This window comes from Silurus meridionalis, chromosome 10 (genome assembly GCF_014805685.1).
Source record: "Silurus meridionalis isolate SWU-2019-XX chromosome 10, ASM1480568v1, whole genome shotgun sequence".
Taxonomy (NCBI): domain Eukaryota; kingdom Metazoa; phylum Chordata; class Actinopteri; order Siluriformes; family Siluridae; genus Silurus; species Silurus meridionalis.
In genome coordinates this window covers 8,971,978-9,113,417 of record NC_060893.1, presented here as the reverse complement: position 1 = coordinate 9,113,417, position 141,440 = coordinate 8,971,978, and the positions used below count along the sequence as shown (strand labels likewise).

The 141,440-nt window shown below is 37.4% G+C and overlaps 11 protein-coding genes and 2 long non-coding RNA genes across 19 annotated transcripts in view; 10 read left to right on the top strand and 3 right to left on the bottom strand.

The window, feature by feature from the left end:
* Positions 1–1,472: 1,472 nt before the first annotated feature.
* api5 (apoptosis inhibitor 5) lies at positions 1,473–9,320 on the top strand. Its single transcript, XM_046860208.1, has 14 exons — positions 1,473–1,799; positions 2,753–2,914; positions 3,016–3,109; positions 3,793–3,858; positions 3,967–4,118; positions 6,010–6,216; positions 6,382–6,486; positions 6,928–7,017; positions 7,263–7,441; positions 7,530–7,623; positions 7,734–7,790; positions 7,902–7,990; positions 8,080–8,219; positions 8,452–9,320. The coding sequence occupies exons 1-14, from the start codon at positions 1,728–1,730 to the stop codon at positions 8,526–8,528; spliced, it is 1,584 nt and encodes a 527-aa protein (XP_046716164.1). The 5' UTR covers positions 1,473–1,727; the 3' UTR covers positions 8,529–9,320.
* Positions 9,321–23,786: 14,466 nt separating this feature from the next.
* Positions 23,787–37,524, top strand: LOC124392753. 3 transcript variants are annotated; one of them, XR_006927206.1, is made up of 3 exons: positions 23,787–23,992; positions 28,065–28,155; positions 33,380–37,524. It is a non-coding gene; the product is annotated as an uncharacterized LOC124392753 (long non-coding RNA). The 3 variants fall into 3 exon arrangements; XR_006927207.1 differs by lacking the exon at positions 23,787–23,992 and having other exon boundaries at positions 28,017–28,155; positions 33,380–33,459; positions 33,903–37,524; XR_006927205.1 differs by lacking the exon at positions 23,787–23,992 and having other exon boundaries at positions 28,017–28,155.
* Positions 27,687–38,545, bottom strand: LOC124392754. Its single transcript, XR_006927208.1, has 2 exons — positions 38,400–38,545; positions 27,687–29,780 (listed from the first exon to the last, which is right to left on the bottom strand). It is a non-coding gene; the product is annotated as an uncharacterized LOC124392754 (long non-coding RNA).
* Positions 38,546–38,832: 287 nt separating this feature from the next.
* hsd17b12a (hydroxysteroid (17-beta) dehydrogenase 12a) lies at positions 38,833–51,220 on the top strand. The gene is made up of 11 exons (XM_046859690.1): positions 38,833–39,121; positions 45,496–45,542; positions 45,920–45,995; positions 47,525–47,632; positions 47,803–47,867; positions 48,210–48,254; positions 48,435–48,469; positions 48,939–49,020; positions 49,127–49,192; positions 49,590–49,739; positions 50,031–51,220. The coding sequence occupies exons 1-11, from the start codon at positions 38,944–38,946 to the stop codon at positions 50,136–50,138; spliced, it is 960 nt and encodes a 319-aa protein (XP_046715646.1). The 5' UTR covers positions 38,833–38,943; the 3' UTR covers positions 50,139–51,220.
* A 1,576-nt stretch (positions 51,221–52,796) lies between these two features.
* On the top strand, positions 52,797–61,067 carry alkbh3 (alkB homolog 3, alpha-ketoglutarate dependent dioxygenase). Of its 2 annotated transcripts, none has more exons than XM_046860149.1 (10): positions 52,797–52,931; positions 53,329–53,413; positions 53,654–53,724; positions 53,813–53,847; positions 53,940–53,987; positions 55,798–55,904; positions 56,401–56,489; positions 57,051–57,260; positions 57,456–57,554; positions 60,626–61,067. In XM_046860149.1, exons 2-10 carry the CDS (start codon positions 53,338–53,340, stop codon positions 60,719–60,721), a joined length of 831 nt encoding a protein of 276 aa, XP_046716105.1. In that variant the 5' UTR covers positions 52,797–52,931; positions 53,329–53,337; the 3' UTR covers positions 60,722–61,067. The 2 variants fall into 2 exon arrangements, with proteins under 2 accessions (XP_046716105.1, XP_046716104.1); XM_046860148.1 differs by having other exon boundaries at positions 56,386–56,489.
* A 6,236-nt stretch (positions 61,068–67,303) lies between these two features.
* On the top strand, positions 67,304–69,147 carry c10h11orf96 (chromosome 10 C11orf96 homolog). Its single transcript, XM_046859601.1, has one exon. The coding sequence runs from the start codon at positions 67,666–67,668 to the stop codon at positions 68,035–68,037; it is 372 nt and encodes a 123-aa protein (XP_046715557.1). The 5' UTR covers positions 67,304–67,665; the 3' UTR covers positions 68,038–69,147.
* Positions 69,148–72,449: 3,302 nt separating this feature from the next.
* zcrb1 (zinc finger CCHC-type and RNA binding motif 1) lies at positions 72,450–73,908 on the bottom strand. Its single transcript, XM_046859633.1, has one exon. It carries the CDS (start codon positions 73,833–73,835, stop codon positions 73,179–73,181), a length of 657 nt encoding a protein of 218 aa, XP_046715589.1. The 5' UTR covers positions 73,836–73,908; the 3' UTR covers positions 72,450–73,178.
* Positions 73,909–73,986: 78 nt separating this feature from the next.
* Positions 73,987–85,009, top strand: ticrr (TopBP1-interacting, checkpoint, and replication regulator). Of its 2 annotated transcripts, none has more exons than XM_046859632.1 (23): positions 73,987–74,228; positions 74,587–75,701; positions 75,793–76,036; positions 76,129–76,361; positions 76,517–76,727; positions 77,191–77,326; positions 77,485–77,612; positions 77,744–77,935; positions 78,026–78,171; positions 78,280–78,380; positions 78,483–78,570; positions 78,659–78,741; positions 78,831–79,058; positions 79,138–79,225; positions 79,316–79,391; positions 79,490–79,624; positions 79,796–79,886; positions 80,001–80,059; positions 80,151–80,285; positions 80,406–80,548; positions 81,519–83,523; positions 83,933–84,061; positions 84,337–85,009. In XM_046859632.1, exons 2-23 carry the CDS (start codon positions 75,018–75,020, stop codon positions 84,465–84,467), a joined length of 5,466 nt encoding a protein of 1,821 aa, XP_046715588.1. In that variant the 5' UTR covers positions 73,987–74,228; positions 74,587–75,017; the 3' UTR covers positions 84,468–85,009. The 2 variants fall into 2 exon arrangements, with proteins under 2 accessions (XP_046715588.1, XP_046715587.1); XM_046859631.1 differs by having other exon boundaries at positions 75,790–76,036.
* Positions 85,010–86,993: 1,984 nt separating this feature from the next.
* Positions 86,994–96,847, top strand: rfwd3 (ring finger and WD repeat domain 3). Its single transcript, XM_046858559.1, has 13 exons — positions 86,994–87,180; positions 87,924–88,135; positions 88,809–89,050; positions 89,345–89,403; positions 89,485–89,697; positions 89,894–89,985; positions 90,093–90,207; positions 90,841–91,063; positions 91,146–91,296; positions 91,676–91,852; positions 94,506–94,720; positions 95,419–95,633; positions 95,727–96,847. Exons 2-13 carry the CDS (start codon positions 87,924–87,926, stop codon positions 95,895–95,897), a joined length of 2,085 nt encoding a protein of 694 aa, XP_046714515.1. The 5' UTR covers positions 86,994–87,180; the 3' UTR covers positions 95,898–96,847.
* A 1,145-nt stretch (positions 96,848–97,992) lies between these two features.
* Positions 97,993–117,547, top strand: glg1a (golgi glycoprotein 1a). 3 transcript variants are annotated; one of them, XM_046859076.1, is made up of 28 exons: positions 97,993–98,459; positions 104,068–104,097; positions 104,321–104,407; positions 104,516–104,731; positions 105,143–105,346; positions 105,429–105,500; positions 105,625–105,811; positions 106,056–106,267; positions 106,893–107,014; positions 107,153–107,254; positions 107,387–107,540; positions 107,785–107,814; positions 108,313–108,450; positions 108,867–108,953; positions 109,159–109,221; positions 109,353–109,466; positions 110,631–110,719; positions 110,847–110,964; positions 111,105–111,197; positions 112,474–112,611; positions 112,737–112,860; positions 113,014–113,156; positions 113,264–113,365; positions 113,445–113,552; positions 113,646–113,766; positions 113,841–113,947; positions 114,234–114,397; positions 116,722–117,547. In XM_046859076.1, the coding sequence occupies exons 1-28, from the start codon at positions 98,142–98,144 to the stop codon at positions 116,801–116,803; spliced, it is 3,525 nt and encodes a 1,174-aa protein (XP_046715032.1). In that variant the 5' UTR covers positions 97,993–98,141; the 3' UTR covers positions 116,804–117,547. The 3 variants fall into 3 exon arrangements, with proteins under 3 accessions (XP_046715032.1, XP_046715033.1, XP_046715034.1); XM_046859077.1 differs by lacking the exon at positions 107,785–107,814 and having other exon boundaries at positions 97,994–98,459; XM_046859078.1 differs by lacking the exons at positions 107,785–107,814; positions 116,722–117,547 and having other exon boundaries at positions 97,995–98,459; positions 114,234–115,342.
* A 76-nt stretch (positions 117,548–117,623) lies between these two features.
* si:dkey-234i14.3 (fibulin-7-like) lies at positions 117,624–123,063 on the bottom strand. The gene is made up of 7 exons (XM_046859080.1): positions 122,714–123,063; positions 121,816–121,981; positions 121,032–121,202; positions 120,241–120,423; positions 119,923–120,057; positions 118,855–118,990; positions 117,624–118,654 (listed from the first exon to the last, which is right to left on the bottom strand). The coding sequence occupies exons 1-7, from the start codon at positions 122,780–122,782 to the stop codon at positions 118,294–118,296; spliced, it is 1,221 nt and encodes a 406-aa protein (XP_046715036.1). The 5' UTR covers positions 122,783–123,063; the 3' UTR covers positions 117,624–118,293.
* A 5,531-nt stretch (positions 123,064–128,594) lies between these two features.
* Positions 128,595–130,109, top strand: urahb (urate (5-hydroxyiso-) hydrolase b). The gene is made up of 4 exons (XM_046859947.1): positions 128,595–128,627; positions 129,537–129,670; positions 129,779–129,914; positions 129,999–130,109. Exons 2-4 carry the CDS (start codon positions 129,549–129,551, stop codon positions 130,095–130,097), a joined length of 357 nt encoding a protein of 118 aa, XP_046715903.1. The 5' UTR covers positions 128,595–128,627; positions 129,537–129,548; the 3' UTR covers positions 130,098–130,109.
* Positions 130,110–132,025: 1,916 nt separating this feature from the next.
* tdrd12 (tudor domain containing 12) overlaps positions 132,026–141,440 on the top strand; it is a 25,887-nt gene continuing 16,472 nt past the window's right edge. Inside the window, 16 exon segments of the mRNA XM_046858574.1 lie at positions 132,026–132,181; positions 133,248–133,333; positions 134,814–134,860; positions 136,073–136,237; positions 136,382–136,518; positions 136,913–137,032; positions 137,160–137,215; positions 137,553–137,638; positions 137,911–138,130; positions 138,219–138,286; positions 138,376–138,470; positions 139,205–139,273; positions 139,357–139,402; positions 139,552–139,628; positions 139,936–140,028; positions 140,107–140,167. Of these exon segments, the coding sequence (XP_046714530.1) occupies positions 134,822–134,860; positions 136,073–136,237; positions 136,382–136,518; positions 136,913–137,032; positions 137,160–137,215; positions 137,553–137,638; positions 137,911–138,130; positions 138,219–138,286; positions 138,376–138,470; positions 139,205–139,273; positions 139,357–139,402; positions 139,552–139,628; positions 139,936–140,028; positions 140,107–140,167 (1,332 nt within the window). The 5' untranslated portion in view covers positions 132,026–132,181; positions 133,248–133,333; positions 134,814–134,821.

The window sequence follows — 141,440 nt, the reverse complement described above, 5'->3', positions numbered from 1 at the left end:
TAACAAATCAATTTTAAAGTTTAATGTCACAAAGTAGACAAACTATTATATTTTAAAAGAGAAATGAAAATTTCACCTGGGCAATGCCAGGGCTTGAAACCACAACCTTGTGAAAAGCTGCTGACTTGTAACCCCACGCCTTACTGACTAAGCTATCAGATCTGACGTGGTCAAGCAGTCAATAAGCCTAACGAACCAGCATGGCTTCTTTTCCATTCTTCAACACCATGTAACTCGTTAAAAAAAGGCCAAACAGGTGTTTCAAAAAAGACAAATAAATAAAGCAATCTTTAAAACAGGTCTGGTTAATTAAAAAATCAATTTACAGTTTAATGTCACAAAGTATACAAACTATTATATTTCAAAACAAACAGGAAAGGGCTCAGAGCCGATCCTTGATGCAGTCCAACTTCCACCTTGAACCAGTCTGTTGATCCTACTGCACACTTCACTGCTGTCACACTGTCCTCATACATGTCCTGCACCACCCTCACATACTTCTCTACTTCTCTGACACACCTGACTTCCTCATACAATACCACAACTCCTCTCTTGGCACTCTGTCGTACGCTTTCTCTAAATCCACAAACACACAATGCAACACCTGACCTTCTCTATACTTCTCCATCAACATTCTCAAAGCAAATAATGCATCTGTGGTGCTCTTCCTCTGCATAAAACAATACTGCTGCTCACAGATGGTCATGTCTTCTCACAGCCTGGCTTCCACTACTCTTTCCCATAACTTCATGGTGTGACTGATCAACTTATGTCAACTTAATTCCACTGCGGGTCTGCACCCCCCCCCCCCCCCAACCCCCTTGTTCTTAAAGATCGGTACCATCACCCTCCTTCTCCATTCCTCGGGCATCCTCTCACCTTCCAAAATCCTGTTAAATGATGTTGTTAAAAGCTCCACTGCCATCTCACCTAAACATCTCATCTGCTTCTACCAGTATGTCAACTGGTCCAACTGACTTTTCACTTTTCATCCTCTTAATTGCTGCTCTAACTTCCTCCTTACTAATCCTATGGCGCTAGAGAGTGAGAGGGGCGTGACACACACTTCCAGAACAATGTAAAGGTGGGGTCAGCAATACCATGTGTGATCTGTAGGGGTGCATAGATTACACAGTCACACAGATTTTGTCTTGAAAATGGACCCCATGGGGTCTTCAGAGAAAACCTCACTGGGCGTGTCTAGACACTGTTTGTGAGGTGTTTGTATGGCTTTGCCGGTGACATGGGTCCCCATGAGTCATTGTGCGTTCAGGTCGAAGTCCCCACCGAGATAGGAGAACAAGTACCGACACACACACACACACACACACACACACACACACACACACACACACACACACACACACACACACACACACGTCGACGAACGATAGAGGGCGCCTAACAGCAGTGTAAATCCCACTCCGGGCCACAAGGGGCAGTGTAACCGCCGCTGCAGTCTGCGCAGAGGGTCGGGGGGGAAACCACGTCAGAAATCTAGCGACGGTTTAGCGCACGAGCTGCGAGCTAGCGCGCCAACGGAAGCGTTTAGCTTCGTATTCGATTAAAAAATAATAAGGAAAGTCCAATGGTGCGATATTTTCGGAACGTCCATATCAGCTTGCGTTAACAGAGAGCGGTTTCACGGGGAACAAATAAGAAGGGGGAACAAAATCAACAAATCATCGGTCTTTTCGTTGCCGTTACTCGCTGACTGATTGGCGCAGATGGCGGCCACAGTGGAGGAGCTGTACCGTAACTACGGCATTCTGGCCGACGCCAAGGAGGATCTTAGCCAGGTGCGTGTTTCACAACACATACATCATTAGTGTAAAGGCACACACTCCCCTGGGTTTGTTACTGATATTTCGTCTATCTCGTTGTCATACCGTACAGAAAGACATATCCGGCCTACAACGGATAGCTAAGCTAACTTAGCTAAGCTAGCAGTAACCTGTCCTGAGTTAGCAGTTGTTTAGCTAACAGAGCACAGATGATTAGACAGTCTTTTATGTTTAAAAATCTATAGATCTGGATGGATATTAAAATCACGTTTTTTTATTTGTGAATTATTTCCCCAAAGGTTGTCAGCAGCCGTATAGCTTTGTGTAATTTTTTTTGTTATTTTAGGCACAGTTAAAAGTAGTATACGTTCACCACTATATTTCATTTACAAGTTACAATTTAAGTCCATTCATTCCTTTTTAATAATTGGTTTGATCTGTTGGAGGTGGGTCTGTCTTTCCAGACTAGCAGGAACACTTGGTGTGAGGCATAAATAGGCCACAGATAGGTCACTAATTCATCACAGGGGACACACACACGAACATAGAGGCAACTTGAATGTAGACAGTACAGACTTATCTTCTATGTTTTGGGCAGGTATGAGGAACCTGGGGAACCTGGATGAAACATAAAAATTAAATGCACACAAGATTTCATTTAATTTATTATATATAGTTTTATAAGTGTGTGTGTAACTTTCTAAAGACTTTCTTCTTTAAAATCCACATTTAAAAATAAGTAGAAAAGGCTAGGATAGTGCAAAAAAGAGAATGTTTACAGTAGAATGAATGCTAAACTAAGCACTTGTAAGGCATTTGCAACAACAACAAAAAAAACTCGATATGAATATTACTCAACAATAAACAAAGGTCAGAAATGAAATCTATTACTATGATATGCCAATGATCCACCCTGCATTACTCTCCTGTTAAACATGTATCTGGTCTATGTGTTTACTATTTTTCAGCATAAAGATGCCTATCAGGTTATTTTGGATGGTGTGAAAGGAGGCCCCAAGGAGAAGCGTTTGGCTGCGCAGTTCATTCCAAAATTCTTCAGTAGTTTTCCAGACCTGGCAGATGCAGCAATTAATGCACAGTTGGATTTGTGTGAAGACGAAGATGTATCAGTAAGTTCTTCTCTCTCTGGCCAAAATTTATATGAGAGATCAGGTCCCAGTTGGAGTAATGAACACGTCCATACCTAGCTGTTGTGTTTTGTCTTTTGTAGATTCGCAGACAAGCCATCAAAGAACTTCCACGCTTTGCGGCCGGAGAGAATTTACCCAGAGTAGCAGACATTCTCACACAACTACTGCAGACAGGTATTTGTTGTGTGGTAGATTGGTGGTAGAAGCTATTTATTACATAAAGTTGATTTTCTACTAATTCTTTAAAATGAAGAGAACAACAAACCCATTCATATTTCTGATATGTAGCATGTTAAATATAATCCTTTAAATTAACAGTATAGTTTGTTTTTACATGATTTGATTGCTTTTTTTAACATTGACGTAAATTAGAAATAAAACCCATCAGATCATAGTTACAAAAAGAGGTCCTGGCAGCAATGTAAAAATAAACTTATGTTGTCGTAGTCTTAAAACTAAGTGCACAGGTGCAAGCACATGGCTCTTTTTTATTTCCCTGTGGAATTGAGAGACATAGCCACTAAGTTTTGCCATACTGTGGCTATATATATCATATCATTAAGCTGCATGTTAAAAGAACATAATGAATGCTGCACTGTGCACAGAACGAACTTGATTTATCAGTGCTGCTTGAGAAACGTAAAGGGGTGCCATTAACACCAGTGCATCTGTATGCCATGATGTAATGATAAGCCAATGATTTCATCATGATTAGAAATGTTTTCTATTGTTTGCAGCTGATTGAAATAGTGGATGCGCTAAACCCCTCTTGATCAGACCAAACTTATGGAGGTCATGTTTTATTGTTATCTAACTCTTTGCCATTTGATTGCTGAGCTTATTCTCCCCTTTTCCAGATGATGCAGCAGAATTCAACCAAGTAAACACTGCACTGATTTCCATATTCAAAATTGATGCTAGAGGTATTGTCTTATTTGTGTATTTCTTTTGTATATATGCATGTATGCATTTGTTTTCTACTCATATTTTGTTAAATAGTCCAGTTTGCCAACTTTTACTTAATGTTTTAGGGACACTTGGAGGTCTTTTTAGCCAAATTCTACAGGGAGAAGATGTTGTGCGAGAAAGAGCAATTAAGTTCCTCTCTGCCAAATTGAAGACAATGCCTGAAGAAACCCTGACCAAGGAAGTGGAGGACTACATCTTCACAGAGACAAAAAAGGTAGAATAATAACTTTGCTTGAGATATAGATCAATGAAAGCATATAAACCTATTTTGAATACTTTAAATGTTTCCAGTTGGTTTAGTGTGCATTCGTCATTGTAAATGTTTGGTGTAGGGCTGCAACTAACGATTATTTTGTTAATTGATTAATCTGACTTTTGTTTTTTGTTAATTTGATAAAAAAAATTATAGATGTTTTGCTTATAACTATATAAAATCCTAATTCAGGGTATTTATGTATAAAAGTGTACTTTAAAAATGCAGAAGCCACATATTGAGATTATCTATCTTTAATTTTGACATTTTAAAGCTTATGGTAGCTGCTTGTTGAGGAGTGCATGGGAGATTTCTCCTTTGAACAAATTCCCTCATACTGGGTTGTTTGTTTCTGTGGAAAAAAGAATTTAAAAAAAACGCCTCTGCGCATCTTGAGTATAAAAGGTGAAGCAATTTGTGTAAATCAACATATGTATTGTATTTTGCAGATGGCAAGTTGACAATCATGCTTAAAAAAATCTACATAAAATATAATACAGCATTGTTTTGACAATTTTGTTCAGTTATAAAGATATAATCTAAAATCTAGAAATAATTTAGTTTTGTATAATAATTAAGGGACATGCATAAATTAAATATACAAACATTGAAAACAAGTGTTTGAATGTAGAAAAGCCGCTGTAAATCATGTTTGAAAACAGAAGTTGCCTGTTGTAGTAGACAAATGCTATAAAAAGAGAACAATATGCATTGGTGTACAAATGCATAATTATTAGCTGAAAACCACAACAGTGACCAAAAATGTAATCGTTTACTGCTGCTGTTGTTTGCTGCTTTTACAGTTTTTAATATAATCCATCACTATGTCACGAGGTGATTGCACAACCTGATGCTTGTGAGTCACGACAGCTCTTGTGCGACTGTCCCAAAGTTAACATAGAGTTTACACGATAGCACTTAATTTAACTATACCATTTTCACATGATGGGGATTATACAGTTTTTGCTTACCGTACTGATGTTTCGCCTTCATCCGTGATACCAGTGTGCTTTCTTTTATTGTGTTCATGCATCACTGTGATCCTTCCATGCCACACAACCTCAGCTTTGCATAATTTGTAGGTACAGTGTTCTTTGTTGTGTCTAATATAAAATGCTTCCATGCCTTGGAAGACTTGGGACGCACACTTTTTCTGCTGCCAGCTGACTTGTATCTTACCATCATGCTAACCCATAACTTGAGCATACCAGCTAATCTGATAACCACATTTGTTTACAACTAATTTTATTATTGATTAGTTTTTGCAGCCCTACTTCACTGGTAGCTCAGTGGTTAATACTTTGGTTTTTAATCAGATCCTGATTTCAAATCCCAGCACTGCCTATGCTTTTAATCCTCAACTGCTTAGTTGTATAAATGGGATTTTAAATTGTAGGTTGCGCTGGGTACACAACTTGCCAAATTCCGCATATATAAATAGAGTTTTGAACCACCTGGTGTTTTCCTGCCCACCAGGAGAGTTGAACAAAAACTCAGTAGCCACCCTAAAAGCACTTGTAGTCTTACACAGGTTTGTGAGAGCTTATCAAATGATTGATCATCTCAGAAATACTTTGTGATTTAGTCTTTTATGATAGACACATGTATTAGTGGCACTCTTAAGAGTTTCTGTGCATTCTGTCGTGTGAAAAGGCATGATTATGGCATCATCATGCAATGGTGAAAATTCTTAGCAACCTTTGTATTCAATAAATACAGTAAAACTAATAGACAAATTAGTGGGTTCTTTGCAATACAAAGTATAGAGTTGTAGGTGGGTTCTGGATTTTTTTAAAACCTATTTTGTTTTAAGATAGCCATTTCATGCTCTGTACTATGATATTGTGTGCAGGTTTTGGAGGATGTGACTGGAGAGGAGTTTGTGCTTCTGATGCGGGTGCTGTCTGGCCTGAAGTGCTTGCAGACAGTGAGCGGGAGACAGCAGCTAGTGGAGCTGGTGGTGGAACAGGCCTACCTGGAGCAGGTCCTCAATCCTGCTGATGCTGACAGCGTGGACCGCCTGCTTCAGTGTACACGCCAGGCACTGCCACTGTTCTCGGTGAGCTAGATTACAGCCCAAGTTCACCAATACCTTATTACTAGATAAGATTTCGTACTTCTTTTGTAATTCTGTGTTTATTTTTTATAAATACAAATGTATTCTCTCTTTTTTTTTTTTTTTTATTTGAATTAATTTATAATAATTTGTTTTTAATTCTGACAGAAAAATGTACATTCCACTCGATTTGTGACGTACTTCTGTGAGCATGTTCTGCCTAACCTCAGCATGCTCACCAGCCCTGTGGCAGAACTGGACATCCAGCTTGAAGTGAGCATCATATGTGTAAATTAACAAATCTGAATATTGAAGGAATTAATTATTTCATAATTGCTAAATTGACAAGTTTTCTTTCACTTGTACAATATAGTGTGTGTGTGTGTGTGTGTGTGTGTGTGTGTGTGTGTGTGTGTGTGTGTGTGTGTGTGTGTGTGTGTGTGTGTGTGTGGGGCTCACACTACCCACGGTTCGGTTAACATTACTGTTTTTGTGTCACGGATCAGATTATTTTTTAAATCAGCAAAAAAAAGTTGAGGAGACAAATTTAATTTGCTTTTTATTTATTACAAGAAAAGTTACAGCAAGTAAATGCTCCCATACATGCAATGCGAATAATGCGGGATGCTTTTCAAGTTTTTCTCCCCCTTCACTAGCCATTGGTGACTGATTAGCATTTATTTTTTTAATACTGTAACTTTTGTTTTTCTCTAGGTACTAAAACTGCTGGCTGAGATGAGTCCATTCTGTGGTGACATGGACAAACTTGAGTCCAACCTCATGATGCTATTTGAGAAACTTTTGGTAAACCATAAAGTGTTTATTTGCAACATTAAGTAACTCTGTTTCACTCTGGATTTTACAAGATTGCTCAGATGAGTAATGTTGTGTTTGATTTAGTTTTGTGATTTAGTTTAGTTTTAGTGATACATTTCTTCAAACTGGGACTTTAAAAGCAACTGAATTACTGAAGACACATTTATCTGTAAAATGTTTAGCTCGCAGTAACATTTTTTTAAAAGGTCATTTTTTTTATCCTTGATATTTAGGAGTTCATGCCCTTGCCTCCTGAAGAAGAGAATGGGGAAAACGCTGGGAGTGATGAGCCCAAGCTCCAGTTCAGCTATGTGGAGTGCCTGCTCTTCAGTTTCCATCAGCTTGGCAAAAAATTACCAGACTTTCTTATTGACAAGGTCAATGCTGAGAAATTAAAGGACTTCAAGATCAGGTCTGTTTTTGCTCTGGATGGTAAATTTAATCGAGTTGTGTGACATAACATGAGATTTGTGATTTCACTCATGTAATTGGATCTACAGGCTGCAGTACTTTGCAAGAGGACTACAAGTGTACATTCGCCAACTTCGTGTGGCCTTGCATGGCAAAACTGGTGATGCACTGAAGACTGAAGAGGTATTGTTAAATAGTTACATTTCTAACTCATCATAGACTAGTAAACTTTATCATAATTAGTGTATACCAGTGGTTACTGGCATTCACAAGCTTGTGCTGTGTTTCTTTAGAATAAAATCAAAGTGGTGGCATTGAAAATTACAAACAACATCAACGTCCTAATCAAGGTAATGGTTTAAATGAGCAAAATCTCATATTTGAATTAACAATAATAAAACTTTGGATGTTCTGTGTACAAGGTTCATTTTAAAATGATTGAATTTTGTTGGCTGATTTAGGATCTTTTCCACAACCCTCCATCTTATAAGAGCACGGTCACTTTGTCCTGGAAACCAGTGCAGAAGGCAGAGGCAGCAGCTGCTGTGGGGTAAGCATCTTATCCCAATTTTTAAGTATTCTTTGCAGTGCTAATACCTCAGGACTCATTGTCTGACATTTCACTTGTGCGTCTCATAGACAAAAACGCTCTTCTGGAGAGGATGTGGTTACAGGGACCATTGGAAAGAAGGTTTCCCCGTTGCCACGGAGGGATGCACGGCAAATATACAACCCCCCGAGTGGAAAATACAGTGCTAGTATTGGAAACTTTTCTTATGGTGAGTTTGCAGTGATTGCACCGCATAGTACATAATTTATATGAAAGTCTCTATATTATAGTGTAATGGTTATGACCAAGATCTAGGGCTTGGAAAAATCAAGACCAAATAGAGGGCAGGATATCAGGAAGTAAAGGATATAATGAGGAGACTAAATACTCAAGAAAAACCTCTTAATGATTAGTAACAAAATGTCATTAATGTGTACATAAATAATTCATTGTCTTCTCAGAGCAAAGAGGCGGGTTTAGAGGCAGTAGGGGCAGAGGTTTTGGACGAGGAAATAGAAGTCGAGGACGAATCTTCTAAAGGAGGACTATATATTATTTTCAGAGATCCATCTTCACAGCTCCAGGTCTGCCCCATGCCAGCATCCCGACTGTTCTGACAGCCTCAATCCTGATGGGCTCCCAGTTTACCACTTACTGTTTCTTCCTCTGTTTTCATAATGTAGTTCTGAAGTCATGCTCAGTGTGGTTTTTTTTTTTGTTTTGGTTTGTTTTTTTGGGGGGGATAAACAAGACAACTGTGTAATTATGTACCTTTTGATTGTATTTGTATGGTGGCAGATCTTCTGTATTTTTTTATCTTAGTTTTGTTGGATGTCTTCACGTGACTTTGTAAGATACATTTGTTTTGATCTGCATTTTATTATAAACCAGTTCAGTCCAAAAGAATTCCTGTCATTGGTAATTTTTGGAAATGGGTATTTAAGTTTTAAAGATCTCCTATGACCTCACATTAGGCTTTGCCGTTTTTGATGAATAAGGAAAAGAAGCATAGTATTTTTAGTGACCTAGTCCTTCGTCATATTTGTCTTAAAAGATCATTGTTGCCATTGTTTAGCTCTTCATAGATTGACTGATTCCTCATTTTTTTCTGGTAACTTTTAAAAATTTGAGGCTCTATTTTGAATTTCACAATTTTTTGCATGCATATTTTACAGCAGTTGGAAATAGGTATGTAAGTATTTTGAATAAAAACAGTTGTTACTGCTAGTTTTTATAAATGACATGCTTACATCAACTGAATTGTTGGTAATAAGGGTGCAAAAATTGACCACTTTAAACAAAAACATAATAAATTACTCTTTGCATTCTGTGTTGCTCATTAATGAGCACGGCTTAATTGTGTACTTAATTCTGCAAACACCAAAAATCCACAGTTCGGTTTTTTCATGTTGGGTTTTTTCTTTTTCAGAAAAATAAGTAGGGAACATGCAAAATGACAAGCGAGATTTAACATTAAAATATTTCTTGAGATTTGTGTTTATACATGTCTATTTTCCAGAACATTGCACATATGAAGCAAAATATGTTGGAAAAACTGGTTCTGTAGTGAACAAAATTGCATTTATTTTTAGGCTCAAGAATAGGAAGAACACACACCCCAGTCATCTTGTTCTTAGGCTATTTTGTGAATTATGTTTTAAGAAAGCTCCTCTCAATTATTTACTTGCAATAATTGTTTTAATCCTGAAATGAAAGTAGACACTAAATGTACAGTGGGTACGGAAAGTATTCAGACTCCCTTACATTTTTTACTAAAATCATTTAAGTTAATTTTCTTCATCATTAATGTACACATAGTGCCCCATATTAACAGAAAAACACAGAATTGTTGACATTGTTGCAGATTTATTAAAAAAGAAAAACTGAAATATTACATGGTCCTAAGTATTCAGACCCTTTGCTCAGTATTTAGTAGAAGCACCCTTTTGATCTAATACAGCCATGTGTCTTTTTTGGAAATGATGCAACAAGTTTTACATACCTGGATTTGGGGATCCTCTGCCATTCCTCCTTGCAGATCCTCTCCAGTTCTGTCAGGTTTGATGGTAAACGTTGGTGGACAGCCATTTTTAGGTCTCTCCAGAGATGCTCAAATTGGTTTAAGTCAGGGCTCTGGCTGGGCCATTCAAGAACAGTCACAGAGTTGTTGTGAAGCCACTCTTTTGTTATTTTAGATGTGTACTTAGGGTCATCATTGGATAGAAAACTTTAAGCCCAGTCTGAGGTCCAGAGCACTCTGGAGGAGGTTTTCGTCCAGGACATCCCTGTACTTGGCCGCATTCATCTTTCCCTCGATTGCAACCAGTCGTCCTGTCCCTGCAGCTGAAAAACACCCCCACAGCATGATGCTGCCACAACCATGCTTCACTGTTGGGACTGTATTGGACAGGTGATGAGCAGTGCCTGGTTTTCTCCACACATACCGCTTAGAATTAAGGCCAAAAAGTTCTATCTTGGTCTCATCAGACCAGAGAATCTTCATGCAGGCTTTAATGTGTCTTGCACTGAGGAGAGGCTTCCGTCGGGCCACTCTGCCATAAAGCCCCGACTGGTGGAGGGCTGCAGTGATGGTTGACTTTCTATAACTTTCTCCCATCTCTCGACTGCATCTCTGGAACTCAGCCACAGTGATCTTTGGGTTTTTCTTTACCTCTCTCACCAAGGCTCTTCTCCCCCGATAGCTCAGTTTGGCCTGACGGCCAGCTCTAGGAAGGATTCTGGTCGTCCCAAACGTCTTCCATTTGAGAATTATGGAGGCCACTGTGAACCTTAAGTGCAGCAGAAATTTTTTGTAACCGCTCTTCAGGCAGTTCCTTTGGCCTCATGATTCTCATTTGCTCTGACATGCATTGTGATCTGTAAGGTCTTATATAGACAGGTGTGTGGCTTTCCTAATCAAGTCCAATCAGTATAATCAAACACAGCTGGACTCAAATGAAGATGTAGAACCATCTCAACGATGATCAGAAGAAATGGATAGCACCTGATTTAAATATATGAGCGTCACAGCAAAGGGTCTGAATACTTAGGATCATGTGATATTTCAGTTTTTCTTTTTTAATAAATCTGCAAAAATGTAAACAAGTCTGTGTTTTTCTGTCAATATGGGGTGCTATGTGTACATTAACGAGGAAAAGAAATGAACTTAAATGATTTTAGCAAATGGCTGCAATATAACAAAGAGTGAAAAATGTAAGGGGGTCTGAATACTTTCTGTACCCACTGTATGTGGGACTGATAATGTTTAAAGATTTGGCAAATCTGTGCTGATTGGATACTAGAGATACCAGACATGTCCCTTAGGCATGATAGGATAACTGTTTGCTTCATTTAATTGACACAATTTCTGGCTTGCTTGCTTGCTGCTATTCAGGGCTTGGGGCCAATTGATCAGAACTTGAACATATTTTTGTATTATTTAATTGACGTGAGCATGGGATGTATCATAGCATATATAAACATTTAAGGAGATTTAAACATTATATTTACCTGCTGCTCCTTACATGATATCAAGCAGGACTGAAAGTAGTCCTTGCAATGTCCACAAAAGACTATTACCTTGGCTTACTGTGGCCCTGCAATGACCTTCAATATTATTTACCTGGGAAAATGCTCACACCACTAGATGGCCAACCAAGACCACGACTCGAGCACGACGCCTTCTTTGTTACTAAGAAAAGACTTGGGTGTTTATTTTTAGACCGAATGTCATGGTTTGTAGCAGATATATTCTTGTGCAATTGGTGATTTTCAGAAGTTATGTTAACTGTCGTTACTTCCATGCGTTAGATCAACACGAGAATTGGCCGCATGATCAATTCATTTGTTTCATTTCATTTCATTTTTTTTGTTTGTTTTTTTTGGTTTTTTTTTTTTTTTTTCTCGTTTTTTCTTTAAATATACCTCTCGTCAAATTCTAGTTTAATCCATACTGTCAACTTTTTTTTATGCTCCTCTTAAATAGGTGTGGTGTAAAGGCGGTAGGTGTCGCTGTTCCATAACTTAAAAATTACCATGAAGACTCTTGACCATAGTTACATCCGAAACCCCATACTACCATACTAAACAGCACAGGCTAGTGTAGATAGTACTAAACCACTATTTAGCACGGTAGTATGCTGCTATTTAAGTATTCAGGGTATTTTCCAAAGCACTTTATTAATGGCAATGATATCAACCTGGAAATGCTGAAATAAAGGAATGTTTTTCACATAGAAACAGCTGAATTAAACGAAAGCAATCACCTGCTTTGTGATGTAGACTGTTGTTTTGTTTGGAGTAATGTTTAATAAAAAAAATTTTATTATTTTTGGAGAATCAAAGTGGGCACAGATTCAGAGGTTGGCAAACATTGAGTCGAGAGCATGTGTTTATCGTCCTGACATGGTCAGAGGTATTTGCTTATACTCACATGTATATTTTTATTTGGGCTTTACACAACAAAAAGGTCCAGTTGCTTTCTCGTCACCTCAAAGTATTTACCAGAGACTGCCGTTTTTAAAAAAAATACAAAATCCATCCCTCCACCTAGCTTGTGAATGTTACAGTGGCAACTGGAGAAGGTGGAAATGCAGCACTGCTTGTGTGCACCGTTATGAAACACAGCAGTTCATATTACTGCTGCAACCTGCAAAAAACACGACACAAAAGAGTATAGCTGAAGAGCCGTGAGGAAGAGTATGTTATCCTCTTTTTTCGTGAACGAATAGCATCCGCCCCCTCATGTACAATGCTTGAAATAGTAACAGCACTGGAAGGCTTACTAAATATAGAGTGGATGAGTGTTAACATGTCAACCAGGGACCAGAGAAAGAGGTGCACTACACGCGTGTGGCCTTTCAAGCAACGGATACTAGTGCTGTCAATTATACTGTACGAAACACGCTTTCAGTGCATTCTGGAGGCACGTTTGCCTCATAAATCAGATATAATCTTCAACTATGCGTATCCTAATTCCATGTGTGTACATTTTAAATAAAGGCGTACTTAACGATCAAACTTCTAATCTCGAATGAGGATTATTTGAATGATGACGCCGTGTGTGTGCGCGTGTGTGTGTGTGTGTGTGTGTGTGTGTGTGTGTGTGTTTGACTTAGACTTGTTACGTAATAGGTCTGCAGGTAGAGCGAGTTGGGTTAACTGGGAAGGATCATGCAACAATAGCAAACCGAGGAATCATTAATGGAAGCGGGTTCCTGGGATTCTATTTTATTCTTGTTCTGTCACCCACATGAAGATGAGCTATTTTGCTGAACTGTTTGTAAAAATTAAACATTTGCTTTACCTAGAATGGATAAATGAACGAACGCATTAATTAATCAATAAACGGATGGATGAATGAAGAAAGGGATGAATGAACGAATGAATGAACGAGTGAGTGAATGAATGAATGAATGAATGAATTAATGAATGAATGAATGAATGAATAGATGCAATAATTAGTTAACCATAAGCTACAGACCGGGATGAGAAAGGTAACAGCGGGAACACCCGTCCTTTCACAGTCGCTATTATCAGTTTCCAGCACCAAATCTAACATGTCATGGACAAGGAACATCATGTGACACCCCTTCTGCCCGTTCATAAATATTCAAGGTCTCTATTCATGCACACTCTCCTCTTGAGGTAGTTTATTGTGCTTGGGCTCTGAATCATGTGATTCTGATGGGAGGGGGAGATTCTATAAATAGCTCTATAGCTCGGCTTCCATTGACATCATTTAGGCAGGAGAGACGGAAAAATAAACAAAGAGCGAAGGCTATAAGGGCGGAGATTCTTAATCTAAGCTTGAAATTCAAACAACTCCCTCATCAATTTGATTTTTTTCCCCAATTGAAACCAGCAGAGCAGCGTGTCCGTTTCCTAGAACGTCCATGGCCATGTTAGAGGAACTGAAACAAGTGAGCAGATGTGGGGTGAAGGGCAGGGAGGGGGGACATCAAACAAAGGAAAATGGAACATGTGTGAGGAACCCAGTGCAAATATTTTGGATGATGTTTTAATGGGACCTGTAAAAAACGGCGAAGCCCATTTTACTTAAGTGAGCAAAACAGTAGGTGGTGTCCATTCTGTGTTGATAGCAGGCCTCGGTGTTCCCTTCCAAAGAGACAAGACAAGCCGATTACATGAAACAATCACACGTCCTTGTCATGTCGCTTATAAGGAAAATAAAAATAAATTAGGAACTGGTTATGTTTGTTGGTCAGCTGTTAGTTAAGACTAATAGCCCTTTTAGTGTTTACAGACCATTATGTAGACTCAACTACATCACATAGCCTATGTCCAGATCAAATGATGTTAAAGGCGAAATAAACTGTAAACGTCGAATCTATAATCAAAAAGTTAACGTGCTCATTTAAAGAATACTCAATTTTGAGGTTTTATTATTTGATTTTTGTTTACTATTGATTTTCAGATGGTGCTCTCCGTGGTGCTGAAAGAGCATTGGCGCGGTCGCTCTCCGGTAGGGTGTGGTGATTTGTGTTCATGTGGAAAATTGTTATTAATCTAAGTCCAGTCACGGTTTTTAAGTGGTCATCGTGTGACTTCACAATTAACATTAAAGGATATAGAAGACGTGATTAATACCTCTGAGGCTTTTTGTAAAAATAAAACAATTTGGAAAGGTTAATTTAGAGTATTTAGGAGAGCAGTTTATCATTTTCCCTTTCCGAACAACATTTTGTTTCTTTAAAATTATATATAAAGTTTAAGAATTTTAAAATATTTACAAAAAAGAACAGCAATAATATTTGTGATGTTGACCATGTTAAGTGTGTTCTACAAAATATTTTCATACTTTACATTAATTAGATTTCAGGGCACAAAGAAAAATATTGAAAAAATAGAAGTGTTAATAATTAAAAAAATATTTTTAGCAATTACATTTTGAAGAATCAGAGTCCTACAGAGGGTATGATTGACAAATTATACCAAGCAGATGCTAATGATCATCAATTTATGTAGGTTAACACATACAGACTTAAACTTAGACCTAAAACTACATGAGGAACAGTCAAACTCTGCTACTAAGGTTGTGGAAGACAGTTTCCCATCACAGGTCAGACACTATGGCAAGGCTGAGCACAGCAACAAGTCACAATGTAGTTATAGTGCACCAGGAAGGTTGCGCCCAGGCAAAGATTTCAGAGCAGACTGGGGTTTCAAGATGTGCTGTTCAAGCTATTTTGAAATACACAAAGAAATTGGCATTGTGGGAACACAGATGCAATTTTTGGCCAAGGAAACTTAATGTAGTAGATAAAAACACATTATGATTACTTCCCTTCAACATTTGAAGATGTCCTGCAGTGCCATCAGCACAAAGACCCAGGTAAACCCATTTACTACCTGGAAAAATCTGGCCAGGAGTGGCCTTCATTAATGAATTACAGCAAAAAAGCCATATCTCTGACATGGAAACGAGGCTAAGCAACTCAACTCTGCATAAAAACATAGGGACTAGGGTGCAGAAAACAACAGGATAGGGATACAATAATGAATGTCTGCAGGCAACATTGAAGCATGGTGGAGGTTTTCTGCAAGTTTGAGACTTGTGAGCATTCCTGCAAATAATGTTGGAGATTTGTTTAAAATGAATGGTGTTCTAAATGTTGGGAAATACAGGCACAAATATTTATCTCTAATGCAATATCATGAGGCATGTGTCCAATTGGCCCCTAATCTATTCTGCAGCAGGACAACAACCCCAAATACATTTAATGACATCAAGATTTATCTTCAGTGTCGAGAAGAACAAATAGTTCTGAAAGTAATAATTAATAGCCTTGATATATATTTAATCTATCAAAAGCAAATCATAGCTATTACAACTACACACACTATATATATATATATATATATATATATATATATATATATATATATATATATATATATATATATATATATAGTTATATAGTTATATAGTTATATATATGTAGTGTTGTAGCAATAGCTGTGAATTGCTTTTAATGGATTCACAGGCTGTGAATCTGAAGAGATCTAGTTTGCATAGGTTAAATGAGGAGAGGCTTTGAGTGAGTTCCAACCACAGTCAGCCGAATTCATGATATTTTTAGCTTTAGTGGTGAGTGGGGGAAGTCTAGCTTTGTTGCTATAGATCAAGACCAGCACTCCTATTCTGCAAATTTTGCAGACTGTTGAATGTTCATGGCCAAAATAGGACAATTTCCATCAAGCATTTTCAGTTGCAAGAAATACTTAGAAAAGCCTTTTTGTTTATCCCTAATACTACTTTGATACTATTAATACTGTTAATGAAAACATCAACACTAAAATTCTTTCTTTTCTCATTCTTTATTAGGAGACTAATCAGAATGCTTTTCTCACGTTTATTAGTCCAGTGTTTCTTCTAAAATGAAAATCACATGTTTATATAAACTTTCTTAGTTAAAAACTGATTGATTAAAGTAGCTAATATAAACAATAAGTCTATAACTTATGACTATAATCTACTTATACTTCCAAAGCCCTTTACAATTTAACTTTCTGAATTACAACATTGCCAAGATGTTAAAAAAATAAAGATAAATTAAATTAAAGGTGTAAATGAAAAGTCCTTAGAGGTAAGTGAGAAAATGTTTTTAATGAGGCAACCAACTTGTTGGTTGTCAACATCATTGCCAAATTTATCTAACTGCTACAGAATGATGGTTTCTCTGAACTCATATTTTAGTGGCAACTGAGGTATGTACACAACATTCAGCTTACATGCTAAATGTCCTAAAATTCCGAATAAATAATTGGCCAATTTGCAGTGCTTTCTACAAGCATACACATGTACATACTTTCTACAATAAACAATCACTTAACATAATATACATTATTGCTAGTTTCTTGTGCCCAGAGAAATGCAAATGCTAATCACAAATACACATTTGTGTATGTATACATACATTTACTAACACTCACCATATGGCACTTTACTTGCAGAAAAATTTTACATTCTTGCTCAGAAAATTATAAACAGCAATTATACAAGTATCTATTCACTGAAAAAGCAATATATGTTAATAACATTCTGTTCACTCCACATAACCTTTGGTGAAAATCACTAAATAATGTAAACCAACAATTTCATTAACAATCAATCTGACCTAGCTAAGATTACTTCACTGTGTTAAGCTCTGAGTCAATATATGGCAATTTCTAAATCTTACTCAGATAATCTGCCCAGAATTTGATCTAATTGATGTGACACATGGCTACAAACTTCAGTTCTTCCCTTAGTCTTGTCCTTGGGGCTTAGAGCCACATCAGTTTCAGACCCCAACAAAGTAATTTTTCCTGCCTAAAGGTTCGTTCACGTCTGGACAATGGTGCAAAAAAGGTTCTATTTAATTTAGTTCCTTGATCAGAAAAGGGGTAACCATTTTTGGTGCACTTTAAAGCACTTTTGTACGTCGAGCTTACATTGTAAATGTAGATATAAATGGTGAAGTCAGTGCAGGAATAGACACAAATATGGTCAGTAACAGTTGTTATTGCGCACATAGCTGTTGACAATCTTCAACTTTCAAGCTATACTGTCTAAAAATAGTGTATAATGAACAAATTTAGACCTATTGTGGGAAGAACAGGTTGTATAGATGACAAACTCCAGCTCCAGACTCCAGCTATAGACTTGTGCATTAGCAAATAATTCAGAGCACATTGTTTTGCTTACTCAACTCTGAAACAGCAATACATGAATAAAATGGGAATGGGGAGGCAATTCCTAACCTAGCATAATTCAATTACACTAGAATTATCAACACATTAACACAATCAAACACAATGATTACTAATATTGTTGACAATAACCCGAATAATGTGTGCATTAAAACTATTGGTTTCAACAGTTCTGATTAGCTCAAAAGAAATTACTTTTTTCAGGGCTACTTTGTCTGTTAGTTTAAAAAATAAAAAATATTAGGCCAATATGGTGTGAAAATTTGTGTGTCATGTTAGTTAGGCTTGGCTAAAATAAGATGCTATCCTATTAAATAAGTTTTAATATAATATTTACATTTTTACATGTTAACAAGTAGTTTACATGGTTGTTAAGCCTGTGACCTGATATTTTCTATTTCTCTCTAGCTTCTAGCTTATTTTGTTAGCTTACACTATTATAATTACATGGTTGTGTCCATGACAGTTAAGTTGCTGCTCTAGTTTACTGGTTGGAAGCATTTTCGCCTCTCTGTGTCCGTCTAATTCCCCAGTCTATAAACAATAAAGGGTTGTTGAGTATGCATGTCCCTCCTTATTACCTTATATTAGTGTATCTGTTAAAACATTTACCTTATACCCACTGGAGCTATCTGAATTCATATAACAGGACTGGAGTATGTTTGTCCCTCCATCCATGCCAAGTACATTCAGCTTGAGCTGTGCTCTCAGTAATAAAGCTTTGCTCTGAACCATTGAATTAGAGTGTCCTTCTGTTTGTCTCCCATCCATTGGAGCTACTGGTACTAACAAAGCTGGAGTGTGGGTTTTTTTTTAACACTTTAACTCCAGCATCTCAGCCAAGTCATCCACACTGCACCACAGTTTTAGATAGCATATGAGTGCACATGCCTCTTAGTTTCCTGCACATTTACAGGAAATATATCAGCACAACACGGCCGGTGCATGTGTGTTTTGCCATTACTGACAATCCCAACTCAAAAATTGCCTGTCTTGCCTTGGACCTGTTGCCACCTAAAATCCAGTTAGTTGCAATGATTCTAGGAGTAATGATCACTGTGTCCATGATACTATTCATGCTAGTATTGCAGCATTTATCTATAAAGGATGATGCACTGTGTACATCTGTAGACATACATTTGGCTGTGGAGATCGAAGGTCAAAGCACACATTCTAGACATCAATACAGAGGTAGCTGCAGCTCTGTGTCACCAGTCATGTGCATTTGTACAGTATTGTTTAGCAATCCTCTGCTGCTTGTCTGGTCAGGGTATGTCAGGAAGTCCTGTCCATAGAATCCATCTGAAATTCTATTAATTTAATTTACATATTTAGAGTAGAAAATAACTACATCCGATCACTGGATACTGATGACAATGTTACAGGTGGATATATTCAGTTCTGCCTTTGACACCCAACATTCTCAGGTCTAAAACCTCACCAATTCTAGTCTCACAATTGTAGCGATTCTAAATCATTATGTTTGCACAAAGCATGGATGGAAATAGTATATACTGTCATTCAGATAAGGTGTTCTACAATTAAAAAAAAAAAAAAAGATGGCTGCTTATATATTTTTGTTGTATGCATTGTCTTTGTTGTCAGGTATTGTTCTTATTGTTCATACTTGAGACTAATTCACATAAGTGGATCCATGCAATGCAAACATTACCACCCTCTATCCATGAAGTGTGGCTGACATCTGAACACTCAATATCTGAGCAGGATGCTACATCTGATACAGTCTCCTATAGGGATTGTTGCCTGTAGCTGCAGCAGTGGTTCCCTTTTACGTGTTGAACCTAAGAAGCTGCCAGAAATTGAAAGACTCATCAGTCTGTGGCCAGACCTCATACTGGATCAATCCTTTCTATCGTAGAGAAAGAGCAGGTTCACCAAGTTCAAAATTACCTCCCAATGTGGTATAAGCACAGCTGTCATCTCCAAATACCTTAACAGAGAGCAAGGAATAAGCTGATTGTGGTCAAAGGGTAGCCTTGAAGCAGGGGTATCCAGATCTTAGACACTAGCCCTAACATTAAAAATATTAAAATTAAATGCTTGTTAAAGATTAAATGAAACCTGGATAATCCACATCATTTCCTGTCATTTGGAATTGCAATAAACCGATTGGGTGATCCTTGAATAGTTTCTAGAAAAAAGTGATGTGGAACGACCTTTGTTCCATTTAGTGCATATAATATAACAGTAACAGTATACCACAGATACATCAGATTTAAGTGTTAAATATGTTTTACCCCATATCACTGGTAACTAATATGTGCACACATATTGTTTACACAAAATTATATAAAAATACGGTTACATTGACCAAAGATATTCAACTAAATACGGGAGAAAAGTATTTGTTTGCAGTTATGCAATCCATTAATCTCTTACAGTCGGTGTTCCTTTGCTTTCCTTTCAGCAGTGTACAAGTTAAGCAGTCAAGCAATATTTCCTTGTTATTGTGGGCAAAACACTGCAATGGAAATGATTATCTAGAAGCATTATGTATTTTGCATGCATAGTGGCAAATATAACTACAATGTTGTACAGACATTGTTAGTTAAAAATACTTAATACTAATACTTAAAAAAAAAAAACATAATACTAGCCTATGAAAGAACGTGTAATATATCGGGTTTGTTGGAATAAAGTTGAGTTTAACAGTTGATTTTGTTACGAACAAAACGAAAACAGAAGTTTTGTATTAGCTAGTATTTTCATTAACCTTTCTGGGCACCGATCTGAAGACATCTGTGGACTCATGAGAACTATGACGGCGTTTGGCGACACCATGTGGCCATTAGTTCAAATGGTGGAGGTATTGATATTTCTCGGCTGCAATGTGGTTGATTTACCGTTCTGCTGCATATTCCGATATCTTCACTAAATCTGACTCGCAGCCTCTCTGGTGTGTTATTTGACTGTGGTATCGGACTGCACAATTTAGTAACAAGAAATCGTATTGCTCCTTTTACAAAACGGCGTCTCGGGTTTTTATATTAAATGGCATTTTGTTTAAAATGAGCGCAGTGTAATGTGATTTTCGTGGTCCTGTGCTCCAAAGCTTTGGGTCAAAACAAGCAGCTAAAGGGTGCATATGTGGTGTGTAGAGAAGCGATACACAGTGTTCCCTGCACTGGATGCGTCCATGGCAAAGCAAGTTGGTCTCGACGGCAATCTACTACATGAAATGACTCCCTGACAATGGTGAAAGACTGAAAAGAAAATATACAGTCGATCTCTTAACCTTTTTTAAATTTGCGTTGTTCTGGTTTTTACGGCGGTTTCATTACGGCGTGTCTGTGTGCGATGGTTGTAATCAACAGCCACAGACAGTAAAGTGGGAAAACCTAAATGTGACGTCAATGCCTAGTAACTGACGCAGCCTCCAACAGGAAAAAAAAAAGAGACTGACTGCAAGGCTTAATTATCACGTTTTGTATACTGTTTTATACGCAACACTGCTTGTGGTTACTCTTACATATGTAGACATGTATATAATAGCGTTAAAGTCGTAATGTTAATCTGATTTGTGTGTGTGTGTGTGTGTGTGTGTGTGTGTGTGTGCGGTGTGAGAGTGCGTCTCTCTCTTTCTTTCGCGCGCGCTCTCTCCCTCTCTCGAGCAGCGAATCCGTCCTGAGTTTCCATGCGAAAGTTGCATGGATACACACGGCGTAAGACGCGTGTAATGAGGAGAATGGTGAGAGAGGGAGAGATAAAAGACAAGGAAAGAGGGAACAAACTCAAACCAAGCGAGATCACAACGGATCTCCACCGATTAGTTTGCGAGTTGTTTTTGGCAAAGGAAAAAAATAAAGGCATCGGGACAAGTATTGTAACAAAAAAAAAAAAAAAAAAAACACTGCATCGATGCAACAGAACTGACTCGGAGCCCTTGCACGGAGTTGGAGAGGCAGAAATGAATGTACATTGCATGCACTCCACGTAACGCTCCGGAGCGATGCCTTTGTGAGTGGTTTTTTTTTCGTACTGCGAGCTAAAAATAGCAGCAGTGTTTGATCGCGCTCCAGAAATAGGCAGTGGGGTAACACAAGTATAAAAAGGACTGCAATTCTGAGAAACCTTGGACATTGCTGAGGTTAGACGTGAATTATAGGCAGCATTTGATTGCCATCTTGTTGATGTGTTTGATTGATTTAAAATATATGTGTGTGTGTGTGTGTGTGTGTGTGTGTGTGTGTGTGTGTGTGTGTGTGTGTGTGTGTGTGTGTGTGTTTCCCCTTTCAGCAAGGGCTCGCTGCATAGGTAAGTACATCTGCAAAGCGTTGTTCGATTCAATGTACTTCTTGTGTTTGAATATTGCAACGAGGTTTGGTGCATGCATGGTGTTGGGTTATACAGAAGCCATTCCCTCCACTGACCAGAAACGACGCAGGGGTAAACAACATTTTAGCCACTGGCATGAACTTAATCCAAGCTTTGATTGTAACTTCATGTTTTCTCTCTTTAGCTTCATGGAAATTAAAATGCCATCTCTCTCTCGAGCAGGAATCTCGCAAATCGTAAATATGACCACCACAAAAGCAAGACCAAACTCATGTCTGACGGCGCTGTTGAGCCATTTTACGCTTTCTGTCTTCGCTACAACTCAAAGTTCGCGAATGGAAATCCCTACCATCAAAGGCAAACCGGGTGATGTTGGTTTAATAAATGAAGAGGACACTAGATGAAAGCATGCACAGGAAAGAAGGAGTGCCTTGAGGGGCTGATGGAGCGATGCGCCGGAGCCGACAAGAGGGGAACCCACAGGCTGAAAATACAATGTGGCGTCAAGGGGAGCCTGGTGCTCCTGCTCGACCTGCACCAAAATTACTCTGAACTAGGCATGTCTTTTTTAATACCAACCGCGTCTGGTGCAAGTAGTCTGCTTTCTAGAGTCATTCCAAATGCATCCTTAAGTTTCGAACCCATGCGTCCGCATGACAGTTTTCCCGCTTGCTTTGTTTGTACAATTCAGTTTGCAGTTAGAAGCTAAACATAATATGGCAATAGGCGGGCTGACTTGGATTACTCTTCCGCCCACGTCATTTTCATTATACAGCGCTGCAACAGACATTATTTTTCCATTGAATTAACTGAAATACTGCTCTGGTGTTTGGCATAGGCAACACTTTGTATTATAAGTGTTATTTACAGACCATCACCAGCAATCAGAAAATTGCGTCTGCCAGTATTCTTGACAGATTTGTAACTCCAAGTCTGCAGCACACAGACTTTGCCGACATTTGGCACTAATTTGTCGAAGTGCTTGCTTTAGAAGGACAATACTTGCGAGTAAGAAACAACAGTTGGTAGGCGCCGCTATCGTGATACATCGCGCCAAAGAGCAGTGATACACTCCACCAGTGTAGCTCGTAAGAGTGACTTGGGTAGCAGATTTCACGTTTATATGAGACATGCAGCGTCTAACCGAGTATCCGATATACTAGTTATATTTCTTATATCCACCAAGATACATCATCTATATGACAAAGACACTGCAATTTGGCCAAGTGCTGCTTTCAGGAATGTAAACTCGTATTAGTGAGCACTGCTTGCTGACATGGAAAACGCAAAAAAAAACCCAGGACGTTGATAACCTTGACCTCAAAGACCATGTGGCTCTCTTTGTTACACGCATTTAGTCCAGACATGCAAAGATCTTCTTAAATAATGCAATACTGGCGGTGTAATTCTGGTGGAAAAACAGATTTCTCCGAGTCGTGACTGCTATAGTGAGTAATATGGGCGCGTTGGCTGCGTCAGGAGATGCAGTCGCTGTGCGCTGCAGACGGAAGGGGAAGAATCGTGACTGACTGCTGGAGACGTCCGCAGACGAAACGACCACCCAATAAAATCCTCTTAATGGCATTTGTGCAAGATATTTACACATGTTATCTCTCTAGCCCTTTACTCTTTGCTTTGAGCCACCTCAACCTCCCCTTGCACCACCGAAGACATGAGAAGAATATCTGGGATTAAGGGACGGGAGGGAGGATCTTGGTTTGGGATGAGTTCCGACTGGTGTATGTGTGTGTGTGTGTGTGTATGTGTGTGTGTATATGTGTGTGTGTGTGTGTGTGTGTGTGTGTGTGTGTGTGTGTGTGTGTGTGTGTGTGTGTGTGTTTGTACCGGGCAGGGAGGGGGGTCCAGATATAGATCGTGACCCTCCCACCTAGTACAGTTTCTTGCATATAGTTCCAAAAAGGGATTGCCAGAGACTTTGTGGTTCATTTTGACAAATGATTACTATGTGGATATAGGAACAGGAATTCCCTGGTAAGTAAAATCCAGCTACCAATACTATATAGACTAGGTTTGATATTCTAAATAAAAAAACATGTGCTTGCTATTTCACATTTATCTTATGGTGCTATTATTTATATTTGTTAATGTAAAAGTAATAATAACAATAATGCTAGCCTAGTGAGTACATAAGTAAAATTACTTAGGTCACCGGCATTGCTCTTGTTGTTGCTTATTTGTTTTATTTGTTGTAGCAACATGTGTTACATAAAGAAGTGACATTTTATTAAAGATAATGCTATTTTGTTTTGAAATGCAAGTTGTAAACGACTGAGGCGATTAAGTTTTAGCTAGGTTAATGAAAAGAATCTGAATGATTGTGCAAATAGTTTATGGAGACCCCCGTGTCCCCACTCAATGGTATCAGCCAGTGAACTCTCTGTGGTCACGCAATGAAACTGCTTCAGAACCTGTCATGTTGTTCTCTTCGTGTGGAGGGTGATTGGTGGTCTGCTATTTAAAATTACAGCCTCAACCCTGGGAAGGGACTTTTCAGACCTGTTTATTATTGCCCGGCAGTGGCTGTATACCGTCGCTGAGAGGCTTTTTTTATCCAGCAATTTGATCGCATCTGATCGTGAATGCATACTATTCTTCATGCTTTATCAGCATCACGAACCACTATGAGACGTGACTGGACAGTTTTTTTCTGTTTGTACTTTTTTAACATAGTTTAATGCAAATGTCTGTTATTTGCACCAACTAGGATGCAATTCGGTTTCCCCTTTCTCTCTATCTTTCTTTCTCTTTTTTTTCAAAAAGGGGGGTCCCTATATAAGCAAGACACCGATTGGTGGATGACGATTTTTTGTTTGGTCCAATAAGATTCCTCGCTGCTCCCTATTTATTGCGAGCAGATTACAGACTGCTCTCTTCCCACCCAGAGCACTCCAGCGGCACTATCTGCTCATGGCTCTACTAAGCGATAGCTCGAAAGAGGAGATATATGTGACATTTTCGCTACAACAAAAGAATCGCAGCGCAAAGAAAAGCAGACACCGTGCCTGTTTTATTGCAGGCGTGCAGATGCATTATAGGGCGAGTGATAGAGTGCAGGGCGCTAGGCGGACTGAAAGGGGAGGTTGGGGAGAGAAGGTAATGAAACTATCGGTATAAGGAGTGTATTCAGGACCGTGGAGAGCGCTCGCAAGCAACGCGCTGGCTTTTGGATGTTGAACCCCCGCCCCCTCCCCCTGTGCTCGTAGAATGTGAATGAGTGGGAATATACTTTAGGCACGGAGAAGTCTTCAGTGCTTCGGCTTACCGATATCTGGACACACAACACAGCGCTATGTAGGAAACAAGCGAGACCGAAAGCGCGAGGCACCTGGATGTCGCTGTTCGATGTCATGGACTTAATCTGCAAGCGGAGTGAAATTTGTCTTTCGCGAATCTTTTTGCGGTCTGGGCTTGCTGTTCATATGTATCTAGCTGGGAAGCCCTTACCCCAAAAAGCATTTGCGGAAGACGCATTCGGCGAATTTACATCGGAAGAAGCTCCACAGGCCCATTGGACTTTATTTGTTTGCAGTCATTATTATTATTATTATTATTATTATTATTATTATTATTATTATTATGTACCTTATTTGAGTTTTTTCTCCATTGCTGCTGTGCATTGCGGCTCCAATGTGAAAGCCGAACTTTCTCGCCACTTAAGAGTTCAGACTATCTGGCGTTTTAATTGCCAGAACGTTTTCTTTCTATCTTGATTGCAGAAAGTCACCAAAACATCACAGCTCCACCAACGGGTTTCAGGCTCGCACGTGGGAAAATACTGAGGTCCATTCGGGGAGTAAAGAAGGGCTAGGGGTAGTGGGAGTAGGGTTGGGTACTTTGTTTGGGTTTGGGTACTTTAAAAGAAAACACTGTTTAATTGACCCCACCCCTTTGCAATAATATTTATACTCCCTTATTTTAGTCACTATTATAAATGCAATCCCATTAATGGTACAATAAGTATATATTTTTTAATGATCCGCATATTAAATATAAAGGGCACCAACGTGAGGAAGTACAGGCGTCACTGTGGGTCTGTACGTCACTGTAGGGGCCCCGAGAAGATTCCTCCCTTCCAGTAATTTATTTCTCTCTCTCTCTCTCTCTCTCTCTCTCTCTCTCACACACACACACACACACACACACACACACACACACACACACGCGGCTCACGGCAGTTGTAACACCCCTATGAAAACAGAAATCAGACTTCCCATCATTTCCAGTTCATACAATCATTCCCCGTTACAAAGTAACCTTACTGTCATGATAATAAAGATTTTGACAACTGTCTGGATCCAAAGAACCTAAGCGTGTGTGTGTGTGTGTGTGTGTGTGTGTGTGTGTGTGTGTGTGTGTGTGTGTGTGTGTGTGTGTGTGTGAGAGAGAGAGAGAGAGAGAGAGAGAGAGAACGAGAGAGAGAGAGAGAGAGAGAGATCGACACAATGACCCTAAAGACGTTCAGAGAGTATGTCCAATGAGCCGCCACAACTTACATAACTTGTGGCTATAATTTTGCTTTTCGTGAGAACTTCTCAAATCCAGTATTTCACATAAATTGTTAGGTAAAAAATAATTATGGTCGTAAATAAGACGACCTGACTTGCAGTCATTTGTGGGTTCAGCTTGTCAATGAAAACGCATGAGGACAACTAAAGTTAGTAAAAGGCAAGTGTTTATCATAATGCAATTGTATAAACATAACTAACCCAGACTGTTTTGGATTCATCAAAACATTTATTTTGTACAAGGATGTATATGGCAATATTACGACATTGTATAAGTGCCAAATGTTTCCCAGTAATGAGAAAAGAGTAGTTATCAATAATTTCAGTTGTGTAGATTCTCATTTCATTGTGATTACTAACAGAGGGCTCATATCTGAAAATAGATTTTATCAAATACTTAAGAAACAAGAAATAATTGACTTATTGGCCTAAATCAGGAGTGACACACGGGCCTTAAGACAGTACACTACATCATGAACTTCCCTGAACCAAACAACATGCAGTGTCATGACGCAACACTCACGAGGGACTCCAAACACGTTTTTTGTGTTTAATAATAGAAAACGCTTTTTTTCCAAGAAGCGTCTACAAAGGTTACATTTTTTATAAAAGTAAATATATCAAGAGGCTCACATTGGAGACAATGTGTGTATCAGGCGATATTATTTGCCATGATTTAAGTTGTATTTTATAGTCAAGATGCAGAGAAGTTCTGTACAAAGTTTTTCACATTCGCTTATTCCGATTGTCTTTCCTCTGTGCCTTCAAGTCTTAGATCAAATTTTTTAACCTGACAAAGGAAGAGAAGCAACTACAATATGTTTTTTCCATCTATACCATGGTGCACGAGTGTCGTGTGAGTTAATTATAGAAAATATCTTCTGCTTTGTTTTTTAAAGAAAGAAAAACCAAACCGAAAAAATAAAGCAAAACTTGCAATAATTATTCCATATCTCAGTAGACGCAATGACAAAAATCAGAGAATTATATAGTATTTTCTGGAGGAAATTAGTTTAAATGTGAGTTAATGACCCCGCGCGCATCCTCTGGTACACACATCTACCCCTGTGTCTCCATACGGGCACAGCTCACAGAAACTCGTTTGCTGCTGTCTATGAAGTTGTAACCTTTTTGTATATTTTTGTATATATTTGTGTGTGTGTGTGTGTGTGTGTGTGTGTGTGTGTGTGTGTGTGTGTGTGCGTGTGCGCGCGCGCGCGTGTGTGTGTGTGTGTGTGTGTGTGGTGTGTGCCTGCGTGCGTGCGAGCATGAGTGAGTGCGTAGAGGAAAAGTGACCCAATGAAGCGCAGAACTTTATCACTGCTTTCTATATTTATACTGAATAAAATATATAAATGTTATATTTGTGATAATGAAAAGATATATGTGTTATTTCTGATTATATATACGTATGTGTCACATATATGAAGATGTGAGGTACGAATGCAGGCTATATTACTGCTCACTCAAGATTTTTACACTTTACACTTTATATTTGCATTTAATGCTAAATTGTGTTTTTATTTTTATTTTGTAAGGTTTATAAAAGAACTTCTGGAGGGAGTCTAGTCAATGCAGACGTCTCTGCATCTTCGTGTTGCCCCGTGCACATTGTTTATCTGGGTCTCTGTAAGTGTTTTATTATTATAAATCAAGCTTTCAATCAAATCTTTTCTTTCAAATGAATGCTTTGTATTCCATTGCCCCTTCTGTTGTTTACGATATTATATCTCATATGATCAATGAATAAATACTATGAGATTTGGCATACAGTAGTTTAATGTTAAGGAAAGTTGATTAACTAGGCCAGCTTGTGACATTTTATTTTTTTAAATAAAAAGTAAGGCATATTAAATTCACATAAAGAGGTCCAATCAATTAATTGTCTATCACTGATAGAATTAGAGCTGGGTGTGGTCCACATAATAAGTGCCCTGCTTTGTAATTCATCCTGTTTGAGGCTTCTGAAATATAACATAGTTTGGAATATATATCATTTGGGTGAACAGTGCTAAATATGATGATATTTTTAGCAGCTGATTATGTAATTTGGACTTTCACATCATAGTAGCAGTAAGAATCATCCTTCCATCTTTAAACAATTTAGCCTTGGTCATTCACAATTCACTATTTATTTTGGTGCATTTTGGACTTATAACTAATACTACATGTGCATGACACACACACACATAAGCATACACAAACACGCAGGCATGCGCACACACACACACACACACACACACACACACACACACACACACACACAACAGATGATGAGGTCTTAGCTGAAGGTCACATGAGTGAGGTTCTGTTACCTGTCAGAAGTTTAATTTTCAGCTCTACCATTTGGTTCCCATTTATGTTTTAACAGTAATTAAGTATTTAAATACATCACAAAGTACATATATTACCAGGCAAAAGTTTAGACACAACTTCCAAAAAAACAGGGTTTCTACATTTTCATTGATGTCTCAATCTTTTTTATTGTTATTTATATTAACAAATGCAGTGACCAAAAAAAAAATCATATTTAAACACTTTTAGATTCAGTATTCCTGATTAAGCTGTGTTTACTCTTGGTATTTTCTAAACAGAGCTTCATTTAGGAGGTTTTTCTTAACTTTTCCAAATAGGCTGAACAGTAATAACAAGTAATTACGTTTTTCACGTTTTAATTTAATTACATATTTTGTCCCCAAAAATGTATTTGTGATTGGCTGAAAACATCAAACCTTGTTAAAATGTCTTTAAAACAAATACGTATACATATTTCATCAAATGTGCAAAAAACTTTCACTGGTCATGCATGAAATTAAGAAAATATAGTTCATATGTATAAAATGAAATCTTACAGCTGCATTAGACAGCTTTTGATGTTCATTCACAAGACAAGTTTTTTTTATTTAACCTGAATCTTACATCACACTGGAACTATTGACCTATATGATACATAAGGAGCTTGTCATTGTGGAGATTAGTCTGGTAAAGTCTTCTATTTTTACAAAAACTTGTTTTAACATGCATAAATTAAGTGATTCTATAAATAATTTAAACTAATGCAAATAATCATTTTCGAAGCAATGTTTAGGTATTAAATGTACTTAAACGCACTTTAATTGCACTGCAGGGAAGACATTGTTTCTAGCTTTTTGGCTCATTTTAATCTTTCAGTTTTCTGCTTCTCTCCACATCTATTCAGCTCAGGGAGGGTCCAGGTCTCAGTGAAGTGCAATTCATCCATTCATCTGCTGTAACTGGTCAGGAACGTTGTGGATCCAAAGTCAATGCCAGAAACATTTGATATAACAGATGAGTGATATGTAGGAATACACCATGAATGAGTCCATTGTAGGGTAAAATGCATGCGTTCATTTACTTGTTAATGTCTAGGAGTAATTTATTGCAACCACTAAACTTGTAATATGATTTTGAGAAATAAAAGATCTATTACAAAATACATACAAAATAATTACTTTCAACTAATGAAAAACATTTACAAGGTCTAGAAAAAAAAAAGATAAAAGTTGACATTGCAGCCTATTCAACAACAGAGCAAATAAATCTTTTGGCAAAGTGTTGTTAAATGGTAGCTATCTTTTAAGTGTTTTTATTATTTTTTTTATTAGATTAGATGAAACCTGTAAGTCTGAAGATCCACCATGTGAGGCATGTGTTTCTTTCTTTATCAGTGTTAAATTAAATACATACAACTAATGAAGCAGAGCAAAGTTTTGGATTTAGAGGAGGCGTATCTGTGTGTAGTTTGATTTAGGTTGTGTATGAATTTATCAGTGGGTATGCATTGTTTAGACCATGTATTACTATTCTTTTGTACTACTTTAGGATATTTCTGAGTGCCAAGCATCGTGTTACAGTACCGTGTAGTGATTCTACAGATAGCAAGACAGAGGAAGAGACGATATGGGAATGTGCTAAATAAAGTGGATGAATCAGTCAACACTGTTAGGGAAAACCTGCTCTCCATTGAACTGAAGATAAACATGCAGAAAAACAAATAAAATATTGTTAATAACATTATTTCTTTAAAAGCTTCATTAATTAAGACCATTATTTATATCAAAAGTAATAAAGCAAATTCTGGTCTAATAGTGGAAGTCAGAAGATTCTAGTATCTATGCATCACCCATTTAAAACAGGAACAACTCTCACTTTAACATGAACTTTATATATAAATTAAAAAATATATATATATATAATGCATGCTTTAAACCGCACAATCTATTTTTTCATGATTAAACATAGAGAATAAGACTGTAGGGAACAGGCTATAAATCACTTTGAATAAAGAATGCAATGGATACCAGAACAATACAGAGAAAAGGGGTCTCATAGTTCTGTGATAAGAGAAACCATTGTATCTCTGTCAATAATATGATTAAACGTGTATTCATTTATAAATTCTGATTTAAATAATGGGGGCATTATTTGAATTTGAATTTATAAAAGAATACACTTTGTTACATTCACTAGACTCTCATTCATTCAGGGTTAGCATATGGCCTGACTTGTAAACTAAGCATAAAGGTTGTGTGACACTTTTGTTTTTAGCTAAACACCTCAAAGCTAAAGATATTTGTGTTGTTTTTTTTTTTTAAATCAGGGAAATTAGGATTATAGTTTCATTGCCAAAAATTGTTTTGAAGGTTAGTCGTTAAGCTGGGGAAAAAGCATGATCATCGAAAGTTTTAAAATGTTTTTCCTGATCCTAGAACGTTTTAAAGCAGTTTCAGAAAAATTCTTTAAACTATAAAATTTTTTTTTTTTTTTGCTTTTTGGTTGAACATTGGCCATGTTGAAAATATAGCAATGAGAAGCAATATATTCAGATTCTATGCATTTTGTGTGTGTGTGTATATATATATATATATATATATATATATATATATATATATATATATATATATATATATATATATATATAATATTGATATATAATATTTTGTTCAATTCTTATATTAGATGTTGCAATTTGGTCATAATTGTTTCTAATTGTTTGTCTTAAAAGGGAGGTTAGGAAAAAACAGTATCACTGCAGGTTATATAAATTGTGCATTGCTTATCATGTCAAACATACAGCAAGGCTAGTTTGAGGGTAAGGATATATGTTGGGTTATACATTTTTTATAACTAACAGAGGAAATAAATTAGATGAAACACTGTGAGCTGTTAACATAGTAATAGTGGTGGAAGCATTAAAGAAAGTTACCAAGAAAACTATCTATATTGCATACATTAAATATATAAAATGAATGTTTGACATTATGACATTATTTTGAGACAGGATCATACTGCATTAAGGTGTTTTTTTGTTCTGTGGAGTGACTCTGCTGTTACTGAGACAGATGTAGCCAGAATGACCGTCATGAGCAGCCATTTTAGTGAGCATGTGTGCTGCATGGAGACATATACATGCATGCTTGTGTATTAGATTGTGTTTTTAGCCTACCTTGATTGTATGTGTGTATGTGTATGTGTATGTGTATGTATGTACATGTGTGTGTGTGTGTGTGTGTGTGTGTGTGTGTGTGTGCGCGCACGTGTGTTTGTTTGTATAAGTTAGACCTAACATTTTAACTGTGCGCATAGGCAAGTGATGTTTGCCTGTTTATAAGTGATTATTTGAGGTAGAGATAGAAAGATAAGTATTTGTTTGAGGGGATAATGATTACAGCATGTACGGTGATGCAGCCCTGCCATTTTTGGTATCCCTGTTAAATGTGGACTTTCTGATACATTTAAAATCTCCTAAAGAAAATTTTTTAACCTATCAAATATGTTTGGAGTTGTGCTGCTCAAGTGTTTTGCCTGCAGCACATTTTAAGTGGCATTTAAGATCTCTGATCAGAAAGTCATTTCAGTGTGTGTACAATTATTAAATTATTATTAGGAAAACTAAAGGGAGAATATAGAGAAGCATGATGTCCCTTTATGTAAGTTTAATCATTTATCTGTATCTGTATCAAAGTTCAAAGCTGTTACCTGTGGAAGGTGTGTCTTCATCACAGTAAAGAGGTTATGACTCTCACTGACCCAAATATCAGCAAGTTAGTTACATATGATTGATTAGTAAAAATATTAAATTGCTTTATAGCTAAATTATTCACATATGTACACAGAGAAATATGTGCACATTAAAATATGGCAGATATATTCTATAGAAGATGTGGCTCATAAAGGTTTAAATAGTATGTGTCATACAGGGAAGAAAATGAACAGGTAACAAGTATTGCTACATGCACATATATATGTTAATGATTACTGTAAAAGAATGTGCTTAAGCATACTGCTTGCTGACATGTATATGTGTACACTTGGTCTGTGTGTCTGTGCGTGTGCATGTGTGTGGCTGTATACATGTGTTAGAGAAGGAGAATGATTGGATAAACTGTGAAACTTTAAAACACAATCCAAATACACAAATCTTATCTGGAGGCAATATAGATACATTCAGATTTTTTATTATAAATCATATTATTTATCTATTACTAATAGGGAGTAGTGTCACTGAGAGAGCATAGATATAGGAATAGTGTCTTTATTATGTTTGATTCAGTTTTTATATGCTCAAAAGTTAATTAAGTGCTCAAAGTGCATATTTTACACAAACGTGTTCCCATTTGTATCCCATTTGTATCCCAACTCTGCTATTATTGATTTTAAACACAATTGTATTTTAATCTGAGTCAAATAAATACAGTTGCAAAGTTTAGGTTTCAGTTTGATCTGGCATACAATGCATCATAGTCTACACAGAAAATATCAAGTGTATAAAAATATTTGCAGTATTTATCTGTTTCTTTGTTCTTTTTATTTCACATAACATGCCAATCAGCTGTGGGCTCATGTGAGCAATGTTTCCAATTTGGTATTTTGTTGCTTTTATTTAAAAGCCTAATATCATATTATACAGAGGTTTGTTCAGATTTTAACCAGAAATGGATGTTTCTGTAGTTCTGTGGTCTGTTCCTTTTGTGCATGTTTGTGTAAGTGTATGTGCATATCTGCATCTGTCAGTCTGTAAGAAACAAAAAAGTGTGCATATTGCATGTGTATGCCTTTTATATTTGCCTCCTTTTTTCCCCCTCCTAGACACCTAAACAGTTAGGTACTTGCATGGCAATTTATACATAACTACATTGCATTGCTGTAATTGGTTAATCTTTTCTACTGTATGAGTGCTTAGAAATACAATTTACAATGCTCAAATAACTATAGCTACAACCATGACACTTGAAACAATGTCCTGCATGTAAAGCCAGTAAAATCTGTGGTTTTGAATATTTTTGTTTTAAAAGAAAGCTGTAAGAAAAGTGAAAAACATCATAGTTCTATGTGTTCTGTTCATGTTTTTGCAGGAAGCTATTTAAGAAAATCCACAAGAAGTTCTTGTAGAAGAAGAATCTGCCTTGCGCAATCTGTTTATCTCAGTTCCATATGCCAAGAGGCCATTTTTGCAGCTTAATCAAGGAACAAGATGACAGAGACTTTTTATTTAACTTCTGTTTCTAAAAGCTTTAAAATGCTTGGATATTTCTAATTGCCAATTGTTGGGCATTATGTTTTTTATTATTTTGTAGAAATAGAAAGACCTACCAGTTTTTAATCTAGACAGTATAACATAAATACATAATACATACATACAGAGTTGTTTAAAGCTCATTTTAGTGTTTTGTTTCTTGTTTTTTCCCCCATAGATTTACAGCTGTTCGGATTTGACAGCATTTCAGACATGGTAAGCCTATATTCTGAATCTTTTATTAAGTTTTGTACTAATTAATAGGTACTGTTAAAACTTTTATAAAAAGGTGTATTAATAGAAAAATGCGGTTTGGGCAATCAGATTGTACGGCTATATGGGAGATAAAGGACAACAGGGCAATCATAAGCAGCCATTTAAAAAAAAGCAAAATGCCAGATGTGACTACTATTGCATGTGAGAGAGATTTATTATGTTAACACTTAATACTTGGGCATGAGGATGTGCGTCTATATATATAGGCTGTTGAATACATGTGGAATTATGTTTACACAAGAGTCTATGTGCATGTGCCTATATCTGTGTTTGTCTGTTAGACCTGGCTAGAGAACGTAAGTCATATGTATAAATAAAAGATCATGTAGTAAGGTTACCACAAGACTATGCCAACAATTAAGTTTGTTTGTTTTTTAGTGTATACATTGGCTGTTGCCTCTCTGTCAACATTTGGAGCTGAATTTGTTTAAAATGCGTGAGATTTGATTTACAATGTTTAAGGTAAACTTATACTAACATAAAATAGTGTTCAGTGTATTTTGCTTTTACATTTGTTAGAAGAAACATGTAAATATATAACTATGTGATTTAGTTGAGTTAGTACTTTTAAGTAATCACTGTATATATTAAGCAATACTGAATTGCTAAAAACATACTGCTTTAAATGTGTTATGTGTACATTAAATGCAATGATATCCCCATGATTGAAATAATATATGATTGTACACAGGCATGAAAACACATATACGCATGTATGTGCTGTGTGTGTGTGTGTGTGTGTGTGTGTGTGTGTGTGTGTGTGTGTGTGTGTGTTAAGTTTGGGATTTTGCATGAGAAGACGCAGAATTCTCCTCTGAGTGTGTGTGTGCGCCAGTTATTATGACTCAGAACGTATATTGTAAGATAAGGAGGCCATAAGGTGCTTGCATACATAAAATCAGATGACAAATGTATTCTTAAGACTTTTTTGGAATATGTAACTGCATTTTTTTGTAAAATTTAATATCATATATATTTTTGCAGCACTGTCTGTGTGGAAAAAGGTGTGGAAAAAGGTGAAATCATGAGTTAATAATTATTACTTGTAAGTGTACTACTTTTAAATAGAAAACTAAGGGAGACAATAGTTTATAAATTTTTAAACCTGCAGATGTTCTTGAAAATGTTAAGCAATGTTCTGTGCATGTGTGCGTGTGTGTGTGTGTATGCATTTGTTTTTTCTTGTGGTTTATATATCTGTGTATATATGTCTGTGTTTGTAGCTGAAAAAACAGGAATAATTTAACATAATTATCTGATGTTATTGTCTGTGTTTAATGGTTTCTTTAAATGTGTTTTGTTTTCTTTACATCAGAAAAGCTGTGCTGAACCAAATCCTGTGGTTGTTTATCTGCAGAAACCTAAAAGTGGTGATATAAGCAGGTACCTCTAGCATTTTTAGGATCAGGAGCCTCTGACTCTATATAAAAGTTTGCCACTACAAATGCAGCGCTATGAAAGCAAGACTGTACAGAAACAGTTAACATGTAATATGTATACACTTGTTTCTATATATACATATAAAACAATTGCAGCTTAGTGTGTGGAATGTGATGTTTACATTTTCTTGTGAAATCTAAAATTATATAGAATATAATTAGGCGAGTTGTGATTATGATATTTGTTTTATTTGTGAGATGAGACGTCATAATTCAGAAAGGTGTAACAATTGTTATGCTGTAAAAAGAAAAACGTTATATTTTGACTTTTCTCGATTAAATGTTTTATCTGTTTGTACAGATGACCGTCATGAGCACGTGCACAGGGAATTGGATAGCTGTGTTGAAATTCACTTAGGACTGGTCTATACTCAGCGAGGGCAGCTGATTAATTAAGGACCAATTTGACAATGTCAGGTATTTAAGTCTCTATCTCTATAGGGCTTGCGTTTTGGGCAGTATGCAGTATACTGAGAACGCTGTAATTTGCTCTCGTTTCATGATGCGTTTGGTGCGTGTTGTTTTTACAAAAATAGTAATAAAAACCAAAAAGCAGAATAAAGTAATAACTAAAGATGACTGTAGAATGAAGTAAGACGTTTAACATTATAGCTGCGTGTGTTTGTCTGTGAGAAGGCTGCTGTGTGGCAGAGACAATGTGATACTTTGACGGTCTTAAACGTTCAGTATTTTCTGTGCAAAGGTGTAAATGGTTGTTAGAGGACGATGCTTACAAAAACAGTCTTTGTTGCTGTGTACTGATTGTCATGAGAGTCGAGATGCTTTAAATAAAAAATAAGTATTTATGAGATATAATACGAGCAAAAGTATTTTGTTAGAACAGAACACGTGGATATTTTGAGGACGTTTGTCTGGAAGCATAGACGAGATATTGCGTTTCTGGGTTTTTGAGGGCGCAGTTGAAGTGTAGAAGGTCGCTGTCCACTGCAGAGGTTCTGAAAATGAAATCTTGTGTACAGACATCAGATTACAGTGCGTTTATGTCAGACTATACGTTAAGAAAATTGTCTATAAATGTTTGATTGCTTGCTACAGGCCGTAGTGATGTGAGGTGTGCTAAAGACACACGGTACGATGCATCACTAACAACGTCCACGGTTTAAGATCGTCACGGTTCTCAGGAAGAGTGAACAAAAAACAGGATTTTAATTGAGAATCAGGTAGAAAATTGCAAATATAATCCAGAGTCTACAAAACAGTAAGAAGGAGAGAGAAAGGTGAAATATGTAAATACATCGATACTACAGGTGGGGTGAGAGTGACTCAGGGTGAGGATGTGTGTGCATGGACCCTATGGGTGGAGTTTCTTTTAAATACTGAATGTAAATGATATTATTTAACATAAGAATAAGCAAGAGGCAATCTGCGGAACAAAGTTAAGTGTGTGGGTTTAGACACACGCATCGCCCGTGGCACCGGTGTCTCTAAAAGTTTGAAAATATTTCAGCGTAACATGTAAATGTCTTGTTATATCCAATGTACTAAATGTATGTTATAATATCTTGCAGGAAATGGTGCACATAGTGAAATTAAACTAATGTCTGTATCAGTGTTGCTGTTCTGTGTACACAGCTGAGAAAACTTTGTAATGCTTTGTAATGCTATATATATATATATATAACGAATTATATATTTTACGTTTTGGGTGTTTAATGAATTCTGATATTGTGTCACTGTAACATTTGGCATCGTATTAAAGTTCAAATAAATAAAACCTGTATTTTCTTTCATGTGACTCGCCAATTTTTTTTTACATCACTCATGAATTTTCTTATTGATCTATTTGAACTGGTTACTAATGCAGGTTTGAGACATACAGGGTGTTAAAATAATCATGTGAAATGTTATTGAAATAAAATGTTAAATGTTAAAAAACAAAATAAAATTGTTAGAATAAAAGATTAAATTTTTGTACTAAGTGATATGTAAGAAACACGTTTTCTGTATTGACAGGAATGTCTAAATCTGTATTTGCTTAAATTTAACGTTAAATATCAGGTCGTGTTGAGAGGCTAGTGAGAATGGCGACAGGACGGGAATGTATGCTCCGACAGAAAATCAGTGGTATATAAAACCAAGCCCCAAATATTCCTGATAATCCTGGGTGACTGAGACTGGAGTACAGACACGTGCATTATATCTGGCATCGTTTAATACACTTGTTTCTTTCGCGATTGTAAAACAAACAAACAAACAAACAAAAACTCGCGTGGGTTTCAAGTCACGTAAGGCATTCACCCGCCCCCACAAAAAAAAGAAAGTACTACTATCTATGCCATGTTTACATAATCCCAGGCTCAGGTTCTTCCGTGTTGGTAAAACGAAGGTACCAGATCTCGCGAGGTTTCATGAGAACTGGTAGTTGTAGTTTTTTCCCCTTCAATAACTTAAACTTCAATGACTATAATCATGGGTGTATGTTTCTACAAATGACAGCTAAGAAATAAATGTACGTTCGAAAATGGTTATATTTTATGTTATAACGTTCAGTTGTGGAAAAGGAATGTGTATCTATGGTCCAGTCGGTCTACTTGTCCTTTTCTGTGTATCCTATGAGTCATACGCGAGACAGCACCCGTGAATGAATGTGAAGGACATACCTTTCACCGAATAGAATCATCTTCACTTTACACAGAAGGCGGGAGAACAGGCCCTCCTCTGACCAATAGGTACATAAATTCATTCATAAAAAAGTGGGGGTTGATAATCGAAAACGTGGATTTGGAGGTTTCATAATCCTGACCGAAACAGAAAACCTGTTCTAAATTACAGCCAATGAAAGTCTCTGAATGGAGCGCTACCGTAATGTTCGCCCAATCACCTTCGAGCCACAGCCGCACATGGACCGCCCTTTTTAGACTCAAACACCGATGAATGAGAAAAGAGCCTTTGTGGCTGACGCCTGATTGAACCAATGAGCGGTGGGTGTCTGTTGGTGGACAACGGTTCCATCCAATCTGCGGTGAATGTGGGCGTGCTCGGGCGGTGAAGGAGTAGGCGGGGGTGTGCTCTTCAATCTGGATAGACTAGTATGTTAGAGGAGTTGTGGGGGTGTGATGCCACAACCTGCTTATAAAGGGGCTCTAAATCAGTGCATAGAGCCTAATTTTGTGGGTCAGACAGCACGCTCGCCCTGTCATCTACATGGAGCACTTTGACGTGGAGAAGATGCGTCAGCTTGCCGAGACTCCTCTCTTGTGGGTCGGTGCAGTCACCACGGCCTCGCTGGCGCTGTGGCTCCTCTTCCATATCATCTCCGGCTTCAAGATATGGGTGCTAGGAAATGGGGATTTACTGTCCCCTAAACTGGGAAAATGGGCAGGTGAGTTCAATTCATTAATTCCAAAAAAGAGCATTCCAGCAAAGAGTGAATTAATTTGGAAATATAGTGTTCAAATAAAAACTCTTATGAATAAAGAACATTTTTTTTAAGTACTACATACTAATTGAACTTTTAATAAAAAAAGACGAAATATATTTTTTTTGCATCGCATTAGAAACACGTGTCATGTTGTGAATGTATTATTATTATTATTATTATTCAGTAGTAGTATAGGAAATTGCATGTAATTGAATGATGAGCTACCCAGGGTTCACATGTATGGTCCTTAAAAAGCCGCTTAGAGTCTCAGGTTGACAGATTACGCCATACCTCCATGGGCTATGCGCTGATTATCGCAGGTTCTGACTCACTAAAATTAAGTCAGACTAAATCATAGCTGTACATTTTGCTCTGTAGAGGTAGAATGGCAATTTTAACTTGATTAATAAAAGGTTTTAATGGCTCTGCATATATATCTTAAATAAATATTTTATTTACAACTTGTAGTTAGAGAACATCTCGTGTTTTCAAATAGTTTTTTAGTTTTTCTCTATTCTCGTGTGTAATCTACTATTTGCTCTACCCAGTCTGACCCACTTATCCAATTTCTCGTCTGTGCAGGGCAACTGTGCGTCCATACAGGCTTTTCAATGCTATACTGCATATACAACAGTGGTTGAACAGTTGATGTGTTTCATGTGATTAGTTTTTTTTTTTTTTAGCGACCACACCATCTCCATTCGTTTTGTAGGACCACATATGTTGGTTCTGGCAACGTGACGCAGTTTAAAACGCCAATCCTAATTATAATGCGGGTCCATACCACGTGCGATTTGTGTGGGTTGGTGTCCATAGATTTCAGGTTCTATCAAATGAAGATGACTATTCAGGACACACACATTGCAACTTCACCGTAATTGGACATAAGTATATTGATTTATAAAACGATACATGATCAGTAATCCCCCCCCCCGACTTGGTCGTGCCCGAGAGCGCCGCTGAAAAATATTTCCTTCCTATGTGCTTCTCTTTCTATTAGTCGCATTTTGGGGTCATTGAGTATTCGTGCCACTCCCTGAAACGCTGAATCAGGCGACCAGTTTGACTTGTCCTACATCCTGTTCAGCTAAGATTCATGTTCCAAGCATCTTCAGCGCAGGTGAGCTTGAAGAGACTGAATGCAGGTAGAAGGCGAAACGTAGATTTTCTTGTCATTCCTGCAGCGCCAGTCCTGTCACATTGAGCAACAGCCAGTTTCAAGTTCTTAAATATTTCTCAGAACTTTGCGACAGGTCTCGCTTGTCTGGTCATATGGCACTTAGTATTCATTTTTGGGCTTCAACAATATTTAGTGGTGAGTTAAAAATATTTAGACAGATGTCCTCAACTCAAAAACTTGAGGTTTCTAAAAGGGTGGTTCCTTAGTATAAACTAACCGAACAACCTAACGCATCCAGACCAACAAGTTTCCCACCCTAACAAGTCCATCTTAAAAAAGTGTTTCCTCATCAGTTTTCTTTTTGTTAGTTATTTATTTATAACACACACACACACACACACACACACACACACACACACACACACACACACACACACACACACACACACACACACACACACACACACACACACAACTATGCTCTTAAAATGAGTCGTGTTGGCTCATTCCAAATGTAGTCCAATGTTCCTTCAGATACTCGGGGACTAATGCTCCATGTGATCTGGAGACCCCTACTGTTCAGTCGCAGTATTTAACAGGCGCGGTGAACGTCACAAACTAGTATTTCAGGTGTAGCCATGCTCTTCTGTAGCAAGTAAAATTAACAAAGTTTTCTTTTTCTTTTTTTTTTTTATATAACTTTATTAGCAATGAGCATCACTTTTGACAATTATGTATTATAACTAAATAGTTTTTAATAACTTATTACAATGATTATATAATCTATAGAAAAGTTCACATAAATACTATTAATTGTATTTCCCTTGGGGTGTGCCCTTGGTTGTACCCACAAGGGTACACGTCCTGTACCTTTCTTTGAATCCTTTACCTTTTTAATGTATATATTCATTTCGAACCTTTTAACTATTTAAATGTGTATCAATGGAACACCCGTGTCTCATTTTTAAGCTTCAGTGAATTAAACTTGCACCATACTTATCTTGGGCTAAAAAATGTTGAAGGACAAAGATATTATCTCCATGCCAGACAAGATTCTGTTCCTTTTGGAGGGGAAGTAATTATTTGATCAGAGTTGTAACCTAATGTACAACTGCTGAAATTACTATTGCCAAAATTTACACTTCCCTATCTGTCAACACACAATTTTTATTTTATAGGAATTAAAGGATGCATGTTGTACAAATTTAGCTTAATTTTTTTTTTAATCAAGTGCACTTTCCTTATTGAAACCTATAAAGAAGTGATGTGCAAATGCATAAAGCATTTTTATTAAATTATTATAAGCAGAGGACTAGGACTGAATCTGCCAGTACTTTTTTGAATATAGCTAAATTCCCTTTCATACCAGGCAACAGCACATGTAAATGAAATTTATTCCTGTGTCTCTGAATTAGTGAATGTCAACCATGCATGTCTCTAGCTGCATGCTTGTGAATGTACCAGTGCTGTGTTGTGAATGGGACTGGCTTCTGCTTTATGGTGCCAGTGGAGATGGAAGGGCTGTGAGAGTAAGGGGGTGATGTTGATACAGAAAGAGGTGGGTCGGGGGTGGGGTGTTAAAATAAATAAATAAATAAAATAATGTGACTAACAAGCTCATTGCCACACTGAAGAGAATGTGCTGTGTAAAACATTAACCCCTCCTCTTTTCTTTTTCATCTAAGCCTCCATTACACACTCTCACCACTAGTGTTGTTTTCTCGCTCTCTCTCACCCACTCGCTCTTGTTTGCCCTCCTAAACCCCCTCCCTCTCTTTTCTCTTCTGTCACGACTCAGTCATTTTTATTTATATATTTCCTGAAAAAGGGAGTCTTCCATCTGGCGTTCCCCTTTTGAAAGAATCTGATGCACTTGCATCAATGTTGCACTTTTATTTCTATAAAATTTAGCATGAATTCTCTATACATTTTGAATACTACACGTGCTATATGTATGTATGCCATTGTGGAATCTGAGGAATTAATTCTTCCATATATCATAATTTATTCTGTTAAACACTGACACTTTTGTCAAATGCTGACATACAAATGAGAATTTATGTTGTCATTTTTCTCTGTCTGAGCTTTTATGACCTTACTATGCATGTTCCTCATGCAAGCATGGTGGCTTTAGTGCTTAGACAATCTTTGTATAATTGATACAGATTGGAATCTTCCTGATAGAATAAGCAGTTCTTACTTTCATGCACAATTTCTTTTCGATGAGGATAGAAACTAGAAAATAGGGAAAAGTATTGATTACCTTTTTATTTTTAACCATGCGACTTCTTGGTGCTATCTTTGAGTTTGTCTTGTTGTTTGATTCACCTAAGTAGCAAAGCTATTTTGGGTGCTTTTACTGTGTAGTTTTTGTCCTGGCCATGTGACAGGCCTATTTAAAGCATTGTAAGCTGCTTTTGGGAGTGGGAGGAGGTGCACAAGTGGGTGTTTTCACATTCTGCAGAGCTACAGAGCCAGAGATGGACCAGCTTATTCACTGGATGGATTGGGGGGGCGCAACAGATTTATCTAGTCAATGTGGTCTGAGGGCGTAGGCCACCGCTTTACCAAGTATATTAGATCCGGTATCAAATTGAGTTTAGTTACAAGGTATCTATTTGTATACCATCACTTTTCAATTTTTTCCGAGTTGTCATTGTTGTGTTTTTTGGCCAGGTGGAAATGCCCTGTTGAATAGAGCAGTATTCTGCAGTAGGGCTACAAGTGCTGTTCTGGCACTAATGTAGTGCAGCAAGCGCTCTGTGGTGAGCTGGGTTGCTGGGGAAAGCAGAGAGTGGGTGGGGGTGGGGGTGGAGGGGATGGAGGGAGGGTGGCATGTTGTTGGTATTCAGGTGCAGTGGCTGTTCCAGACACGGCAGCTATTTTTACTCACTGCTGCTTTTTTTAGCCTAGGAAGCAGGGCCAGTGCGCCTGTGCAGTGCTGGGACATTCCGTATTTCTGAACGTGATGTTCACAAAGAGAAGCTCTGACCTCCATCATGTTTGAGTGGAGGTGGGAGGTGAGGAATAAAAAGAACAATCTTCATTGCACAATACATTTTTTTTTTCATGTATACCACCAGTCAAACAGATGAGATCTCTGATTTGTAAGCAATATTTAATATCCTTAGTGGAGTCTTTAATTGCATCTGCTCTGTCTCTTCTCTTGACAATTTGAAATGGGGGCACACCCACTCGCATGCATAGGGGCTTGCACTTTGTATGCAGTGTGTCATTTTCAAGCGTCAACATTCATAGTACTTACGAGTCAGTTTGTGTAGCCCCTTTCCATAGTACTGCTTATGTGAGGCAATGGATCCATGCCAGGAAAAACTCTTTCGCTTAGCCATAGAAGGAGTTTGACTGGATTATCTGCTTTTAAAAAAAAAAAAAAAAAAAAAAAAATTTAAGTATTGCAAACAAAATATTTTGGACTTGACTATTTTTGTCCTTTTGTATGTTCTTGCTTAACTCAAATTCCTCAACTTCTGACTGACAAAAGAACGACAAATTTGTCTTTACGTGAATAGGATGTTTATGGAACCTGATGGAATTTAGATTTTGACTAGGTCAACAGTTTATTTAACATTTAATGTTTTGTTAAAGGAAAGTCAACTGAACGTCAGTCTTTGGGAACATTCTGCTGATCTGCTAATCCATTTTATTACCGTATATCTTGAGGGACAATACAATAGAAATGAAAATTGGATATACCTTGGTCAATGAACAGCTTGTATAGTACTACAGATTTTACTTTTCTTTGAAAATAACAAATTGTCTAACTGGCAACAAATGTGAATACACTCCAAGTAAGCATGTCAAAACTGTGTCCAAAGTGTCAGTATTCAGTTTGAGCACCATTTATTTAGCACTGCCTTAATCCTCCTGATCATGGAATTCACCAGAGCTGCACAGATGTTGCTAGGATCCTCTTCCACTTCTCCATAATAACATCATGGACCTGCTGGAGGTTACACAGGGTGCTTCTCCACCTTCCGGTTGAGGATGCCCCACAGGTGTTTAATAGGGTTAAGGTCTGAAGAAATATTTGGCCACTCACTCACCTTCAGCAAGGCAGTTGCCATCTTGGTGACTTGGGGTGTACTCTCTTTTTGCTTGCCAGTTATTTTGACAATGGCTGTATGTTGTTATTTTCAGATGACCGTAAATCTGTACTGCTATACAAGCTGCACACTGACACTCTGGAAATATATTCACGTTTAATTTCTATAGTATTGTACCTTGAGAAGATGTACTAAAAAATTAGCTGAAATGTGAGTGGTGTACTCACTATTGAGATACTGTACTTCCATAAGCTTAAGTTTGACCATTTTATTTTAAAATAAATAAATTGGAAGGCTGGAGTTGTAAGCAATTCTTACTGGCTAGATATGCTGGCTCTTTGATGTATGCACTGATTCCACACAAGATTGATGCACCAGTGTTCCATAATTGTCTTGGTTCCAAATAACTTGATAAATAATCATATAATTATCTCCTGATTCAAAATTTTTCCCAGTTCAGCCCATTGGGGTACTGAGCTAGAGTTTGAATCTTAACATTGGTTTAAAAATAGGTAGAGGTTTGACTTCTCCCTCTTTATCCCTTGACTTTACGCAGTCTCTTTCTCTCCTCCTCTCCTCTTGTTGCTATTTTTGGCATTCCCTAGGATTCCTCCTCACCCCTCCCATCCTGCTGGACTCCATGAACGTCATGACTCCCTCCCTCCCTCCCTCCCTTCTTTCATTTAGCAACTTCTCTCTTCTAGCTTTGCTCTAGTCAGGGACTGTTGCCTTCTGAATGCATTTCATCTGGGTATTATGCATAGTCAAGACTTCTTGCTGTAGAGAAAGTCAAGATTACATTAAAAAATTGGATTATTGGTCTGTGTATATAAAAAAATGCACTAAAACATAATCTATAATAAAACGCACTAGAACCATATTTTCCTAATAGATAAATAACATGTATTTGCATCAGTGTTCTCCATAAGATTGTTGTATGGTGGTGTAAAACTTATACCGCTTCAACCTGTCCTGCATTTTGTCATGAAAGATGCTGCTCTGTAGTGTTAGTATGACTGCCCTATTCCCTTTTTTATTTATTTTTTATTTAATCTACCCTACATGGTGGCCATGCTGTTGCCATTATCATGCTTTTGTAGAAATGCCTCAAGTTGTGCATTTGTTTATAAATGTCATGCTTCCTGTTCCAGTTGTAACGGGAGCCACAGATGGAATTGGGAAATCCTATGCGGAGGAGGTAAGGGTTCCTCTACTTATTTATTTCCCTCCCGCCATGGAAGGCACAGTGACTCATCGCAAGAGATAGGTTTCTCTCTATGACCATGGGAGGGAGGGCAACTAGAGGACTACACTTGGAAAAGGACCCTCTCTGTTTACACACCAATAAATACCTTCTAGCAGCGTCCAGCCATTCACTGACCCAAACCCACTGAAGATGTTTACTGTCCACTGTTCACTTTATGAAATCCTAAAATCTATTACTGGAACAGGGAATTAACCTGTGCATATGTCCAGGCCTCATACAGTGCATTATTAAATCACTTTAGTAGAGTTGGACTAGGAAGTAGATTGTTTTTATATTAGGTAATTTCTGATATTCTTCTTCGTTCACAGCTTGCTCGACGAGGATTCTCCATTTTGCTGATCAGTCGCTCACAGGAAAAGCTGGACGATGTAGCAAAGTCTCTTGGTATGTATTTTCTGTGTGCTGGCTGATGAAGAAAACTATTTATAAACAGTGCTAATGTTGACAAAGCCCAGTATATTATCATTGTCCTGAGAGTACCAGGGTGGAAATGCCTGGGCATCCGTCTTGAGGCTTCAGGTGTCTTTGATGGAGCGCTTGCAATAAAGCTTTAACTAACATGCATATGCTAGTCCTATTATGATACATGTTAATTTATTAGACATTAAAACTTTTTAAAATTACCCTGTTATACCATGTCTCTCCAGACCATACTTATGCAGGCAGTCCAATCCCACTGCCTCATAATTCATCCCCTGCTGAATATTGTTTGTGCCAAGCCCATGAAAACATTTTCTTTTTCACTGCCTTCTCTGCAAGCCCTGGAATCTTTTCTGATGACTGTCGTCATGGAAATAATCTGGGTTGGGAGCATTGGGTGCTAGAATTTGTATGTATGTATATATGTTCATTGACGTCGGCACCCCTCCCTTATCTCCTTTGCCTGAATGAAGACAGTGTGTGTGAATGGGGACCTTCTCCCTGGTGGAAAGATTTCCTTTTATTTATTTATTTTTTTTCCCTCCCATGAGTTCCAAGAATAATTAATACTGACTCTGCATGATTGTTCTGATTTCATTGTGCAAATTTTTCATGCTGTTTGAGTGTCTGCATTGATTTTATTTTTCATGGATATATTTAGCTGAAAACATCTTGTTTTGTGTCAGTGTTTTATATCTATGCAAACGAGTGGTTGGTAAGATCTTGTTTTTTTTTTTTAAATCTCTGTAGCTACCCAGTCTGCTATAACTACAGTCGTGCTGAAAGCACACCGAAAAAGGGGAAGGAGGGGTGTTATGGGTAGTCACGAGCATGGTCTCTCCCTGACAAACCTGGCACTCTTTGCTCACGCCTCAACCAAAAAATGCCTTGGCAGTGTGGGGGCTTGGAGTCACCAAAACCACTCTGCTACAGTCACGAAGCTATTTAAAGCCGGAAGCTTTTTCTTAAAATAGATTCCATATTTGCTAATCTAATAGTCTTATTAGATCATGTTTACTGTCCTGCAGTCTCCCTAACGTTTTCTCAGGGTGGGTGGGTGGGGGTGTGTGTGTGTGTGTGTGTGTGTGTGTGTAATAAAATATATATATATATATATATATATATATATATTGTGTACATGGTATACAGTGCGATAAATCGGAGCAATTTTCCTCTCATGGCTCTCAAATAAGGTTCAGACACGATTCTTTGGACAATGCATTCTAATTGCTGCAGGCACGTCAAACTGAAGTAGAGGAAGGGTGTGGGAAGTTGAATCTCATTTCTTGTCTCACAGCGCCCCCTGCTGTCACAGACTTGCTATTCAAAACCTATAGTGGTGCCTTTAAGTTATTTTTAGTATGTTCACAAAATAAATTACTTTAAATAGTAAACTCAAGAGCCAGTCCCTGAAGGAACCATCATGACTGATTTTATACCGGTTTTCTTGAAGTCGGAATCTTTTAATCTGTCATTTCTGTTCTGCCATGCAGAAAGTTTGTATAAGGTGGAGACCAAGACCATCGCTGTGGATTTTGGCCAGATCAACATTTATCCTAAGATCGAGGATGCACTTGCTGGTTTAGAAATAGGAGTCCTTGGTGAGTAATTTTTAGATCATATAAAATTGTATCCTACTGTTAACGGTTTAAAGTAAACATTTTAAAAAGTAAAATGACCAGAACTTCTTAATTACATTTATTCAACTTACGAAAATCATTGCTTAATTAGAATTGGTTAATGTGACCGTTAACCCCATTTGTCTTAACAGTAAACAATGTTGGCATTTCTTATCCTTACCCTGAGTTCTTCTTGCACATCCCTGACCTGGACAAAGTGAGTAGAATTATGCCTTGTTATTTACTATGTGATTGACCTTTTTTTTTTTTTTTTTTTTGCTATCAATGGCATACAAAGAAATTTATGAAAAACAAATCGTGTAGGAAATGTGGGTTGCAGGTATATTTTGGCTTATTCTAATGAAAGGTCCTAGCATGACTAATATTAGACCTCTGTTTCTCTATTTATTGTAAATAAATTACATCTTGGCACAATTTTTTAAAACTGCGGTCAATACTGGGTAAATTTTTATACAAAAAATTTAAATGAAGAGTATTGAATTAAATGAGTCCTTTCTCTTCAACGTTTCTCTTCAACCTTTAATGTCTTCTCTTTCAGTTCATTAACACAATGATCAACGTCAACATAACTTCAGTGTGCCAGGTTAGTGGTTCTTTTGAGCATTATATAAATCATACATCCCTGTGTGATTATAATTTTTGTTTGTGGTGGGGAAAAATGATCGAGTAACTGTATACTTCCTAGTTTTTTGTTTTTCTGCACTGCTTTCTCATTTGTTGTTTTTTCATTGGTATATTGCCGTCTCCCTCTTTGCTTCATCAGATGACTCGCCTGGTTTTGCCCAAAATGGAAGCTAGGTGAGCCCTGAATATTATTTTTGAATAATATTTGAACGATTTCCAATTCAAAATGTGGAATTCCTACATAAGTTCAGAAAGGGAAGGAAAGGGTTGTTTTGAAGTCATTACTTGTTAAATAGGCTTCCCTATCATTTTCTTTTGGCCAAAACATGGCTTTCAACACTGTGCAACAAATGCCTCCTAGACTGATTGGCTAGCTTGGGTCATATGCCTCAGTAGGGCCAATCAAAAGGCTGGGAAAAATTTTATACAAATGAGACCAACCTCAGCTTGCCAAAGCACACTACTGCAGCTGCAGGGGTACTGCATGTAAAAGCAGATGCCATGGCAACACACAAAGCACCATAATTAGTGTATGTGTGGTCTGTTAGTGTTGTCAGAGAATTGATTCCTGTTTTCAGTCTTATCTTTGGCTCAATAAGTTCAGCTTGGCACAAAAAGATGTAACTCCTTCTGTCTGTTTCAGAGCAAAAGGTGTCATTCTCAATATATCCTCTGCTAGTGGCATGTACCCAGTTCCACTGCTCACTGTTTATTCTTCTACCAAGGCAAGTCTTTTCCATAATATGTAAAAGTTGCAGTTAAGACTATGTATATTGTATATTGGCAAAACATTACCCTAGTTAAGGAAATGGTTGGCTGCTTTAATTGTAGGCTTTTGTTGACTTCTTCTCCCGTGGACTTCAAGCAGAGTACAAGTGCAAAGGGATCATTATTCAGGTCAGAATTTTTCATTACATGGGCTTCTACTAATAGAAGCTCCTCCTTTAGATCTCTCATGTCAGGTTCCTTTGACTATTAAACACATCTTGTTGGATTGTATTTTTTTTTTTTTAAACTGCTAGGAAACTCTTATTCAGAAACATGTCTTCAAGGGATTTTTCATAAAATATCACTTAAATGTTTATTTTTTTCCTGTAAAGCTGAAATGTTTTATATAGTATTTGAAATGTTATGGATTTAACGATTAACTTGTATCTTCAATGTATATAGCCCTTGTGCCATCATGGTGTTAAAACTTGAATGAAAAAACAAACAGAATTTGTTCAGCAGTTTGGCAAAGTGAAATTACAATGAAGGTCTTTTGGTTTGATTCCAAATTATCCTATATCTACAGAGCGTGCTGCCTTTCTTCGTGGCCACCAAAATGACGAGGATCAGAAAACCCACTCTAGACAAACCAACTCCTGAGCGTTATGTAGCTGCTGAGCTAACCACTGTGGGACTACAGGACCAGACCAATGGTTACTTCCCGCATGCAGTCATGGTAAGCACACAATTACTCACAAGCATGTACACCAAATACAATATGCTCTAGTCATAACGGTTCTAATTTGCATATTTAAACACAAGTAATAAAAACTATAGAATGCATTACATAACTTTAATAATTTTTAGATTATGCTGACTTAACTGAATGTCTGATGGGGACAAAGTGCCATTTTATTTAGTGCTTTATTACATTGTTCATTTGTTGTTTCCTCCCAAAAATCTGTTATGAATTGGCTATAATAAATTACCAAAAAGTATGACCTAATGATTTTTCTGTGTTTTGCAGGGATGGCTTACAACTGTTCTAGTTCCCATCAAACTGGTCATTTACTTTGGCATGCGCATGAACAAGGCTCAGCGTGGTGGTTACCTCAGGAGGAGAAAGCTGCGATAACTCATCGACATCGTCTAAAGGGAAATGATAAACCACATCCAAAGTGTCCTTTCCTTTTTGTTTGCTTAGTATCGTATGACTGCCTGACTTTGTATCAGTGTTTGAGAAGTTCTGTGTTTTGGCTTTTGTACTGAATATCAGTCTCTTTACGTTCTTGTAAGAAATACTGCACACAGATGTCACACTGACACATTTTGAATGAAATAGTTCAAACTGGGCTGCTTTTTTTTTTTTTTTTAAATCAGTGTTTCTCTTTTGGGTTGTGTGATTTGGGAATGGGTGTGTAACTTCTAACAAACATGGTCTAAAGAGTTGCATTGGTGCATGGCAGGCTGTTTTCACTGCTGTTCTAAGCAGACGGTATTTCGAATGGCAATGGTTTCATATACCTACATACTTTTTCTGTGTATAAAAGCTTTACGTGCACCTGATTGTTTGCTCAGTGATGCCAGTTTCCTGTTATGTTTTGTTTACAATAATTAGGAAGGTGAAATTTCTACTTAGTTTTTGAATGATAATGAGGATTGGCCTTTTAACTTTTCTTTTTTTACATTTTGTACTGTTTATTACTACTTAGTATTTATTAAATTGGTGATGGGCTTTTGGTGTTTTATGTATGTTTACTAGATATCTGCAATGGTGCCTAGTATATTGAGCCACATTGGACACAGCTAAACTCTGATCATTCTGAATGATGTGCCTTACAGAAATATACAGGAATTTGCTGTTGGAGGGGATCTCTACCAGCTGCTATTCTGTCTCAAACGTAGCAATGCACTTACTGACCTTTTTTTATAAGCATGTTCACCAAAGTGTGTACTATGCCATATGAATTTTTATTATTCTCAATTCACGGATATTTTTCTATGGTCTAGATCTCCAATAAACCAAAACCAGTCAAATGAAGGTGCTCTGGTGCTTGAAATATGCTGGCTGTTATGCAGGGAAAACTTGAATGTTTACATTCCAAAATGTTTAGGAATGGACTACAATGTGTGCCTTTTGTTTTACCAAATCATTATGTTAAACTTGGTTTGTCTTTTTGTTTTTTTCCAAATAAAGATGTGATTTTTACACTGGTACAGGGAATTTACCATTTATATTAATCCATTTGTTTTCTGCCTCTCAAAATAGACTTTGGAACTTTGGTCCAACAGGTGATGCTGTTCATTAGGCTGATGAGTAAAGCAATTCTCAAAAATCATCTGAGTAAAATAATAGTTCATTAGATGGTGTAAACTAGTCTGAATAATGTATTTATGAGAAACTGCGCCCAATGCTGCAAGTCACACTGAGATAAAATTAAATAAAGAAAAGCCACAGCTAAAATGGATTGTTTCTCAGTTAGCTGAGCAAACACAGATGGGTGACGAATTAAGAGGGGAAAACACTGAAGAATAAAAAAAAAAAATTGAACCCTATAAAATTTACATCCAGACAGATGTACAACATGATTACATTAAGCAATCAACATATTAGTGTTTGCTTTATGGCATATTTGAAACAGTTTGCCCAACAGGCCTTAGTTATATACAAAGTAAGGAAAAAATAATTATCTGGCTAAGACAAGGGGTTGGTTCTTATTGGTTTTTTGTTTTTTTCCATTTATGCTTATTAATTTACATTTAACTGATGTTTTACCCAAAGTGACATACCATTGGATAAAACTAAGCATTTGGGGGTCTTTCTCAACAGTGGCAGTTTTTTTTTTTAACTCGCCAACCTTCCAAACAGTAGGTTATTAATCTTACTCAGTGACTTTTGTTTCTTAAAGACTGCACAGCTGTGTTTCAAAGGGAACACTGCCTAAAGTGACACTTGCCATTATATCTATGAAGACATAAATAGTAAATTTTGTGGTTGCAAGTGCTCCCCTAATTAAACAAATACTCTTGTAAAATTAAAAAAAGAAAAAGAGCAACTATTATTCAGGTGACTGTCAGTGGAGGATGTAATCAGATTGTCATAAACTGTATGGAGAGAAATGTTATAGTAAAGGTGAAGTGCAAAAGCAATTCTTTACAAAGATGAAGGCACATTTGAGTTCATTGGTGGGGGAAAAAAAAAGTCTCTGTAATACAGAGGTGGTAAAAATATTCTCATTACGGTGTGGGTCCACTCATCCCCTTGGGTGTAAGTGGCACTTCAAATTAACACAAAGTTATTCTGAGTGATTACCTTTAGTTTAAGACACATTATTAGACAGTTGGGAATGCTCACACCCAGAATGGTAATGTCCACAACCACATGGCACTGGATCAACAAATGGTTTGATAAGTTAATTGTAAATCCATTGTTTGGGCATTCACAGTCAATAGATCTCAATCCAACTGAATTTTTGTAGCAACATTTTAAACCATACTACAGCATTAACAAAACTGTCAATTGAAGTATATATTTTCGAAGATTGGTGTCCACATCTCCAGATTCAGTTCCAGGCATGTGCACAGAATAAGCCAATTTGCCCGTTTTTGAAGGCCTAATACATTCACCTTAAAAAATGTGTGTTGATTTTTATTGCCTAGTTCGAAAATCTGTTATTAATATACTTGGTTAACATGTATATTATATAACTTATATGCCTTTCCGATTTTGGAAAAACAGGACTCGTATGTAAAATAGGAACCAATGTTTATTATGTAAGAAGCCGGACGTTTATCCGGGATGCACACATACCTTCTTGAGAGGCAATCCGTGTAACTTAATTTAATAAAATGTTGCAGCTTTCCACGGTTGAATACAGATCTCCTGGTTATTTTTGTAACGCGTGAAACATTTGATTCCTTGCAAAGTGTGAGTCAAAGTTGGCAGGAATTTTATGTTCTTGTATTTATAGTATTGTATTGTAACTTTAGAATGCTAGCTTGCTAATTGCAATCAGCCTTATCTAGACTTTCAGTTAACATACAGCTAGAGGTCTGCCGTGTGTGAGAATCAAACGCTTATGTCTTAAAATTTCGAAATTTAGATTTTGGTTGATTGTAAAATCCAAATTACAATTTTGTAGCATGTTGTGCTAACTGTAGAGTTTATTCCCTAATTCACCAGAAGGTGGCAGACTGGCACTATTTATTTACCAGCCAGCGGTCTATGGAACTATATTTATTTGACATTTATTAAACAATATATTATTAATGATATAATAATAAATTGATTCCTATTATTTTTTCTTTCATTTTTGTGATTTTAGTTGTTTATTATGGGTGACAAACGGCAGAGAGCAAGAGTGCAAGGCTCTTGGGCCAAACCTCTTCCCAAACCAGTATCTTCAACAGGTACCTAAACCCATTTTTCCTGCAATGTTTTTACTGTTAGACGCAAACAGTCCGTCAAAACTAATAGCCCTGTTTTTAGCACAGAATGAAATGGCAAAGTCAGCATCCATTTTGCAATTTGATTCCGGGAACACACTGTGCAGCTACAAATTAGATTTATTAAAGAGAACTTGTGGAGTTGGTTTTATGTATTCAATAATTAATAAAAAAACAAATACTGTCTTTAAAACATTTCACAAGCACATCTTCAGCAAACATCTGGGACATGGAAAGCTGGACCAGTAACATATGAGTTCACGCCGCCTTCTAATGTAAGTGTTTATATAAAGAAGTTAGATTGCGCTCATACGATTGCCTTGTTCATGTGTCTCTCTGTTAATCTCTGTATGTTTACTACAGCCTGTCAGAGTGATACCTGTTGAGAAGGTGATAGAGTGAGTGATCTTTTCTTTCTTCTTGGCCATGGAGTAGCGAACTGGTGTACTCAGAGAAAGACAAATAAAAGTTGTTTTTCTCTTTTTGGCAGAGAAGCTGGGGTTTACGAGATTAGCCAGGGTCCCACCGGAGTATCCAGGTACCAGTGTTCAAATATGTTTATTGTTGTTTAAATAAACAAAGTGTTCAAATATGTTTATTTATGTTTATTCTCTTTTCTGTTTAAATAAAAAAGAAAGAAAGAAAGAAAGATTAAGATGTAATGCGTTGTTTGTATTTATAATTTTGACTTTTACCCTGCAGTCACTATTAGATTTAAAATAAATTAGGAGAAGTGGTAGCACTATAGGCTACTATGTACAGCAGTGGCGGGCGGTCATGGCCGGCCAAGCCTTCTCTTAAGCACTGACCTACATTTACAACCTAAATTCTAATATTTGTTCCATGAAATTGTATAAGTTTATTCCCAACAGTTTATTATCTTCATTTCGTAGCATTTCTCTTGGTTGTACTTCTTCCAGTACGTGTATGTGGATGTCAGATTTTTTGTTCAGATTTCAGCCTCTATGTGCTGCCATGTCATTTTAATTTGCCCAGGGCCTGCAAAGTCAATATTGCTGGCTCTTTTACTATTGAGAATATTATCAATGGGTCTGTTTCTTTAACCAATCAGATTTCATATTCGCCTCACAGGGACAGCTAGCTGGCCCAGAATAGCGTCAGCATTTTTCCATCCACTGATTGAAAACTGGTACAACCAAGTTCGACTGGCAAAACACACATTTACACATCTGAGTTGGACTTTTCTATGCCTACGGAAGAAAATAAATTGATTTGGTCTCGGACATACTTAAAAATACATTTTTAAGAAAAGCTAGACGGCTAGGAGAGGTCGGTCAACTCTGAAGCTAGCTTGCTTGTCTTAGCCCGGGAAAGGGGTTTGTTCTCCACTTCCAGAGCAGTGAATACGAGCGGTACCACTGGCTTACAGCTGGTGCAAATTATGAGTCTGTATCTCTGTAAGTAGGTTGTATTTTATTACATTTTTTTATGTTTTTGTCATGTTATTAGACAAATATTGATTCTAAACTGCTCCAGATGATGTACGTGGCACAGTTGCAGTTGTAGTGTAGAGGTTTGGAGTTGTTAACTGGGTTTCTTGCTTTAATTAAATGGTATTCACCCTCCATATGTGAAATGCCTCTCTCTCTGAAATGCCACACCTTGTTATATTGAGTTTTTGTATTGTATTGATGGTTTCTATAATTGAGACGTGATAGTGGTGGTATTAAGAGCTGGATTAAGTCGGGTAAGTCCCCACTGAAGGCCAAGTTACCAAATGCACGGCCCGCCACTGATGTACAGTCTATAGTGTACTGAAACAGAAATAAAAGACTATACAGTAAATATTGCTCACAGTGATTTCAGACTTTTTTTAATCTGGACATCTGGAAATTACATACTTTTCCATTATATTATTATGCAACCTTTTTTTGTAGTAATTGTATTTTCTTTTTAAAAATTGCACCACTAATAATGACTAATGAAGAAGTTTGAAAGTCTTTTAAATAGCAAATTATAACATTTCCATGATAACCTATTTCAGTCATATACATTCGGTGTAAATGACTCTGGATAAGGGCATCTGAGCTTTATAAATCAATCATAGACATTATTATAAAATTCTGTAACACCGGGAATCTTTTAGTCACGTCTGATCAACTGCAAGTGCCTCTAAGGATTTAAGACATTACAGTAAATGGCCCAGTGTTGTTTTCTGCATAAAGGCATTAAGTCATTAAGTAACTTGTGTTTGAGAATCATCAGTTCTGCTAAAATCTACAGTGTGCCCACTTATGCTTATACTTGAGCTACCAGTTATTGCTCTATTAACTTTCTTCACCCTACCCCCATCCCCAAAGTTGACATTGTGATATGTTTGTACTTAGACTGCGGCTCCTTCCTGGGTTTTTGCCACTGAACCAGGCAGACTGGATGTTCTCTAAACTGTTGGCAGAGCTTCCATGGTCACAGAAGACCAATTATGGCATGATGGGTGAGTAAAAAAAAAAAAAATAAGTCGACATGCTATATTCAGTAATATGCTAAATAAAACTAAAAAAATAAAGTGCTGATTATTGTAGAACAAGGGGATTATAAGTAAGTGTTTGTTTTTGTGTTTACTGGATGACTCAATTTTTCCAGTCCTTCTTCCTCTCTGAATTGGCAGATCTGCTACTGCCTCCAGCACAGCTGTTGATCCTTCCCAGACCAGTGTATTATACAGACTTGAATATTCTTAGAGAATAAATATTTTCTTTGGACCAAATTTTGGTCGATTGAGGCTCCTGTTAGTGAAACATATTTTTGCTACGAGAGTTAGATTTATTCAATTTGTTCTATAAAAGTAAAAATAAATTGTCATTTTTAATTTTGAATCACATGCATGTGATAAACAAAGAAAATTAAACATTTACAATTCGTGTACTTCTGTAGCTATAAGTAGACATTTAAAAAAAAAATTTTCATCTGTAAAGTGTTTCCTGGTTCAGGTGAAGCATATGAGGAACCGAGGCTCACCTGCTGGTATGGAGTACTTCCTTACACATATTCTGGCTCCATGATGCAAGCCAACCCTCAGGTTTCAGTATTTTTTCATTTTTAATTCTTCCTGTACATTATAAAAGCAGGATGATTCAAAATAGTAAACATAGGGGCTAGTTATACATTTTTGTAGAAGGATTTGGGATTTAAAAAAAGGAGCTGATCCTCAAAGCTTGGTATTGGGGCAGATATAGGCATATTCTAATAGTCTAATGTATCAGCTATAATAAGCCTCATAAAAAAATTTGTTTCTTCTTTTATGCCCTTTTATCACATTTAGCTGCTTATGCCAGCAGTCACATAGGCCATGTAAACAGGCTTCCACATCATTCAGCAAATATTTTAAAAATAAACACTGGGGGGAAAAATCCATTGAACCCATGGTGTCAATTGTTTGACAAGTTTTTTTTCTTGGCCACTAGGTTACCACCTCACCGTAATCATGGCTAATTGCTTAAAAATAAATATTACATTTTGTCATACCATGATTAGAATTGTGGGCAGAAATAATTATTTGAGGATTCCTTGTAAAACTTATAATGTGGTCTTTTCTCCCAATGTGTACACATATTGTGCCAACCTTTTTTTTGTCCAACAGTGGCATCCTATCCTCCTGAATCTGCGTCAGACTATAGAGCAAGAGATTTCTCAGACCTTTAACTCTTTGCTATGTAATCTATACCGTAATGGGAAGGACAGTATTGCTTGGCATAGTGATAATGAGGCATCTTTAGGTCCTCACCCCACCATAGTCTCTCTCAGTTTTGGAGACACGAGAGTCTTCAGCCTCCGGAAGAAGCCTCCTTCAGTGAGTGACCAGCTAATTCTTAATTTTCTTCTGTGTAGATGTGTATATATGTATGTATGTACGTATGTATGTGTTTATATGGTGTGTGTGTGTGTGTGTGTGTGTGTGTGTGTGTGTATATACGTACAATATATATATATATATATATATATATATATATATATATATATATATTATACTGTGTGTGTGTTTTAGGAGGAAAATGGAGATTACACATATACAGAGAGGTTGAAGATACCATTGAGTCATGGAACACTCTTGATAATGGAGGGATGCACTCAAGATGACTGGCAGGTATAAAATTACACTACATGGACAAAAGTTTTTGGACAGTTAACCATCACATTTATATGTGCTTGTTGATCATCACTTTGCTGCTATAATTCATAGGGAAGGGTTTACAGCACATTTCGGAGTGTAGCTCTGAGAATTTCATTGTTAGTGTCATCAGAGCAATGATGTTTCTGACAAAACAAACAAAAAAAAACGTGTCTACTGATATCAGTTCTGTTGTAACCCTCCTGACAGGGATGCTGAGAATCACCTGAGAAATTCTTACGAAGTGTTCTGCTTGCTATAAAGTGAGTGCAGTGCAGGCCCACAAACGATGATGTATATAGAACTTGCAATATTGCATTAAATATGGCACATGCTGCCATTTTACTGCTGGAGCTGCAAGAATCACTTTAGTTTGCAGAAGTCAAGCTCTTGCTGCTTATCACTTCACTTCACACAGTTATGGGTCACTTAGACGAGGCATATGCAATGACTTTCCACCAACATTGTTTATGCACAATAACAAATGTGATTAGAATTCTCCAGCTCTGTCGGATGTGTGTCTGTTAGTGCCAATAAATGTGGCCCTGGAGAGGAGAGGACATGTCCTGCAAAGCCACGCAAACATTCAGGCACCACTAGGTCACAAAAACCCAATTCTGTGCTCAAACATCCACCTTAGTTTAATCTAACTTGTACAAGACTAACTTGTATAAGGCCTTACAAATATGGTTTGGTTGAATGTAGCACAGGGATACACTCCTTAGTTCTTGCACTGCACCCAAACTTCTGACTTTTCAGGGGCCACATCAGCATCAAGACCTCAACAAAGTTTTAGCTGGAACTGGTTTATTCTCTTTTTACTGAGGTAAAAACAGGGGTTCTATTCAACATCATTCAGTCATGTTAAAAGTTTAAAAGTTATTTATATCTCTTGAAAAGATTGATGACCACTGTGCTAGACCATAAGAGGTATAAAAATAAAGAGAAAAATCTTAAAGTGGATCCTGTAAAGTAGCCGTTGTGGGAACACCGAAACTGGGCTGTTTTTTTCTTGGAGCCTGTGAGCAATCTGCATTTTACACTAATTGTCTAAGAGCAACAGACTTACTCTGTCTTACCCTTATTAATGCCAAAATACAGCAATTTGTGGCAATCAACACAAAACATAGTAAACACAAGAGTAGCTTTTTCCAAGTCCTGAAGAAATGAGGAATGACTTGATTTTAGAAATCTTTCCATCCTGAGAATAATTACTGTTTACCAACTACTATTCGAATCTTTGGTCAAAAATTAATAAAATGTCAAAAAAAAATTGTACCTGTTAACTAATATTTTGTGCTTAAGATATTTAGTGTTATTAAGATAAATGGATATCTGATTTGTTTTAATGTAATTAAAGGAAATCCGTTTCCATTAAACTCGTAATGGTGTTTATATTAGTTCTTAAGGGATGCCATAGTCAGAAGTAGTTAAAAATATGTTTCTGGCATTCACTCATATTCCACCAGGACTAAAAAGGGTTTAGAGTTTAGGCCTTAAGTTTTTTGGCAGGTTTGGATATGAACTTTATCAGTTACTTTATCAGTGACGACTTTAAATTAGCTAATTGCACAGTCAATTTATTGTCTTTTTCCCTAGTCCTCTTAATTGGTTGTTTAGATGTTACCAATTTTAAGCTCAAGCTATATGAAGCCTTTTAGATTTCACCAACATCTTGGTATATACTCTGATCAGGCTTAACAATTTGACCACCTGCCTAATATTGTGTTGGTTCCCCTTTTTCTGCCAAAACAGTCCGGACCCATCAAACATTAACAGCATTAAGTTCTTAAATTTGATGTACAGGAGCTCATCTATTGGATCTTCGCTCCCCACATGCATCAGTAAACCTTGGCCGCCCATGACCTTGTCGCCGGTTCACCAATATTCCTTCCTTGGACCACATTAGATAGATACTGAACACTGCAGACCGGGAACATCATACAAGAGCTGCAGTTGTGGCTCTGACCCAGTCGTCTAGACATCCCAATTTGGCCCTTGTCAAACTCACTCAAATTCCTATGCTTGCTTATTTTTCCTGCTTCTAACTTATCAACTTTGAGGACAAAATGTTCACTTGCTGCCTAATAAATCCCACCCACTAACAGGTGCCGTCATGAAGAGATAATCAGTATTATTCACTTCACCAGTCATAATCTTATGCCTGGTTCGCGTAAATAAAAGCAGGCAAATCCTGTTTATACTGTTGGTTTATTCTGTGGTGACGATAAAGTATGTAAAAATGTAGTGGTCAAAAATGGTAAAAAGCCATGCAATATTATAAATAATGCAACCATGCTCATGGAGTAAAACCTGGGTAAATAAAAGGCCTGGTCAAAATGGTACTGTTTTGCCAGCTAAATTCTAAAAGCATTGGAAGGGTATTCTCCCCCTGCTGCAGAGTTACTTTGGATTCTGGCACAGCTACCAGCTAGAGCTATTTTTCAGAGCACACAAATAAGGGAAAAAGGTCAAGGACATTTTATAGCAACACCTAAAGACTGTCTCTGTCTCTTAATTTGATTTTGGAAAGTGTCTGAAGGCACACTTAAGTCAGACAGGATTTACATTGCACAGCTATAATAAAGTGTACTAATCCAACACGGACAACTTGCTAAAAGGATGATTTGAGAAATTCAGTAAATATTTATAGATAGGCAGAGACGTAGCCTGTTCTAGTAGTGTTAGCAACCTTTGTTTGAGTTTGCTTTGCCACTGATATAAATTCCCCAGAGACAAAATTGCATTGCTGTGAAATTACAGGTTTAATGGTCTAGACAAGTCTCTTAGTAGACATTCCTTGACTGACAATATGATCACTGTGTTCACCAGATTAGAAACACTGTAAAAGAAAAAGTGTATTTGTCTAGCATGTAGCTAATTGAGATCAATTAAAATCTCTAATTAAGTACCACCCTTATTACGTGCATAAACTGTATGTGTACGTACTGTGTAGTATTTGATATGACCCATCACTTCCTTCAAGGGTCATTTATTCTGTAGTTGTTGTGTGACCCACCCCTAATAATAATAATTTTGTTGGACAGCATCAGGTGGCGAAAGAGTACCATGACCGTGGGCCAAGGATAAACCTGACCTTCCGTAAAATCTACCCTGAACCAGTAGACTCCTCGAGAAGATGAATGATGACTGTAATGAAGAGATTCAAGAAGTGCTACAAGACTTGGACAATTGCAGGAAATTTATAGGAGGTGGAGGGGATGTAATTAAAATGCAGTACATACTACTTTATACTGATATCTGATTTCCTTGCTTTAAACCAAATGGAAGTGGAATATGTAAGGTTTTAAGTTGATATGCTTGCCTTGAAACAAAGTAAAATGCTATTTAAGTATGAAGTGTACTTATTAGTTTTGGCAGTTTTTTGTTGGCTTTAAACAAATATAAATATCTCTGAAATGTGATTTGTTTTCTGACAAGGTTTTTTGTTGAACATACAGTTGAATAAAACAAGGCATAATAATGTCAGTTTTCTATCTTATTTGATGTTTATTATTAAGTTCATTGTGTTGAGAGTGGCTCACTCTTTCATGTTCATGTTTACCTATTGAATCGGATAATAACTTTATTCACTGTCACTAATTGTGTGTTTAATAGGTGCAGCATTGCCACTATTCAAATACATTTATAATGGAATACTAGTATAATGGTTTTGACAGAGTTGATAAAACACTGACCTCCAGCTCTTTTGTAGGCATGCTTTCACAATGTACACCCTGTAAAGTCAGTATATTTACATCATTAGATTAACTCTGTTAAACTGCTCTACATTTCTTACTTTACAGGTCGTCACGATAAATCATGGCTCTAGCTACAGCTACTTAAAGGGCATCTGTATTTATATATCCATTAAAATACTATTCAAAAGTCACACTCATTTCAAATTAAATCTGATGCAGAACATAATGTGCAAGTCAATACAGCTTACCGAGATTCAGCCTCAAATGTGCCATAGTTCTGAATCTTATTAAAGCTCTCACAGTATCACTTGTTAAAAGAAAATGATTGTCTGAATGGTGGTACTATATTAATTAATAAAAAGGTTTTTTTTGTAGTTTGATATGTTCCATTTTGTCTTTTACCTGTATAGCTTTGGCAGGTGGTAACTTCTAGTTAAGATTTTAACCAATGACCTTTTTCCCTGCCGAAGCATTTACACATTGCAAGTGAGAATAAATCTCACAGTTTTGCTCGCTGTTGTCTACCTTTAGTGATTTGTTGCAGAACCTTAATTAAAGCCGCATGGTGCACCCTAATACTTCACAGACTCTGCCGCAGGCCACTTGTGAGAGCCCATAAAATCTGACTTGCGCTTGGAAAGTCCAGGCTTTTTTGTCTCCGTTCTGGAATGTAATACTTCATGTTGTTTATTGTAATTGGTCCACTTGGCCTTTTTCTGACGCAACTCATGAGGTTGTGTGTGTCTGTGCGTGTGAGAGGATGAGAAAGGGAACAAATTTGCTTGCCTAGTGTTTCAAAAGCTGTATTTATACGTAAACAGATGTTTCACTGATATTCTGATATGTTGTACTCCAATAGAGTTGTATTTGCTAAATAAAAAAACAGGATTTTAAAGTACAGTGTTCTGACTGAGCATCTATAACTGTTTGTTGTATGTCTCTGTTCTCTTTAGTAGGTGTTTTACTAATGTTCACCATTAATACTTCTTAGTTTCTGATTTCACTTAAACAATGCATCATCTGTGTAGTATTGCACCCTGAGGTTTCTTAGTGAGGATCCATTTGTCTTTGCCATAAGCATCTTAATCAGTACATTAGTGAGAAAAGGATTGTAAATCTTGTTTAATTGTGAATGTGTGCATGCATGAGAACTGAAATTATTTAGTCTGATTCAGAAAATTAATTAAATAATCAACCATGACTATTTTCATGTGTTGCTTTATGCTGGTTGGGGTGGGTGGTGGTAGGCTCCAGAGGCAAGTACACATTCACATAATTACTGACTCCCAGGGACCAATTTATTTAGTTGCATGTTTTGGGGGAAGTAAAAGAAAACTGGAAAACATAGAGGGAACCCATGCAAACGTGTGGAGAACCAGTGAAAGTCCTGGAATACAACTCTGCTAATGTTGCCACCTAAAAAATGAATAAATAATCAGTTATAAGTCATATCAGTTCATTAAATTCTTGAATCATTCATTAAATTATACAAACTGTCCACAAACTGTATATACAATATGGTGCGGTGTTAGCAATACACATTTAAGGCATGTATGGAAGATAAGGACTCTGGAAACTGTTACAAATAGCTCCTAAAGACTTCTATCTGGACATACCCAGGCAGATTACTTTTCAAATGGAAGGAATTCCAGCTTTTTTACTGCTCTCTCTCAGCAGTTGCCATTCTACAAAAATCAGCAGAAGACAACACTAGAAACCTCAAATAATAACCCATAGGGTGAGAGATCATGAACTGCTAGTTTCAGTTACAGTTGATACTGACTTGTTTCTGTGCCTTTGTTTGTCTACATTAGGAAAGAACTGAGAGGAAAAAGTTGTTTGTTGGGGTTGCTGAAAAGGAAACCTCTGCACAAAAGAAAAGAAAATTATAACACATGGCTGTGCAGCTACAGTTTCATGACACTCCTGTTTTGGTAAAATAATACAGTGCGCGTCAACACCGAACCCCATAATAAAATACACGTGTCTGTATCACTCATAAATTCTGTATTAATAAACAGTCAAATGCCAAACTAAATAAAGGTTAATCTTTACCTATTATTCTGTCTATAGCCTAAACTTTGTCTGTTGTCTTGCTTAGCTTCCAAGGCTTAGTGTTAGCAGACTACCTTGCATGTACCAGAGAACTGCAAATATTAATAATTACATATTGAATTGTTTTATATAACTTTTTATCACATTGCATTTGTCAGCATATTATAATAGATAAAACCAATAAGCTACTCGAGGCTGTGTGTTACAGAGAATTTGTATCAAGAATATTTTGCATTCTGCTTTGTGTCTTGATTAACAATGCCCTTGGTTGTGATAAAATGACTGTCATGCATATTAGCCTTAGCCTTATTGCTTTATTTCACCTGAGAAACAAGGTGCAGTGACAGATACTGACATTGTTCTCAAATTGTCTGGGGGACCTGCAAACTCAAGGTTGTATAAAATATGTCAGCTGACATGGAGTAATTGTGTGACCTATAACCTGAAAACGTTTAGTTTGGCATCCTGACTATGAACTAATAAACCAGACTAACACAACATCTTAGTGTTTTTAACAAGAAATTCTGCTGTATGTCTGATCAGAACAGTAACGTTCAAAAACTGTTTTGATCGGCTGCAGTACATTTTGAACCATGCTATTTTAGAACTCAAAAAAGAACAGTTTCTAACTGGGCTAAAAGACTATTAGATTATCAGCTACTAAAATATTTGTTTTATTTTTTTGCCAGTAAGGAAGTTTTCATGAGAGTTCACATTCTTTTCCATTACTGGCCTTTGGATGTTTCAATCTTCTAATCAGTCCCCTACTGGAGTGAACAGAGGATTTAAATAAGTCTGTTCTCAGCTTGTGGATGTTTTGTTATGAATAATCAAATGATGATCAGATCACATTATAGAAGCATTTTATGTAGACAATCTGATAGTAATGAAAGTGGTATTGATGCTGGTAAATTCACTCCCAGTAATCCCAAACAGAATTTATAAGCTACATTAATGTATGGACAGTATGTGCTGTCGGTGTTTGCCTTAATCCTGCAAGACACTTTTTCCTCCGAGTTCAGCTGGCTGATTCCGGTTTCAGTTCTTACATCAGACTCACTCACGCACACTTCTGTTTCCATCCACCCCACCATCATTAGCCCATTAGTACCACACTGACTGGAAGGAAATCAGAACACACACCTCTACCAAAACAGAAAGCTCTTTGTGATCACTGCCAGATAAGGTTTTTACCCATCTCATTTCATATATGCATGTTCCCCTATGCCTTCAGGGCTTCTGTTCAACAACCACGTGTATTATCCAGATCAAATGTAATCAGCCTGTATGGATTTAATCAATTGGATGGAAAATCATGTTAATGGGAAACTTGAGGCTTACAAAATGAGCTAGAGCTAGATCTAGCTGCCAACAACACCATCCTTTCCCCCTCTTCCCCCATACACACAACCACACTACCAGGCTTCTCTTCTTTGAGGGAAATTCTCCTCCCTTTTGAGTCTGCTCACTAAATTCAAAACAGTTCACCATGTGTTCTCCACAAATTGCACAAAGTGGTTAGGACACTGGGACTGCTGTTCCTTTATTTGTTACAATCTTGCACTTTTTCTCCCTTCAGCAATCATAAATAATTTAGACAGCTCTAGTTAGAAACTTTGTGGCCTGTTACTTAGCCCACTAATTATCACTTGTGATTCATGTCCCCATATTTTTGAAAGCACTCTAAGCCCAAGCCTGATTTATTTCTGCCATAAAGGTTGGAAGAGATTCCCAACATTGTTTCTGTCTTTTTTCCTATTCCTGTTAATGGAGGTTTGTGATGATGGTTACACAATAGATAACTACTGTATTTGAGTAAGAACAAAGAATGAATAAGAATGAAACATAACCCTTCTGATAATCTGAGATGTTGTGGAGGATAAAAAGAGTTGTATGAGAATGTGAGTTCTGGGAATAGGATATATTTTTTAGCACTGGTCTTACTGTTCTCCACAGTGAATGCATACACTTAAGAAGTTGGTATTAACCTCCTAGTAGCTTCTTCCTTCCTTCCACAAATGTGCAAAGAATTATTTTTTACAATCATTCCCGATGTTTATATATTTATATATATATACACAATGTCCTCTGTGCTACAGTAGCAATGAATTATGTCTGTCTAACCATCATTTGCTTTTTTTAGGATTTACTGTATTCTCTTTTTTCATTGATGTCTTCATAATGAAGATCCTGGATCATGGCTTTCATTTTTTTTTTTTTTTTTTTTTTAAAAACCTCTTATATGCACAAATTACACAAGGACAATATTCCAGTATTCCACATCTTAGCAGCAGTGTTTATGCTGAGGGAAGTTCGAGGCCAGTAAATGACCTTAGCACAAGTGCAACATAAAGAAATACCATCCTGCAACCTATTACTATTTTGTTAGTCACTTTTCGTGCACTATAGCCCATCTGTACAAAAACCGGAAACCGCTGCAAGAATAAGTCAGATGCATGAACCTATTCACTAATGAGTTTTCCTTGTTTTAACTATTTTTACCAATTATAAGAAATAAAAAAGTAATAGCTACATCACCGGTCTAAAATGTTATATACTGTATGCATTTACCAAATACATGAGAATGGATTTAATCTCATATTTCGGTTTCTTTAAAGTAGCTTTAATGACAGCTTTGCACACTCTTGCCATTTTCTTAGCACTTTTATAAAGAGACCAGCTGGGATGCTCTTCCAATAATCTTGTTGATGTTCCCACGCATGGTAACCTCTGAGCATTTTTCAAGCTCTAAAATGAAATGTGCTTGTTGTGGGAACATGCTTGTTGTTGGTGTTTTGAAAAAGTAGATTCTTTAAAATCTAAAACACAGTCATTAACTTCACTGTATATTTATATAAAAAAAAAACCAAGCACTTGAAATGTCTTACAAATCTTGAAATGTCATTTAAAGTATTATTGTGCCAAGACAATTAATAGAATATAAGGGAATGTAAAACATTAAGCAAGGCTTTTGTGTTATGAAATTCATCAATTTAAAATATGAACGCATCGTGCAAATGTGCACTCTGCATAGGTAATATATTCTACGTGCGTCTTCGCTGGTTACAGCAATAAGTCACAACTGACTAACGCATTCTTTTAGAGCGTGATGAACAACTTTTCTCAAGTGACATACAGTGACTAAAAATATAATGTTTGAGTGACTGAATGAAAATAGCAAATGAATGACACTGAGCGACCAATGGCATCCGAAAATAAAACGTAGTAAAACAGCAGCTTGCTTTCAGTCCCTGGCCTTTGGATTATGAGAGGCATGAGGACATGTGTTTTGGGTGGGGGATGGGGGGGCGGGGGGTTAGCACCCTTTCGCTTTTTAGGGCTCATCAGAGTCCATGACAAAAATGGAACAGCTATAATTGCCTTACATCACTTATCGCCTGGTAGTACAGGTTATATATAGTAATGACACATCTGAACACAGTTACACATCGTAGATGATGATGACACTTATTAAGCCTGTGACATGCAATGAGAGCATCTTGTGTATAAATGCTTCCATGACAACCTTGAATTTAATGCGCTTTAGTCAGTGACTGAATATGTCTGTGACATGCTTGGTGTATATATGTCATTGTTAAACTATCAGTAATTAGGAGTCTGTTATCTGGAAAAAATAAAAAGAATTAAGAAAACTGACAAAACTGTTGCTTCTGCCATAGAATATTTTGTTTAAAGCAACTTGACATATATACAAATGCACAATTCACATTGTGTGCTTAATCTAGTTTATAAAGATTACTTGTATGTATATGTTTTACTTGTATGTATATGGTAATAAGTACAGTCTCCTCCCCTCCAGCAGTCCTGTAGCAAGCATTTATTTAAGGGGGCTGATTTAGGGGGCTTGGTATGGCAACTGGAAAGATGACTGGTCATAAAGTGAGGGAGGGACTTACCGGGAGTGGGGAGATGTGGAGGGAGTAAGCAGCTATAAAAGCTTCTGCTGTATTCTTTCCTGTTCATGCTGAAACAACCCAGATACAGAGACACTAGCAGCAGAGCATCTCAGAAAACCACACTGTGCTGCCCAGCAAGGCACACAATCCAAGGACTTCTAACTCACTAGCTTTGCGGCGCAAGAAGACAAGCTTGTTGGACTGAAAATTTATCACCACATGAGGACATAAAGCATTTTGAAGTGAAGTAATTTAAGCGTGCTACATTCTGTGAGTACACCAACTCTTTTGGAGTGACAAGAGGAAAAACAGAGTAAATTCGCTCTGGAATCTGTAAAAAGTGAAAAGAGGAGAGAAGGCGAAGCAACTAGTGCACCTCAGAGGATAAACACACAGTGTTTCCCATCTCCTGCAATGGCTGTACGTCCAGTGGAGACAGTGGGTTTCAATATGCTTCCTGCTCACTTGATGGCTTCTGCAATGGAAGAGTTTCCACAGCAGCTCCCTGTACCCAAGGGCCCAGCCAGGGGCCGCAGTCGTCCCAGGAGACCTCGAGAGGCTCGCTTCAAAACTCAGCCAGTGACCTTTGCAGAGATTGCTGAAGTAGAGGAGGAAGGAGTCTCACCACTGGAGGAGGAGAGAGCAAGACGCTCATTCCTGCAGTCACTGGAGAGCCTGAGGAGAAGTACACAATCGCTGCAGCACACAGGAACCACACAAAGCGGCAGAACCAGCACACCAACACAAGCTAGCCTGGACTCAAGTGATTCAGACTCAGCCCAATGAGAGAAAGAGAAAGAGAGAGAGAGAGAGAGAGAGAGAGAGAGAGAGAGAGAGAGAGAGAGAGAGAGAGAGAGATTTGTCTTTTCCATGTGATTCTCTTTTCTGTTGTAAAGCTTATTTGCTGGAGTGGACTCCAGTGTGCTAAGCTCTTTGCACATAACCCCCTGAAGCTTACTTTGCAGTTAAAACAGTGCAGTCTTTTATACACATTCTTGTGTCACTCCAGTCAAGCAGCAAGCTAAATAATTTATGCTTCTTAGTTGTAGCATTTCTAATGTTTTTAACTACTTAAATACTTTAAATATTCCAAAAATATCCCCAATACTTGAGGTGTGTTGCTCAGTTTGAGGTTTAAGATGTTGATATTGTTTTAGTTATAATTCCACTGGAAAAAACAGATGCTTTATCACTGTTTATCTTTGCCACTTTGTCATGATTGTGCAGTCGAGTCAATGATGGAAGAACTGAACCTGCTCTGTAGACACTACATCCTGAGGCTGCCAGAGCAGTACATCTACTAATGAATTCAAATGTTTATCTTATTAATAACAGTGAAATTAGAAACGTTTTGTTGACGATGTTGACTTGTAAGGTCACAAGAAAAAAAATGAAATTATGTCTTTATACTATTGTTGTACTTTTATTATCTTTGTAAAATTATTTTATAAATATATATAAATATAATGTAAACCTGTGACTTTGCCTTTTATGTTTGGTTTGTTCTTTTTACAGTAAGTAGAGTTCAACCAAAAGAGAAATAATCTTATACATACATTAGATAATCAGGTGTGTATGCATGTGAAAACAAAACACAAAAATGGAAATAGATATTTTAATGTAATTTTTGATTTAATCTTAATTTTTAAGAGGAAGGTTGTTCATGAGTTCATCAAATCATCTAGAAAATAATTTAGGATTATGTTTAAACACTATATAGTTATAAGTGATAAAGCTGTCTCCCTTCACAGATAGCAATCATGGCTTATGAGGCCATACTGCAATAATATTACATCTTAAGAAATGATCATATCTTTAAGAAATATTTGCTATTATGAGGTTGTTATATAAAAAAATGTTTTTAATCATTTTTAATAAAGAAATATATTCATCTTATTTGCCTATATTCAATCATTAATCTACTTTGCAGGGCATGGTTGAGCCTGTCTCCGATAAGGTATTATGCATGTCTCATCCTTAGTCTGAAAACACATTTCGACAGACCCTCGCTGAACACTTCACCCAGAGACAGATCTGTTTTTGTGTGGACAGTGTGGATAAGAGCTAAAAATAGGTTTTATTTTATATGCCTACAGATCTAATTACATTACAGAAAAACATGCTTTTGCAACCAGCTGAAGAGACCACTTTACTGAGGCAAACACAGCTGTTTTTATTTTATTATTATTACTGGGCAAATACTATATAACAGCAGTAAATCACTCAGTTGGCACCACTTACAAGCTGGCCATAGATTTGCACAGATGCGGTGTATATAGAGCACTGCTTGCACACCTTTCACTAAATGTACTGTGACAAGCAAAAATGTGATCTAACAAATGTTTATCTAACAACATTGCTCAAGTTAATCCACTTACCTCTGTGCACTCATATAGCCCTGTAACCTACTTTTTATACAGTTGCCTTGGTGATGAAATATCATGTCTCAGAATTGACAGAAAAACAAACCCAGTGTTCTGCTTCACACCACCTGCCCTGTACACTGCATCATCCATTTCCCAGCATAAATAAAGCAGTGATTCATCATACATAATAATATGATCTACATGCATTTTGTATGTATTTTTACTGTAATCATTAATAGAAGATTTTATTAGGAGATATCATACATTGTATACTTCATTTTCATGTTTCTTACTGCTGCCTATCATGTGCCCTTGAAAACAAAAAGAAAGAAAAGAAAAACATTCTCGAATTTCAAAAAGCATGCTTGTAGCAGGCAGCTGAAATGCTACACCTAATCATAGTTATGCAACATGTTGTTCTTTATGAAGTTCAATCTAGATTTCCAGCCTCACTTGTGTATTAGATGGTCACTGAAATACTCATATTAATGGAAGCTGTAGTCTCTGATATATGATTAGAATAATAAAAAAAGTATGATTCTTGTATTGACTTACTTTGTCCATATGTTTGCTAGGAGACACTTTCTAGAATGTTTCTAGAATGCTTTTAGCATTTATGCCTTAAGAATCCGCTATCCTTCCTACTGTAGTGTCTGATATGAGACTGTAATTAGAATTTTTGTGTATGGTAGTAATATTATTATTATTTTATAGTATATGGATCTGCACTATTGGGAGAAGCACAATAACTAAATCTTATACTTTTGATAGGCACCTGTTGTGTCTGTTTATGCTGAGGGGCAACAGCAATTAGTCATCTATGGTGGACTGGGAATTTGTTCAGTTTTTTTCCATTTAGAAATAGCAAGCAAGCCATTCTAAATAAAAACACACTATAAAAACAAAATCCCCTTCAGAAGTTCATTTACCATATTTGGAGTTAAGGCGATGCTGTGTTTTCAGTGTGAATGATATCACTTCTGGTACTGGTCGACTAAATGAGAAAACAGCACCCAGCCATATACACTTACATACAACCGTTTAAACCCCATTCTATATTAAAAGTATGGGCATTCTTTATTTTTCTTTATTTTCTTTATTTTTTTAGTTCAACTGTCTGAGAATGCACTCACTATCTGTGTATCTAATCTAGATTCTCAAAAATCTAACCCTAACCCTAACGCCACAGAACAGAACAATCATGTGTACTGGGCTGAGACCAAGAGACAGATTACCTCGAGCATTATGCTATTCCCTCTCTCTTGCCACCTCTTTCTTTCCCAGATCCGTAGCAGAATAGAATAATCTTTTCCCACACACTGTTCTGTCAAAGGTACACAGTGAAATGACACAGTGTACAGAAGCTAGGACACTTATCTCTCATACAGGATCTCGTTTTCTTAAATCATGTTGAGGACAGTAGGCAAGGGAATACATAATGGGAGTTCTCAATATGCCATGAGGTAAAGTGGACAATAGTAATGCATAGGAAATCTAACTTAGTTATTCTGTTGTATTGCTGTAATAACTTGTTTCGAGAGTCAAGGTTTGAAGCTGAAATTGTGATCTAAGCTACTCTCTGTGCAAAGACAGTGAAATCTCAAAATGCAACCCAAGACAAGTACTCACTAGGTATTTCCATTTTGGGTAGAGACAGAGAAGCTTATTTAAGCTTTTCAAACAAAGTTTAGACAAAGGACCTTGCACCATTATCCTCTAGTTCCTCTTGGTCAGTCATGTAAACAGTTACTGATGAAAAACTATCCCAGCCAGTGTAGAACATCAACAATAAAGAGCAAGTCCTAAAGAAATCAGCCATGTTCTTGTTAATAATAAAATAAAATGTAGTTATAGTTTTGCATCTAAGTGAAAACAAAAAAGTATTGAAAAATGATGCTACCCATGTGTTGCATTTCTTTATTGATTTATTTTAGTCTTCTAAATGTAGACAGCTTCTTTTGACAAGTAACAATAAGAGACTTTGGAGTCTTGTGTGTAATCAATCATTTTGACAGTAAACATCCTATTACTATGAAAAAGAAAAATGGCTGTTCATGATACTGTCTAGTTTTGTCTCGTACTGACTCACCTTATCCATTTATTTCTTTTTAGATCTTCCTGTGAGAACTGATTCATTTTTTTTAGACCCTGTTCCTGCAACACATTAGGACACTGGTAGTTAATCTTGTAAAAGAAAGCTGCCCTTTTCCTTTCTTCTTCAATTTAAATCTTTAAAACTAAATCTTCAAAAATTGTGGCTATGATGTCTACAAAAAAAGACATTTTGGGCTAACATGCAACGCTTAAAACCTTTCACAGAAAGATATATAGTGCATCTTTGTATGACAATGCCATTGCTATCTCGTTTCTGATTGGTTAGATGATGATCATCTTTTATGACAAAAAGCAAGAAAAACAGCTCTGACAATAGTTTCAGTTGCATAAGTTTATGTACATTTAATTATCTTACAATTTCAGTAGTAACAACTTGCACAGGGGTTTGTATGGAGGGGGCTTTAAAAGAACACTTTGGCATGAGCTGTTATTGAAAACTAATCAACTTTATTGATTATTTTTCTATAATAGCATGCCTGTAATAGCATACATAACAGTTAGGCTGTCAGGTCTAAGCAGCAGCACATATCTGAAATTCAGGTCAAATCTTGAATTTCCTTAAAGGTACTTCAACTAATCTCTCTGGATAATCTAGAAACTTGGAGGTCTTTAAACTCAATGATTTTTTTAAAATCACAAAATAACATCTAAAATCTCACTGGTTCATCCCTATTAACTACTTTATCTACGGCCTTCAAACAAAACACATGGCGCAAGTTGGGAATAAAAAAAAACAAAAGTTATTGTATTTTATTAAAAGAATATACATTTGGTCAGAAATCAGATTTGTATCAGAACGACTGTGTCTGTATTTGAATTCTTCAAATGTGGAAAATTCTTGAATGTTGAAGATCATGTAAAATTCAACTAAACATTATATTCCCAAACTTATTTACTAGTCTCTTAATAAAAGTTGATTGGCACAGCTCTAGTTATGCACACAAAAATAGGTTTGGCTTTATTTACATAACATTCAACTGTCGTGAATCGTTAAGTAAACATCTATACTAAGTAACAGACATTATTTACAATTAGAAAACAATTAGCAGAGACTTTAAAAGCCAAACGAGTTTGCTCTATTGAGTGACCACAACATTTCCAAACAGGGGTTGTTCATGCAAGATCACTAACAACAGCTTTCCAAACACCACATTATTTCTAATCCCATTTTACTTGCAGGATCTGGATAAGCTTTTAAGAAAGCCCACTTGGAATATTTTAACTAACTAACTAATAAGCCCACTAATATTATTATAATAATCTGGTATATGTGGCTTGTTTCTCTTGTGGTCTGCTTTTTTTGTCTGTCTTTTTCTTCAACTCAACTCGCTGGAACGCAATGGCTTATCCTAAACTGTCCAGTGCAGGGTCTTCTTCATCGTCGCTTTCCTCAGGCTCAACCTTATAAAGCTGTTTTGTTTTCTTCTCTTTTTTGGGTGAAGTACATCAGTCACTGAGTTCTTCCTCATCACTGAAGTATGTGCTCTTCTTGATCCTGGGTTTATGCGAGCTGTCCGATGTGGAACTGTGGCTCGAGTCTGCTGTGATCTGCTTCTTCCGCCTCTCTTCTTCTTCAATTCGAGCTTGCTGAAATGCAATGGCCTGGCTTAAACTGTCCAGTGCAGGGTCTTCTCCTTCCTCTTCACTTTCCTCAGGCTCGACCTCATCAAGCTGTTTCATCTTCTTCTTCTTTTTCTTCTCCTTTTTGGGTGGAGGCTCTCTGTCTCCGAGCAAGTTCTTTGGACAGGCGTAGCTCAGGTGACCGTCTTCGCCACATTCGTAACACTTGGTCTTGTCTGTGTAGTTTCTTCTCCTGATGAACTCCGCAGCTCTTCCATTGTCAACAGCGATGCTGGCTTTCACCATCCTGCCAAACAGCTCCTTATGGTTCAGAGACCGAGAACAGTTATGCGCTGATTCTCTGTCCAGGAACAGCACAAACGCCACACCTTTACTCTTCCGCGTCTGTTTGTCCTTCACAATCGTCACCTTCACGACTTTGCCGTATTTCGTGCATAACTTGTGCAAATCGCTGTTTGTCAGAGAAAACGGCAAATTAGAAATGTAAACTGTGCTTTTACTTGGGGCTAAACCGCCGCTCATTTTCCACTGAAACGTCGCTCCGTCTTCGTATTTTTGTAAATATTTGAACCGGAAATACTTCGCGCCCCTGGAGCTGGCGGAAATGACGAAACTGTTGAACGTGTTTGTTTATATGTGTGTGTGTGTGTGTGTGTGTGTGTGTGTGTGTGTGTGTGTGTTATTTAATTATTACAAAAAAGTTTGTATATTGACTATGCCGACAACTTTAGTTTATTTTACGCAATCTTTTCTTTCGATTTTCATCTCTTCTGGGATTCAACTGTTTACATTTGCTCCTCACAATTATACAAAGCACTTAAAAAACGTGATTTGCTTGTGACGGTTTATTTCAAGGAAAAAAAAAATTTATCATCTTTATCATAAACTGTATCATCACCTTTTTCTTCTATTCGGGTATGTTTTTTTCATGTGGTGGTTTTACCGTTGTTCATGTACAGTATTCAAATCGTGAATGTTGAATGAATGCATTAATTTTATTCTGCGCAATGATAAAAAAAAATAAATAAATAAAAACCTCACCCTTTTTGTTTGTCTGGATGGTCAAGTTCTCAAAATAAATATCATAAATATTACATTAGATACATAATGTAATAATATATCATTATATAAATATAATGTTTTTAGTAATCAATAACATTATAATAAATATAAATATTGCCTATACAAAAGACATACCAACGCGTCATAATAATGTGTATGGGTTTTTAAAAAAGAAATTTGATTGATTGATGTTACTCTCGTCCAATCACAGGCGGAGAAATGGATGACGCATGTAGACCGCTACAGCCAATGACAGCTCGAGTTTGGAAAGTCAACTGTGAAGCGCCAAGTGTTTGAGCTCGGAGAATAGAAGAAAATGGCGATGTGTACTCTGTTGTAGTTGGTACTTTTAATGTTAATATTTTATACATAGTCCATGGTTTTCACTTATTGAGGACGTTGGAAAATCGTTTATTAGACATTGTGTGATTCTTTATATAGAGTTAGTTTGGGGTTTGTTCCTCCACTGTGCTAACTATATCATCATTTTTGATGTTGCTAATGGAGCAAGTTACCTAGCTATCTAAGTAAACAGCCATGCAGTCTCCACTTTTATACGTGTTTTATCGAGCCAGGCTTATTGTGTAGATATTATTATTAATACTACAGTTGACAAATTAGAAAGTATTTCTTACCGAATGAATGATGGCCGCTCATAACGTTGTTTTTGCTATCGATGTCGACTCTCGTGCTGAAACGCTCAGCCTTCAGACAGACGTGTACCTCAGTCACGTAAAGCAGTGGATACTGAAGGTTCTGCTTTCACTGGGCAGTAAGTATGGTTTCGAGAACGTGCGATGGGGCTACAAGTTTTTCCATTCAAGAAGTGTAAAAAGTGCAAGTCTTATACCAAGAGGCACTGATTTCAAAGAACTGCAAGAGAAAGCGTTCAGCGATTTTGAAGACGAACTGATCCAAAAAGTTGGTGGCAGTCAGAAGTCTTCTGATATTCAGCACAGATTGCGATGTCCGAGTCCAGCGATGTGTGTGCAGAACACATTAAAGGAGACTCTCCTGGACTTCCAGTGGGACAGACCAGACATCACTTCTCCCACGAAACTCTCATTACGACCCAGAAGGTCAACTAGGAACACAACAAATATTCCCATGGCAGATGAGGATGTCTCATGCCAAGGAGAAAATGTTGTGTTTCTTGTCTCGGAGTGTCCATATTCCAGTAGAGAGGTGTTGGAGTTCTTGCAGCTGCGCAGCGGAAACTCTGGTGGTCAAAAGGATTTGCATGAGCTTATTCTACCAAAGGGTCTGATAGACATGCTGATTTATCGGAAAGTTGTCCTGCACTGGGCCGATTGCAGGTCTTTTCAGGTTTGTTTAAACCTTTTTGATAATGCACAATTTCAACTACTTAAACAATTCAAACACATATTGTAGGTAATACCAAACACTCTGTCAGCAGGTTGATGATCAGGCTGATGACCTCACTGGCTTGACGACCATAATGGAGGCACTGCAGCTTGTAGCTGGAAAAGTGATCCCTGTATTCGCCCTGGGTATTACCCCAAAGCATAAAGTTCCTAACTCAAGCACTAGGGACAAGCTTGCCTTTCCAACTGGCTCAAGAACAGGATATGTTTTGTCTTCTGAAAAGACTTACAAGCGAGCTTTCCCAGCTTTCACAGGGACCCTTTGCTGGGGTGCAGGTGATAAATGTTGCCCCGGAAAATTCTTTTATGACATCGTTATGAGTTTCATATACTTTAGCTTTGACACTGCTGTTCTCCTGTTTTGCAAGATGAGGACAAACAGACCTGCAGTGTTTCAATGGAGCCTATGGCATGCAGACAAAGGTGTCTGTGCGCTCCTGTAGAGGTGACTCTTAGATGTGTGTTACGTGGCCTGGACACCTCCTGTCTCAGACAGTCAGCTTCAGAGTGCTGGGTCCTCTCTTGTCCACAAAAACCACAGCAAGACCAAGTTGCGTTTCAAAGTCTCTTCAATGAGCTTTCCGTTTTAGCTTCTGACATGGTAACATTAATTTTCTACATCTAAGCTACTATAAACAAAATAAAATAAAAACAAGATATAGCATGACTTTATTGCATAGTTAATTAGGATACAAAATATACAGGGTTTTTTGTTGTTTTTTTAACTGAATGTTTGTTTATTTTGTGTTCGTACAGTTAGCTGAGGTCAGTGAAGGAGGGCAGGTCCACTCTGCAGTACTGTCAGTATTGTCCTCTAATCTGGCTCTTCTGACAGTTCTCAACAGTATCGAAGCTCTGAGTGCATGCCTCGTTCCCTCAGAAACTGGAGACCTTCTTGACACCTCAGAGCTACCGGACATTGTCAGTAGTGTTCTCAAGGACGTCATGAAAGACGATGATACCTCAGGTATGTACGTCATGTTTTTACTGACAAAAACAGACTGGATTGAGATGTTTGTTGTTGCCATGCTTTGCCTCCAACAGCAATAGTGGCTTCTTTCACATGGTTTGAATCGACCCCAGTGCATACACCCTCTGTTCATTTAATTAGAAGGCACGAACCAAAATGACCTAAAACGGGTGGTCTCTGCTTCCAAGAAAATGAGCTCGATTTATTTTCATGAGGTTTATTTTTTTTTTATTTATTTGGTCTGTGTAGTGTGAGACAACACTGGTCTAATATGTAGAAAAAAAGGAGCAGAACAAATTCCACCCAGGCTATGCAAACAGACTGATAGTTTACATGGGTTGTCTTGTTTACACACAGTATATCTCATTTCAAGAATTATGTTCTATGGAAAGGAGAGCATTATTTAAAAATATTAATTAAAATGCTTTTTGAAATGCCATTTGCAATATGCATTCCCCAGAACAACCAATTCAGATTCCTGAGTGGGCAACTCAAGAGCTTCAGCAGCAGACTAATCACACAGCAGAGCTTACAGAGGGCTGGTTTCCTCTATCTGACCATTCTGGGATTAGTTGCCATTTGATGGAGTCAATGAGGTATTTTTTTTTTTATTTGTTATTATTCTCATAATACTAAAAGTCACAATTTCCATTTCATTATTGGCAGTTGCTGGTTGTTGTTTTTTTCATTTAGGAATAATACAATTAATAATTAATATTAAGCCATGTGCCACTCTTGGTGTTATCCCCTGTAGGCTTCTGCATGCTGCTCCAGAGGAACAAGAACAAACAGATGATGATACTCAGGAGCTGACAAACAGCCTGGCAGAGCTCTATAAAAACAATAAAGTTGGTCCCAGCAGTGGCTTGAAAGGGAAAAAAAGTTAGTATATCCCTGATTTGCTATTGACATTATTTTCCTTTTGAGCCATTGTATTACAATTCATTTTGACATGTAATATTTGTAAAGGGCTTACAATACTTTTGATTGTTTGCTAATGATCTGTTCCAAAGGAGGTACTCAGCGTACACCAGTTCGCCAGAAGATGAAGACTATGAGTCGCTCTTTGCAGATGTTGAATGTTGCACGCATTAATGCAAAAGTACAAAAGAGTCAGACAGAAGCAGATTCTTCCATCACCGCCAAAGGCACAGAGAAGAGAGGCAAGAGAAGCTCCAGTGAAAGGACCAGACCAGGTCCCCTGCGTGAGTAATATGAATTTTAGTTTAACCATTGCTTTATGTGTGTTTACAGATGACCAGAATTTACTGATCTCCATATTTACTGTATCATAGATTTTAAAAATGAAGAGGAACTGCTTTCCCATCTGAGCCTGAGATATCAACAGGCTGTGGAGGATAAGAGTGTCACTCTTGTCACTCAAGTGCAGGATCTGCTTTCAGTGGTGGAAAGTTTCGTGAAAAGTAACGTCACTACCGGGGTGAGCAAGACCTATATTAAGTAGATTGTCTAGAGAGAGTTTTCACTAATCAGCTTTAGTGAAACCGTTTGCAGTTGTTGACCCTTTATTTTTGCTCTCCTTCTGTAGGCTTCATTCATAAATATAATCAAGAAGCACCTCTTAAGAAGCACCCAGTCTATTCGTCAGCTCTATGAAAGTAATGAAGATGCTGAGAGTAAAATTAGAGAGTATGTATTGATCTTTTTTGTTAACATCAACAAATGAATTATTATGGCTGTTTAGAAGAGTGTAATAATAATTGTTGTTGATTACAAATTTTCACTTGTTAGTTGTCAGCTACAAGTTGTCCTCAGACTTGAGCTGTGTAAACCGCTTTCTTCACCTGATCAAGATCATGTGGAGGAGATGGTGGAGGAGGTAAGAACTCATCAAGATTATTGTAATAATTATTATTATAGAACATCATCATCAAACTCTAATGAGTTTCCACTGGTCTTTGTCTTAGGTTGCTGGAATGCTACGTGTGATATCTCTCACAAAGGATCCTGTTTACCTTTCAAAGTTCATGCAGGAGGAGGTCATACCATTGTAAGTACTTGAACTTCAATACAGATTGTGAAGTTGTAATTTTAAGATGATTCTTTTGTAATTAGAGGTACTGTGTGCATATGTTATAGGTACCTGACTGGCATACCTAAGGTCCTGGCAGATGTCTACCACAGTCTTGGCACTCAGCTGCCTGAAATACTTGTTGCAGTTCTGCCTTCTGATTTCTTTAGTGATGACTCCATGGCAAAGGAAAGTGTCTCTGTAAGTCCTTCACAAGTGTCAGCAACACAGAGCCTAGTCTCCAGTGTCGGAGATCGGCTTGAAGAGTTACGCAATCGCTCAGCTAAAAAGAGAAGGTGGGTAACGAACACAGAGGATATTATATTTAAATGTTTGACAGAATGATTATATAAGTCACTGTTTGTTTGCTTTTAGAACCAGCATGCTTACACGTCATAAGAGTATGACTGAGGCCTCCCAAAACCTTCGGCAAATAGAGATGCCCAGAAAATCCACAAGACAAGTGAGTATAGGTTATTTTTTATGTTTTTGATTTAGTTATGTCTGTGGAAAAATCGCTGCCATTGCTTTTTTTTTTTTTTTGTCATGACAGGCTAAGCCAAAGGAATGTGTTCCTGCAGAGAAGTGCAATGTAGGAGGCCAACCAACTCAAAAACAAACAGTTCAAGGCATGTAATCTAAGATCCTTCCTTGCTTTAAGTACAATGTTTTGTCATGTAGCAGATTATGTCATACTTTTCTGTAAACAATCAACAATGTTTTTCAGAAGTGACAAAGGTGCGGAGAAACCTTTTCAACCAAGAGACAATGTCTACCTCAAAGAAAACAAAAATGCCTCGGAGCCAGTCTGTATCAGCAGTAGATGTAATAAAGAAAAGGAAGCGGTCACAGATGGAAGATGGTAATAAAACTTTGCTCTTTTTATTTTCAAATGAGTATGATATGACTTAATACTTGATTTCATTTTGCCTTGACTTAATAGTGTCATACCCCACTTTTTTTTTTTTAGTTTTTTTTAGAATGAAGCTTTTTTTTTTTTTTTTTTTGCATTATTATTTATTTTTAATTGCAGGACCACACAATTTATTAACAAAAAAAGTATCTGAGACCCCCCTTCATAAGCAGGTATCAAATCGTCTGTTACATAGACAGAGAAATAGCAGGTAAGTCCCACAAACTAAGCAGTGATAATTTTTATCATGCCATTTAAAACACGATTATTTAATTATTATTTCAACTCAAAATGGTGAATAATTTGCGTATGATTTCTTTGTCAGGAATTCAGGTGACACTGATCTGATCATTGTTGAGGAGTCTCCAGTTAAACCTGCTACGGGTCAGTTACTTTTATTTATTATAAATGTAAATGTTAAAAGAAATATATAGTTAAGATTGTTCTATTCATATCTTGACATTGTTTTTGCTAGATTTGAGGAGAAGTCCTAGAATTAAAAAACTTGAAAGGAGACATTCCAGTGTCTTTTATTCAAGCTCACAACCACGGTCCCGAAATTTGGACAGAGCACTGTCCTCTTCACAGGTCCCAGTCTCGGATAGCAAAGGTGCACATGAACACATTGCCTTGTTGTTCCACTCTTATTGGGACAGTAATATGTATAATAGATAAATATAGATCTTTAACCTGTAAGACCTTAATATACTAGTGGATTTTGTGCTTGTAGGTGGTATTAATATTAAAGCGGTTAAGTCACCAATGAGACTTCTTTTTGGTGCGGCCGTGTCGCCCGCTCGCCCTTCCACATCCAGATCGACCATTAGAAACACCAAAGTTGATCGGCTTGAATCTACAGAGTCTGTCTTTGAGGTAATAAACCTGTCAGCATCACACACGGGGCTCTGTACAGATTTAGTTTAATGTATATAAACAAATTGTTTGATATTACATGTAGTGAATATTTTAAAGACATTTAAGGTTTTTGTTTCTGCACTTTGTCCATTCAGATTAAAGGTCAACCAATTAATCGGTTTTGGAGATCAGCAAAAAACAACTAATAGTTTTCCAGAGTTTTGTCTGCGCTGGACCGGCTGATAATGGTTCGAGAGTAGCCTTTAGAGGCGAATCACTCGCGCCATTTGCTGTTTTTCTTGAAACACAAGCTTCATTTAATCTTAGCTCACTTAGCTTAACTAAAGTTAACAGATAAAATGAAAATTATCTTAACTTCAAAATGTATTTGTAAATGTTAAAAATAACAAACGAACCATGATCAATACTTCGAAAGCATTTATTAACTTCAATTAATGTTACAAATGGAATGTTAGTTTAAAAGTTATCATTTCACATAAAATGGTCATGCTTTAATGGTCATCTTTTAATGTCTTCACAAAGGCCAGAGCATTGAAATTACATTTACTTTTATTTTTATTTTTTTCTTTGTAATATTTTGCATGTAACTTTTCCATGGAGTGTTTTTAATGCAGTATCCATTCTAAAAACTATTTACGATGAATCAGTTATCGATAAGTAACATCCAACCTAGCTATCGGTAATATCCATTGGTCAACCTCTAATTCGGACCCTACAAGCTATAAGACTTTAGATTAGAAAACTATATCTACAATATATTAACAATAAATAATACAATTGCAGTGGTGATTTCCAGACTCATGTTAAGAACTATAGTTATACACAATGCATGCTTAGATATATTGGTACATTGAAAGCCTTTTTAAATAAACAAAAATTTACTTTTATAAAGAATATAATAGTGATGTTTATTACAAATCCCTAAATGTTTATTCATACAATTCATGTTTTTTTTTTTTCTCCACAGAACTGCAATAAAACTCCACGAAAATCTCCATACAAACAGCTGGCTTCTTCGTTTGGGAGCAGAACTCCCAGGACCCCCACTTCTTCCACCAAAGGTCAAAACTGTTTCTTCCCTAAGAGCCCAGGCTGTGCTGTTGGAGAACACAGCATGGTCCTTAAAGGAAGTCCATCTAGATCTCCTGCATCAAAATGCTTAGTGCTAGAAACACCAAAGAAAAGCCCACTAAAAGGCATTCTTAAAACCCCTGTGAAAAGCTTTATGGAATGTGGCTCCCCTTCTGGCCCCATTGTTAGAAGTCCCAACGTGAAAACCCCAAGGAAAAGTGTAACTTGGTCTCCATCTCCATGGAAAGGATTGCCAGAACAACACTTTAAAGTCCCAGATTCTCCAGTTGCCTCCATAAGATATTCCCCAAGATTGATCACACCAAGCAAACTTGGCCGAGATCAAGGTGGTATTTTCAAAACTCCTGAGAAATCAAGTCAACACAAAAGCAATGTGTCCCCTAAAACATCACTAAGTGTGCCTGAGGTTAGAAGACATGTTGCCACTGAAGAACCAGAGCTGAGTCAGAGGTCAGAGAAAACTAGAAGAACATTACAATTGCAGGGGAAAGATGACCCACAGAGTCCAAATAATATTTTTTATGATCATCAATCACCACCAACACCAGGAATAAAAACACCTATTAAAAGCCCTGGACCAACTCACACAATGTGCACTCGTTCTGGAAGAACACCTCCTAAACATTCAGCTACTCAGCCTCTTGACAAAGCTAAAGGCTTAAGCGATAAAATTTCGCTTCAAAAAGAGGGTTCACCAGAATCAACTCTTAGATCACCATCATCTGGCAGCGATTCATCTGGTAGCACAAATCATCCAAATACTTTGTCAGATGAGACTGAGCATAACCAGGCAGTACATCATACCACAACAAAAGGCATTGATGGACAGAATGAAAGCTTTCAGATGATGGAGGAGGCATCTTCTTCAGACACGCAACAGCTTGATTCATCACAGTTCAGTGCTACTTCTACAGAAGAGAGCATTGATATTGCAGAAGCCTCTGTAGTGAAGACTGAATTAACCGGTGGTATTAAGATGAACATTTCCTTCTCACGGAAGCCATCTAAATCCTCAGAGGTTTTTGAATTCACAGGCACACCAGCATTTCCTGCCAAAATCAAGCAAGCGTGTAGTAGATACGGCTTTCGTCAGACTCCAGATCGACAACAAAGAAAGGCAGCAGCGCGGCTTGGATATTCACCTGGGTTTCCAGTGTTCTCTCATCCACAAGCCTCGGGAACACCTGTGCATCGAGAGAAGCAGCCTGTTGAATCAAATCCTCTTACTTATCAAGTAGAACTGGAAATGCAGGCATCAGGTTTGCCTAAGCTTAAGTTCAAGCGTACTGACTCTTTTAATTCTGGCGAAACATCTGATGCAACTAAAGGGCTGGTTTCACATATAAATAGCAAGCCTTTAAGAGTTGATAGCCCACTAACACATTGTTCAAAGCATCGAGAACCTAGCTGTATATCTCCACCTCATTGCACACCTGGGAAAGGAAGTGTCCAGAAATATATATGCCAGTCAATTACTCCTACAAGGCTGCTTACAAATAGCCCTTCTCCTCTGGGTGCTGGGGAACACGTGCCTTGGACACCGTCTCCTCAGAGCCTAGGAAGGTCAACACCAGAGAACTTCAGGACTTGGCCTCGCAAGAAAAGGGCAAGGACGGGATTGCTGGGGACCAAGGAGAGCAAGGAAGGGGCTGACATCTTGGAAGACCCAGAACTTGATGGTGTGTTCAGACTGCCAGGGGCAGAAGAACCTAAGGAGTTAAGGGATGTGCCTGCTTTTAAGTACACAGGTATTCCATCCAAACTTTGTTCTTCAGAGGAGAAGGACTGGACAGAATCTGTGGTCCCTAACTGTGACAAAAGAGACAATATGAAATGCAGTGAGTTATCATGGATAAGTGGGACAGGAACTTTTGGCTCAGGTAAGACTTGAACCACACATCTCTTATTAGTATAGACAGATAGATAGAGGGGGGACAAGAAGTAGTTTGACACTGAGGGGGTTATGTTGAATGTGCCAATGAATATCGGGCTAAAAGTACAGAATTTCAGCTTTAATTTTAAGGGTCAGAAATAATTGGACAATTGGTGGCTCAGCTTTTTTTTAGGCCATATATAGATATATAGATATAATTATAATTATATAATTATACTTACAAGTAACTAGACAAAAGACCTTCAGTTGACATTTGCATCTAAAATCTGTTTGCTGTTAACTTCAAGTATTTAGTCCAAAGAGCTGTTAAATGATCAAATTATCATTGTTAGTAGAATTACCAATTGTTCCCTACCTGTTGTCTATATGGACCATGTGGGTGATTGTTTTTACAGTGGTCACCCCTCCACACTCCAAAGTGAAGAAACCGGTTTCTGCTAGTGGAATTTTTGCTCTCACACAGTCACCCCTTTTATACAAAGGGAAAAAGGCCTCTGTTACCATGGAAACCACACAATCTGACGGTGAGATGATTCTACCAGGAACACATGATATAAAGAAGATTTGTACTTAAACAGTCACTGTCTAAATATTAACATTAGAAAGAGACAAATACTTAATATTTCATTTAAAGTGCTATGGCAGGATATGTCTTAATTCTTTTTTTTCACAATTTGCAGGATGTTTAGCACTTAAATCTTGTCATACTAAACCTTTTAAAAAATATATATTCGTTACATTTTATTATCTGGGACATTTTTACATTCATCTAACTTGCATTTTTGTGATCTTCTCACAGAATCAAGTGGAAACTCAGAGCAGTATGGTAGTAAAGGCATGCACACGTTTAATGTCTCACCTCTTAGCCAACCACGGAAGCGCCAGTCTTGTGGTAGGACATACAGCCGGAAGAGACTGCTGGATCAATAAGGTTTTGACGAACCTTAATACTGTTGTTGTTGCTGTCTTTTATTTATGTATTTCTGTTTCATTGTTGTGTGTATCTGTTTTTATTCTCTTATGTGGACTTTAGAATTTTATGCACTATTGTATATATTTAAAATTATGTGAAAAATCTACAAATAGTCCGATATCTTTTTTTTTTTTGTTGTTGTTGTCTATGGTCCAATTTTTTTCATTTTTTTTCTTTTCAGTCGGTAAATTGTTGAACATTTTCTGCAATTAAATTCTCTTCTACTTCCTATGATGAATTTCATGCATTTTAGCATAGATCTTAATGAGAAATTTTAAACTAAAAAAATAATTATTGATAAATGCAGACAAAGGAAACGCCATGTTCATGTAGTAGAGCAGTGGTGCCATTTTTACACTCTATCTGGGTTTGTAGAAAAAAGTAATTGCAAAACATGTTGCACTTTTACTTTCACACACCTGGTATTTGTTCTGTAATAAACTGTGAAATATTTGTAAATGTGAAACAAATTATTTTAATAAAGATTATGTTCTTAAGAGTTTTTGGATTATCATGATAGAAAAATGTTGCAACAAATATTCAGTTTTGTTTTTTTACATTCAAAGTTCTATGATGTCTTCTGAAACCGCAAGATCCAACTGTTTAGTTTTACATAACTTTTATAATGTGGCCATCTACTGGACATACATTGAACTGCAGCAGGATGTATTTGTTTTTGTTATTAAATGTTGGTCTGAAGTTTTTTTATATAATAATGGAGATATGAGAACTGATTTCAATTATTATTATCTTATTTATTAAAATAAGTCACTCATTATGGTCTAATTTATGAGTTAATATAATCAACAGATTCGATTTATGCCCCTTAGGAGAAATATATTGTTCAGGTGCAGTCAATACACCTTACCATCACCTATGCTGCAGTTTCAGATGCCTTTACCCCACAGGATGTAAGCCTTCTTCATTTCGCAAACGCTCCAATGGTTTAAAGGTGCCCTTGGCTTTTTTCCCCTCAGTAAGTAGGTTCATAATTCTTGCTCATGTTCAAGATGCACCACAGTAGGATCTATGGTGGCTTCTAGAATACAGTGGCCATAAAATGTGTCAGGAGGCACATCCTATCATAAACAAGTGTTCTGGACTGAAAGGCTTTTTTTTTTTTTTTTTTTGCAGCATTTACCCATTAACACTTATTAAAACAGTCTGGGTTTTTTATTGTTTATCATCTTTTAAATTTTCCAGATTTGTTTTGTACAAGTATAAAAACAAATATAAAAATTGACCAAGGCATTTTTTTACAGCAAAACATATTCGAATGGAGCTCACCAAACTAGGGCCTGCAGGCCAAAGATGAGAAGAGGTAAAATAAGGTGGAAGAAAAAGGCAATTTGGAAAAACTTTTGAAAAATAATAAGCAGCTTCATGTCTCTCATTAGAGGTCACTGATTATGCGTAGAACTCTATTGCACCAAACAGTCGATTGTTTCTTGGGAATTTAATAAACTAAGAAGATTAATTAATTGTAATGTTTTGTATTCTTCATTTTATGAAATCATAAATGGAAAGAAAAAAAAAAAAACATTTAGATGGAGGCCTATATGTGAAGTGTTTGTTTATGTAATTTGGCATCTTGTGTGTGTGTGTGTATGTATATATATATATATATATATCTGCAAAGAATCACACTGACTGATGTTTTTGTGGGGGGTTTTCTTGTAGATGAAAGAGATGAAGGTGTTTGGAGTCCAGTCCAGTTTTTGTTGGTCTGGAAGTTCTCATCATCATCATCATCATCCCTGACTCTTGGAGCAGCATGAAAGTGGAAGAGGATTAAGAGGCTGATGGAAGACCTAATGGACAAAGCACAGACCATGACTCGCAGCAACTCAACAACTGTCAGGAGAAGGATGGCTAGGTGTGAACAATTTAATTATTTATTTATTGTTTATTTTCTGTCTTGCAGGAATCAGTTTGAGACTTTGAGGATCAGTTTGAGAGGATGAGGATTGTGGGTGGGCTTCCCAGAGAAGCTTCCAACTTCCAAAATACATACGGTGTGAACAGTACTTTGTGCTGAACACCCAGTGTCTAGTAAATTGAGTATCATTGGTGTTGGAATGAGACCAGATGCACATTTCTCTGAAACTTGCAAACCCTTTACTCTTTAAATGTAAAATTAAACAGTTTATAATTGACTGAATGCCAGTATTTAACATTAAACTCTATTGTGCAATAAATTGTTTTGTTCCTCTTTTTACTGTACGTTTCACTCAGCTAAGGCTGAAGATTTAGAGTCGTGTTTTCTATTGATTTATGTATTTATTTACTTTTCAATATGATGAACTCGTAAATAAAAAAAACTATGGCGTCTTCGATTTTCATACCAGTGTCCTATAATGCTACATTTACTTTCGGCCCATAGCTTTCAGGCAAGTTTGATTTTTGGCTCTTCGTGAGGAAAAGTTTGTGCACCCCTGTGTATTAATTGGCTCGTGGTACACGTGAGTAGAGAAAGGCGGGCCTGCAGCTTGGCGCGGGCATTTGGATATCAATACAACCTTCTCTAAGTGGCGTGAAAGCGACCTACATGTTATTATTTCTAACAAGAATCGGTTATTGCCGTATTATCACAGTTATCATAAAATCAGAGTTGATCGGTTTATGGATGATGGTTGATTAATGTAAAACGAGGGTTAATACATCGATAAGGTAAGGATTATATTATGCATTTGCTAACTCCAGCTCGGCTAGTTGGCCTGATCTGTATTTTCATATCCTAGCCGGTACAATGTGCTCTTTATTATTAAATATTAGCGTGACAGAAATGTCTCCATGACCATAAATCTGTATAACAGGCTCTGTTCGAGCTAATTAACACTCAGACTGCTAGTTCATTGTTTTTATTTGGGCAACAGTACTTTGATGTTTAGCTAGCAATCTGATGCTTCTGCTCTCCAGTTGCTATGCACCCACTAATACGTTGTTGATTGTTTTTGCTAGACTAAAGGTAAAAAAGACAAATTTAGGCAAATCGATATATGTTACTCATTTCTTAGCCAGACAATTTACCCGACTTATTTGCTCCAGCGTCCTGAAGTAGCTAAGGCACTTCAGGCTAAATAGCTAACGTTATTTCAGAACGGTTCCCCATCTAGTGTGATGGTATTAAAAGCCTGGTATTTTGTCTCCTTTAGACTGGAAATCCATGCATTCCATGAAAGCTAACTGAAGCTGTGACAATTGAGAGAAGCACACGTTTGCTGTTCTAGACTGTTCCTTTAGCTGGTTATGTTAGCATACTACTGTTAGCTAGTGTGATGTTAGGCACATGAAGGTTTGTCATATGCATACAGTGATCTAGACTAGGAAATACACAACACAAGCTCTATATGCTCTACCCCTTTTGCTGGTTGTCTATTTTTTGTGTGTAATTTGTTGTTTTTATGGTGTAGATGGAAGATATGGAGGTGGAAGCGCATTTTGGAGCTGCAAGTCCAGTTGGTTCTGTTGGTCTTGAAGTTCCCATTATCATCCCCGACTCTGGGAGTAGTACAGAAGTGGAAGAGGATGAAGAGGCTAATGGAAGACCTGAAAGACAAAGCACCGCTCCGATTAACAGGCCACGGGTCATAGCAACTCAAATTGTCAGGAGAAGGAGGGCTAGGTGTGTTGTCTGCAAGGAATCACATACACACAATTAGTCTGAGACTTGCAGGAAGGGGATTATGGATGGGGTTCCCAAAGGAGCTTCTCACTTCCAAAATGAGTGCGGTATAATGCCGAGTTGAGCAGGAATGTGTAGTGAGTGTCATTGGTGTTGGAATAAGTCCGGATCAATATTTCACAAAAGCTTGCAAATCCTTGACTCTTAAATGTAAAATAAAGCAATTTGAAATTAATTTATCAGAATCAGTTAAGTTTATAACATTTTTAAGTGCATTTATGGGCCATCTCAAGCATTACAAAACAGTTAAATGCCCACCTGGTGTGAAGATTTGGGGGATGGTTCATGATCGTCATTGAATAAAAAGAAAAACAGCACAAATCTGTACAAAATTGCGAAAAATTATCCTGATCTACAATGTAACTGAATTGTTCTTTCATGAATACTAACATCTTCTATTAGTTCTTAGTACACTTTGGTTTGATGTCGGTAACTCTTTGTTTAATGTATGAGTTCAGTTTGCTTGTGAAGAATGTTAGCAGACGCTTACGCGAACATCTTTGCATGCCTGTGTGGCCAGATTCAGCAAAATTTTAAATATGTAAATAAGGAGATATTTATTTATAATAAGCTATTTTTGTTTTGATTGATTGTACCTGAATCTCTGTTACAGAGCAGGGCTTCGGTTCCAGTACTCCACACAGACTACACATTTGAACAGAGGCCCTTTGGACTTTTTACTTAGGGTGTCAGCAGGAAGTGACACAGACCCCCTCTCGGGTAGCACAGATGAAGTTAGCGATTCTGAGGAGGAAAGACACAATAGAGGGACCTCAGGTTCGATACCTGTGCCAGATGTTTCAGCAATATTAAACTCCAGCCAGCCTACTCCTGTTCAACAGTCCAGTGCATCAGGTAGACCTTTATCTGCCACACTCTTGTGCTCCCTTTTGCATAGGCTATTTACATGTTATTACATCCTCTCGATTTAGATCATTTCAGTTTCGATTCATTCAAAAATATAAGGAACATTTCTAACAGTCAGAAACAGGGTAACTTTAAAGTTTAGTGGTGTGAAGGATTTCAGTTGATCCTATAGTTACTCTGGTTGTGCTTTCTCAGACATAGGTTTGCATTAAAAGATTGTTAAATTGTCTCTTTTTTGCTCAAGTCTTGGTTTGAAACAGAAAGGGTTTGTCTTTAACACAGTGCCTGCTGTTTCTGCTGAAGCCGAGAGAGCCGAACCACAAGTACAGCCTGAGGTTGAGGTAAGTCATATCAAGTGTGCAAAGACCCAGACACTTTGGATATTGCGCTATAATGATTTCTCATTGTCCTTTCCCACAAAGCCTGTTGTGGCACCCTCAGAAGTCAATAAAAGCGCTTCTCTCTCGACTGCTGGAGCTGAGAATGAAGAAGGAGAGGGAGAGACCTGCTCTATATGTTTCGAACCTTGGACCACATCTGGTGAACACCGACTGGCCACGTTGCGTTGTGGCCACTTGTTTGGCTTCACCTGTATTGACCGCTGGCTGAAGGGCCAAGGAGCAAAATGCCCACAGGTTAGTGCCTCATTAAAGTAAAGGGGACAAAGAGGTTGCCTGATGAATATAGATGACTATACTTTTTTTATTATTTTCTTTTTATATGTACTATACTTCAGTGATTTTACTAGTGTTTATGGCATAACTATTGTTTTGAAACACTCACAAATATGCTTAACTGTGCAATGAAACTTTTTGCTCTGTTGTCCCTCAGTGTAATAAGAAAGCCAAGCGAGCTGATATAGTCCTGTTGTATGCACATAAACTCAGAGCAGTGGACAATACAGAGCAGGAGAGTTTAAAGAGGTATTGCAATTTGGAATTAATGTAGATTAACTAGAGTTAAGTGTAAATTTAGTTTATTTTTTTTATTTGGTGTTGATGAAATTATTGAGAGGTGTGTTTGTGTGTAGATCTTTGGAGCAGGAGCAGAGTTTGCGGAGGAAAGCAGAGCTGGAAGCTGCTCAGTGTCGTCTTCAGTTACAGGTTGTAACAGACGAATGTGGGAAACTCCGCAAAGAGGTTCAGGTATAAGCTGCACACACACTCGCTTTGCAGGCTTTGCAGATGATCACGTGACACTGAAATCACTGTAAATATTTAGAATTTTGTACAGTCAACCCCCAATAATTCGCGGTTCAGAACTCGCAGCTCCGACTCGCAGGAAAATTTGCAGGTTCTCATTTGGAACCTAACTAACAGCGAGATGCAAATTATTTTAAAATTCACTGGAATCCGCAGCGGGACCGGATGTTCAGTAACATTAGGAATAATATGTTTAAAATGTCTAATTATTTACTATGTTATCAAACTGTTTTTTTTTTTTTTTTTTTTTTACTAACAAATTTCATAAAACTTTTTTTAAACACAACATTGTATTAAAGTCACAATGTCTAACTTGATTCACTAAGGTACCATAGGGGCTGCGTCCAAAATTCACGGATTTTTGGAAGTTCAGGGGACCACTGTATTTCTATTTTTCTTTTTTTTTGTTGAATATGCCAAGCAAATGATGCCATGAACAAAATGTGCTATTATTTTATACTCTAATTTATTTTTCAAGTTTGTATACACATACCATGTTTATTCCACTGCCCTATGTTTTCTGAAGGGTTTTTTAATTCTTTTTTTCGTCCCCCCCCCCCCTTTAAATCTGTGCAGGAGTTAAGGAGGTTAATGGCACAGACTCCTTCCAGCTCAACTCAGTCTCAGTCCTCTATACTGTCTTTATCTCAGAGACTCGAATCCTCAAGCAGGGGAAGTTTTGTTTTCTCCAAGGCTGTCCTTGTTTCTCAGGCTGGTGGGTGTCGTGTCATGTCATACTGTGAGCCGCTCAGTTGCCTTTTGGCTTCTCAACCCTCTCCTCATGCCTCGCTGGTCCCTGGTGAGTATATACAGTTCACTTTTTTTTTCTTTCTCATCACACAGTATGACCTTTTCCTCACTGTATATTTCCTGTGTCTCAGGCTTTGGGGTGAAAAAAATCAGCACTGTGAATCTGAAAGCCAGCCATTATGTTCCCATCCACATTAAACAGATCAGGGGCCTTGCCTTCAACAGACAACAAGATGGCCTACTGCTTTCTGCTGCCTTTGATAATACGATCAAACTCACCAGGTATGATACTCATTTCCTTATTCCCATAGGCCATATGATGCTCCATATTCAACCAGTACAGCAGCAGTAATGTGCTTGCAAGCTCTGTCTCTCAGAGCAGTCATTAATGATAGTTATATTAGGGCTGTCTAGTTACAGGTAATTGAATGACTGGAACAGCATGACCCTACTACCAAGGACACATACAAGATTGTTCACAAATATATTCTATACATTGTAATATATACAATTTATGACACAAATGCATTTAGTATTTGATCAAATACAATTCTGTCACATGTTTAATCCCCCTGTAGTGAACCAAGCACAGTCACTGTGCTCCATTTTTTGGTAAGTCACTTCTTTTGTAGTCTTTTAATGCTGCAATGTTTCTCCGCAGCTTGTTTACCAACACTGTGGTACAGGCCTACAACACTGGCAAACCCGTGTGGAGCTGCTGTTGGTGTCACGACAACAACAACTACATTTATGCCGGTTTGAGCAACGGATCAGTGCGGGTGTATGACACAAGGGACACAAGCACTCATGTGCAGGAGCTGGCACCTTTACGTTCCAGGTACAGATACAGGGCTGGTGTAGCAGCTGCCAATTATTTGTTGCATTGTTGGGTTCTAGGTACAGTGGAACCTCGGGTTACGAACGCCCCGGCATACGTATAATTCAGGTTACGAATCGCAGTTCATCAAAATTTTTGCCCCTGGTTACGAACAATATATCGGGATACGAACATCGCTCACCAAAAAATCGCAGGCAAGTTGGTTGTTTTTGCTCTATTCACGCAGCTCATCACATCAGTTAGCGTCCTGTGTCCCTAGCGAGAGCATCATGTTACTTATCTGCTTTAACTTTTCCCGGCAGCAGCGTAACAACTCGTTAGTTGATGCTCGTGGAATGATGAGATGGACAACATTAGCCGATGCATAACCACTTTACTTGTTTTTATGAAGATAGATTAGCAGGGTTACAGTCTTTTCCGAAGTACAATACCCATAATGAATTTCACTCTGGACTTCAATACCAACTGATAGTAGCCTTAAAGAAACAGCTCTCATTTTCCCTCTAATGCAACAATTGTCTCAGCGTTCGTGTTAATAACACTGTCTTTAATATTCTATAATATAATATATAATAATATATAAATAACATAATATAATAAGATTCTCCTTCCAAACAATAACTCTCCCTCCTCCCCCTTCTACAAACGTCGTCTCCTGCAGCGAGTCTTCTCAAAGGGAAAGTACCCGGTAAAGATGTTTTTCTCTTTTGTATGTTTTTATGTGGTATGATTTTAATATAACATGTTAAAAGTAAATAATATTAGTGAATATTGGCTTTATTTTTATTTAATTAATATTTTTGGTTGTCCAGAACGACCATCAAGTTTCTGTTCATTATTATGGGGAAATTTGTATCGGGATACGAACTTTTCAGGTTACGAATAAAGTACCGGAACGAATTAAATTCGTAACCCGAGGTTCCACTGTATTTACAAATCATTGTAACATGTGCACGTTACATGATATACCTTGCAAATCAGCATTTAGAATTGCTTTTGGAGCTAGACTGATGCACTGCTCACTGATGCACATAGTGCGTGTAACCATTGTTAATTTTCACTTATTTGTATTCTCAATCCATTAAAAAAGAAAAAACTTATTATAGGCTTCACATTTTGAATAACCTATTATAAAACAAAAATGCAGCAAAACTAGGGGTGTAACGATACACTCGCTCACAATTCGATACATATCTCGTATGTTCACAAAATCACTATTTTTAACAAAAACAGTAAATAGAAGAGTGGATTTAAATAAATTTATTTTCAAAACATATATAAATTTTTTTTTTTTTTTTTTAAATAAATACAATTTAAGAGACAAAATTCAAAACAAAACTGTTATTGAAGCATGTTTAACAAAACAGCTTTAGGCTTTGTTTAGGTTACTTACGTTATTTTGCTTGCATCTACATTTTCATCTAACGATTAGTATTGCAGACATACCTGTATCTGGTTTAATTTGTTCTTCAAATGGGGAAACCTCCACATTGATAAGGACATAGTGGGACAATGATCTAAATCGGTGGTCCAAGGCAGTACTCTGTAGAAGATAATCCAGATGTACCTATGTGTATCTGCCTGAGACGTTTTGGAGGGTGGCTGTCTTCATGTTAGCTATAGTTGTGGAGTTCTTCTTATCCAGTGTATCATAAAATCATAGATTTTAAAGTCAGAATGACTGACACGGTGGCAATCGTTTTATTAAACCTTTTTCAGAGGTTTAAGTAGGTTTACTGTTTCTCTGGCATCACTAATGTCGGCGCTATCAATGTCGCCTTTATAGCCGGTAACGCATATCTATTGAGCTGTCCCACTATGTAGTAACATCCATAATAAGCTAATGTGATGCGATCTCGAGCATCTTTTGCTCTGCCGCAAAAACATCTGTCACTGCAGTGAAGGAAAGCCACGACTTTTCTCACTCGACCAAGCAATCAACCAATACTGGGAACATTCAATCCTGCTTGGGAAGGAACCTTGCTTCTCTTGCTGCCAACTCCATGTTGCGTGCAATGTCAGTAACGACACTAACGCTATGATGAGCCCTTTTAAACTCGTGTATAGCCGCTATTCAAACTTTTGTTACAATTTCAGCTGCATTCATTTTGCCCTGCTACTGTTCAGGTCAAGCAATTTCTCTGAATGCACATGCGACGCTGTTGGCAAGCAGATCACGTGTATGCAGTTCAACCAATAGCGTAAAACTGTGTATTTACATCCTGAAATGCTGTCAAATTTTTAAGCTGTCAAATTTCTGTCCTATAGTCATTACATAAAGATAATTGACAATTAATTTCAAGCTGGTATATGGTGAGGCCTAGTTGTATGTAACTGTTACAGCGTATTTTATTATATTCTCACTTGTTTTCTTTAAATGCACATATTGTAATGCATTTCAATATCCAAATTTAGGTTTTGGAATTGTTGCACCACTCTGGCCTTGAACGTGACATTTTAAAATATTTCAAAATGTTCCAGGATTCTGGAGTATAGTCAGTAATTGTGTGGTTTGTTATTGAGTCAGGATTGTGTCCTTACAACCTACTTTTGCTTTGATTTATCCCAAGTGCTGAAGTTCCTTCATTTACTACATCTTTTATTCATTACTTATAAGTTTTGTTTAAGTTGTTTCTGGTTGTTTTATGCACAGTTGTCCAGTGGTATCCCTGTCCTACCTCCCCCGTGCTGCCTCCAGTGTGTTTCCCTCTGGGGGCATCATTGCTGGTTCCCTTGAAGGAGGTTGTTTCTGGGAGCAGGTGGATGGAACCAATTATCGCCAGCACATGCTGCCTTTAGAGTCTGGAGGCTGCACAGACATTCAGGTGGAACCTGAAAGCAGACATTGTCTGGTCACCTACAGACCAGGTGAGCATTTAGGGATAAAGTATTATTTAGGCTCTTTGGACTATGGGTTTGTTTGTACTATATTTGCAATTATTAATTTTTAGGCCTGAAAACAATATTTGTGGTTTATTTTGTGCACTATTAGACACTGGTCTTATCCAAAAACGAGTGTCCCCAGTACCAGTGTAATATTGATTGTTATTCTATAATCAAAATAATCCAAGACTTTTCAGGGTTTTACTGAATAAGCTTGAAAATTTCCATTTAATGAAATTATTAAATGCAGCACTGTGAGAATGTGACCTGAATCCTAAAATGTCTTATGTAAACATTGTATTCTTAGACCATGATCGCCTTTTTTTACCACGTAGATTGAGTATAGCAGGAATCGAAGTGTACATGTTTAGTATATTTTCAGGAACACCTTGAACCACTAGGGGGTATTCTAAGTGTCCTTTTTTTGTAGTTAGTGCAATTATAATTGTAATATTAATAACCATTGTCTTAAGGAATATTGATGTGTTAGATCTCTGATGAGCAGGTAGGAGTCAGTAGTGGTAAGGGGAGATGAAGGTTCACCATGCATTATCTCAGAGACTCTGGGTCACTGTACATTTTACTATTCTTGCTAAACAGCCACTAATATTTAGAAGCAACAAGTGTTTCAGGACTAGAATTGGGAAATACTAGACTAAAGACTACATGCTGTTGACTTCCAGGTCGCACCAACCCATCTTTGCGATGTGTTCTGATGGAGCTTAACCGAAGTCCTCATCAGGATGCTGCCCAGGCTCCTGTCTGCTCCTGTTCTCCCGTCCAGACTTTTACTGCTGGTTCATCGTCCAAGTTGCTCACCAAAAACGCAGTGTTTAAAAGTCCTGCTAAAAATTCCACTCTGGTGTGTGCAGGAGATGAGGGCTCTAATTCTACCATGGTGTGTAAAAAGTTAAGTTTTGCACAGTTTTAGTAAGTGGTATTTGTATTGAACTTTAATGTACATCTTGTGTTTTTTTGTTTTTTATTTTAGGTGTGGGATGCTAGTAGTGGAGCCTTGCTTCAGAAACTTCCTGCAGACCTACCAGTAATGGACATCTGCCCTTTTGAGACAAACCAAGAACACTACCTGGCTTCTCTAACAGAGAAGATTATTAAGATCTATAAATGGGAACAGAGTGGCTTAGATAGAGCGAGTTTTTGATTGCAGCTTCTGTGGTGGTTGCTGGACCTTGTGAGGACCCTGTGGTCTAATTTTACTTGTCATGACATTTGACTGAAATCAGGTGAATGTCTTCAAAGCATATTTTTTATGATGAAAGGATTATAAAGGCAGGGCATGCAAGTTACTGTATTCAATTTTCATACCCAGAAAATACCCTGTGTAATATTTTCCATTAATTATCAACTTTTGCTTTGAGTTCATAAACAGTTTATAAAAAGCATCACTCAGTCATATGACATTATTGCACTTTGAAAATACATAAAAAAAATATCGTCTTTCAAGTGTTGTTTTTAGTTCCATACTCTTGTCACATTGGTCCCGTTTCAACATGATGCATCATTTAAAAATACGACAAAAAGAAATGCCTCTTATTTTCCTGTGTCTGTGAATATGTGGTGAATATATGTAAATCTGTTTTTGTTTTTTTTTGTTTGTTTGTTTGTTTTAAACTGTTCTCTAATTGTACTTCTTAATAAATATATAACATTTTATTGCAGTTTAATTTTTATTTCTATTTATGGCATTTCTTTTCTTCATCAACTAAAAACAATTAGTATTGTGTATTTTGCTTTTTTCAGGCAAATAATCTTTAACCAAACATCTCAAACCTGGTCAAGTAAACCTGGTAAGGTTTGTATAGTAGAAGGTAGGAAAAGGTTTCAGGAAGGAGTTTGTGTTCTATTGAAATGAAATATTTTCTACTTTACAGAATTTGCAATATGTAAAATATGATTGGGATTGACTTGGTCCAATCTGTAGAGAAGGTGAGGGGCGATCTTGGTGTGATGTAGTCTACATGCATGCCCCCAACACTAAATATAGGAATCATAATTCTGTATACTGTTTTGACTCCTGGAAGAGTTTTTTTCACAGAGTGTGATTACCAAAAACATTGAAATGGGAAAATAAAAATTGTGTGTATATGTTAAGTATGTTGTAGAGGTACCACAACACACACCTCGAGGAGATTGGAGGTGGCATGCTACTTATTATGGTTAGAAGTTTGAGTGTTATGAAAACTGTAAAGTGTTGAATCAGTTGAAGGGCTGTCATTATTTTGTCTAAATCCATCAAAATTTTTGGGTCTATGTCTTAATGTATTTATTTCAAGTTGGTAAATATCAGTAATAACAATGTGAAAATAATTGTATCTTATTTGTATGTACTATTTTATTTTACTTATTACATATGGCAGATGCCCTTATCCACAGTAACTTACATTAATCTTATTCATACAACTGAGGTACAACGCACAGTACTGTATAATCAAAGTATACAGTAGGTTTACTGGTCGGTGCTATCTAAGGTTTGTGTTTTGTCTTGTGTTGTCTGTCTGTACTGGTTTTCCTCTGCACTGTTTGCACTTTACGTATCTTTGTGTTGTGTTTGTAGCTCTATGTTTTTTAGTGTAGCACCAGGGTTCTGGAGGAATGTTGTCTCATTTTTTCTGTGTACCACTGTCTATAGTAGAAATGACAATAAAAGCCTCTTGACTTGACTTGAGCAGCTATAGGGCAAAGGGCATTGCTCAGGGGCCCTAGGACTGGCAGCTGGGATTTGAACTGGCAACCTTCTGATCCAAAGTCCAATGTCTTAAGCACTAAGCTACCACCTCCCCAAAACTTAAACCTTCATACAAAACCATTTCATAATCAGCTTTTCGGTCAAAATGAAGACATATCTTTAAATTATGAGCTATTCAATTGTAAGATCCCAGTCCTTCAATGTTTTTTTTGTGTGCTCCAGGCCTTTAAAGGACTTTCACCAGCTAAATTGTATGTAATTAATTTGAGGTGTAATTCTCTAATATGAATCGAATTACTTTAATGATACCTAGTGACCTAGCTAGGTAATTATTGTTATATGATATGTTACAGATCTGGGTGCAACAAAATGGTATTATATTATATTAAATTATTAAAACCGAAATCTGTGCTTCTGTTCTGCAGTAGTTCATGGGAGGGTTGCATTTGAAGAAAAACTTGTTATTCAATAATGTGTGAAAATGAGTTGTACAGGATAAGATCACAATTGGGTTTTTAATCGAGGACCCAGGGAGCTGTAACTGCTGTACGAGCCACGACGTGGCACAGTTTTGTGTGTAGCTGAAAAGAAAAACGTGCGGCTCATTGGTGCACTCTCTCTTTTACACGCACACACACACGCACAAATCACTCGCGTCCGGCTACCGTAGGCTAGCTACGCGTAGGTGGTTTACCGAAGATGGCGGCTTGTAGACGTGTGCAGCTCCTTCTATTGCTCCTAGCCGTTCCCGCTTGCATTCGTCCTGTTCAGGGAGTGAAGTCCCCAAGCCTCCACGCCGAGGGGAACGCAGGAGAGAACGCCAACGATGGCAAAAATACCGGAGGCGGGCTAGCCGAGGCGAAGGCTGGAGCGGCGGCCTCTCAGTCCCGCCGCAGCTCCACCGGCTGGAAGCTGGCCGAAGAGGAGGCCTGCCGCGACGACGTGACCCGACTGTGCTCCAAACATTCATGGAACAACAACCTGGCCGTGCTTGAGTGTCTGCAAGATCGGAAAGAGGTCAGTAGCCTGTTCATCAATGGATTCACTCCCATTGTGTAGGTTCGGATGTGCCCGGAGAAACGCGTTCACGGGGCGAGCTGGCCGGCGCTAGGCTCCGTGCTATTATCTGCGCAGCTCCCCGTTAGCACCGTTTTCCTAACATGATGTCCGCCTGTCTCTCCAAATGCAACCAGACTGAGCCAGACCTAGTACATGAATCCCATATGGATCGTGGTGTGCATATGATCTCGTGTTTGTCTTCAGAAATCAGGTATCCAACAAATATAGAATATAAAGTGAGAGTGTTGCTAACTCTTGGTATGATCGATTAGCGTTAAATAAACATCCTACTGATGCTGGTTTTTATTTTAATTACAAATACTCAGCCATGCTTTCGAGTAGGATCTAATGAGCTGAGGGGGTTTTGTAGCACATTTATTGATAAACATGTAGCAGCCTGTGTTATTTCATATTATGTTCCTGGGTGAACTAGACATCATATTAGCATCCCGGAGACTTCCGCCTTCACGCCTGAGGAAGTTAGCAAAGCCCAGGGAATGGTTCTGCATGAACTTCGCCACTGTATATGCTACAGCTGTCTGCTATTCAAAAAAAAGTTAAAAGGTGTAAATGCATAGCCAGTCTCCATTCTAATGAAGATAATTTGAAGACTTTGGATAACAAGGGTATTTAACTGTGATACAATAAGGGTCAATTAATCTGAAAACAATTGGTAGACCTCAATCTGTACCCTTCCAACTTTAATAATGTCAACTATGGAAAGAAATGATGGGCAAATTCAGCTGGTTTACTCTGCAAGAGTTGCTGTACTACATAATAAACTTCATATTGTCTATTGTTACAGCTCAAAACAGCCAATGTGAGATTTTCTTTTCTTTCTATACAATGCAGGAATGCTCCAAGTGGACAATGGCACAGAGTTACGAAGTTTTGCAGGACCATTTGGTTCTCTATTAGGCAAAGAAATAAGTATCCCGAGCGAGCAATAAATATAAATGGTATCTTCATTGGTAGAAAGAGAGAGGGATTCCCTTGCAAGACACCATTTATCAGCTGTTAAACTTCTCAGCATTTGCTGAGATGTGAATGCAAACTTACAGGGAAGCACAGACATTTCATGCTTTGCCATTGAATTGTAGCAAAATTTTAAAGGTAGAGTTTAAGATTTTAATATACATCCGTTAACCAAATTGAACAAATTCATACAGATTCAGTTTTTCAGATTGGTACTGGTTATGGTGAGAATACATCCATAATGAAAAGGAAGCTCATAGAATGCTAGTTTATATATATATTTCCTCTGTTAGCAAGCGTGGTAACCACTTACACACACACACACACACACACACACACACGTGCCTCTATTTTTTCGGAGAAATGCTGGTGTTACCGACGTTACCTTCAGTCTTTTTCTGTCTGAACAGAGCTAGTGATTTTTGTGCTTATTTTCAGCATTTTGTGAAGCAGAGCCGAGTGATCTATAAAAAGATGGGGTTGCTTTAATGAGAGGCTTCGCTATGGACTGAGCGAGTTGCAGAGGCGGTATGATGTTGGCAGGATTATGGAATGAGTGGTCGCCCTTTTTGGATGACTTTTCCAGTCGTGATAAGAATGCGCATTATATTATCAAGGCGGTTGATGGAGCAGTTCATATTCCATGTTTCATGTCTTTGGGGCTGGGCCACATATGCCCACTGTTGTCACTGATGATGTAATCTGACTCCCAACAATGGTGATCCTGCCCTCCAAAGAGCAATTTGACATTTACTGAAACTTCAACGTATACAGGCAACTGCAGGGGGAATTTGATCTATTTTCCAATAAAAGTCATATTCCTTAATTCTTATACATTCTTGACAAAGATCTACTTTATCTCATGACGGTAATGGAGTGAGCTGTGAAGGAGATGTAAAAAACCAGTGAGCAGTATAGTGGTACTCCTCAGGGTCTTCCTGTCTCAGTCTGAATGTGAATGAAGTAGTCCGTGGCTGTCCTCCATGCTTTTGCTGCCTGTTCTGTGTGTTGAAGGCTTGTTTGAGTTTCTTCTCAGCTGTTCAAAGAAAGACTCCTGTAAGACCGAATGGAGAAGAAGAATAGAGCTTGTATCGGTTACTTCTTGTTGTGAGAGTGTAGGCATGCAGGGCCGGATTTCCCACAGCTGTATTTAGCTAAGATGGTGTTCTTAAGAAATTAGAAACGACTCAAGCTGCAGTTCAGGGGGGGTTTTTTGTTGGTTTTTTTGCCCCCACTAGGTGTTTGTTTGTTTGTCATTGTCATCTCAAACCACATATTTGATTTGTTGAGTCTCAAAGGTTTCAGTTTGATGTGGAAGACAAAAGGAGGACTGCTGTAATTTTTAACATTGTCTCTGCTAACCCTTGATCCTGTTCTTCTGGATACCTATTTTGAATAGTGTGTTGTCCATTGGGTGCTTTTCTTAGAAATTGTAATCCGTGAACTCATGTAGTCAGTCAGTCACGTAGATTTCACCCTTTTAACTTGTCCAACGATGATGCTAAAGCAGCATTCTGGCAGGTTATTCTGAAGAGTACTTTTGGAGTAACTCATTGAGTGAAACAAAGCCTTGGAGTTTGTGATCGACAAATAGGCAAATATCTGTATCACTGAAGCACATCGACAAATATGCAAATTTCTATTATAAACTCCAGTTTTCTTTGTAGCTTTTCAGCCTGAATGGATCTCAGGTTTTAGGAATTTAAGCAGCTCTTCTAGTCCCAAAGTTTATGTTAATCATTAATCATACTTCCCTCTTTATTGCCAAATGCTGCTGCTAGAGAATTTTCTACTGCATTTCACTCCTGTAATAATTAGTGTGGTCTAGTGTTTCTTGAAGGTGTTTCCTTTCAGATTATTATTAATATGCCTTGGTGTCATTTTTACCCTTTTCACTCAGAGATTCCTGCTGAAAGTAACACCATCCATAAATCCACTCTTGTCATGACATGAGGCGTGTTTATCATGTGAGGCTGGCTGTGTTGGGTGATCAAGAAACAAAAATCTTTAAAAAAAAAAAAAAAAGATTTAAAACTCAAAGATTGATTCTGACGGCTATTTGGATCGAACACGACAAATAATTTCTTTCAGAGGCATTATCATTGCGCTCCCTCACAAATGGATGTATTATAGAACTGGATTCAGGATTCTGCTGCACATTTACTTCAGATTATTTTACATATTTACATCGATCGGAGGTGCTTGTACTGAACGATTCAGTGCTGAGAAAATTATACATGTTTGAAAAATATGAGAGTTGCTGGCAGACTGAGAACATTGTGCCACTGAACTCATCACATCATGAAAACAGGTTGCAAGCTCCAAAATTGGTCCATGATTGGGGGAAATTGGTGCTGATGTTGTATAGTGTGTACATGGACTTAACAATACCTGTACATTTATCACTTTTACAAGCCAGCTTGTAAGAGCCAATGTGATTTACAGTACAACACTAAAGACTCTTACGAAATGTATCCTCCCTCTATTAGAATTAATAGAAGTAAAAGACTATGCTGTAATGATGAGTGGGAAAAATAAAGCAGCTGAAGGTATAATCTGTTCCTTGAAGCTCTCTTTCTGACTTGCAGCGTTGTTTATTCCTGTACCGCTCTATACATTAATAGTTTGGCAAAATTTATATAATGTCTGCCACTTTGTAATATCTAGAAGTATAAAAATGTGCCGAATAGAGAGCTTCAGTCAGACAAAATCCCTTAACAGAATATTAGGAGGATAGTGCTTCATTCTGACAGTCCTGGAGTTTGTGTATAGATTAGATTCAACCTTGTTGTCACTCTGAGTACAGGTACAGAGACAATGAAATGCAGTTACCATCCAAACAATAATGTACATAAATCTAATGAAGTAAATAAGGTTATGGTGCAATGGTTCACTTTTAATGTGGACCTGGTTATTTCTTTCCAAAACCTTACAGGTTGTAGATGTGAAGGATGTGTAGGGATACTGCGAATAGGCCTGGGTGATAAAGTGACCAGATATCAGCAATGATTAACATTCGACTTCTATTTCTGACAACAAGGAAAACTAATATAATAGTGTTTTTAGATGGAATAGAGCTTCCTGGATGCTCGTTCTGTCAATATGTAAAATAAAATGCATCAACAGGATGCACCAATTCCAGATAACTGGAGCAGTCACACAAAAACTGCCCAGTGCACCATATTTATTTGATTTAATATATTTGCACAGCTGATTGAATGCTGACTGTAACCAATATGCAGAAAGCCAGCAAACCAGCCAGAAACAATCCAGTCTCAGTTCCATAGTCGCCTTGGTTGGGGAGAGAATACAAGTAAACAGTGATGGGTTAAGTGTCAGGATTAGGAGCAGGGCGGAAAGCAGTGTATGTGCTCAGAGTTGAAAACACAGCTTCCATTTTGACACCATTGTGGTTACACCTGCAGTTTGTGATTATGCGTTTGTCTTTTACCGTGCCCATGCTTTGTGTGCGCACACACAATTCTTTTCCTTCAACACGTAGCTCTGGCCTTCTCATCTTTCAGACCTGAATGCATTCCTGGAATGTGGCAGGAGTAATAGACAGAGATTTGTCTTTAAGTCTAGTGAGATTGAAGAGACCTGTTGTCCCCTTTCCTGCATTTACAAGTTTCTTTGACAGGGTCAACTAGTGGAAGTGTTTATGCATTGCGTCTGGGTGGCAAATGATTGTTCTGTTCAGTTGTATGAGTGGTTTTAATCCATTGTTCTATCGGAGCATAATGTTAAGAAGATAGGAATGGAGAGAGGAAGGGGCAGAGGCGTGTAAATGAATGCGTTATATATGCGCTTAGTTTGTAGTCTTACAAAAGCGGTTTTTCTGGCTTTTTTACTCTTGTGCATTTCCCATGATCTATTATCTGGCTTTTTGGAAGATGATGGTAATGCCTTCTGTCGAAGCGGTTAGATGAGTTTGTCATCTTGATATGCATAGTTTTTCAAACAAATGTTGTTTGGACTTTGTTCATTGTTTAAAGTGCAAACCAGTTCCATATAACTGTTATTGAATATTTTAGGAACCAGCTTTACTGTGTTGTCAGCCGTGCTTTTGTATGATGACTGTGTTGTCAGCCTTGCATTATATCCATGTGGTACATGGTACTTTGTTCCATTGCAAACCTAAATCAAAGGTTAATGGTGTATTAATAAGCAATTGCATAATATGCAGTGATGAGTCCACCTTACACTGAGGCAAGGGTGCAGAGAACGATGTGCGTTACAAACACACACATTTTTTTTTTTTTTACATTTTTCCAAAAACTTTATCATTTTTCCTCCCAAAAACAATCTATTTCTTTATCTAAACTGCTAATTGCAACACAGACTTTCCTGTTATGCTGTGATCACTGTGTACTAATTATGCTGTGACCTACAGCACCTGAAATTTAGAGTTTACATTCCTATTAAACTGTGTGTGTGTGTGGTTTGTAAACCATTTGTGGTCAATAAACTGCTTAACTGACTTAGCCAAGAGTGCCTGAGAATGAACTAAAACCTGCCTCTTTAATGCCTGAAGTCTCATGGTATCATAGTCATAATCCTCTAACATCTGCTTTTGTTTTTCATCCTTTAGGAAATGGAGATTGCAGCCAACTGTAACCATGTGAGTATAATTTTTCAGTGTTCTCCTACGTGTCATGTGTTTTATAATGTTCCAGATTCATGCTGAACCAAACTCCGTGATGAGAGACACACTCTATAAGCATGTGTTGTATCCATATGCTCAGGTTGTTTGGTAACAGCTTGATCTGGGGTTGTATGTCAGAAGCTGGCATGCACAAAGCCTTCGCTGAGTCCTCTTTCTCTTTTTCCCTTTTTTTTCCCAGCTGCTATGGAATTACAAACTGAACCTGACAACAGACCCAAAGTTCGAGTCCGTAGCTGTGGAGGTGTGCAAGAGTACCATTGGTGACGTAAGTACCCTTATGTCATCTCTTTCCAGCATATTGTGCCTTTGAGTGTGAACTGAAACAGAAGGAATCGATTTTTAGATGAAAAATGATGTGTATTTGTGGCTACAGATTAAAGAGTGTGCATCAGAGGAGCGGGGAAAAGGCTATTTAGTGTCATGCTTGGTAGATCACCGTAGTAACATCACGGAATACCAGTGCAATCAGTACATCACAAAGATGGCTACCATCATCTTCAGCGACTACCGGCTCATCTGTGGCTTTATGGACAGCTGCAGGGAAGATATCAACAGTCTGCACTGTGGAAGTGTTAACACTGGTGAGAAGGTAAGCCAGGACCTTCTCAGACACGCACGATAAATGTCAATTAATGTCTTATAAATGTCTCCCGGAATCGAGCTTTGATGTGTCACTGACCACATATCAAAGCTTTCATCTTAATAGCACAGCTGACTCATGAGCTGATTAACCAATATTGAAACGTTTTCTCGTTTCATATTCATGTCAGAATGTTCAATGTGTATATAATTGAGTTGTGATGCAATTCATGTGCTGTGGATTAAAGAAACACCAGCTTAATCAATTCTATGAACGTTTTTTTTTTTTTGCACATTTTATTTATTTATTATTTTCCAGTCTTCAGAATCAATTAACAGCATGGTTTGGCTTGCCAAGCAGTAAAGAGCAATATAAAATCCACAGAGGATGTTATGGTTTTTTTTTTTATTATTTTTTAAGGATGTACACTCTCAGGGAGAGGTGATCGCATGCTTGGAGAAGAGGCTGGTGAGTGAAGCAGAGGAACAGACAAAAGGTTACACAATCAGAGAAGATTGTAAGAAGGCCATCATGCGTGTGGCTGAGCTGTCATCGGATGACTTCCATCTCGACAGGCACCTCTTCTTTGCATGCCGAGACGATCGCGAGCGCTTCTGCGAAAATGTACGTCTGTGACTTTGCATATTTGCTGTGCACCTTTCACTGGTAGAATGGTGTACTCATCTCGTTGTTTTTGCTGATCCAGACTCCAGCAGGTGAGGGCAGAGTCTACAAATGTCTGTTTAACCACAAATTTGAGGAGTCTATGTCTGTAAAGGTAAACTCTTCTGTCTTCAACTTAAATAAGATTATTTACCTGATTATTATATCTATTCTTGTTTACCTTTTATAAGAAAATATTTATCAATTTGTTTGTTTCTTCATTGTATCCTGATGCACAGTGTAAAGAGGCCCTCTCCACCAGACAGAAGCTGATTGCACAGGATTACAAAGTGAGCTACTCTCTGGCCAAGGCTTGCAAACAGGACCTGCGGAAATATCGTTGTAATGTAGACACCACGTTACCCCGTGGCAGAGAGGCCAAGCTATCCTACTTGCTGCTGTGCCTTGAGTCTGCCGTACACAGAGGTGAGTGTGCAGATAAGAATGCATGTTGCCCAAACAATCTATGTGTTGATATAAACTGCTAATTGCAACACAGGCTTACCTGGCTTGCTGTGATTACTGTGTACTAATTATGATTAATCCATCCTATCTTTCAGAGTTGCATACGATGAGATTATTGTATCGTCTGTGTTGATGATATTTATGTAATCAATAGCAGCTAGATGGTTCTGGTATAAGAAGCCGTTTTATATTCTCTGTATATCAGGACGCACTGTGAGTGGCGAGTGTCAGGGGGAGATGTTGGACTATAGACGCATGCTGATGGAGGATTATTCGCTGAGTCCTGAGATTGTGCTGCACTGCCGTAGTGAGATTGACAATCATTGCTCCGGTCTGCACCACAAAGGCCGAACCCTCCACTGCCTCATGAGGGTTTCCCGTGACAAGGGCATTTTCGACAACCTTTGCCAGAAATCTGTAAGTTGCCTTTAGTTTGTTACTATGGCCTGCTCTCAGTAGTCTACCGAGGAGATGAAAGGCAGATGTGAGAAAGTACAGGCCCTTATTTATTTTAATGTTTACTCCTTGCTTGTCTGCATTGCACTCTGAACTAAAACAAAGGAAAAAAATAACTTCACACGCTCTCTTCAAGAGGCTCTCTTTAGCACAGATCTGCTCTGTCTTATATAAGGAGGTTATTAAGTGCCTCCTCTATTTTTACACTTGACAACACCCGTGCTGCTACAGATTGTGTGTATTCTGTCTGAATAAAGTTAAGTGTTGGTTTAGGTCTAGAAGAATTTGTCCTTTATATGTTTGACTGTGTATAATAACTCATTTGATTTATTTTACTCATTATATTTATTCACTGTACATGTGTTAACATATATAATTTTACATACTGTACATATGCTACACATTTATCTGCACTTGTCTATTTGCACAATGCTACTCTTTGCACTTTTGGTAGGTGCCAAACTGCATTTCGTTGCTATGTACATGTACTATGCAATGACAATAAAGTTGTATCTATCTTATCTATTTATTTTATTTTTAATAATCTCAAATATTTTTTAAATTAAAATATATTTATTGCTCTTAGCTCCAGACTTTGATCCAGGAGACGGATCCCGGCGCAGATTACCGGATTGACAGAGCTCTCAATGAGGCATGCGAGTCAGTCATCCAGACCGCATGCAAACACATCCGAAATGGAGACCCCATGTGAGTCAACCTCATTTCTCTTCAATCTTTAATATACTGCTTTGATGACTAAGTGTGAACTATAATGATTTCATGACCGCAGTTGTTCTTTTTGTTGGAAGATGATTGTTATTGACTCTTTTGTTGCTTTTCACATAGGATCTTGTCTTGTTTGATGGAGCATCTTTACACTGATAAAATGGTGGAAGACTGTGAGCACAGGTTGCTAGAGTTGCAGTACTTTATCTCCAGAGACTGGAAGTGAGTGACTGGTGTCGCTGATTTTTATGCTATTCAAACTATCTATTGCTAGTTTGATTTCAGACATTTTTGCAAATCACTGTGGCACTATAATTTTTTTCCAGTGTGTATTTATTTATTTGCTGTTTACAGGCTGGACCCGATCCTGTACAGGAAGTGTCAGAATGATGCTGCACGTATTTGCCACACTCATGGCTGGAATGAGACTAGTGAATTCATGCCACCAGGAGCGGTGTTTTCCTGCCTGTACCGTCACGCTTACCGCACCGAGGAGCAGGGTCGACGGGTGAGAGTGCCTTTCTTACACACACGCACACATGCACCTTAGCAGACCCAACTACCGCTGATATCTAACATAATTAAGAGGTTCGTAAGGCATAAGACATGGCATAATGCATGTCAGAAATGGTCGGTAATAAGCTTTTTTTTCCCAGGCCTGTTATAGTGAGATGTTATGAAGTTAGGACTGCTGGTTTTAGCTGACATAACATTTTTGACTTATCTATGCCTAACCATAAATTTAACTACAGGACCGCACAGACAACAACAGTCTTTATACTGTAAGTACTGTATTCTTGTTACAGATGTTCAAGTTCACCAAATTATGCATGCCATGATAAATAATTGAGATGGCCAGACTGAAGTAACAGCTTCACTCTTTTTTTTTTCTGAATTTTCAGTTTTTGTAGAATTGGAAAATGTATTTCAGAATATTAGACAATTTTATTCCATCAGTATTAGAAACTGAGGCACTGTGTCTGTAGTGGTATTCATTTTGCAAAGACTGAAAATTTCAAGAAAATGTTAATTTCATAATTGTAATTTGGAAATGATTTGGGTTGGTGTGGAAAGTGGGATCCTTCTGACTAATCAGATATGTCAATGTATTGGGTACGTTTGGTTTAGTTAAGAGAGATAATCAAGTGTCAATTTTTTTTTTTTTTATATAAATAAAATATATATAAGGTTGTGTGCCGCTCTAGTTCCACAGAGGTTTGTGTGGTGTGTACTATTTATTTCTGTAGAAGTGATAACTCTAAAATGTTGTTTACCTACAGTTATCTCGTGACTGTAAGACTGAAGTGCAGCGCATCCTCCATCAGAGGGCTCTGGATGTAAAGATGGACCCAGACCTGCAGAAACGATGTATGACCGATTTGGGCAAGTGGTGCAGTGAGAAAACAGAGCCTGGACAGGTTTGTGAAATGTACAGCAGAAAAAAAAGCTCAAGTAATGGAAGTTGATTTAAGTTGATTACCTGGCTGCAATTTTATACTTTAGCATTTTAAATAACAGTGCTATATAATAGAGTTCCCTTCAAAGTATTGCAACACAAGGCCAATTCTTTTGTTTTTGTTTTTGAGATCAAAATTATATAATCATTTCTCTTTCCTGCCAACTTCTTCAGACTTAAAAACAAACACAGCTTGTTTTAACCTGTTTCTTTTGTGTGTGTGTGTGTGTGTGTGTGTGTGTGTGTGTGTGTGTGTGTGTGTGTGTGTATATATATATATATATATATATATATATATATATATATATATATATAAATAAATAAATAAATAAAATAAATCTTGTTACTGTAGCACTCATTAAACTGTGTGTGTTGCAGGAGTTGGAGTGTCTACAGGATCATTTAGATGATTTGGGCTCAGAATGTAGAGATGTGGTGGGTAACCTGACTGAGCTGGAGTCTGAAGTAAGAAACACTTCCCTGGTTTCATCCCTTTTCTCTTTCAATCAGGCTTTTTTTTTTTTTTTTACTATTACATTATAAATAATGACAGCAGTTGATGTGCTGCTTAAACTATACTGTACTTGTCTGTTTATTAATGTGTTTAATGTGATGAACTTGAATTATATTTCTGTAAACTATAAACTTTTATGTTTTTATAAATCTTAAGGATATCCAGATTGAAGCTCTTCTAATCCGAGCCTGTGAACCAGTCATCCAGGCGCACTGCCATGTAAGTCAGATTGTTCAGTTAACCGCAAAGATTTCCCAGCCAAAACATCATCCTGTATGAAAACCATTTCTATTTGTGTTCATCCTAATTTGTGGATCTCTACCTGATTTTATTATTGATTCGATTAATAGGAGGTGGCAGATAATCAAATAGACACCGGAGATCTGATGGAGTGTCTCGTGCTCAATAAACACCAGAAGGAGATGAATGAAAAGTGTGCAGTCGGAGTCACTCACTTTCAACTGGTAATACACCTTCAAATACCTAAGCATAGTTCATCATGTGTTTTCAGCTGCCCATGTCACTACTGTACAGTTGAATGTACAGGAACAAGTCAAAGATAAATATTCAATTAGTTGAAAATGGTTTTTGCACAATGCTCTTTCTACAAAATGAAATAGGACTGTTTATTTATGAATTTGCTTCAAAGTTTGAATTTAAGAATAGCCAATAATGCTCTAAACATTTCAAATGAGAGAATACCTCTAATATATGGTTTAACTCGGCTCTTCAGCTAGTAAAATGTGAATTTTGACCAGTTTGGTACATATATTTAGTCAAAATATAGCTGTTCATTTTAGTATTTTAACATAATAAACCTTAGCTTATTGACTAAAAGACAGGAGGTGGAGCTGGTGGTAGGTTCATTGGGAGTGACGACGATTAAAGGACGTTTCGGGGACAACATGAGAGAGGCCCGATTGAGATGGTTTGGACATGTGCAGAAGAGGGACATGGGGTATAGCCGTAGGAAAATGCTGAGGATGTTGAGGAAAAGAGGAAGGCCAAGGAGGAAGTTCATGGATGTGGTGAGGGAAGACATGCAGGTAGTTGTTTTTTTAAGAGGCAGATGTAAAAGAACAGAGTAGTATGGAGACAGATGATCCTCTGTGGCGACCCCTAATGAAACCTAAGCTTATTATGGAATGACGTTAGATATGTTGGTGGTAGGATAACTACTCCACTACTAATGTTTAGTAGTACAATTTCATCAGATATACTTTTTATGCAATAATCGTAAAATATGTATAATACAATCAAATATATAAACAGGATTATTTTTGTACCCACCCTTATCTGTAAGATCTGATGTATTTGTAAGCGTTGTCTTTCAGTACTTTAGTTGGTTGCTTGCAAAAAAAAAACCCTTATCCAAACATATTGTGTGTGTGTGTGTGTGTGTGTGTGTGTGTGTGTGTGTGTGTGTGTGTGTGTGTGTGTATATAAGCTCAAAGTCACCTGTTGTATTAAGTCAAATTAGCTTTTTATCTGGAGTCCAACATTACTGCATGATAAATCTTCAAATTTATAACCAGTTTCCATGCAGAACCAGATTTTAAAGGGGGCACCCCTAATAATTTGAGTGATCGACTTTCTTCACTCACTGCCGTTCTCCATTTATTCCTCAGGTCCAGCTGAAAGATTTCCGCTTTTCTTACAAATTTAAGATGGCCTGCAAGGAGGATGTGCTCAAACTCTGCCCAAACATCAAAAAGAAGTGAGTGTAGCATTAAAATGTTTTTTAGTAACCAAGCTGTATTTTCATTACATTGATTTCTTTTCTACTTTATCCCAGACTGCAATAAAACTGATCATTGAATAAACCTGTTTGTGTGTGTGTACAGGGTGGATGTAGTCATCTGTCTAAGCACCATGGTCAGGAATGACACATTGCAGGAAGTGAAAGACCAGCGTGTTTCCATGAAATGCCGTAGGCAGCTCAGAGTGGAAGAACTGGAGATGGTTTGTTAATTGTCAAATCAGAATATTAATGCTCAATATTAATAGATTGTTAATGCACACTCTTACTGTTTGATTTTTGTGACTCTGTTGTGATATTGCGCGACACTGTAGTGTAGCTCTGGTGCTGTTCTCTCTTTCAGTCAGAGGATGTTCGACTGGAACCCGATCTGTACGAGAGCTGTAAGCAGGACATTAAGGAGCGCTGTCAGAATGTGGTGTTTGGCAATGCTCAGGTCTGTCTTTCTAAAATAACCTGAAAGAATAACATATAGAAAATACAGGGTGGTGCAAAAAGCATGCATGTTTTTCAAATAAGTGTAACTTCATTGATTCTCAGTATAATTTTTTTTATTAACTCCAGAACAGTTTGTAATAAATGCATTGATGGTTTTGATGGTTATACAGTAATTATTTTATTACTGAAGATTATATCTGACCGATTACTTTCTTCTGGCTGTACACACATCCAGAGTTTCTCCTCAAAGTTCTGCATCGCTTAGCAACATTTCATCTGGCACATTTGCAATTTCTTCGCAAATGGCAACTTTCAGGTCGTCTACTGTACAAAGTTTTCAAATGTAGACTTTCGATTTGAGGGAACAAAGAAATTGCAGATGGTCAAATCTGGTGAGCGTGGGGGCCAAGGGACAGGTCTGATGATCTTTACTTTCGAAACACTGTACCAAACTGTAACCTTAGCACTATGGCGAGGTTTCTGGTGTAATTATTGTGGGTCCTCTGTTGCCTAAAATCAACAGTTTTGCATATTGACAACCATACAAATGGAAATATGCCTCATCACTTATCAACATTACATCATCAGAAGCAATATTTTTAAGCATTCTTTCACAAAACAATCTGCGTTGGAAAAATCACTGACACCGCTTTGGAACAATCCTGATTTTGTACAGATGGAATTTCACCTTGTCCTGTAGTATGCGCTGTAGTGAATGATGAGGCCGACCCAGAGTTGGAGCACGACACCTAGTTGAGCGCAGAGGACTCTGAAGAACCTGCGTTCTAACACACTCAGCATTTTCTGGAGTCTGAGCCATACGGGGATAGCCTGTTGATTTTCCTCCTTTGTGAGAAACAATTTAACCCATCGCAGTATTGTGTTGCAGTCAGGGATCGGCCCAACACGCACAACATTGGACTGTTGACGGAAAAAACGTTGGACAGTAACAACAAAATATTTATTTCTAAAAATCTGTTTGACGGTCCACTGCGCCATGGCTACAAACAACGAACCCTTTGAACTACTTACAGGCGATATGGGATGGTTGCCAACCTCTCTCTTCTACTACCCATTTAATAAACATGCATTCATTTTGCACCACCTAGTACCAACATAGATAAAAATGTAATTGTTAAATAAACACAGCTCATCCATATCTAGGTTAGGTGTTGCATAAATATCTATAAACTGGAAAAGTGATTTAGGTCATGTAATGTGCTAATATTAAAAACCTATTGAATTGTGTAATGGACTTGTTTTTATTTATGCAGGTGATTGAGTGCCTAAAGGACAATAAGAGGTTTTTGCACCAGCGCTGTCACCAGAAGATCTTTAAACTGCAGGAGACTGAGATGATGGACCCTGAACTTGACTTTCAGCTTATGAGAGTGTGTAAGCAGATGATCAGGGTGAGTAAGTATAAAATGATTGACAGACAGACAGACAGACTGTTTTCTTGCATTATTTGCAGTAAATCACCAAACAGCTTTAACATAGTGTCTCATATATAGTAACATGCTTTTTGATGTTGTAGCGTTTCTGCGCTGAAGCCGATGCTAAGAGTATGCTTCAGTGCCTGAAGCAAAACAAGAACAGTGAACTCATGGACCCTAAATGCAAACAAATGATCACCAAGAGACAGATCACCCAGAACACCGGTATAGTCCAATAGACATACTTGTACACTATACATTGCCTTTTTTTATTTCAATTTTAAAAACATAACACATGTTGCTCGAGAGAAGCCTAAGTATTGTTTGAATATGATCATGATTAGCTTGAGTTTACTTTTCTTTCTTTCACATGTCCAGATTACAGACTGAACCCAGTGTTGAGGAAGGCCTGTAAGGCAGACATTCCTAAATTCTGCCAGCACATTCTGAGCAAAGCGAAAGATGACACTGAGTTAGAGGGCCAGGTCATCTCCTGTCTCAAACTCAAATATGCAGACCAGGTCTGTTCTTAAACAATCCACACTGCTGTATTTTTTTTGCACTTGAAAATGTGTAGCTGATTGTGCACTCTATGCTGATTGTAACTATTGTTGAACTCCATATGCAGCGTCTTTCTTCAGACTGTGAGGACCAGATCAGAGTAATTCTGCAGGAGTCTGCATTGGACTACAGACTGGACCCCCAGTTACAGATGCAGTGCACTGAAGAGGTCAGTTAGACCTTCAGCTTCCTGTCACTATAATTATATGTAGCACTGTATGGTGTAACTTCACATCTTTGTTTGTCAGATCCCACGGTTGTGTGCAGAGGAGGTAGCAGCCCAGGAACAGACAGGTCAAGTGGAGGAATGTCTTAAAGTGAATCTACTCAAGATAAAAAACGAGGGTTGCAAAAAGGTGCATTATCATGATTCTACAATAAAATTGTCTGAGATTCTCCCTAGCCATGTAGTTTTAATTTATGGTGTTGAGGTGTGTGTGTGTGTGTAGGAAGTGCTAAACATCCTTAAGGAGAGTAAAGCAGACATTTTTGTGGATCCAGTGTTGCATACAGCATGTGCACTTGACCTTAAGCATCAGTGCGCTGCCATCCCACCTGGAAGAGGAAGGCGTGAGTACTTAACACTACAGTCAGTGTGTTGCTGAAAAGGTTTTAGAGGATATTAATTTTGCTGTGTGTTTCAGAGATGTCTTGTCTGATGGAGGCTCTTCAAGATAAGAGAGTGAGACTTCAGCCTGAGTGTAAGAAGAGATTACAAGACCGTATAGACATGTGGAGCTATGCTGCCAAGGTAACTGAGAAGCTCAAAGAGACTCTGATGGTCTTTTTCTCTCACTGTCTCTAGAGCATCCTCATGTGTTTGATAAACATCACATTTATTATATGTAATGGATAACTGAATTTTTGTTGTTCAGTGTAGGGGGAAAAAAAAAAGTATAGACTGTAATCTTTAGTCAAAATCAGTTGACATTGAGCGAATGTTTGTATTTCTACTGTGTTTGCTGTTAATATTTTTTCACTCACTGTTCTACATGCATTTTCCCTCCATTTTGATGTTTTCTCTTTCCTGCCTCCAGGTGGCACCAGCAGAAGGCTTCTCAGACTTGGCTGGTCAGGTCCTTTCTTCTCCTGCTAAGAACTATATCCTGAGCATGCTGGCGATGTCTGTCGTTCTGCTGTTCTTCATGGGGCTGCTGTGCGGCCGCATCACCAAGCGTGTCACGCAGGAGCTGAAGGACAGGTAAAGAGGGTTGCCAGGGGTAGGAGGAGGAGGGGGATCCCCAATGTCCTTCCTTCCTCCTGCCCCATTATACAAAAGGGGGGTGGAGAAGCTAGCAGTGCTCCTCTTTGTCCCTCTCTCACCCTGGGCCCTGGCTATGAAGAGGACGAGCAAGACTGAAACTGTACGAATTTTCTTGCTACTGGCGGCAGCCATGTTGGGACCTGATATTACCCTCTTCACAGTGTCCATGTTTTCTGACTGCGGTACACCTGCATTGTCATCTGCTTCTCTGTGACCGGACCTGCCTGCTGTGGACATTTGGGCCATTTTGTGTGTGCGCGTATGTGTTTTCACATTTCTAAGTATGTTGTGCCAGCATCTCTGAGACATTGTTTTTTCCCTGTCTGCTTTCTCCATGCTCATGGAGCTCCTGTTGCATTTCTCCTCTTCTCTTCTCCTGCATTTGCTCTTGCTCTCCTGTGGTCTACTAAGACGATGAAGCAGTGGCAGCAGGTTTCTCACTACTAAATTTCAGAAATAATTTTGTGGTTGTGGGTGGTTGCCATACACTTCAGTTACGTATGGTGACTAGTATATTTGTGGTATTCGGTTTGTGCAGGTCTGATAACATGCTCCTTTTATTATTTTAACTGATATTGTAATTTTCATTATTATTGACATGGGTTGTTCCTGTTAATAAGGTCACGACTATGACTTGTCCTCTAACTTGCAGACCATCTAATGGGAGAATAATGGCATCATCTTCTATATATTATTATTTATAAATAACATGCTTGACATTGATTTAATAGACATACTACTAAATAGGGCCTTTTGTGATTAACTAATTACAGGGGTTAAAAAAGTTGGTATGATTTAATTGTACTGACATGCGTGTATGTGTATGATTTCCTGTGAGGGTGAATGAAAAGTTCAAGATTAAATATCTTGTCTGTGGGTTTACTTAATTTCAAGAGTTTTTTTTGTTTGTTTTTTTTTGGATTCTCTACAGATGGACATTTGTGTCTGCGATTATAGGTTGGGGGTTGTTGATGAATAAAAATGATCTTATATTTGTCACTCGTTGTACTCCCAGATACTAACAGACCATTGAACAGTGAAGAAAGCTGCCTGCATCTGAGCCAGAAGAACTCAGGATCTAGGGGGCCATAAATTGAATTATTTAGACAAGCGTGCTTGGGTAGGATGCATAGCAGTGTTGAAATAATTCAGCATATTATGTGGGTAAGAGGTAGATGACCTTAGATCGACACTCTCTTTTTCTGACTGAGATGCTGATAAATATTCTGTGGTGGTCTTGGACAGGATGTCAAGGCACTCGTGCAGCTCAGGCAGGCAAAAATGTGGTTCCTATGTGGCAACTTGATTGGGATTTACTACTGCAATGCAGAGACAGACTTCAGTCTGATACAGAGCAATCTTTACAGACGTTGGGTCACTTCCTGTGCTCAGATTTCTTCTAAGTTTAGCATATTAATAGTTTAATATCTGGAGAGATGTACTGGTGACTGAAAGCATTACAGTGCCATACTTAAAGATCGCTAATATCGTTCATTCATACTCAGCCAACCAAGCCTCCTTGCAAGCCACACTGTTTTGTGTGCTTGTTTAGTTGTTTTTGGAGTTATTAATGGATTGGTCAGGTTTGATGGCCTTAATTTATTGTAGGTTTAAGGTTTTGTTTTCTGGGTGCCTCATCGTGTAGTATTGGGGCTAGTCTTCTACTCTGCCATCCAGGTAAAGAGGAATAAAAAAGCTTTTTTGCTCGTTTTATTTTAAACACTTGCTGAAATGCTTTGTAATTCAGCCAGTCATTATGTGTCTTGAACAATGTTGCCACCTACACAGCTCAGAAATCCTATTCCAAAAATCATGCCCTTTACTCTTTTGCATGCACTCCCATGACACACCTGCTGTCCTTTTCAAATTATTAAAAGCTGTTTTATGTGTTAAGTTTCTCAGTATATCAAACTTTTGAAAGCTTGTTGGTGATTGAATCTGCAACCTTGTCAAAAGCACTAAACCAACGGCATAGTTTTTTCCCCCCTCAAATAACTATACCTGTTAACACTCCAATTGTTTGTCAAGGGGAAACACAGTTTAACATGTATTCGAGAAAAAAAAGAGCTGTACTATTTACATTTACATTGTAAATGTAAAGCTGTACTATGATCTCCATTCGCACGTCTATTTTTCAGTGTCCCACCTCAAGTCAAAGCAAGTCATGTTTCAATGCTACGGGAAGGAGGAAAATAATGTCCATATATTGTATATAGCTGTGGTTTTACAGAGAGGTCTCTGCTTCTGCTTTTTTCTTGTAGAAAACTTGACCGTCTAGTACAGCTACTGGATTGTACTCCTAAGAAGCAGATAGACCCACCCTTCACCCATCTTTACTTGTAATGTGTATGTTGGATATGGAAAATGACCATGGCTGTTAGTTACATTTGTTTAAAAATTCTGCTTATTTAAACATTTCTCTACCATTTTAATTTACTCTCAAATTCTTTTCATGTTTAAAAAAGGTTTCAAGATCAGCATAATTTTTCCAACAGCAATTGTAAAGAGTGGCCCAAAGAAAATGTTCAGCTTTCCATGTCACATCTCTTCAGTATTAAATCATGTTAACTTGCTTAAATTCACATTCGCTTATAGTCCGGCTGGAAAAGCCGTCAGTTTTTGCGCTTTAATAAAGCATGTGTCTCATCTCGTCTCTCCAGCCCAGAAACCCATGGGCATGTTCAGTGGGCCATTCCTTAAATATTTTGCCAATGATTAACAAGTGAATGTAGCACTGGAAAGATTTCTGCAAATTTGCTCGATTTCCTCCACCTTTCAGGCAGGAAATAATGTGAAGTCATACTGTAAGTGCTCAATGTCTGCTGTGTGTGACCTTTTTACAAACAATAGAAAACACAGTAATTATTTAACATATGCTAAATTGTAATAATGCATTTTGTTTTTGTATGCTTTTTCTTTCCTCCATTGTACAAACTTATTGCAAAGTATTTTTCCCCCAGATCTTATTAAGCCATGTATTATACATATCTATAAAAATGGCTTTTTTTTGTCTTTATTGGTTGTTTTTGTTATGTACAAAAGTGATTTGGAGAATTGTTAATAAAAAAATCAATTTGCTGGTTTGTATTTTCAGACACTATTTAAAATTTTCACTACAGCTTATCGTTTTATTCTCTCTTCCATACGTTAAACATGACAATCATTTGTTACTTATTTTAAGCCTTTATTCTTCCTGGACATAAAATACTAGGATTGTCTTTATTACAGATACTGTGTGTGAGGCTGAGCGAGCGTGTGAAAGGCAACTTCTGTGTTTGAATACTTTTTATAGTTCCACACAGTTGGATGATGAGCACTGAAAAGAGGTCTGTGAGGTCCTGCTTTGGCATTCTGTCAGTATGGTGAAGAATTCTTTTTGGGAATGCTTTTTAGTCGCTCGTCTGAGACAGTCCTTCTCCTTGTGAAGGAGGGTGCTTATGATTATGATTTCTGGTTGACCAGAATCACGAGAAGGATTTTTGTTTCGGTACCAGGGACTGTTCCAGTCATGTTGTTAAAGACATTAATACATTTGTTCAAAGATGTTATTGTGCTTCATTGTGAATGTTTTAAGCAGAAATATCATTCATGTTTTAAAACTGATTTTTAAAAACTTTAAAGATATGTTTACAAGTTGGATAAAATACTAGATTATGAAATAACTAGATTGTCAAATGCATAAAAGGCTGTAAAGAACAAAATTAAGTGTGATACTTAATAGCTTTGTAATAAAGCTTTTTGAACTGTTGTGTTGTTTATCAGGTACCTGTAACAATTGTCTTGGATAGCAAGATTAGTTAAATATTTAGTCTGTTTCCTCCTCACGCCGTGTTTTAGAAGCTGTATGGGGACACGAAGATTGTAACCTTTGTAACATAACGTCCCAGCAGTGTTTTTTTCTCCAACTCACTCATTTCCACCTCAACCTCCAGCGTTGCAGGGCCTTGCACCGACTCCGCCTGTACCAGCTCCGCACTCAGTCTGCCCGAGCGCTGAAGGGTAAAAAGCCCTGCGCCCGGATTTTCCACCAGTCCAAAGCGCATGGTGTCTCCCAGCATGCGGGTCGCTGAAACCCGTAACAGAATGCGGGGAGTGCTCATGTTTGACAACACTGACATGAAGTGGAAGGAGATGGAGACGGGAGCCTGGAGACAAGCTTTGTTTCTCTTGACACAGGGATTTCGCTCACATTGCCTGTAATATACATGTTGGAAGACCAATGTTCAGAGAGGCAAAGTTAAACTTTCAGCTTTTTAAATGTATTAAGGTTCATGTCGGATTTATCAGAATATTGTAGCAAATGCTGATCTTTAATCTGTTTATATTCAACCAGTGCTTTAATGTTTCTGGTGGATATGTGGATGTTGGTATAGAAGTAAAAGTTGCGAACTTACAGTGGTGAGGTCTTGACGTAAGAAGCATCGTGGAAGTGAGGGCATTCGACTAGTATGCATTTGTGGCCTCCATTAGTGTTCACACACTCCTGGTCTTTGGTACAGTTGTGAGTTCCTCTCTCACACTCATTAATATCTGGAAGAAGATTATAAATAAATTAGGATTAAGGCATGATTGCAAAATATATAGTTTGTTTTCCATGTTTCCTTTCCTTGTGTATTCAAAACTAAGAGGTCCGTTTGTAGTTTTTTGACAGAGGTTATCGCATTGCCGTTGTATGAAACCATTTTACTTTACCATTTTATTGCTGATCTATCACACTCATGCCTATTTCACCTTTAACATCATCAGGAGTATTTGTCTGTTTTTGTCCACACAGGCCACTAAATTGCTTTTTCAGTCCCTTCTCTCTCTTCTTAAGACTTGATTTCTGCACCCTTGTCCTAGCAGGTCTGCCTCTCAATGACATTCACCCTCTGCAACTGATACAGGATGCGGCTGCACAACTTATACTGTTACTTTACCACCACTGGCTTGATTTACTGCTCAACCGGTCCCACCATTTGTAAGTACACAGGAGACATGCTTCCATACTCGGCTTTGTTCTGGCAGGTAGTGAAACGAACTTTTACTTGATGTCCAAACAGCTGAGTCACTTACAGTTTTCAATTGACATAAAGAGCTACCTTTTCCAGAGATTTTTTAAATGAGCACTTCTTGCATAAAAAGTAAGAAAAAATGCTTTCAAACTATTTTTCTCCCAGCGGAGTTTTAGATGGATGGTATTCTTAATCTGTGTCTTAATGATTATTTTATATATATATATATATAAATATTTATTGATTGAGACTTCACAGCACTTTGTAAGTCTCCCCAGATAGGGGCATCTGCCAAATATCATAAATGTAAATCTTCTATATTTATAGCACCTGTAAAACTGGCTGTAGAAATATTAAATAAAGCTCTATATATTTCTTACTAAACCTCTAAGATATTCCTGGAGATGATTTGCATCTCTGGGAAGACTAAGAAATAAGATGTTATTGTAAGTACAGTAGGATGCTGACCTTGGCAACTCCTTTCGTCTTTGACACTGTAGCCAGTGGGACATTGGCAGTAGTAGCTTCCAGCTGTGTTCATACACATGTGCAAACACAGACGGCCAGGCTGGGTCATACGAAAGAGCTCGCATTCATCAATGTCTTAAGAACAAAACAAAAAAAAGCTTTTTACGTATAGATACCACACAAACAAATTATTTGATTTGTAAATTATTATAAGCCCTTCAAATTCCAAACAATATGATAATAGAAGATGTTAAGTCTAGATCATTTTTTGGACATTGTCAAGTCAAAGTCCAGTATTTATCTTTTTTGACATGTTACCTGTGCACAAGCTTCTGTCCTGGCTGGAGACACTGTAGCCTTGATCACATGTGCACTGCATAGAGCCCTGAGACTCAATACAGTGGGAGGGGTGCACATAGGCCAAAACTGATGGTGGAGAAGGAGATGAAGTAGATATGGGTATGGAGGCAGTAAGATTATTGTGCGTTCCAGCATCTACAACTGAAAATAGCACACGATTAGATTTAAAAACATACCCAAAACTCACAATATACCTGAAATATAAATATAAACACAAGTTTCAAATATGTAATAGATGTTAAAATAAGAACACTGAATTAAATAAATGCTCCTTTGTTTTCAATCAAATCTCTTAACTGCAGTGTCTGTAGAGCATGTGCTGTTACCACAGGAAATAATTTCAATGTTTCGGATCCATTTAACTATAAAAAGCTTATAATTGGAGCACTTGGGCAGTTATTGAACTTTTTTTAAGGCTTTATAATCTACAAGAATAAAATAGCTAAGAAAGAACGTATTACCAAACATGAAATGGAATTATTTCTCCCGATTTTTAACAATCAGACCCACACAACTAAAATCATTAAAAGCATGACAAATTCTTCAAATTCTTTTAGCAAAGTATCCATAAAACTATGCTCTAATTATATTCTGCCTCAAAAGACCTGCCCAGAGTCTGCTATAATACATACAGTTCAAAGCAACATTCTTTTGCTTCTCTTCTCAGTAGAGAAATACTTTTTTTGTTCTATAAATGTGGTAACTAGAGATGGGGTTTTAAAGATTTTGGATTATCCTTTATTAAGTACTCTTGCAGGCTGGCTCCTCTCCACTCCAGCTGAGGGAATCCAGACACTCCCTAGTCTCTGGCCCTGACAGCTGGAAACCATGGTTGCAGAGGAAGTGAACCTCATGGCCCACTTTGAACACTTGGCCCAGCATCCTGCCATTGGCTGGTGGGTTTGGAGGCGGACATATTGCTTTTGGGCAAAGAACAACATAGAAAAAGTTTATGCAAAGATGTAATATGGTAAAAAAAAAAAAAGACACACAATAGATCAACTTTCATTTTCAGAAACTGGTCTGACTCTATAATATATTCTTAGTTCCATTGGTTTGTCTCTCTACCAAAACACTTAAGGTGTTTTGAGAAAGTGTATAACACTTTCTCAAAAGGCTCCAACTAAAACCTCTTGTGAAGCCTGGGACTGTTAACCAAAAAAACATTGAAGAACTCTTATGTTGATGTACATATTAATAGAATAAATAGGCTAGAATAAACCCAAGAACCTGTCAATACATCCAGACTCACATTCCTTGATCTCTTTACTAGCAAACGACAATAGCAGTAAATTGTGACAGAAAAATGGATCCACCTAGCACCCCAGATCATTTTTCACAGTCCTGTTGTGCTCCTTAATGTTCTCTGTGGACCTCTGTGGATTGTATTTTTTACAAACAATTCCAAGTAGATAAAGCTGGAGTATTTTATTAGCCAAAAACCCCCTAAAAAGCACTTTTCTCCAAGGGTTTATGCAGTGTTGTGTAATATTGTGCAACTGTATTGAGTAAAGTGTCTGTTGCTGTACTCACGTGTTTCTGAGCTGCAGTTGCTGCTGTTTTTGAGTGTGTTGTTGTATAGCAGGTTGAGTTTCTTGCGCAGACTGCGTACACTGTGTAAGAAGGTGGTCTCTTGTGCTGAGAGCAGCTTGTGGACATGCCGTAGAGCTCTCTGGACCTCTTGCCTGCTCACACACTCCTGTATGGAGGTAATGGTGTTTAACAGAAAACCAGTAGGAATGGTTTTGTTGCACAGTTGATTATAATACACCAACCAAATACATGAAAGCATTCCACGATTTTGCCTTATGTAATCATTTATTTATCTAAGATGGAAAAAACCACATAAAACACCCCAAACTTTCCAGCACTTCTCCCTGAATGCATTTTTTTTCTGTTCATATTTAGGGCACTCATGCATTAGGTTTACAAATACTGAATCTGCATAATCTATGCATGCCAGGATATGTTTTTTTTCTTCAGTGCAAATACCACTTTTTCCTCATCTGTTTGTGTGGGGTTTTTTCATTTCTTTATTGTCCTACAGGCTTCTTGGTGTATTCTGTCACTGTAAATTAAGAAACATTCAAAATGTGGGATATAATTCTGCAAGGTTTGTTTTTCACCAGTGTAAGACAAAGCTGGAAGGTCAGTCAGTGCTTGTCATCACATCAAATGATATTAAAAAAGTATACAAAGCATATATAATATGCAAAGATAATCTTAGAATGATTGCACATCAGGATTACACACCTCTACAGGAAAACACACAGGATGCAAACTTGCACTAGGGTTAATCTCACACACATTTTAAATAGTTGTTGTGTTTATATAAGGTCATGCAACATTTTTTCTGCATGTGAAAGTTAACCCAGTACAATAAAATCTTTTCATATAGGTTTCAGGATATACCTGAATATTTTGGACATACCTGGCTCTGAGATCCGAGCATCTGGCATGTGATTAAAATGATCCAAAATATTCCAACGCTGTACATCATGGCAAAAACAAACCGACTCCCAGGACGGGACAATGTGTATGTCTGCTAAAGCACCTCTCCTTCTCCTTCTCTGTGTGTGCGTGTGTGTTTATGAAGAAAAAGTTTAGCACGGCTCTGGATGTGAAGCCTCTAAAAGCGTTATATTTAGCCCACCTTCAGAGGGGGAAAGCCCACCTCAGTGAGACAACTTTGTACATCTGGAAAGCGTTCAGACTGCGTCCAAACCCGCATACCTCTCTACTAAACGCCATGTCGGAATAGAAATGCCTCATTATTTTTGACATGGCTATTTAAAAGGGAAGCATGCGGTTTTGGAAGCAGTCTGAGCGCTTTAATCTGGCAAACCAAACACAGGAACGACAACACCACCTCTATCATTAACATATTAATACAGTGAACAACCTATTTTTATAGACTGGATTTTATTAGGGATCCAGGAAATTTGATAATCGTGTTTACGACATGTCATGTACTGGAATGATGCTTTGTATCTTTAAGAAACGAAAGTGCAATGCATACTGGGAGCAGGATGTTAAATATGTGTAGTGTGCTGGAGAACACGAGTAAAAGGTGATGTTCAGAATCCCGTTTGGTGTGTGGGACTTGGTTAATAAGATAAACTAAGTAAATAAAACAGATACACAACACGACAGAGCAAATGATTGCCTTTTTAAATAATGAGGCTACTAATTTACAGCCAGAGGAAGACGGAACAGAATAGACAAGGGAAAAGAGAGATGTATAAAATATACAATTTATATTTATAAAATATGAATGAATATATATATATATATATATATATATATATATATATATATATATATATATATATATATATATATATAATTTTTTTTTTTTTTTTTCGGGAGATAGAAAATAAGAAATAATATAAATGAGCGCACAATCTGTGTGCAATGCGTTTAGTGTCCACAAGGTGGTGTTAATGAGACTGTTTTCTCTAATTTTGCGCTTTGAATGGCAATATGGCACACGCCCTTTTCCGGAATGATTTAACCCTATGATCAAATCCATATGTAAAGATGAACGTCGTAACAAAGTATACAAACTATCAAAAAGAAGATCATACGCACCAGAACAAGCAGGTTCCGGCCCAGCTTTTTTCTTTCCCCATCACTCTCCTAAACTCTAGAGTACACCGTTAGAACACTGAATAAACAATGTGTATGACTTTTGTACAGTTGTACCTACAATGTACATATTGCGATAGAGCTATCTATCGATCTATCGATCTATCGATCTATCTATCTAAGCGTGAAGTAAAAATGTCTCGGAGGCCCTCTAGTGGCTGACCGCGGTATAATTTCTAACCCCGGCCATTCTGATGTGGTTTGAATTAAATGCTAGACTCACATTTTTATGATAATTAAGTGTTTTATGATGGTTATTAAAAGGGCATGGTTGATGAGATTGATGAAGTTAAGTGACTGTCTAGCCTCATGAACACACATGCACTGTAAAATGTAGTTATTTTTTTGGAGTGTGTTGCTCAATTTGATGTCTGAATTAGCTTGTTGTACTGATATTAAAACTAGCAAACCAGCCTGAGTGAACAACATGATGCCATAAATCAAGGCAGCTAACATTAGCTACAGTTCAGCATAATATATCAGAGGGGCACAAAAATGTTCCTGTAACGTGCCAAAAATCTAATTTATTTTAATTCATCTTTAACATTAATCAAAAACTTTCAACCGAATGTAATCTATCATTTAAACCTTAATTACTGTTACATAATGTTTTTACATTCCTTTCTCTTTACAGATTTTTGTGAAGGAACAAAAACAATATCGGAATTTTCCCCCTTGAGCCTGTTTCTTCTTGGATTGATCAATTGTCCAGCTTTTGGGAATATTTTATCTGAATGTACAGATGACGCAATGATCCCAAGATATTTGACTGAGTGACATAAAACTGACGTATTGGTACAATAAACAGGAGCCACTGCAAAGGAAAAAATAGTTTTTATTCACCTTAAGTAAATGCATTGGAAAGTGGATCTGAAGGCTTTGAGCTCAAATCCCAGCCGCACCAAGCTACCACTCCTGGACCCTTAAGCAAGGCCCTTAACCCCAAAGCTGCTCAGTTGTATGAATGAGATAAATGTAAGTTATTCTGGATAACGGCGCCTGTCAAAGCCTATAAAAATGTTAATACTTTTGAAAAGGTTTGCCTGTTCTTACTGCACATGCATGCCTTTTCTTCAGTCCAGATAACAAGTGTGAATTCTCCATCTCTGCATTGTTGCAAAATGTGACAAGCATTGTTCTTATGTTTTTTTTTTCTCATGATGTGCTGTTCTGGCCATTTGCAGCTGCTTTGAGTCTTGTCTTCAAGACTCAAAAACACACATTGGTGTGTTTTTCTGATTATATCCAGGAGTTCTATGCATAGATCTTGATTAGTTTTTCCATTTATACCCTCCTTATTACTGAACCTTAGTTTCTATCCCTGGGTTTGATTATTTCATTTATAAATATGGATGACTGTTCTCTGTCCTCTGCCAAAAAAATAGATATGAATAAAAGGCACATTCATGTTATGTATTTGTATCCTGCCTCTCATGCACACTTTTCACCAAGTTTTTCCAATATGCCCTAATTTTTTGTTTGTTTGGATAATGTATAAAGACCATGTAATAATGTTTACTAATATACTTCAGTCTTTAATATTTCTTGAGTCAAAAAAAATCCACATATTCTTCCTGTAGGCCTTTTGTTTTGGTTTAGCAGCTCTAGTATTGTGCAACCTGAAATGAGCTGGAATAATAAAGTGCATCTGTTAAAATAATCCGGTTTTATTTTTATTTTGTCTGGCATCACTTGTGTTTTCATGTCAGGAGGTTAAGAGGGTTTGTGAGAAATGTTCTCTCACTATAAGGTCTCTTTCCCATTCTCCTCCCCTTTTTTCTGTTTCCTGTATTTTTCTGTCTCTCTGTCTTTGAGTCATACAAAGAAAATATTAGTCATTTTGATTAATTTGCTCCACTCATAATATTTGCCCATACACGCTCATTTATCAACACTGAGCAATGAAATTTTATTTGCCATGTACATGGAATTTTTTCAGTCTCTACAGTCACATCAACCAATCAACCAATCAATCAACCAAACAACCAATCAATCAATCAACCAGCCAATTAACAAGTCAATCAATTAATCAATTTGAATACATACAACTGAATCAAATTGTGAATGAAGAGTATCTATACACTTCTTAATTGCATAAATCAGGCAACAAGTAGTAACTCCTTTCCGGGTAAAATACTTATTTCCATTAGTTATGCACCAGTATAATCTCCCAGAGAGTTTGTTGGATCAAAGTCAAGTGTTCAAGTAACCAATTATACCAAGCAGGTGCAGTTTGATCATTAGGGCAAAATTAATGCAAAAACAAAAATATTTTGTCTTTATGCTCTATGTTGAGTATGGTTTCACTAATCATAAACATACATTTGCATAACGCATCCATATTTGTCCATGCGCATGTTGATTAGAGTATTAAAAACGTATAAGGAATTTATATAAAAACAGTTAAATTATTAAATGTGACTTTTATTACAATTGGTACGTTTCACCACAAAATGTGCACTATTCTTCTATCAAGCATGTCCTTATTCATTTTCCTGTTTGCCAAATGGGGACCATGGTGGTGCCTAATCCTAAAATGTAACCTTATGATCAGGCTTCAAACCAGTCAGCATGTGAATCAAAAACATTTTAACAGTCTTGTGTTCTCAAAGAAATATTGGTAATATTATGGTTTTGGAATACCGCATTACTCGTGTTCCTGTTTCTTTTAAATTTATTGCATATGTCTATCATGTAATTAAGTCTCCTGTGGCTTGCAGTGTGTGTGTGCGTGTGTGTGTGTGTGTGTGTGTGTGTGTGTGTGTGTGTGTGTGTGTGTGTTTGTGTGTGTGATGTGGGTGTCCAGATGGCTCCTTCATTAAAACCTTTCCACATCACTTTTCCATTGATAATAAAACCGTATACCATTCTGGCAAATTAATAGGGCATTGCCCAATTAGCATTTTTATGTCACTCATTCCTAAGCCCTAGTAGTTTTTAATTTTGGTGAATCAGGGGAAATGCATTTGTCTTTGTATCCTGGGAAAGGTCAAAACAGTGTTTTAATAAAGTAGCTGCTTTTCAGACAAGGAATGTGTAAGAAGCATTAGCATAAGGACGTAAGATCAAAACATTTACCACTAATAATGTCACATGTTAAGAATCAGTGAAATTATTACTCTTGCTGAATGTAAAGAAAAAGGAGGATGCTGAAAGTTACTGACCAGCCTCTGACCGGTATGAAGCCAAAAAACTATTTAGTGTACTAAACACAAATTGCATTTATACAAATACAGGACTGTTTTTGTAATAAAAAACATTTGTTATTTATTATAACTATTTATTGTCCTGAAATTTATTTTTCCCAGGGTTGTCAACTTAACTGCCTAGAATGTTTGGCCTCAGTATTAGCAATTGTAAAGTTAGCTATTTCCCCTAAGGGCACTTTTAAAGGTTCTATTTGTTCAATAGTTCCAAGTAGGACATCATACTTAAACCAATTTTACTTCAAACACATTCCAAAGAGTTCAAAGAGATTTCAGCAGCAGTTGTGCTAGAATAAAAGCTTTGTTTTTCCACACCGAATCTTTTAAAGTATTATTCCACATTAGTCTTACGTGAAATGATCTCATCAGTTTAAATATGAGGTTCTGTTTATGAGGTGATGACCTCAAAAACACTGCTAATATGAGTTGCTGACCACATAAACACTGCAGAACATCGAGTAGTCTAACACTCCTTGAATTGCTTAAAGGGTTCTATCTAAACAGCCCTACACAAACATTAGACTGCTATATTACCAGAATTTTCATTTAGATTCTGCATATCTAGTTTTATGACTAAGCTCCTACCAGGATACAGTGCAAAGTGATAAGATAAGCCAATTAAGTCATGAGATCACATAGCAAACAAAGTTCAGCCTGTTTTAAATAAAATGCATTTGCAATTGTTAATCATTTTAGTCAGCAAAAGACCCATTCTGCATTTAATACATATTGCATTTATGGTGTATTGTTTTTTTTGATTGATTGTTTCAAAGGATTAAAGCATTACAATTAACATTTGATCTATTTTTGAATTACAGTGTTCAAGGTTCATTATAACATTGACTGACTATAGCACAAATTTTTAATTTTTTTATAAAATTTTTGTGGTGGAGGCCTATTGACCACATAACTCCAGGAACCACATATCTTCCAATTCTTTTACACTCAATAAATATATCAGAAATAATTATTATTGTGTGCTATTCTTGTTTTTTTTTTTAAGCATTTTTATTTACTCAATAATATTATAAAAGGGTTTTATTTAAATAGTCAGTGTGTAGTGTATCAAAACTATTGATTAAATAAAGAAATCCCAAAGTTGTGTGGTCAGAGTACATAATAGTGACTATTAGTGACTATAGTGACTGATTCATTAAAAGTTAATATTCAGATCATTGGAAGTCCATTTATATTACATTTAGAGTGGATTTTGTGTCGCAGTAGGTCAGGACTCACAAGCAATTGCTGTTTTGGCTTGTTTAGACTTTAAGCTAAAATGAATCAATTTCTGGTTTGATGGTAATATGTGTCCAAAATTCACACATGTCCATTTTCTTTAAACATTAAGCTAAAGAATTGTTGTTATTGATTAACTCATCAAGCTGCCATCCTCCAGGATAAACATCCAGCCAGTTCAGTCAGACTCTCACTCATTTCTAATTGAGTCAGCAAGCTGACAAGATCAACATTGCATCTTTCTGCACATCAAAGGTTTGGTTTTCTTCTTTTAGTTGCTTTTAGCTTAGTCTACTTATAAAGCAAGTACTAACGAGAAATGCTATAAATAAGACAAGTTGTATTTAAGAGATTTTAATGTTTGCTGTTATAGTCTTTGGGGGTTCAGCACCATGGAGAGTACATATGTTATGAAAGCTTTAATGTGCTGCCTTTATTGCAGTGTATAAATTTGTTTGTAAATTATTTTAATAATTGAATACATCTTTATTACTGACTAAAGGAATACAATTTCTTTATAGTGTTCTTGAGTATTCTGAGCTGCTGTTTCAGTTGACATTAATCCAGCCAACTCGGACATCATACACCAGTTATTACTATTTCATCATTCCTCAGGATTATAAAAAGGAAAAACAATTCAGAAATTTTTTCTTTTTTTAATCTTGCTAAACAGGAAGGTTAGTTATTTCATTAAAATTTTTCACACCCATTTTATACTAGTCAAAGTGAGAGTTGATACTGAGCCTATTCTGGCAACACTTGGTTCAATGTTAGACTAAATATTGGTGGATCACCAGTCCATAGCAGACCAACATGCACCCTCACACTGCTACTGTGCAAAATGGCATTATTCATATTTACTACTTAGTGTCTGCTATGCAGTTTGAGACACAACCTTGAATTGTGTGCACTCCTAGCTGTTCACACATTACAAAATCTTCTTTTAATGCACCTATAATTTTTCTACCATGAAAGGCCAAATTCAATAAATAAACCAATGGAGGGAACTAATTCAAGATTTATAAATTACAGCTTTGCTAAAGTAAAACTAAAGTGCTTTTGAGTATAGACTGCACCCAGCTTTAACTACAAACACATCTGCAACTAAAAAGTAAAATAGAACATTCTATTGAATGAACTTGTATTTGTGTCAATCCCTAACAGGATATATTTGAGATGGACAGTCCTCTTGTTACTCATGTTCTGAACACTGCAGATGGGGTTCCTGCAGCACGCATAGCACTCAGTCTGCATCGTCTAGACCCTCAGATGGCTCTCTGGAACCTTATCACTTCTGAGTACATGCCTCTTCATAATAAACACCTACCAGGAAAAACTGTCACTGTCATATTCTTTGGTAATTTGATGATGTAAAAAACACAAGGTATATTTGACTTCCTTTCCAGAACCACAGATGAGAATGGCCATTGTTCAGAGCTCATCACCAGAAAAGATTTCACTACAGGCATGTACAAATTACGTTTTGAGACTGGACAGTATTGGGAAAATTTGGGCCAAAACAGCTTTTACCCATATGTAGAGGTAAGTGCATGATGAGTAAAAAAAAAAACTAGAAAACATAACAGTGTATAGTACTCTAATAACATACAAATATTTTCCACCTAGATTGTCTTCACAATTACAGACCTGGACCAGAGGTTTCATGTGCCTCTACATCTCAGCAGATACACGTACAGTGTCTACAGGTGTAGCTGTAGACAGTAGTAGGTACCTGATTCAGCTCACCAGCAACGTTCAAACAAGTTGTTAAGAACAGTAGTTTCAACTGAAATCAGAAGTGCCATCACCTTTTTGAGATGTCTAAATCCTTAAATCCACAAATTATTTTCTATTTCTAACACACCAAATCTGCCTGGTGAGTCTAGTGTATGATTTGCTATAACTATAGATTAGAAAAGCAGTAAAAAAAGATTACCCCATAGATTTTCTGGTAAGTTTGCTGGCCAGTCAAGCACACCAACACCATGGTCATTTAACCAACTTGTGGTGCTTTTGGCAGTGTGGGCAGGTGCTAAATCTGGCAGGAAAATGAAATCAGTATCTCCATAAAGCTGGTCAGCAGAGGGAAACATGAAGTGCTCTAAAACTTCCTGGTAGACGGCTGTGCTGACCTTAGACTTGATAAAACACAGTGGACCAACACCAGCAGATGACATGATTCTCCAAACTTTTACACTGAATCTCAAGCAACTTGGATTCTGTGCCTCTCCTCTCTTCTTCCAGACTCTGGGACCGTGATTTCCAAATGAAATGTTACTTTTTTTTTCTTTCTTTGACACAAAGAATGCATCAGTTGTAGCCCATGGATATGTCTGCGCATGGTGGCTTTTGAAGCACTGACTCAAGCTGCAGTCCACTGTGAATCTCCCCCAAATTCTTGAATGGGCTTCATTTCACTTTTTTCTACCACATTATTTCCTTCCATTCAACCTTTCATTCAACCTTCCATTAATGTGCTTGGATACAGCACTCTGTGAACAGCCAGATTCTTTAGTAATAACCTTTTTTATCTTACCCTCCATGTGCAGGTTGCCATTTAAAGACTCGGGAAACCTTTGCAGGTGTTTGGATTTAATTTGTTAATTAGAGTGTGACACCACGAGTCTCCAATATTAACTTTTTCACAATATTCTAAGTATCAGTCTGTGTGATGAAAATATTTAATATACGAGTTTTACTTTTTGTATTGAATTACTAAAATAAATTAACTTTTTAATTATATTCTAATTTATTGAGACGCACCTGTATACAGACCAAACATTGTTAAGACCAGAACTTGGGGGACTCCAAGAAAGTTTGTCTACGTATGACCACTAAGAGGCGCTATTTTCACAAATTAATAAAAAATATTTTTACTTGTATAATAAGATAACAGTCCTGAGTCTTATTTGCTTTAACTGCTTATTTATTGTAGATTATTTAATCCATTCTTCTAATAAATGTATTACTTTTGAAAACTCCTTTATTGGAGTTAGGGAAAAAATGACTGCGCTCACTGATGCTGCAAATATGCTATTCTTAACACACAATCACTTGCTTTTAATGTACTGATTTGCCTGAATACCACAAAAAAGCATGGTAGAAACACAAATCAAAAGGGTAAATAGTACTATAATATTTAAGACTGAAATAACACAGAGAAAAGAAAAACAAAACATTAAATCATGTGCAAAATCATGATCAGTTTCAAAGTCACTGAAGTATGTGCAGGTAATGTATATGTAAGTATTCTGACGGTTTTACACATGAACTTACGACACATTATATATATATATATATTTTTTAGATTATGTAAGATCAATTCAGAAAAAAACAAACAAAAAAAAACAATGAATCTCCACCTGCCAGTCTAATGCATACTGTTAAGACTGCTTGTGCTCTGATTAAAAAAAAATTTGAAGAAATTAAGAATGCAATTTAAAAAAAAAAGTCAGAATCCATATTGAAAATATATACTCAAAGTAGAAATCCCTTCCAAAATAATACTTAAATATAGTAAGTGGAATATTTTGTTGTATGGAAACCAGCAAACGTGAGCAGGCGAGTGGGCGGGGCAGTGAGCAGGCGAGTGGGCGGGGCAGTGAGCAGGCGAGTGGGCGGGGCAGTGAGCAGGCGAGTGGGCGGGGCAAAGGCCGGTGACTGGCGCTTCCGAATCACAGAGAATGCAGGAGTGATTTTATGGCAAATTTTAAGTCAGCCATTTATCAGCTTGTTTCGACTTGCTCACTGTGTGGCCTGTTTCATTTTAAATAAAAAGCAGTCACGGATTGAGATTACCTGGCACTAAGGTACGTCCAGTCACCGGAAAAACCAAACAAAGCCAATAATGATGAGCTAAAACAATTTCGATTGAATCCATATTTAGCTTTTTACGAGGTAATTAGCAGAGGAGAAAAACAACCCAATATACATATTTAAATGTAACACAAAACTGGAAATTTTTCTAATTGTGTAAATAAGTGGACACGGTAAGAGATTTGGAGGAAGCAATGCTCATTAACGAAAAGCATGCGGCTATAAACATTATTGTTTGTTTGCTCTAAAACATCCCAATTTCTCCAAAATACTTCGAAATTTACCTCACGTGAATCAAAATATAGATTGAGTGTGCTGCCAAAATTTCAAGCATTTTAAGCTGATAATTTCTATCTTGTTTCATGGTCCCACGCCACGTGAAATTATGAGTACGTTAATTAATGGCTGCACCTCAATCTATATTTTGATCAGTGACTCAGCAAAACTCACCGCACTTTTATTTCCAGTACATTCTTTTTCCTATACCTTTTATTTTGGTCTATTTCGGTGTTTTAGCACCAGCACGAGTCTAAACCAGTTAAAAGACTTTACAGGGTTGTATTAGGTTTTAACAGACGGCTCACTGTGGATGAAACTGAGTGAGGGCTGAGGGGCGCCATGTTTCAGCGCCATTTATTTCACATGTTTTTTCCCTCCTTTTTTCGGAAGTTTTAAGAGGCCATGCAATATATATTTTTCTTTCTTGTTTTCTCGTGTTCTCGATATGGACAAAAGTTATTTTCTCGTGATTTCGAAATGGTATCATTACCACGACTTAAATTTTTCTGCGTATTCGTCATATGTCGTTCCCCCGTATATATATTCCTAACGCAACCCTCCCCATTTATCCAGGCTTCCGGCACTAAGAGTGCACTGGCTTGTGCAACCCTAATGGCTGGGTTTAATTAAAGATATAACTAATAAATATAAAAGACACGTAATTAAAACCTACAACACATTTATCCACAAAATCCTTAAAAAAATAAAACCTCCACCGTTTTTATCCACTAAACTTTTTTACAAATGCGCGCCAAGTCTCAAATCATCTTCTTCTCTCAGGTTGTCCTATTAGGGGTCGCCACAGCGGATCATCCGTCTCCATACCTCTCTGTCCTCTACATCCACCTCTGTCCCACCAACTACCTGTAAGTCTTCCTTCACCACATCCATAAACCTCCTATTTTGGCCTTCCTCTTTTCCTACTTCCTGGCTGCTCCATCCTCAGCATTCTCCTACCGATATACCCCATGTCCCTCCTTTGCACATGTCCAAACCATCTCAATCTTGCCTCCCTCACCTTGTCTCCAAAATGTCCTACATGCACTGTCCCTCTAATAAACTAATTTCTAATCCTGTCTATCGTCGTCACTCCCAACATAAACCTCAACATCTTCAGCTCTGCTACCTCCAGCTCCACCTCCTGTCTTTTACTCAATGCCACTGTCTCTAAACCATACAACATCGCAGGTCTCACCACAGTCCTATAAACTTTCCCTTTCACTCTCACAGATACCCTTCTATCACAAATCACTCCTGCCACTCTTCTCCACCCACTCCACCCTGCCTGCACTCTTTTCTTTACTTCTCTAACACACTCTCCATTACTTAGCACTGTTGACCCCAGGTACCTAAACCTCTCCACCTCTTCTCCCTGCAACCACACCACTCCACTGCCCTCCCTCTCATTCACACACATGTACTCTGTCTTATTCCTACTGTCTTTCATTCCCCTTCTCTCCAGCACATATCTCCACCTCTCCAGGCTCTTCTCAACCTGCTCACTACTCTCACCACAAATCACAATTTCATCTGCAAACAACATGGTCCATGGAGACTCCTGTCTGACCTCGTCCGTCAATCTGTCCATCACCACTGCAAACAGGAAAGGGCTCAGAGCCGATCCTTGATGCAGTCCAACTTCTACCTTGAACCAGTCTGTTGTTCCTACTGCACACTTTACTGCTGTCACACTGTCCTCATACATGTCCTGCACCACCCTCATATACTTCTGACACACCTGACTTCCTCATACAATACCACAATTTCTCTCTCTCCACCCTGTCATACGCTTTCTCTAAATCCACAACCACACAATGCAACTCCTTCTGACCTTCTGATCTTCTCAACACACTCTCGTCATTAGTCAACATATTTCCATCTCCATCCTTTATTGCTCTAACTTGCAGCACATCCTTCCCAGCTCGGTATAAATTATTTTTTCCTTCCTTAGTGTCCAACTTCTCATACAGCTCCTCATATGCGTTTTCCTTGGCTTTCACCACATCCCTCATCACCTGCTGCTGCATCTCCTTGTACTCCTGCCTACTTTTCTCATCACTCTGTTGATCCCAATTCTGTTTTGCCATCTCTTTCTCCTTATGCTCTCACACAATTAAGTTCTGACTGTGAGGAAATAAAGTCGTGATCATGAAAAAACGACCTGTTAGGACTTTATACACTTCCACTTGTTTAGTATTTTTAACGTTTCTTTTATTGAATAATGTAAAGCAATATCAGTGATATCAGTTATCGAAGGGGTATGTTATAAAGAAAATGACCTTCTGAAGCAATGGTTTACTTGTTTGTTTGCATTATTGTGTATAAATCTTTTGTTCTGCTTCTCAGGTGTGGACATGGAAATTGGAGAATTGCTAGAACTGGAAATAATCAAGGTACAGCATTACCACTATAAATGTCCAGGCGGAATATATAATTATATATGGCAATTATTTAATAGTAATTCCCAATATTAAGATGGCCTCGCACTTATTGCTCATCTTCTGATATCTGTGTAATTTCTCCATGTGAGCTTATAAAATCTATATGACTTGCTGTTAGACCCTAGATCTTGAATGTATGTGGCTATCACATTTCTGGGTTTCCTCTCTTATTATTACCAAATAAAGAATAGCTTTAGCTCATGGTTTGCCTATATATTTAAACCGAAGATCATCTGAGCCATACTGTGTGCTACGTGTTTCATCCCTGATGACAGACAGGACACTATGAGGCATCATAGATTGCGTTGGAGATCTCTTCAAACCTCTCCAAGCTTTATTTTGTGCATGCTGAAAACAGTAGCAATTTTAATTTATGGATTGTAAAATGATCAATCTGTGAAAATATTAACTAAAGATACTGTATGATTAAAACATTTGATCACCACACTGGAAGTTTGGTTGTACATACCATAAGCTATAGGATTACCAGACTAAAAGAATCACCCTATCTTTAAGTATAGGACAATTGGCATTTAACTTGCATTCATTACATCAACTCTTTGAATATAGGATGTCGATTGGGAGCCATATTTTACTTTTTAAAGTTTTAGTATAAACTTTAGCTTTAAAAGAGATAAGGATATCACTGAAAACTAATTATATTGTTATATTGCTCATCCTTATTCTAATCTTCTTTTTTTGCAAGATCAGTAGTTAACGGTACATTAACCAAACTTGGCAAGAGGTTTTCCACACTATATAATAATGCAGGGTTTTCAGTGCATCTGCCATGTAGCTTCATTCATTTACCCTTTTATTCTTTTTTTATCATTTGATTTTAATATTCCTACCTACCATACAGGCACACTTTGTAGTGATACAGTTAAGGAGCTAGCCTATGTGTTGCTATGAACTCTATCAATTCCCAAATTCCATCCGTAGAAATGAAGATCCATAGGAATGCTGCTAAATCAATATTATTTATACTATTCCATTCTCAACCTGGTAGCAGCATTGTGATGAGATGGTGGTCCTTTAATATGTCCTATATAGATTACATGATCAAATAAAAAATGTCACGTTAGATATTTTTGAATAAATGTTATCTTGTATTTTTACAAAGGGTGTATCTAGAGATGTGAATTTGTTTCTTCTCTTTTTGAGGTTGAGGATCCTGGATGCATTTGGGGTCAAATTGTGAAAGGACAGGGTGTGCAGGTCAATAATCCTCAAGACTATGAGAACCTACATGTTAAAATGAATTTCTTCTATCACAAAGTCGACCTGGATGTGAAAAAATTAAAACCATCGTCATTGGAGAAGGAACAGGTATGATGCCTAGTTGAAGAAATGTATGTAAATGTATTACATTTGATAATTAGATCTGCTGTGTTTAGCAGCTTGTTTACTTTAATTATTGAAATTACCCGTGTGTGTGTGTGTGTGTGTGTGTGTGTGTGTGTGTCTTTCTAGGTGTGTGTAGTGTTTTGGCCAGAGCTAAGGAGCTGGTGCAGGGCCAAAGTGGAGTCTCTGTTCTTGGGATCAGCAACGAGTCAGGCCACATGCTTCTTGGTTGACCACGGAGAGCGTGTCGTTGTCAGCGTAGATGAGTATGCAGAAATTGCAGTCTCTGCAGATGTGTAGTACTGATAAAGAAAAGAATCCCAAATCAACTTAACAAAAATAGATCCATGAAAAAGCTTGATTTGCCTGGTTTGAACAGTATTTGGATCAGTTTTTGATTCGTTTTTAATAATAATACATAAAACAGTTTAGACAATAAAACAATTAATAATAAGTCATGATAATTATAATAAAAAGCTTAAATTCCTTTTTATTTTATTTAATTTTTTTGAGTTTACAATTTACGTCATTTTATAAAAAACATTACAATTTTGTATCTAAAAAAAAAACAAGAAAAATGGTGCCATACTGGATTCTTCTTCTCAAGTCTCTGCTGATTGCAGTTTGTGTATTTAATAATCATATCCACTTTTTCTGCAGTGTAAGATCTCCTCTTGATAAGTTCCTGCAACTGCCCTTCCGGCTGCTAAGATTCAAACTGGCTCGCATTCACCCAATGAGACTTAAAGTACAAATCTGCAACATGACAGCAGAGCTAGTGTAAGACGGCACAGTAACCAGAATCTTTTCATTTTTTCATTGCAAACTCTACATTATGGACACTAGAACAATCTGTTAAACGTGTCTGCGTTGGTTCATTGATCCTTTCTTTGGTTTACGTATTCAGTTCATCCAGTCACTGGGACAGCTCTGCTACAAAGTACCTCCACAATCTTCTACAAGGTCAGAATTTATTTATGTAGGTTTTTTCAAATTTTATATATATTAGAAGACCATTGTCAGTCTGAATACTCGATTCCAATTAGCTGGAAGTAGAACAAGTAGTCCCAGTCAGTTTAATCGCTTTTCTGTATTAATGCACTTTATTAGAAAGAACTGTAACCATAGTATCATACAGTCATTGTTGCATAGTAAGTGAGGACCCTCTTGTAAACATTTTCTAATGACTTAGCTGAGCTAAATGGATGAATTTGCATGTGATGTAACATATATAGTAATTTTGATAAATGAGTCAAAGTACAAGAAGAATTTGACGAATCCACATGTGCTATTTTTGTAGCCTCTACATTGGTTGAAGCTGTTTCTTGTGGAACACAAGATGATTGCACAGCTGTTGAGCTGTATTTGACCATCAAAAATGTGAAGGTATTTTCACCCCACTTCATGCGGTGTGATGCTTTCTTGCACTGTAAAACTCCCTGTGTGTCTGTGTTTAATGAAGTGGCACAACGAATGTTGAATATTATTTTATTTTATATTCTTGTGTTAATTGACGTTCTTAATGATAACAAGGAACTGAAAAGTCACAGCTTTACAGTAAACATACATTTAATGAGTAGTCAAAATGAACTTCAGTACCAAGTATGTTTTTTTTTTTTTCTTTTTAATATGGTGTTTAATTTTTTTTTGCATTACAGATCTGTGTAAACGATGATTTGGTGGTGAAAAAGTTTGCATATTTCTCAAGTGAGACGGCTCTGGAGGATCAGAGTGGGTGTGTCGATCGCTCTCCTGTTAGCTTGGCCTGGGATATTTTCAGCAGTCCTCAAGAGATTCTCAAAATAAATAGCTGCTGTGCAGTGAGGTCTGGTCCTTCACACTTCCTAACCAGGAAGAGCATTAATGATTTAATTCCAGGTAAGAACAACGTTTCTGTTTAGACATGAATTAATCGCTTGTTGCTGTTTGTTTGTTTTGTTTGATGACATTGTATTTTTCTGTTCAGAAATGGATCATGTGAAGTCTCAAGTGACTGCTGTGAATTCAGTTTTTCCCACTGGAGCACTAGCTGCTGTAAGTTCTTCAGCATTGTCTGTAGTTGTACTGTAGTAAGTAGTCTGTCACAGTGGTTTGGTTCATTTTAATTTCTTTTATCACCCCAGCTAGAAAATGGGGAGTCTGATGGACAGGAGATATTTGCAGTACATCACAAAGGTGGAGAGACCAAGAGCACTGAAAAGGGCAATGAACAGACTGGGTGAGGGTTTAATAAACTCATTTCTTGCAACTTTTTTATTAGTTCTTTTTTTAAATATATATATATATTTTTATTTATTTAAAAACTTACTTTGCTTTATGAGGTGGTTGTTATATACACCTCCCAGAATTTACGCTGATTAGCAGACTTCACCCACATTTGGTTGCCCATTAACATTCTATTCATTTTCTTAGTGAATCTAAAGCACTGATAACTTCGGTCTGCAATTTAGAAATATTACAGATTCAGCATATTTAACATAGTCAGAGATGAACTTAAATCCGTCCAAGTTTCAGAGCAGATGCAAATAATAAGATAAATATTTCCTTCCTTGTTTAGTAGTCCTCAAGGGAGTTATTCCAAGCAAGTTATCCTAAACCGAGTTCATTAAGCAGAATGGTCACAATAGCTATTTAGATTAAATTGTAGATTGTCAGATTTTCTTAAGGATACCATACTTTTTAATTTTGGTCCAAGTAAGAACTCAAAATGAACAAGATGGTCTTAATGTAAGTAGCAGACATACAATAATAATCTTGACAATAATGACAACATCTGATCATAAATAGCGGAGATTCTGATTTCAGAACTCAGAATCAAATGTCTTGGCTTTAACTTTCCATTACTTTCAGAGGGGAGTGACTTTTCACACACGGTGTACATACAGCTGAAAAACATCAGATTGTTTTGGTTTTAACCTACTCGCTCAATATACATTCATAAATTTCTTTTAGGGACTTTAAGGAAACATATACAGAGAGTACCCTTGCAGAGGAGTTGTCTGAAAAACTAAACTTGTTTAGGTATGGAAATGTATTTTTATTGTCTCACATAATGTTTGTTTGGCTTGGATAACAGTCTCATAAAAACTGGTATTTTAAAACAGATTTCAGATGTTTTTGAACCCCTTCTCAGATTCACAGAGTATCAAAGTAAGACTTTTTATATCCTGTGCTACGTTTAAAACTACACGTAATAACGGTCTTGCCTGCATAGCTACCAGACCTTTAGTGTCTTTAAAAATATAATTACAGCATTGTGAGCAGAATGCGACTGCTATTCATTAATGAATGTATTTTAGCATGATATTAATGAAGATATTCAAAAGTCTTCAAGTGAAACTTCCAGTGAAACAGCAGAAGTACAGAATGACCTCAGGTAAAATGTCATATATTTATATGTATATATGCATCCTAGATGCAATGTTGAGATAATATCAAGAAGCTGCATGTAACTAACTTGATCATACTGCAACCTATTGCGTCTAAACAGTATTTTTATTACAGAGTGTGAGGGCAGTTAGACACCCAGGTTTGCTGCCTTCAAACACTCTTTTTAAAAATACTGTTTAAATGCCATGATGTCTGTAGAAGAATATTAAGCATGAGAAGTTGATAGAACTATAACATGATATACCCCAAGTGCTTATAGTGATTACTGATTTGCTTGTGTTGGAAACTTGCAGTAGTACAAGTGTCATCCCAACCATGCAGAAGGAACCAACTCTCAGACAAGAGACAGAACAAACAAGCAACACAGGCCAATTTGCTTGTGACAGGTGAGTCATCTCTTTCCAATGAATTATTATTATGAAATAATTGTCAGAAATTTGCTTCTAAGATTAATTTATTTGCAGATTGCTACAGTTGCTGAACCCAGATCCAATAAACCCAGACCAAGAGTCACTTGATGATAATGTAAGTGAATTTAGTTTCTCTTTGGTTTTTGTTTGTTTGTTTATCTTTGTTTCTCTGTGATTGTGCAGACTAGGGATCCGCCCTCCACTTGTATATACCATCATGGTATCTTGGGCTTATTTCTGTTGTACAGTTGAAGTAATAATTCACTTATGCAACCTCAAAAGAGGAAAAAGTAACTTCTTTCTTTTTTTGACCTATTGGATTTGTCTTTTGGTTTTATTTGGGGAGCAGGGAACATTTTTTATCAGTAAGCACAGAGTAAATAACTGTTTCTTGATAATCATTGGTAATGATTGTTATTCTTTGTGATTAGAGGTCGACCGATTCATCGGTTTTGACGATTAATTGGATTCAATAGATTATAGGAACTCGGCTATCAGCAAAAATCCATACCGATAGTTTTTCCAGGTTCCGGTCTGCTGTCATTACCAGAGCGGCCTCTAGAGGCGAATCACTGATGCCACATGCTGTTTGTTTTTACACGTGAGATTTCGTGCTGTACGGAGAGAACTATATTATATTCAACACCTAATCGATCTTCTTCTTCTTTCGGCTTTTCCTATTAGGGGTCGCCACAGCCAATCATCTGTCTCCATACCCCCCTGTCCTCTACATCTGCCTCCTTAGAACCAACTACCAGCATGTCTTCCCTCACCACATCCAAAAACCTCCTCCTTGGCCTTCCTCTTTTTCTCCTTTCTGGTGGCTCTATCCTCAGCATTCTTTTACAGATATACCACATGTCTTCCCTCACCTTGTCCTTACATACGTGATCCATCTAATAAACTTGTTTCTAATTCTCTCCATCATCAATACTCCCAATAAAGAACTCAATATCTTCAGCTCTGCTACCTCCAGCTCCACCTCTGTCTTTTACTCAATGCCACTGTCTCTAAACCATACAACATCACAGGTCTCACCACAGTCCTATAAACTTTCCCTTTCACTCTTGCAGATACCCTTCTATCACAAATCACTCCTGATATCACTCTTCTCCACCCACTCCACCCTGCCTGCACTCTTCTACACTTCTCTAACACACTGTTCCTTACTTTGCGCTGTTGATCCCAGGTACCTGAACTCCTCCACCTTCACCACACCACTTTACTTCCCTCCCTTTTATTCACCACCACCGAGCACCTGTCTGACCTTTTTCCTGAATCTTACACTACAGTCTTCCTCCTTTAGTTTCCACCATCTTATTCTTTTCAGTCTTCACTCTCCTCCTCCTCTTCTTCACCTCCAAAACCATCCTACAGATCACCATCTG

Coding starts and splice junctions, on each gene's coding strand:
- c10h11orf96 (XM_046859601.1), top strand. CDS start 67,666: ATGGCTGTACGTCCAGTGGAGACAGTGGGTTTCAATATGCTTCCTGCT.
- hsd17b12a (XM_046859690.1), top strand. CDS start 38,944: ATGGAGCACTTTGACGTGGAGAAGATGCGTCAGCTTGCCGAGACTCCT. Junction 45,543..45,919: donor GGAAATCCTATGCGGAGGAG/GTAAGGGTTCCT, acceptor CTTCGTTCACAG/CTTGCTCGACGAGGATTCTC. Junction 45,996..47,524: donor CGATGTAGCAAAGTCTCTTG/GTATGTATTTTC, acceptor TCTGCCATGCAG/AAAGTTTGTATAAGGTGGAG.
- ticrr (XM_046859631.1), top strand. CDS start 75,018: ATGATGGCCGCTCATAACGTTGTTTTTGCTATCGATGTCGACTCTCGT. Junction 78,742..78,830: donor CAGGAGGAGGTCATACCATT/GTAAGTACTTGA, acceptor CATATGTTATAG/GTACCTGACTGGCATACCTA. Junction 79,625..79,795: donor GCGGTCACAGATGGAAGATG/GTAATAAAACTT, acceptor TTTTAATTGCAG/GACCACACAATTTATTAACA.
- rfwd3 (XM_046858559.1), top strand. CDS start 87,924: ATGGAAGATATGGAGGTGGAAGCGCATTTTGGAGCTGCAAGTCCAGTT. Junction 89,986..90,092: donor GAGCAGGAGAGTTTAAAGAG/GTATTGCAATTT, acceptor GTTTGTGTGTAG/ATCTTTGGAGCAGGAGCAGA. Junction 91,853..94,505: donor CTGGCACCTTTACGTTCCAG/GTACAGATACAG, acceptor TTTTATGCACAG/TTGTCCAGTGGTATCCCTGT.
- api5 (XM_046860208.1), top strand. CDS start 1,728: ATGGCGGCCACAGTGGAGGAGCTGTACCGTAACTACGGCATTCTGGCC. Junction 1,800..2,752: donor CCAAGGAGGATCTTAGCCAG/GTGCGTGTTTCA, acceptor ACTATTTTTCAG/CATAAAGATGCCTATCAGGT. Junction 7,991..8,079: donor GAGGCAGCAGCTGCTGTGGG/GTAAGCATCTTA, acceptor TGCGTCTCATAG/ACAAAAACGCTCTTCTGGAG.
- alkbh3 (XM_046860148.1), top strand. CDS start 53,338: ATGGGTGACAAACGGCAGAGAGCAAGAGTGCAAGGCTCTTGGGCCAAA. Junction 57,261..57,455: donor TCCGGAAGAAGCCTCCTTCA/GTGAGTGACCAG, acceptor TGTGTGTTTTAG/GAGGAAAATGGAGATTACAC. Junction 57,555..60,625: donor GCACTCAAGATGACTGGCAG/GTATAAAATTAC, acceptor TTTGTTGGACAG/CATCAGGTGGCGAAAGAGTA.
- si:dkey-234i14.3 (XM_046859080.1), bottom strand. CDS start 122,782: ATGATGTACAGCGTTGGAATATTTTGGATCATTTTAATCACATGCCAG. Junction 121,982..122,713: donor TGCTCGGATCTCAGAGCCAG/GTATGTCCAAAA, acceptor ACCTCCATACAG/GAGTGTGTGAGCAGGCAAGA. Junction 121,203..121,815: donor CAACTGCAGCTCAGAAACAC/GTGAGTACAGCA, acceptor TTTGCCCAAAAG/CAATATGTCCGCCTCCAAAC.
- urahb (XM_046859947.1), top strand. CDS start 129,549: ATGGACAGTCCTCTTGTTACTCATGTTCTGAACACTGCAGATGGGGTT. Junction 129,671..129,778: donor TGGAACCTTATCACTTCTGA/GTACATGCCTCT, acceptor CTTCCTTTCCAG/AACCACAGATGAGAATGGCC. Junction 129,915..129,998: donor GCTTTTACCCATATGTAGAG/GTAAGTGCATGA, acceptor TTTTCCACCTAG/ATTGTCTTCACAATTACAGA.
- glg1a (XM_046859076.1), top strand. CDS start 98,142: ATGGCGGCTTGTAGACGTGTGCAGCTCCTTCTATTGCTCCTAGCCGTT. Junction 111,198..112,473: donor TGGTGTTTGGCAATGCTCAG/GTCTGTCTTTCT, acceptor TTATTTATGCAG/GTGATTGAGTGCCTAAAGGA. Junction 114,398..116,721: donor ACGCAGGAGCTGAAGGACAG/GTAAAGAGGGTT, acceptor TTTTTCTTGTAG/AAAACTTGACCGTCTAGTAC.
- zcrb1 (XM_046859633.1), bottom strand. CDS start 73,835: ATGAGCGGCGGTTTAGCCCCAAGTAAAAGCACAGTTTACATTTCTAAT.